Source organism: Heterodontus francisci, chromosome 36, assembly GCF_036365525.1.
Source record: "Heterodontus francisci isolate sHetFra1 chromosome 36, sHetFra1.hap1, whole genome shotgun sequence".
Taxonomy (NCBI): Eukaryota; Metazoa; Chordata; class Chondrichthyes; order Heterodontiformes; family Heterodontidae; genus Heterodontus; species Heterodontus francisci.
Window position 1 is genome coordinate 7,227,423 of NC_090406.1, and position 144,179 is coordinate 7,371,601.

The 144,179-nt window shown below is 45.0% G+C and overlaps 5 protein-coding genes across 6 annotated transcripts; 2 read left to right on the forward strand and 3 right to left on the reverse strand.

Moving 5' to 3' along the window:
- Positions 1-3,959: 3,959 nt before the first annotated feature.
- Positions 3,960-7,609, reverse strand: mrpl34 (mitochondrial ribosomal protein L34). The gene is made up of 2 exons (XM_068015792.1): positions 7,510-7,609; positions 3,960-4,388 (listed from the first exon to the last, which is right to left on the reverse strand). Exons 1-2 carry the CDS (start codon positions 7,542-7,544, stop codon positions 4,067-4,069), a joined length of 357 nt encoding a protein of 118 aa, XP_067871893.1. The 5' UTR covers positions 7,545-7,609; the 3' UTR covers positions 3,960-4,066.
- A 12,580-nt stretch (positions 7,610-20,189) lies between these two features.
- abhd8a (abhydrolase domain containing 8a) lies at positions 20,190-41,379 on the forward strand. The gene is made up of 5 exons (XM_068015793.1): positions 20,190-20,402; positions 33,910-34,707; positions 36,699-36,869; positions 38,973-39,189; positions 41,215-41,379. The coding sequence occupies exons 1-5, from the start codon at positions 20,398-20,400 to the stop codon at positions 41,377-41,379; spliced, it is 1,356 nt and encodes a 451-aa protein (XP_067871894.1). The 5' UTR covers positions 20,190-20,397.
- A 9,583-nt stretch (positions 41,380-50,962) lies between these two features.
- Positions 50,963-81,411, reverse strand: ankle1 (ankyrin repeat and LEM domain containing 1). Its single transcript, XM_068016074.1, has 9 exons — positions 81,307-81,411; positions 79,143-79,295; positions 77,127-77,232; positions 76,098-76,224; positions 71,096-74,536; positions 69,998-70,160; positions 62,973-63,132; positions 57,734-57,863; positions 50,963-53,433 (listed from the first exon to the last, which is right to left on the reverse strand). The coding sequence occupies exons 1-9, from the start codon at positions 81,402-81,404 to the stop codon at positions 53,261-53,263; spliced, it is 4,551 nt and encodes a 1,516-aa protein (XP_067872175.1). The 5' UTR covers positions 81,405-81,411; the 3' UTR covers positions 50,963-53,260.
- An 854-nt stretch (positions 81,412-82,265) lies between these two features.
- rfxank (regulatory factor X-associated ankyrin-containing protein) lies at positions 82,266-103,791 on the forward strand. 2 transcript variants are annotated; one of them, XM_068016075.1, is made up of 9 exons: positions 82,266-82,379; positions 88,998-89,351; positions 91,823-91,936; positions 92,624-92,689; positions 94,129-94,229; positions 95,674-95,799; positions 96,586-96,652; positions 98,767-98,847; positions 103,302-103,791. In XM_068016075.1, exons 2-9 carry the CDS (start codon positions 89,024-89,026, stop codon positions 103,355-103,357), a joined length of 939 nt encoding a protein of 312 aa, XP_067872176.1. In that variant the 5' UTR covers positions 82,266-82,379; positions 88,998-89,023; the 3' UTR covers positions 103,358-103,791. The 2 variants fall into 2 exon arrangements, with proteins under 2 accessions (XP_067872176.1, XP_067872177.1); XM_068016076.1 differs by having other exon boundaries at positions 82,290-82,337.
- Positions 103,792-106,161: 2,370 nt separating this feature from the next.
- On the reverse strand, positions 106,162-120,377 carry nr2c2ap (nuclear receptor 2C2-associated protein). Its single transcript, XM_068016077.1, has 5 exons — positions 120,322-120,377; positions 114,989-115,079; positions 108,311-108,416; positions 106,900-106,968; positions 106,162-106,335 (listed from the first exon to the last, which is right to left on the reverse strand). The coding sequence occupies exons 1-5, from the start codon at positions 120,357-120,359 to the stop codon at positions 106,214-106,216; spliced, it is 426 nt and encodes a 141-aa protein (XP_067872178.1). The 5' UTR covers positions 120,360-120,377; the 3' UTR covers positions 106,162-106,213.
- Positions 120,378-144,179: the final 23,802 nt, after the last annotated feature.

Sequence of the window (144,179 nt, forward strand, 5' to 3'; positions counted from 1 at the left end):
ATAAGGGTTTTGGATGAGCTCAAGTTTACAGAACATGGGAGGCCGGCCAGGAGTGCGCTGGAACGGTCAAGTCTGTAGGCAACAAAAGCATGAATGAGAGTCTCAGCAGCAGATGAGCTGAGCAGGGGTGGAGACGGGTGATGTTACAGAGTTGGAAGTAGGCTATTTTGGTGATGGGGGTCAGGAAACGATTTGTGAAATTAGTTTATTTTTTTCTCACACACCTTTGTGTCTGACGCGGGTACAGTATTATTCAAACCTCAGAACCTGAGTCCCTGCTCTTCCCTCTGTCCACCTTTGCACCAGGCACAAGCCTTACAGAATATTAAAAGCAACAGAATTAAATATCACATACCTGAATGACACAAATCGCTAGAGATGGGCATGTAGTGAGCTGGAAAGAAATTCTCAGCTGATGCAGAGGGTTGAGGTACAGCCACTGTCTCTGTCTCTTTGGGAGCTAGGAACGTTGTTTAAAAAGTGTTCTCTGGATGTAAGCATCGCTGTCAAGGCCAGCATTTATTGCCCATCCTTGGTTACCCTTGAGAAGGTGGTGTTGAGTCTTGAACCACTGTACTCTGTGGGGTGAAAGTGCTACCACAGTGATATTAGATAAAGGGTTCCAAGATTTTAAACCAGTGATCATGAAGGAACGAAAATGTATTCCAAGTCAGGATAGGATGTGACTTGGAGGTGGTGGCTTCCTATGTACCTGATGCCCTTGTCCTACCAAGTGGTGGAGGTCTCAAGTTTGGGAGGTGCTACTGAAGAAGCTGTGGTGAGTTGCTGCAGTACATCCTGTAGAGAGCATACACTACAGCCATGTTGCACTGGTGGTGGAAGACGTGGGTGTTTTAATGTGGTGGATTTTGCCCATCTGAAAGAGGCCCTTAATTCTGTGCTTTATGGGGAAAGCGTGAGGGAAAAGAAAGTCTTGCATTTCTATATTGCCTTTCACAATCTCAGGATGCCCAAAGTGCTTTATAGCCAATTAAGTACTTTTTGAAGTGTAGTCACTTTTGCAATGTAGGAAACATAGCAGCTAATTTATGCACAGCAAGGTCCCACAAGTAGCAATGAGATAATAATCAGATAATCTGTTTTTAGCAAGGTTCATTTGAGGGATAAATATTGGTCAGGACAAGAGAAAGAACCCCCCTATTCTTCTTCCAAATAGTGCCATAAGGTTTTTACATCCACCCAAGAGGGCAGATGGGCCCTCAACTTAACATATTCGAAAGACGAACTTGGCAGTTTAGCATTCCCTCTGTACTTCACTGTGCACATCATCCTAGCTTTTGTGCTCAAGTCTCCAGAGTGGGGCATAAACCCACCCCCTTCTGACTCAGGGGCAAGAGAGAGCTACTCACTGAGCTACAGCTGAGAAGAGAAAGATGCCATTGCTCAGAACAGGAAAGCAATCAGATAAAGCGACATCTAGGGCTGGAGGCAGGGCAGAGGAGAGCAACATGGCTGAATCCCAGCTGTGTTACCTGGAAAACAACTGAGAGATTTAGGAATACAGATGGTGGGATAGAAAAGGTAAACCTGGAGCAGTATCTTCAGAGGCTACTAAGGCTGCAGGATAGGAGGGCACAGGCTTTGGGATGTGAAGGGCAAGGTTAAGACAAACATCAGTAAATGGGTGACTGATAGCCGATACTGGGGTCCTCAGTGATTGTGGCCAGGAAAAGTGTGCAGGGTTATGGGAAAAGAGCAGGGGAGTGGGACTAATTGAATAGCTCTTCCAAAGAGCTGGCACAGGCACAATGGGCCAAATGGCCTCCTCCTGTGCTGTAAGACTTATTGACACTGGTTGCATTTAAGAAACAGCCAGTGCTGTAATGGGGAGACAGTTGGGTTGTTATTCTGGCAGGGTGAGAAAAAATGGGCTGAAGGGCACCCTTGGCACCCATACCAACCTTGTGAAAGAAAGCACCAAAGTATATTTCATTCACAGTGACCTTTATCATGAGCGAAGGACATATTCATTCTATCCAAAGCAAGCTAACTCCGATGCCAAACCACTGTCGCCAGGTTTATCTTACTGTCTGACAGAGAATCACTGAAGAGCTGGCCTCTGTCCAACTCCCATTTATATTTCAGGACCACTTCACAGGCTTTAAGCCACAGTCTAGATCTTCCACGACTCAGACCATCTCCCCGCCACCCCCACCACAACCCCCACCCCCACCCCACTCACTGTCCATACCCCCTTTCCCCTCTCTCTCCAGACCCCATCCCCCACTCTCTGCCCTGTTGGATGCTGCTTGCCCATTACCATGATGTACTCTGTCGGAGATGCTCCTTATTGGATGGGCGTCCTGTACTGTCCTAGCCTGGAGTGGTTATTCTGATTGGTCGAGCTGAACACAATGGCAAAGCCCTCTCCATACAACATTGTTGGTCTTTCCATGTTACTGAAGTCTGATGTTTTCACCTATGTTGCACCCCATTTCAGCAGATTTTCCTCAAATTTATAAAAAGTACAGAACTAGGTTAAGGTTCACACGCACACTGTGCATATACAAGTATTGAGATCACAAGCCCAACAATGGTGGCTACTGATTTCTTTTATGAATCAAAAATGTAATAAGCCACATCTGCAACCCCAATTAGCCACATGTATGAAATGAGTTATGATAGTCTCAACCCCATGCCTGTGGCACCAAATAATTAGTGCCTAAAAACTTCACATTGATGGCTGGTGTGGGAAATTAACCTGCCACATTAATGCAGTTGAGGGGCATTTTCCCGAGGTTGGGAGGAGAGCTCCTTATTGGGTACATGGTAAATCTTACAAGGCCCACTGCTAACCTAGCACGTCAAATAATCAATGGTTGGGGAAAAAAAACACTCAACAGCTGCTGGTCAGGACACTGCGATGGTGCAGGGCCCTGAAAAATTTACCTGGACACATATTCAGATCTGGGAACATGCGCTGCTGAGATTGGGTCTCATAAAATGCAAAAAATGTTTCATTCAGCAGCATTGAAATTACTTGCCCTGATTCATTCAAATTTTTGGTTAAAAGATTTAAAAATCACTCAACATAATCTATGCTCGACAATAATTGCTCAGGTGTAGGCAGCACTTATAAGCGACCATTCTCCATGCATGAACAATGAATGTCGACAGGCTACTCAACTGTGGGGGCATCACAGCAAAGCTCAAACCTCTAACTACATGATATTCACGAGTGTTTCCAGTGGGAATCACAGGATAGAGATCAGGAGCAGGAGCCACGGCTGATTTTTTTTCCCCTTCCCTTCATCCAGGTGGGTTGAAGCAAATTGTGGTGGCCCAAATCTTGCTTAGTGAATAACTAACTGCGACTTTACGATGCATGGTGTTATTAATACACCAAAGCAGCCAGCAAGTTCAGGCAAAGAATAAATAGGTCAGGAGTTGCGAATCTCCAGAACTTGAAAGTTGATTTATGCTGCTCCTCCATTTGCTTTGCACAAATGGCATTTCACCCTTAACCTCTCCAATATTTTTGAGGTTGCTGCATTTGCAAATTAATTATCCATTAAATTTGCTGCAGAAATTTAGGGCTGAAACTTAGTGCAATGTGATCATTGTTAGTACAATAATAATCAACCTCTCCAGCCCAGAAAAGGAACAATTTAAAGCTGAGTCTCATTGAAGATGGTAAATTCTTACTTGTCCTTTCTGTCTCATTTTTCCTCTTGCTCTTAATCCAATCTTTCTGTACCTCATTTAACTCTGATTTACCCTATTTCCTTCTCCATCCTTCAATCGCATGGGTTAAAGAGACAGACTGTTGGTCCCGTTGTTTACCGAGATCCCAGATACCCCACTACCCTCACGACATCCAGGGCAAAAATTCTTCCAGCTGAATTGTGCAGGAAAAAGTGTAACTAATGGCAGTGTCTGGGTCATTGTTCCCCCTTTTTCTGACGAATGTGCCCCACTCAAAAACAACAGACATCCTATAAAGTCCAAAGAATTTAATACAATATATACAAAGATATTCAGAGTGCAGTAGTCTCAGAGCTCGCCTGTTCCCAGTCAGCTCACATCTACAAGAATCACATCATGCTCAGTGAGTCAACGATTTCCGGCCCTTGAGCATCCTCCGCAGAATCACCTCGATGCCGCCCCGGGTGCTGATGCGCTTCTGCCAGCCATGAGTTCGAATCCTCTTGATAGTCTTTGGTTGGTACTCGGTGCCGCGCTTCTTCGTCCGGACCTGCTGCTGGCTCCACGGAAAGAAGTGGGAGCCCAGGCCACTGGTCTCCACCCGCCCCGCCAGGGAGCCCGAGGTCAGGAGGCCGGTGGGCCGCGACAGGAAGGAGCTGCAGTACTCGCGTGGGCTGGAGCTTGACGGCACAACAGGGGCCAAGTACTGTGCGGGCTGCCACCTGTGGGAAGCAACAAGGATAACAAAGGATGTACTAGCAAGCTTTGGTTTTAACTCCAGGAACTAGCTGGAATAGGAGATGGCCGCTCGGGTCTATCGTGATAAGTCGTGTTTTGACTAATTTGCTAGAGTTCTTCGAAGTTGTAACAAGCAAAGTGGATAATGGGGATCTGGTAGATGTAGTACATCTGGACTTCCAGAAGACATTTGATAAGGTGCCGCACAAAAGGTTAATACACAAGGTTAGATCGCACGGGTTAGGGGCAATTTATTAGCTTGGATAGAGGATTGGCTAACCAACAGAAAACAGAGAGTCGGGATATATGGGCCTTTTTCTGGTTGGCAAGATGTAACTAATGGGGTGCTACAGGGATTGGTCCTTGGGCCCCAACTATTTACAATATATATTAATGACTTGGATGCAGGGATAGAAGGTACTATAGCCAAATTTGCAGATGACACTAAAATAGATGGGATAGTAAGTTGCAATAAAGAAATAAGAAATTTATAAATGGATATGGATAGGTTAGGTGAATGGGACAAATTTGGCAGATGGAGTTTAACGTGGATAAGTGTGATGTTATCCACTTTGGTCGGAAGAATAGAAAGGTAAATTATTATCTAAATGGAGAGAAACTTCAGAATGCTTCGGTGCAGAGGGATCTGGGTGTCTTTGTGAATGAATCACAGAAAGCAAGTATGCAGTTACAGCAGGTAATAAAGAAGGCAAATGGAATTTTGGCAGTTATTGCTAAAGGAATAGAGTATAAAAGTAGGGAAGTGTTGCTGCAACTGTACAATGCATTAGTGAGACCGCATCTGGAGTATTGTGTACAGTTTTGGTCCCCTTACTTGAGGAGGGATATAGTTGCATTGGAGGCAGTTCAGAGGAGGTTCTCTAGATTGATTCCAGGGATGAGGGGTTTGTCTTATGAAGAGAGATTGAGCAGTTTAGGCCTTTACTCTCTAGAGTTTAGAAGAATGAGAGGAGATCTAATTGAGGTATATAAGATGATTAAGGGGATTGACAAAGTTGACGTAGAGAGGATGTTTCCTTTTGTGGGGCAATCTAGAACGAGAGGTCATAGTTTTAGGATAAGGGGTAGCAGATTTAAAACAGAGATGAGGAGAAATTACTTCTCTCAAAGAGTCGTGAGTCTGTGGAATTCACTACCCCAGAGTGCGGTGGATGCCAGGACATTGAGTAAATTTGAGGAGATAGACAGATTTTTAATTAGTAAAGGGTTGAAGGGTTATGGAGAACGGGCAGGAAAGTGGAGTTGAGGCCAAGATGAGATCAGCCATCATCGTATTGAATGGCGGAGCAGGCTCGAGGGGCTGAATTGCCCACTCCTGCTTCTATTTCTTATGACCTTTGTAAATCCAAGCACACAGACTATTTCTAACTCTTTCCTGCACTGGGTCACACACTGACCACTGAAATGCCAGCAGTGCAGCATTTTGTATACCAGTCTTGCTATTCCATCGTGGTAGTACTCCAGTATCACTCATTCATTTCATTATCTGGGAGAGCGTGAGGTGTAACAGTAAATGAGAATAAGCTCCTTCCACAGGCAGAGATGCGCAGATGAGGGTAACTGGAGGGCACAGATTTAAGATAATTGGCAAAAGAATCAGAGTAGATGAGGAAGCAAGGAACAGAAGGTTATGTTGATGGGGTTAGATGTAGAAGGGTGGAAGGAAGCTTGTGTGGAGCATAAACACTGGCATGGAACAGCTGGGCCGAATGGCCAGCTTCTGTGCTGTAAATACCATGTAATTCTATCTAATAATTATTTTTAAAGATAGTACTTGCAATCCCCTGCACTCTTCTGCCACTTAGATAATGGCACTTTCTCTGCCTCAAGACTTTTTAACCGAAATGTGCAGCACTCAGGCCATTAATCCATGGTTAACATAGAAACTAGCTTGGCTATTTCCCAAGTTCAACTCTAAAATAATGGAACAAGACTCTCTCTCTCCTCAAGGGCTCTACCACAACTCCATTTGGATACAGTTTCCAGTCTGATTTTTATTTGAGTGTATGCCCAAATAGCAATCTCATTCGGAGAGAGACCAAGAGGGCAGCAAAACAGGCACAGTCTGTTCTACCACTGTCTCCAGCCAACCCATTTCATTTCCAGCGGCATTTGTGGAGAGTTAAAGTTTCAGGTCGATGACCTTTCATGAACAGTCTCTGCTTCTCGCTCTACGGACGCTGTCAAACCTAGTACTTCCAGCATTTTCTATTTTTATTTCAGATTTCCAGCACCTACAATAATTTGCTTTTGTTCCATTTCCTTTCTGGATTTTTCTGCAAAGTTTCAACCTACCTATGCTCCCAGAGGTAAATCAACATTATATATAATGTTTCACTAACTTTATATCTTAAAAATCTTACTTCTGCACACATTTGGTGCCAACTTTTACCACTATAAATGCCTTTGGCTATGCTTATAAAGAAAACTGTCTATATAAATTACACAGCACCCCCACTGGGGGGAGGGTAAAATTACAGTGTGACAAGTTTACATAGGAAGCTCCCAATATAAGCCTGGAACCTTTTAAAAAATCTTTCATGGGATATGTGTGGCACTGGCAAAGCCAACATTTGTTACCCATCCTTAATTGCTCTTGACAATCACAGAAAAATCCTAATTACCTCCTATTGGGACAACAGGTGGCCGACTGCCTTAAAACATGTGCCCCCATCCCCATTTCCTACCACCTGACACCACCTCCACCCGACTACTGTCAGTTCAGGCATTTCAACTATGGGTGGCATCACAGCCAGCCCTCATTGTCCATCCGCATATGCGCATTCTGTCCAGCAGGAGGCGGTAAAAGCTGGCCGCAGCGGCCCCTGTTGGACAATGCGGGGAATGTGAGGACCGGGCTGTGATGCCCTCACAGTCGAAGAGCAGGCGGAAACTTGCTTCCCACAGGTCTCCCACTGGACGAAAGCCCCAATGCTGAGTAAAAAGGGGAAGGGGGGGAGGTCCGTCGGGTTTGTGGTACCGAGAGCCCCGATGACAGACCTCGCCCAGGGAGCGGGGAGATCCCCCAGCTGGCGGATCCCCGTCGCCTCGCCCGTTTCGCGGCCTCCTCCCGCCCTCGGGTACCTGCAGCCCCGCACCGCCGCTCTCAGGAAGCTCATCGCCTCACTCGACTCTCCCCAGGCTCCAACCGACGCGTGCGGGCCCACACTCCCACCCACTGACAGGCCGACGCCTCATTGGCCGCACCATCCCAGCGCCTCACCCAATAGAAAGCCGCTTTGCAGGATCAGCAGGAACGCATGCGTGCGACCCACTGAGCATTCTGGGGGTTGTAGTTCTAAAACTCAAGCTCAGCTCTCAGCAACAACTTGCATTTATGTAGCACCTTTCACGACCTCAGGATGTCCCAAAGCTAATTACTGTTGTAATGTAGGAAGTGTGGCAGCCAATTTGCGCACAGCAAGCTCCCACAAACAGCAATGTGGTGATGACCTGATAATTCCTTTTTATGATGTTGATTGACGGAGTGATAACTCTTGGCCCAGGACACTGGGAGAACTCCCTGGCCCTTTTTCAAAATAGTGCTATGGGAGATTTAAGGAGGGTATTCTGAAGCTTGGAGCCTAGGCAACTGAAGGCATAGCCACCAATGGTAGAGCGATTAAATTCAGGGATGTGGAAAAGACCAGAATACGAGTGCAGAGATAGGACTTCTTATTGACCAATCAAGATATCACTGGGTTGCCCCAGGTATCATCCATCGAATTAATCTAATAAAAGCACCCCTTTTAAAAGTGGCGGAAGCAATAAACAGCAAATTATAAATGAAACCAAAGAAAACTGATCAAATTAAAGCATGATTTTTTTTGTGTCAACAATGGGCTCCAGTCCCTCCAGTGGTAGAATTAACTCAGGAGAGGAGGGGAAAAGTGCTTCAAAACAAAAACAAACCACATGAGCTTTACTTTTCATGAATGACAATGCCATCTGCATCTTATGAGATCAGTGCGTTGCCACCTGTTACTTTTTCCACACACAAGTGCTTACATTGGACAGATGAGGCATTTTAGTTTTTAATAAATAAAAGACCACAAGAGAATGACGGTGAATGTACATGTTTTATAAGTTGCTGTTCTAGTGGGTAACATTAAACTCCAACGGGGGCAGAAACCTGTCATTATTGGATGGGTGTCCTGTTACTCACCTTGCCTGATTTAGTTTTCTATTCACGTCAATGATATATTTTGGATGGTCGGTCCAATACCGTCAGTTGTCCACTCCCAATGAAGCGAAAATGTTACTCCCACACATTTTGAGGGCTTACTCCTATAATCTTTTCCCAATTTTGCCTCTCTTTCTTCATCCTCTGCTAAAGACGCTGCCTTACAAACAGTAAGAGTAAAGAGGAGATGGTAAAATTGCAGAAGCCAATGGTTAGGTCACAGTTAGAGTATGGTGCCTAGTTTCAGGCACCCATTACAGAAAGTTAAAGACATACAGAGTGTACAATGTAGATTCGGCAGAATGATGCTAGGGATGGGAGACTATAGTGTGAAGAGACGAGTTTATTTTTATTTATTAGGTCTCAGGATGTTGACATTGCTGACAAGGCCAGCATTTATTGCCCATCCCTAATTGCCCTTGAGAAGGTGGTGGTGAGCTGCCTTCTTGAACCACTGCAGTCCATGCAGGGTAGGCACACCAACAGTGCTGTTAGGAAGGGAGTTCCAGGATTTTGACCCAGTGACAATGACAGAACACCAATATATATTTCCAAGTCAGGATGGCATGTGACTTGAACGGGAACTTGTAGGTGGTGGTGTTCCCATGCGTTTGCTGCCCTTGTCCTTCTAGATGGTAGAGGTCACAGGTTTGGAAGATGCTGCTGAAGGCGCCTTGGTGCGTTGCTGCAGTGCATCTTGTAGGTGGTACACACTGCTGCCACTGTGCGTCAGTGATGGATGGAGTGAATGTTGAAGGTGGTGGATGGGGTGCCAATCAAGCGGGCTTCTTTGTACTGGATGGTGTCGAGCTTCTTGAGTGTTGTTGGAGTTGCACCCATCCAGGCAAGTGGAGAGTATTCCATCATATTTGTGCCTTGTAGATGGTGGACAGGCTTTGTGGAGTTAGGAGATGAGTTACTCGCCGCAGAATTCCCAGCCTTCCTCCTGGTTTTGTAGTCACAGTATTTATATGGCTGGTCCAGTTAAGTTTCTGATCAATGGTAATCCCCAGGATGTTGATAGTGGGTGATTCAGCAATGGTAATGCCATTGAATATCAAGGGAAGGTGGTTAGACTCTCTTATGTTTTTTATTGCCTGGCACCACTTGCCACTTATCAGCCCAAGCCTGGATGTTGTCCATGTCTTGCTGCATGCTGGCATGGACTGCTTCATTATCTGAGACATTGTGAATGGAACTGAACACTGAGTTACTAAGAGTCTTTCCTCTGATGCAGAGAGAAAGCTAAGAGGTGAATTAATTGAGATGCCTTTTAAGTATGAAGTGTGAATAAGGAGAAATTATTTCCTCTGGTTGTAGTCAGTGTCAATAGGTAATTGATTTTAAATTGTCACTAGGAGAGTGAAGAGAAAGGTTAGGAGAGATTTCTCTACCAGAGGGTTATTAGAACATAGAAAGTTTTTCCACCGAGACCATTATATAGAGTCAGAGTTTTACAGCACAGAAATAGGCCCTTCGGCCCAACACGCCTGTGCCGACCATCAAGCACCTGTCCTAACTAACCCCATTTCCCCACACTTGGCCTGCAGTCCTGTATGTTATGGCATTTCAAGTGTTCATCTAAATACTTCTTGAATGTCATGAGTGTTCCTGCCTCTACCACCTCTTCAGGCAGTGTGTTCCAGATTCCAACCACCCTCTGGGTGAAAACATTTCTCAACTCCCCTCTAAACCTTCTGCCCCTTATCTTAAATCTATGCCCCCTAGTTATTGACCTCTCCGCTAAGGGAAAATGTTTCTTCCTATCTATCCTATCAATGCTCCTCATAATTTTGTGTACCTCAACCAGGTCCCCCCTCAGCTTTCTCTGCTCCAAGGAAAACAACCCCAGCCTATCCAGTCTCTCTTCATAGCTGAAATGCTCCAGCCCAGGCAACATCCTGGTGAATCTTCTGTGCACCCGCTCCATTGCAATCACATCCTGCTTACAGTGTGGTGACCAGAACTGTACACAGTACTCCAGCTGTGGCCTAACCAGCATTTTATACAGCTCCACCATAACCTTCCTGCTCTTATATTCTATGCCTCGGCTAATAAAGGCAAATATCCCATAAGCCTTCCTAACCACCTTATCTACCTGTCCTGCTGCCTTCAGTGATCTATGGACAAGCACCCCAAGGTCCCTCTGACCCTCTGTACTCTCAAGGGTCCTACCATCCATTGTATATTCCCTTGCCTTGTTAGACCTCCCAAAGTGCATCACCTCACATTTCTCAGGATTAAAGTCCATTTGCCACTGCTCCGCCCATCTATATCATCCTGTAGTCTAAGGCTTTCCTCCTCACTATTTACCACACCACCAATTTTCGTGTCGTCTGCGAACTTACTGATCATACCTCCTATATTCACGTCTAAATCATTAATGTACACTACAAACAGTAAGGGTCCCAGCACCGATCCCTGCGGTACCACTGGTCACAGGCTTCCAATCGCAAAAACAACCCTCAACCATCACCCTCTGTCTCCTGCCACTAAGCCAATTTTGAATCCAATTTGCCAAATTACCCTGGATCCCATGGGCTTTTACTTTCTTAACCAATCTTCCATGCGGGACCTTATCGAAAGCCTTACTGAAGTCCATGTAGACAACATCAACTGCTTTACCCTCATCTTCACATCTAGTTACCCCCTTGAAAAATTCAATCAAATTTGTTAGACACGATCTCCTCCTAACAAAGCCATGCTGACTATCCCTGATTAATCCCTGCCTCTCCAAGTGGAGATTAATCCTGTCTCTCAGAATTTTTTCCAATAATTTCCCCACCACTGATGTTAGACTCACCGGCCTGTAATTACCTGGTTTATCCCTGCTACCCTTCTTGAATAATGGTACCACATTTGCTGTCCTCCAATCCTCTGGTACCTCTCCTGTGGCAAGAGTGGATCTGAAAATGTGTGTCAGAGCTCCTGCAATCTCCTCCCTTGCCTCAGATACATCTCATCTGGGCGTGGGGATTTATCCTTTAAGCCACTAATACTGCCAATACTTCCTCCTTTACAATGCTAATTTGTTCAAGTATATCACAATCCCCCTCCCTGATCACTACACCTACACCGTCTCTCTCCATAGTGAACACCGATGAAACGTAATCGTTCAAAACCTCCCCTATGTCCTCCGGCTACACGCACAGACTGATATCTGTTCCTATTCACTATTGATCCTATTCGCTCAGCCATGCTGGAAAGTGAAGGTAAACTTCAAGGTAGGACAGCATCAAGACTCCATGGGCAAATAGCATGCTGATGCTCACTGTTGATGTTTAGATATGAAGAGCAGCCACTTGACTGACATCCAGGCAGGCTGTCTCACATGAAAGCGCAACCCAGCATAAGATGCTATCTTCCAAGAGAGGAAAGGGGCGGGGTGGGAGGGGGTGGGGGGGTGGAACAAACTGGGGCTGGGTATGTGGGGGGGGTGTGGGGGTGGTTGTAAAGAGATGATGGGACCTTTTTTGTTAACAGCTTAAAGTAGCAAACTTTCCATACAAACAAGGAGCAAAGGTAGGCCATTCAGCCCCTCTCTTCTGCTCCGCCATTCAATAAGATCATGGATGATCTGTTTGTATCTCAAATTCCACACATTCATCTACCCAATAACCCTCAATTCCCTCGCCTAACAAGAATCTATCTACCCCCGCCTTAAAACTATTCAATGACCCCGCCTCCACCACCTTCTGAGGCAGAGAGTTCCAAAGTCACATAACGCTCAGAAAAAATTTCTCATCTGTCCTAAAAGGACAACCCTTAATTTTAAAACAGTGCCTCCTAGTTCTGGACTCCCCCACAAGAGGAAACAACCTTTCCACATCCACCTTGTCAAGACCATTCAGGATCTTATATACTTCAATCAAATCTCCCCTCACTCTTCTAAACCCCTGTGAAAACAAGTCCAGTCTGTCCAACCTTTCCTCATACGATAACCCGCTCATTCCAGGTATCAATCTAGTAAACATCCTCTGAACCGCCTCCAACGCATTCACATCCTTCCTTAAATGAGGCCAAAACTGCACAAAGTATTCAAGATGTGATCTCACCAATATCTTTTAAGTGAAAAGTGGATAAATACTTTCAGCAGAGGAAGATACAAGGCAATGAGGAGAAAGGAGTGAGATTTGTTTTTGAGATTTCGAGTGAGGAGCTGGCACAAACAAAATGGACCAGATGGCCTCCTTCTGTGCTGTATGATTGTATGGTTCATGCTGAGATAGAAACACATAGAATATACAACACGCAGAAACAGGCCATTCAGCCTGCAGGTGTTTATCCTTCACACAAGCCTCCTCCAACTCCATTTGCTTCATCTCATCCATCAGCAAATCCTATTCCTTTCTCCCCCATGTGTTTAATTAGCTTCCCTTAAAGGCAGCTATGCTATTCGCCTCAATTACTCAATGCAGCAGTGCATTCCACATTCTCACCACTCTCTGGGTAAAGGCACTGTCCTCAGGTGTCATCAGCCTGCTAGGGAGAGGAGGAGATAAAAGTGGGTAGCAATGATGACCTTTCCCCCTCATGTGGCCAGGTAGACTGTGCTCTGCTCAGACCAGATAATCCAGCACTGACCAGCCAGTGCTTGAACCCTGAAACTTTCTGGTCTACACACCTCATTGGGTGATTCATTTACCATCTGAGCTGCTAATGGGAAGAGCTCCAGCCACGTATTTGTTTTTAATGTGAATTTCTTATTGAAATCTTAAATCTGAAGAAAATTGAATGTCCATTCTTATTAATTCCATCACTCACACAATTATATTCCAGACTAAAGTATTTTCTTTAATGCTAGTGGACACAAATCATGCAAGAAATGGGTTTCACAGCAGGACTGTCCCTCGGTTGGAGAGCTAGAGATTGGCAAGTAGGATTTTGTTTTACTCTCCTAATTTAACTTTTTGTTTGCCAAAAACAATTAGTCAAACAGAAAGCTTACTGCAATAATATGTCATGTGCTTGTGATCTGGAATGCACTTTGAAAAGGGAATTGCATAAATACTCAAAGGGGAAAAAAATTGCAGGGCCATGAAAGAAGGAAAGAAAGACTTGCATTTCTATAGCGCATTTCACAATGTCCTAAAACACTTTGCAGCAAGTGAACTACTTTTGAAGTGTAATGTCAGAAACACAGCAGCCAATTTGTGCACAGCAAGCTCCCACATACAGCATTGTGATAATGACTATATAATCTGTTTTTGCGATATTGATTAAGGGATACATATTGGTCAGGACACCAGGGATAGCTCCCCTGCTCTTCTTTTAAATAGTGCCATAGGGCTTTTTACATCCACCTGGGAGGGAAGACAGCATCTTGGTTTCATCCAAAAGTCGGCATCTCTGACAGTGCAGCACTGCCTCAGTACTGCACTGGAGTGTCAGCCGATATTTTTTGTGCTCCGGTCCCTGGAGTGGACTCTAAACCCAGGGAGAGTCAGACAAAATGGATAGCACTTTCAAAGAGCTGGCACAGGCACGATGGGCCAAATGTCCTCCTCTGCTGTAAGATTGTATGAACATCACCACAGAGAGGTGCAGGCTGGCTGATGCAACATGCTGCAAAGAAAGAGCGAGATTAAAGCAATTCAAGAGTTCAAGAAGGTTGGAGAATCACGCTGGGGTTATTAGCAAGCTGCTGAGTTTGTTTTTCAGCTCAGTAAAGCTGAAAGTAACTCAGCACACTGCGCCCCCCACCCCCGGGGACTGGAATTTTCCATTGAATGAATATCCCCCACTTGCTGAGAGGAAAGAGATGAATAAATAGATACACGGGTAGGGAGCCAGGAAGCCAGCTAAATCTAAGATACTTAAAAAGATAATTAACTAGTTCACCCATCACCCTTGTGCAGGCTGACCTACATTGGCTCCCGCTCTAGCAACCCATCAGTTTTAAAATTCTTATCCTTGATTTGAAATCTCTCCATGGCCTCACCCCTCCCTGTCTCTGTAGCCTCCTCCAGACCTACAATCCTCTGAAATCGCTGGGCTCTTCCAAATCTTGCCTTTTGCGCAACTCCGATTTTAATCGCTCCACCATTGCTTTCAGCTGGCTAGTCCCTAAAAACTGGAATTTCCTCCCAAAAGCTCTCTGTGCCTCTACCTCTCTCTCCTCCTTTAAGACTCTCCCTAAAATCTACCTCTTTGACCAAGCTTGTGATCATCTATCCTAATATCACCTCATGTAACTTGGTGTCAAATTTTGTTTGATAATCGTTCCTGTGAAGTGCCTTGGGATGCTTTACTATGTTAAAGGTGCTATATAAATGCAAGTTCTTCTTGTTGTACTGAGTTGAATTCATAGATAGATTTTTAGATAGAAGGACAAAGGATCACATATATACATTTATAGATAGAATTCTAGATAGATACAAAGAAAGGACAGATTCATAGATAGAAAAAGGAAAAATTAACATATAAAAGGTGAAAATATCTGAAATTTGTGCTAGTTATTCACAGCAAGACATTCAGTACCTGTAAAGAGGAAAGCCAGTTTAATGTTGCAGCAATAAACAGTAGTCTGATGAAAAATGTTACCAAAAACGCAAACCTTAATCTTTTAGATGCTGCCTGATTTGCAACATATTTCCATTGTTTTCTGCTTTGATTTCATTGATGGAAATGATGTAGAATATTGCTAGATAGATAGGTAAATATAAATGATGAATGCAAGAGAAATTGGCACACAGAGAGATGAATGTGTATATTGGAGGACTTCAGACTTCAGGAATGTAGACAGGGATGTTTATTTTTTATGCTTTCATGGGATGTAAGCGTCACTGGCAAGACCAGCATTTGTTGCCCGATCAGTAATAGCCCTTGAATTGAGTGGCCTACTAGGCCCTTTCAGAGGACAATTAAGAGTCAACCACATTGCAGTGGTTCTGGAGTCACATGTAGGCCAGACCGGGTAAGGACAGCAGATTTCCTTCCCTAAATGATATTAGTGAACTAGATGGGTTTTTATGACAATAAATGCTAGTTTCATACCACCATTACTGAAACTAGCTTTCAATTCCAAATTTTTTTAAAATTGATTTAATTTCTTAGTGAATTGGATTTAAATTCCACCAGCTGCCATGGTGGGATTTGAACCTGTGCCCCCCAGGGCATTAGCCCAGGCTTCTGGATTACTAGTTCAGGTCAAACATGGGCACGGAAACCTCCTATTGATTACCACCTGCCGTGCCCCCGCCTCCTCAGCTAATGAATCAGTACTCCTCCATGTTGATCACCACTTGGAAGAAGCACTGAGGGTGGGGGACTTCAATGTCCATCACCAAGAGTGGCTCAGTAGCACCACTACTGACTGAGCTGGCCGAGTCCTAAAGGACATAGCTACTAGACTGGGTTTGTGGTAGGTGGTGAGGGAGCCAACAAGAGGAAAAACCTACTTGACCTCGTCGTCAGCAATATAGCTGTTGCAGATGCATCTGTCCATGACAGTATTGGTAGGAATGACCACCGTACAGTCCTTGTGGAGACAAAGTCCCATCTTCACACTGAGGATACCCTCCATTGTGTCGTGTGGCACGACCACCATGCTAAATGGGATAGATTACGAACAGATCTAGCAATTCAAAACTGGGCATCCATGAGACACAGTAGGCCATCAGCAACAGATCCCCCGGCATATCCCACACCCTACTATTACCATCAAGCCGGGGGACCAACCTTGGTTCGATGAAGATTGCAGGAGGGCAAGCCAGGAGCAACACCAGGCATACCTAAAAATGAGATGAGAACCTGGTGAAGCTACAACCCAGGACTACTTGCATACCAAACAGCAGAGGCAGCATGCGATAGACAGAGCTAAGCGATCACATAAGCAATAGATCAGATCTAAGCACTGTAATCCTGCCACATCCAGTCGTGAATGGTGGTGGACAATTAAACAACTAACAAGAGGAGGAGGCTCCACAAATATCCCCATCCTCAATGATAGGGCAGCCCAGCACATCAGTGCAAAAGACAAGGCTGAAGCATTTGCAACCATCTTCAGTCAGAAGTGCCGAGTTGATGATCTATCTCGGCCTCCACCTGAGGTCCCCAGCATCACTGATGCCAGTCTTCAGCCAATTCAATTCACTCCACATGATATCAAGAAACGACTGAAGGCACTGGATACTGCAAAGGCTATGGGCCCTGACAACATCCCGGCAATAGTACTGAAGACTTGTGCTCCAGAACTGGCCGCATGCCTAGCCAAGCTGTTCCAGTACAGCTACAACACTGGCATCTGCCCAACAATGTGGAAAATTGACCAGGTATGTCCTGTATACAAAAAGTAGGACAGATCCAACCCGGCCAATTACCGCCCCATCAGTCTACTCTCGATCATCAGTAAAGTGATAAAAGGTGTCACCGACAGTGCTATCATCGGCACTTGCTCAGCAATAATATGCTCGCTAATGCTCAGTTTGGGTTCCGCCAGGGCAACTCAGCTCCTGACCTCATTACAACCTTGGTCCAAACATGGACAAAAGAGATGAACTCAAGAGGTGAGGTGAGAGTGACTGCCCTTAACATCAAGGCAGCATTTGACAAAATGTAGGAACAAGGAGCCCTAGCAAAACTGGAGTCAACAGGAATCGGGGAAAAAATTTCCACTGGTTGGAGTCATACCCAGCACAAAGGAAGATGGTTGTGGTTGTTGAAGGTCAATCGTCTCAGTCACAGGACATCACTGCAGGCGTTCCTCAGGGTAGTGTCCTAGGCCCAACCATCTTCAGCTGCTTCATCATAAGGTCAGAAGTGGGGATGATTGCACAATGTTCAGCACCATTCGTGACTCCTCAGATACTAAAGCAGCCCATACCCATATGCAGCAAGACCTGGACAACATTCAAGCTTGGGCTGATAAGTGGCATGTAACATTCGTGCCACACAAGTGCCAGGCAATGACCATTTCCAACAAGAGAGAATCTAACCATCTCCCCTTGACGTTACCATCACTGAGTTACCATTAACCAGAAACTGAACTAGACCAGCCATATAAATACTGTGGCTACAAGAGCAGGTCAGAGGCTGGGAATTCTGTGGTGAGTAACTCACCTCCTGACTCCCCAATGCCTGTCCACCATTTACAAGGCACAAGTCAGGAGTGTGATGGAATACTCACCACTTGCCTAGATGGGTGCAGCTCCAACAACACTCAAGACACCATCCAGGACAAAGCAGCCCGCTTTATAGGCACCCCATGCTCCACCTTAAACATTAATTCCCTCCACCACCAACACACAATGTGTACCACCTACAAGTTGCACTGCAGCAACTCACCAAACTCCTTCCATAGCACCTTCCAAACTCGCGACCTCTTCCACCTAGAAGGACAAGGGCAGCAGACTCTTGGAACACCACCACATGCAAGTTCCCCTCCAAGCCACACAACATCCTGACTTGGAACTGTATTGTCGTTCCTTCACTGTCACTGGGTCAAAATCCTGGAATTCTCTTCTTAACAGCACTGTGGGTGTACCTACACCCCGAGGACTGCCGCGGTTCAAGAAGGCAGCTCACCACCACCTTCTCAAGGGCTATCAGGGTCTACCCAGTGACACACACATCCCATGAAAGAATTAAAAAAAGATTCAAAACACTCTGAGTGCAGGGATTTCTCCTTCCATCAGTCCTAAATGGTCGACTTCTTATCCTGAGACTGTGACCCCATGTTCTAGGTTCTCCAGTCAGGGAAAACATTTTCTCAGCATCTACCCTGTCAAGCCCCTTAAGAATTTTATATGTTTTCGATTAGATAAACTCTCATTCCTCTAAACCCCAGGAAATATAGGCCTAATCTACTCAATCTCTTCTCATAGAACAATCTCCTCATCCCAGGAATCAGTCTAGTGAACTTTCGCAGAACTCACTCTAGGGCAAGTATATCCTTCCTTAGGTAAGGAGACCAAGACTACACACAGTACTCCAGGTGTGGCCTCACCAATGCCCTGCTGACATTGACTGTCTGGGCCTATAGGTGAAGTGAAAAGTGGCAAATGGAATTCAATCCGGAGAAGTGTGAGGTAATGCACTTGGGGAGGGCAAATAAAGTGGGGTAATACACAATAAACGGGAGGATATTGAGAGGGTTAGAAGAAGTGAGAGACCTTAAAGTGCATGTCCACAGGTCCCTGAAGGTGGCAGGACAGGTAGATAAAGTGGTGAAGAAGGCATATGGAATGCTTTCCTTTATTGGCCGAGGTATAGAATACAAAGGCTGGGATGTAATACTGGAACTGTACAAAACGCTGTTTCGGCCACAGTTGGAGTATTGTGTACAGTTCTGGTCACCACATTACAGGAAAGACATAATTGCTCTGGAGAGAGTGCAGAGGAGATTTACAAGAATGTTGCCAGGGCTTGAAAGTTGCAGCTGCGAGGAAAGATTGGATAGGCTTGGGCTGTTTTCCTTAGAAGAGGAGGCTGAAGGGTGACTTAATTGAGGTGTACAAAATTATGAGGAGCCTAGATAGAGTAAAAAGGGCCTGTTTCCCCTAGCGGAGAGGTCAATTACCAGGGGACACAGATTTAAGATGATTGGTAGAAGGATTAGAGGGGACATGAGGAAAAACTTTTTCACCCAGAGGATGGTGGGTGTCTGGAATTCACTGCCAGGATCGGTGGTGGAGGCAGAAACCCTCAATTCTTTTAAAAGGTACCTGGGCATGCACCTGAAGTGCTTTAACCTGCAAGGCTACAGACCAGGTGCTGGAAGGTGGGATTAGATTGGGCAGCTAGTTTTTCGGCTGGCACAGACACGACGGGCTGAATTTTTCTCTGGTTCTAAGGACAGCCACAGATATGGTTCTGGAGGTTGACCAGCATGAAAGGAAACATGGAATCATAGAAAGATACAATGCAGAGGGAGGCCATTCAGCCCATCATGCCTGTGCTAGCTCTTTGAAAGAACTATCCGATTAATCCCACTCCCATGTTGTTTTGCCACAGGCCACAAATTTTTCCTTTTCAAGTATAATTGAGTCCTTTTTGAATTCCCTTTTGAAAGTTATGATTGAACCCTTTCAGACAGTGCATTCCAAATCATAATGGCTCGCTGCATAATTTTTTTTCTCCATGTCGCCTCTGGTCGTTTTGCCAATTATCTTAAATCTGTTTCCCTCTGGTTCCCGACCTTCTGCCACTGGAAAGAGTTTTCCCTCATCTATACCAGCAAAACCCCTTCATGATTTTGAACATCTCCATGCTCCAACAAGATGTCAGTGTCTTCCAGAGCTGAGAGGAAAAGGTCAGGTCGGGGAGACATATGTCAAAGCACAGCTCCCAGAAGATGGCTGGACAGGCAGGTAGCTGGAAGCAAGTCTGCGCAATTGACGCATTTTCAGCAGGCACTCAGACAAACTCGCCTTGTGAAGGCGGAGCTAGCTGGCTGAATTATTGTGATTGACACGCGGGTCGCCCAGGTTTGGGTGAATTTATTGGCTGGTAGAGGTGCCAATCAGGTTAAGAGGCAATGAGAAATGCTGATTGGACTCTTACTCTATGGCGATCAAGGACAGACGAAGACATCCTGCAAAAAACCTGAAGATCAAATATTCACCGAAGCAACAGAGAGAGGGAGAGATACAGTATCCCCAACAATTCATCCCTATAGCCAAGCATTGTAATCCCGAGTGTCACAATGTAATTTAGCAATCTGGGGACAAATACTCAAAAACTGCAGATACTTTGTAATTTATTGGTGCAATATTTCAATGAATTAATTTATTTAGTGAAAATACGTACAGTTGCAATCTGTGAAGAACATCTGAAGTTTGCTTTTATGAATGAGGTAAGGAGGAAATTTCATATTTTGCATTTTTTTTTAAGCACAGTTTTATGTATTGGGATGTGTTCTCTGATATGCAATCGGTTCAACGCGTGCTCCACCTGGAGCCTTTATATCCATGGGCATTTATTAATAGGTTTTACTGCATTCATCTTTATAATTGATCCGGTAACGCAAAATTTCAATGCAATCTTTAATTTGTATACTTTAAAATAAAATGCATCTTGGAATTCGAGACCTGAAGATATCATAAACATTTCACCTAAATGCAATCCATAGTCAATCTACATTTTCATGCATCGTGCGATGTTGCAATTTTCATGCATATAATAAACATGATTTGTGTATTTGTTGTAGTTTTAGATTAATTTTTGCATGGGCTTTTATAAAATAACCTCGGTTTTTTTGGTGACAGGATTAAAACGCCATCGAGTAAATCTCCCGGGATTAGGAAGATACCTGCAATATAAAAAAAAGCAGGAACAGAAATATTTGCCGTTGAAACGAACAAGGTTTATATTTTAAGAAGGGCCCTTTGAATCGGCAGATTAGACATATCAGACTAGAAGAATGATTTGATTTTTTTTTCCAGGGGTAACCTGACTTGGGGGGGTGGGGGGGGGCGGAAATGTACATTCCGAGTTCCATCGCTGAAATCGACAGCGCGATAGGTGAATCCCAGTCTCCACATTCAGCCATGTTCAATACTGAATCTCTGCACTCACTGGGCCAATTCTGTGCTATTCTCCACTGCAGTTCGAAAATAAAGTTTGCAATGAAAAAAAAATTCCCAACATTTGATTATTAATGTGACCGTCTTATATGAAACCATTTTTTTGGGAGTAAATTGGGCACAGTCAAATCTCAAACAAGTTCTGAATAACATGGAACCACAGTATAAAACTGTTCTGACGCTAAATTGTCAGTCTCCATCAGTGGGGCTACCAGAAGGGACCATGTGGTGTCTAGAAAAAGATCACACTGCTACAATAGGGGCCGCTCTTCTGGGACTGAGGCACATAATGGGAAGGTGTAGAGGGAGCTTTACTCTGTATCTAACCCCGTGCTATACCTGCCTGGGGAGTGTTTGATGGGGACAGTGTAGAGGGAGCTTTACTCTGTATCTAACCCTTTTTTTCCCTGGGAGTGTTTGATGGGGACAGTGTAGAGGGAGCTTTACTCTGTATCTAACCCCGTGCTATACCTGCCCGGGGAGTGTTTGATGGGGACAGTGTAGAGGGAGCTTTACTCTGTATCTAACCCCGTGCTATACCTGCCTGGGGAGTGTTTGATGGGGACAGTGTAGAGGGAGCTTTACTCTGTATCTAACCCTTTTTTTCCCTGGGAGTGTTTGATGGGGACAGTGTAGAGGGAGCTTTACTCTGTATCTAACCCTTTTTTTCCCTGGGAGTGTTTGATGGGGACAGTGTAGAGGGAGCTTTACTCTGTATCTAACCCCATGCTATACCTGCCCGGGGAGTATTTGATGGGGACAGTGTAGAGGGAGCTTTACTCTGTATCTAACCCTTTTTTTCCCTGGGAGTGTTTGATGGGGACAGTGTAGAGGGAGCTTTACTCTGTATCTAACCCCATGCTATTCCTGCCCGGGGAGTGTTTGATGGGGACAGTGTAGAGGGAGCTTTACTCTGTATCTAACCCCGTTTTTTTCTTTTAGCAAATCTGGTTATTCTACCTGTCCTGGGAGTGTTTGATGGAGATAGTGTAGAGGGAGCTTTACTCTGTATCTAACCCCGTTTTTTTCTTTTAGCAAATCTGGTTATTCTACCTGTCCTGGGAGTGTTTGATGGGGACAGTGTAGAGGGAGCTTTACTCTGTATCTAACCCCGTTTTTTCTTTTAGCAAATCTGGTTATTCTACCTGTCCTGGGAGTGTTTGATGGAGACAGTGTAGAGGGAGCTTTACTCTCTATCTAACCCTGTGCTGTACCTGCCTGGGGAGTGTTTGATGGGGACAGTGTAGAGGGAGCTTTACTCTGTATTTAACCCTTTTTTTCCCTGGGAGTGTTTGATGGGGACAGTGTAGAGGGAGCTTTACTCTGTATCTAACCCCATGCTATACCTGCCCGGGGAGTGTTTGATGGGGACAGTGTAGAGGGAGCTTTACTCTGTATCTAACCCCGTGCTATACCTGCCTGGGGAGTGTTTGATGGGGACAGTGTAGAGGGAGCTTTACTCTGTATCTAACCCTTTTTTTCCCTGGGAGTGTTTGATGGGGACAGTGTAGAGGGAGCTTTACTCTGTATCTAACCCCATGCTATACCTGCCCGGGGAGTATTTGATGGGGACAGTGTAGAGGGAGCTTTACTCTGTATCTAACCCTTTTTTTCCCTGGGATTGTTTGATGGGGACAGTGTAGAGGGAGCTTTACTCTGTATCTAACCCCATGCTATTCCTGCCCGGGGAGTGTTTGATGGGGACAGTGTAGAGGGAGCTTTACTCTGTATCTAACCCCGTTTTTTTCTTTTAGCAAATCTGGTTATTCTACCTGTCCTGGGAGTGTTTGATGGGGACAGTGTAGAGGGAGCTTTACTCTGTATTTAACCCTTTTTTTCCCTGGGAGTGTTTGATGGGGACAGTGTAGAGGGAGCTTTACTCTGTATCTAACCCCATGCTATACCTGCCCGGGGAGTGTTTGATGGGGACAGTGTAGAGGGAGCTTTACTCTGTATCTAACACCATTCTTTTTTTTTCTCTTAGGTGGCCTTTATACCCCAGGCCCCATTATATTTTTCACGTCGGGGAGGCCTGAGGAATAAAGGCCCCCTTTATATACATATTTACAGTTTTAAAATAACTTTATTAAAACCAGATAAATAAACAAAAAACTCAAATTAAAATGCCATTCTCGGCGTCAACGATGCACTCCAGTCTCTGCAGTGCCCACCGGTCGCGGAAGGCCTCAAGCGTACCGGCGGACATCGCATACTCCTTCTCCAGGGACACCCGGGCGCGAATGTAACCGCAGAAGAGGGGCAGGCAATCGGGGAGGACGGACCCCCCGACGGCCCGCAACCTGGACCTGTGAATTGCCACCTTGGCCAGGCCCAGGAGCAGACCGACGAGGAGATCCTCCTCCCGGCCCACGCCCCTCCGCACCGGATGCCCAAAGATCAGGAGCGTGGGACTGAAGTGCAGCCAGAATTTGAGGAGCAGCCCCTTCAGATACTCAAATAGGGGCTGCAATCTCGCACACTCCGTATATACGTGGAACACGGACTCGTCCAGGTCGCAGAAAGTACAGGCGGCATGGGAGTCCGTGAACCTACTTAAAAGCCTATTGCACGGGACTGCTCTGTGCAGCACCCTCCACCCCAGGTCCCCGATGTGAAGGGGGAAGACTCCCGCGTAGAGAGACCGCCATCGGGGTTATCTAACCCCGTGCTGTACCTGCCCGGGAGTGTTTGATGGGACAGGGTAGAGGGAGGTTTACTCTGTATCTAATCTATGCTGTATCTGGTTTGGGAGTGTTTGATGGGGCGGTGTAGAGGGAGCTTTAGAACAAAAGAAAGATCTTGCATTTATTTAGCAGCTTTGAGCACCCCAGGACATCATAAAGTTACAGCCAATGAAGTACTTTTGAAGTGTAGTCACTGTCGTAAAAGATATTTCAGAAGGATCTTTTTAGTTGACAGTTTGAAGACAGTGCATAGTATTTGTGTCACAGTTCTTTGACTAAATGGTTAGCCAATTTTGATTTGCTTCCCTGTGAGGGAGGGAAGGAGGGAGAGAAATCTTTTTTAATCAGTATATTTTGTTTTAATTGAAAAAAATGTGGAACCATGTTTCATAGAACAGGACACAAACAACTGTTGGAAAGAATGGGAGAGACGGCAAGATTAGTTAAATTATATTGATCAGACAATGCCAAAGTTGGGTTTTAAAAGCCTGTTGATTGTATTTATATAGCACCTTTCACGACCTCAGGATGTCCCAAAGCACTTTGACAGCCAATGAAGTACGTTTGGAAGTGTAGTTACTGCTGTAATGTAGGGAACGCAATAGCTATTTTGCACAAAGCAAGCTCCCACAAACAGCAATATGATATTGATCAGATAATCTGTTTCAGTGACGTTGAGGGATAAATCTTGTCAAGCACACCAGGGAGAACTCCTCTGCTCTACTTCGACATAGTACCATGGGATCTTTTACATCCAACTTAGAAGGCAGACAGGGCCTCTGTTTAACTTCGCATCTGACAAACAGAAAGCAAGGGAGGGTAAGGGAGCCTATAGTTTTTAGGATTCATAAAACTTGGCTAGAACACAGTGAGGATACAGGGGGAAAAAATGTGTGTAGAATAGCATATTTAGTGATTAAGGGAAACAAGGACTGAATATAATAGTGGTGTAAGTTGTATAATCCAGATACAAGGTATCTGTCATCAACTATCCTGCCCTGGGAGTGTTTGACGGGACAGTGTAGAGGGAGCTTTACTCTGTATCTAACCCCGTGCTGTACCTGCCCTGGGAGTATTTGATGGGGGCAGTGTAGAGGGAGCTTTAGAATGAAAGAAAGACAGAACTTGCATTTGTATGGGCAGTATCAGTGCAATAATTTTACAACATATTATCATCTGCCTCCGCATGCATAAAAAATTGCAGGTGTAATTAATGAATTGCCTGCTGTATGTCCTTTCCAAAGATTATACATGAAATTTCATATGTTAGGTTGATTAATGACTGATTTGTTTTGAATATTCTGTAATAATGGGGAAGACCAGCATGTATTCTTTCTACGTTTAAACTTGCATGTGGGTGGGAATGTAGGTTTTGTCTATATTCTGCAGAAATATTGGCCTGCTTATCAGTTTTGAGTTTGTGTTTGAATAGCTCTTTGACACAATAGATAGGTGACAAGCAACTTTGTGGTCACCAATGTCCCATCGTTGATTCAGTGGGGTGTACTTGCTTTAGCATTCAGCATCCTTGGACTACAGAGGGAAGGCTCGGTCAAAGTTTCTAAGTCATTAGCTTGTGACCCACCCACTCCAACCCTACTCCCCACACGAAGGTGCATATGCTTTGATGTTGGATAAAGACAGGATGTGATGCCTCCACAGTCAAATTGCCTACCAGTCCTCCACTGCCAGACTCACAGGAAGAATTGTTGTTTGAGAGAGATTCTGGAGAGCTAGAATATTACCAAGAAAGAGAGCTCATGGGTGGGTTGGAGGGGTGGAGGGAGCAGTGCAGAAATTGGCAACAGGTCAACTATGCTATTGCCTGGATACCTGAGGACAAATTGCTCCAGGAATATAATATCTGGCTTTGAGCCTAAGGCATCTTTGGCTCGAGCTGATCTTAGCTCCAAGTGCTCCTTATGTGACAACCAAAACCAGGATTGCAGAGCTATGGGCCAGACAGCAAGAGAGAAGATGGGATAGACTGAGATGTAATGGTTAGGAGACACTGAGCTTGAACATTTGCCAGTATGAGAGTGCACCACAATACATTTAAAACCTCCAGACTGAATGGAAGATAGGGGAACTGTTAAGCTAGTGTTGAGAGTTCTCTGTCAATCCCAACTCTATGTCTCAGTGTGTATCAGTTATACAGTGCACATTCAATACATGAATGTTTATATTTCAGATTAATTTTCTGCTCACCAGTACAAGGCTTGCTGACCATAGTTGTAGTGTGTACCATCTACAGGATGTACTGAAGCAACTCACCATGGCTTCTTTGGCAGCGCTTCTCAAACCGGCAACCTCTACCATCGAGAAGGACAAGGGCAGCAGGAGCAGAGGAGCACTCACCACCTGCAAGTTTCCCCCAAATCACACACCTTCCTGACTTGGAAATATCTCTCCGTTCATTCACTGTCACTAGGTCAAAATCCTAGCACCCCCCTGCCCCCCTATCTACAGCACGGTGGGTGTACCTACACCACACAGACTGCAGCAGCTCAAGAAGAAGGGCCACTATTACCTTCTCAAGGGCAACTAGGGATGTCCAATAAATGCTGGCCTTGCCAGTGATGCCCACATCCAAAGCATGAATACTGGTGCTGGGGACTAAAACACTTTCCATATGAGGTGCCCAAATTTAGCATCAAACATTCCCAGATCAGATGCAGAACATTTAGTTGCAAACTAAAACTTTTTTCTGCAATGTCCCATCAAGCACTCCCAAGTCAGGTACAAGTTTAATCAGCACTGACCCTTTATACACTCCCAGGTGAGGTTAGATGCAGAATAAATCTCCCTCGACTCCGCTACAGCAACTTGCCTCTATCTCAGAAGAGCACCTCATATTGTACCAGTCTCGCAGTTTTCCTTTCTTACCCAGTGGCCTTTCTGAGTGAGGTTGAATTTGGGGCAGTACTACATTTTGATTAAAAATGGCCAAGCTAATTCCATTTAGCTCTTTACAGCTACCGGGCAGAGAAACCTTAACCCTGTCAGTCTTGGCCGGATTTGCATCCAGGACCCAGTGATGAAAGTGTAGTGTTTCGAGTATCAAGTCATAGAATGTTATGACAGATAAGGAGGCCATTTGGTCCATCGTGCCTGTGCCGGCTCTTTGAAAGAACTATCCGGTTAGTCCCACTGTGCTGCTTGTTCCCCATTGTCTTGCAATTGTTACACCAGAGCTGTTTTATAGTGACTGCTACACTCAGTGTCGAGTTCTGGCACAATGCCATTTCCCATATTGGGAGCCGGGGTGTTATCGCAGGATGTTACTGCTATCCTGTGGGTTAAACTTACTCAGATGGATCCTGAATTAAGCCTTTGGCCTTTGTGCATGTCTCCAGGCAATGGGAGACACCAGTACGATGACTGGAGTTGTTTCCAGGAGTGGGAACCCTGGCTGATATTTTTCCCCTCTCCCTAGCCCAGGGTACTCTGGGCAATTGTGGTCCCCCTACCCAATCCAGACTAAGATTAGCTAAGAGGTACAGCAGCAAAACAGGCCATTCAGCCCAGCTGCTCCGTGCTGGTGTTTATGCTCCCCATGAGCCTCCTCCCACCCCTCTTCATGTCACCCTATCAGCATATCTTTCTATTCCTTTCTCCCTCATGTGTTTATCTAGTTTCCCCTTAAATGCATCTATACTATTCACCTTAACTACTCCCTGTGGTTCTAACCATATGCTTACCTCTCTCTGGGTAAAGAAGTTTCTCCTAAATTCCCTATTGGACTTATTAGTGACTCTTACATTGATGGCCCCTAGATCTGGATGCCCCAACAAGTGGAAACATCTTCTCTACATCTACCCTATCAAACCCTTTCATAAACTTAAAGACCTCTATCAGATCACTCCTCAGTATTCTCTTTTCTAGAGTAAAAAGTCCCAGGCTTTTCAATCTTTTCATACAAGTATTGCATTAAAGCGTGCATTTATATAGCACCTTTCATGACTGCAGGACATCCTAAAATTCTTTATAGCCAAACCCTATTGGATTTATTAGTGACTATCTTATATTTATGACTTGCAGTTCTGGTCTCCCCTCATCTGGAAGCATCTTCTCCATGTCTACCCTATCAAACCTCTCCATAATTTTAAAGACAGGTTGTAAAATCAGGTCACCCCCTCAGAGAAAAGAGCCCCAATCTGTTCAGTCTTTTGGCTAAAGCAGCACAATGACCTCTGAGATCTGCGATCATCTGGACTAGTTTCAATCGTGAGATGGGTCTGGATTTTTATCTGGTTTCTTGCCTCTCTCCAGGACACCTCATGGTTTTGGGTGGTTTGGGGAGTTTATATATTGTGATACACAAGGTATCGCAATTTTGTGGGACAGGCCGCATGATCTTTATCTGTCCATCATATTTCATAAGTTCATATAAGAGCAGTTCAGAAGACATTGAGTCAACTGGTCAATGTGAGATTGGCAGCACATGGACTGTTCCACAAGTTCCTGGCCAGTCCAGGTTGTGGTGTTAGGTTCTCTTCCCTGAAGGACATTAGTGAAACTGTTGGGTTTTTAATGATGATCTAACAGCTTTCATGCTCATTTTATTTCTGGTGCTAGGCCACAAATTAAAGAACTAGCATTTCGATAATATCTTTCATGACCTCAGGATAATTAATTACTTTTGAAGTGTAGACACTGTTGTAAGGTAAGCGTCAGCTGCCTCTGATTGTGGGTTCAAACCCCACTCCAGCGACTTGGGCACAAAATTTAGGATGACACTTCAGAGGGAGTGCTGCACTGTCAGAGGTGCTGTCTTTCAAATGAGATGCTGAACTGAAGTCTTGTCTGCCCTCTCAGGTGGACCTTAAAGATGCCATGGCATAAAAAAAAGGGAGTTCTCTGTGGTGTCCTGGCCAACATTTATCCCTGACTAAAACAGATTATATTGTCATTATCACATTGCTGTTTGTGGGAGCTTGCTGTGTGCAATTGGCTACCACACTTCCTACATTACAACAATGCTTCAAAAAGCACTTCATTGGCTGCAAAATGTTTTGGGATTTCCTAAGGTTGTGAAAGGCACTATATAATTGCAGTTTCTTTCTCCCTGATCAGTTTGGCTCAGCTACTCACTGGAAAAGCTTGGTGAGCTGCTGGGGAACATCCCAGATGTTGTATGTTAAAATAATTTCCCCACTGAGCTTCAGATCTAATATTGCAAGGAGGGGCTCACAGATTGAATTAATCAGAGTCTGAGGGTAGGTCTCCCCTTTCTCCAGTCTTCCCTCTTGTGGGGCCAGAAAGGGAGGGTGGGGAAATGATTATATTTGTTGCTCAGGAACTCTGTTCCAATGACTCACTGGGTATTTCCCCAGCCTGTGTGATAGGAGCCTCACAAAGAGGCCAAGGGTTCAATTCCTGGCCAGTGCCCAATTTGCCAGTTTTAGTTGGGAATGGTGAAGGTAGCATGGCCTGTAACGAACACAGTGGAACTAACAGATCAGTGTTCCTACTCTTGTGCAATGCTGTGACCCCACTTCACCCCCACCCCACCCCGGAAATGTTCCTGGCATGACCAAAGCCAGAATTGGGCTTGATTTGTAATACCCACAATGGTCAAATAGGCTTCCCCCAAACACGGTTCAGACTCGGGCTTGAACAATGGCCTTGGACTTCATATCAAAACAGAAAATGCCGGAAATACTCAGCAGGTCTGGCAACATTAGTGAGGGGAGAACCAGAGTTAACGTTTCAGGCCGATGACCTTTCATGGGAACTGGAAAAGGTTGGAGATGTGATAGGGTGGAAGCCAGGAGTGATTAAATGACAAAAGGGACAAAGTGATGGTAATGGGACAAGCAAAGAAACAAAGTTTGGTCTGGAGGAGGTGTAAATGGTAACAGCAGAATGAGTACCAATACCTGCTGTCTGAAAACATGGAAGCAATGGTTATCATCTGACGTTGTTTAACTTGAAGAACTCAACATTAAATTCCACAGTTTCAAATTGTAACCAGTGCTCCAACTTTTTTAGACAGCAGCTGTTGTTGATGATTCTGTTGTTACCATTTACACCTCCTCTAGAGCCAGCTTTTGTTTCTTTACTTCTCCATTGCCATCTCCTTTTGCTTTGCACCATCATCCCTTTTATCATTTAATCTCCCCTGGCTTCCACCCTAAACAGACCTTCCATTTTGTTCTTTCCCCAGTCCCCTCCCCACTTTCTCTGCACTTACTTAAAACCTGTTAAATCTAACTTTTCCTACTTCTGATGAAAGGTCATTGACCTGAACTGTTAACTCTGTTTCCAGATGCTGCCAGACCTGCTGATATTTTCCAGCACTTTCTGTTTACATTTCAGGTTTCCAGCATCTGCAGTATTTTGCCTTTGTTTTGGCCTTGGAATTGGGATGGGGGTTGCCAACCCTCCAGGATTGCCCCGGAGTCTCCAGGAATTAAAGATTAATCTCCAGGGCACATTGCAAGCAAACTTGGGAGAAAAACTTAGGGGCATTGAAAAAAATGGTGTGTGTTTTTGTCAATTTCTTTGAACATTTTTGTATATAAGCTACAAAAATATCAGAGATGGAGAACAAATGCTGTTTGATTGAGAGTCAAGAATCATCCAGTTGGGTTCTGTTTGCTTTCTGATTGGTCATGGGAAGGCAGGGCACCATGAGGATTGACATGCGAGGTGACCAATGGCAGGAACATGGGGGCGGGGCAGTTATAGATGGCTCAGATGTGTGATGAAACCTCCAGGAATGCATCCAACCAAAGTTGGCAACCGTGAACCTGAAGTGAATGGCTGCTGGTGTTGATAACGCAGTGAGAGTCAGTTCCTTCAGGGGAGGAGAAGTGGGAGCTGGAGCAGCTAAGAGGGGGAAAATATCTAGCATCTCTTTTATTGCTGAATCTCAGAGTTTGTGAGGGAACTGGCGTAAATAATTGATAAGTAGCTTTCAGTAGAGTGGGTGAAGCGAGAAATTAATTATGAATCAAAGACTAGAGTTCACTGAGAGCAGCAGCTGGGATGCAGTATTGTGTGAATCAGGAAGGAACATTGGAATGTTCAAGTGTACAGACCTTTAAAGATGAACGTCCAGCTGCCTTTGCTGAATTTCCCATATTAAGGTTTAACTGGCAGCCATTTGATATGTTCAGGAGTCTGAACAGCCATCAGTTTATAAAGCCTCAACAACAAGAACAACTTGCATTTATATAGCATCTTTAATGGAAGAAAACATCCTAAGGTGCTTCTGGGGAGTGTTATCAGACTTAAAATTTGATACCGAGCCACATAAGGAGATATTAGGACAGATGACCAAAAGCTTGGTGAAAGAGATACATTTTAAGGAGATTCTTAAAGGAGAAGAGAGATGTGGAGCGGTTAAGGGAGGGAATTCCAGAGGGTAGGGTCCAGGCAGCTGAAGGCACGCCCGCGAATGACGGAGTGATTAAAATTGGGGATGTTCAAGAGGCCAGAATTGGAAGAGCGCAGACATCTTGGAGGGTTGTAGGACATTATGAGATTGGGAGGGATGAAGCCATGGAAGAATTTGAAAAATTGGGTGAGAATTTTTAATTTGAGGCGTTGTTGGACCAGGAGCCAATGTAGGTCAATGAGCACGGTGGGTGATGGGTGAATGGGACTTGGTGCAAGTTGCAATACAGGCAGCAGAGTTTTGCATGAGCTCATATTTCTGGAGGGTGCAATGTGGGAGGCTGGCCAGGAGACCATGGAATAGTCAAGTCTGGAGGTAACATGGATGAGGGTTTCAGCAGCAGATGGATTGAGGCAGGAGCAGGGACAGGTGTTGTTATGGAGGTGGCAGTAGATCTTTGTGATGGAGGGAATATGGGGTCAAACATGGAGTTCCGAGATAGATGGGCATGGATTGGGGAATGACAACACATTCAAGGACTTTGGAGAGGAAATGGAGGTTGTAGATGGGGTGGCAGGATAGAGGGGTCAGGAGTTTTTTGAGGAGTGGGTGATGACGGCAGAATTGCAGGGGTGGAGGACCTGAGGAAAGAGATCATTAACAATATCAGCTAGGAAGGGAAGCTGGATGGTCAGCAGTTTAGTGGGAACAGGGTCTAGAGACCAGGAGTTGGCTCCCGTGGACAAAATGAGCTCAGAGAGACCTTGAGGGGAGATAGGAGAGAAGGTAGGGAAGGATGTGAGTCCAGGGGTAAGGCAGCAGAAAACTTTGGTCAGCTGGGGGGGAGAGGAATGTGACTGAGGCAGGTGAAAGGATGATCTCAGTCTTAGTGACAAGTAAGTCCAAGAGCTGCTTGTTGGAGGTGGAAGGGAGAGTGGTTCAAGAAGATAAAAACAGAAAGTGCTGGAAATACTCAGCAGGTCTGGCAGCATCTGTGGAGAGAGAAGCAGAGTTAACGTTTCAGGTCTGTAACCTTAGTTCAGATGAAAGGTCACAGACCTGAAATGTTAACTCTGCTTCTCTGTCCACTGATGCTGCCAGACCTGCTGAGTATTTCCAGCATTTCTTGTTTTTATTTCAGATTTCCAGCATCCGCAGTATTTTGCATTTATTTTGTTTAAAACGATGTTTGGTAATGAAAAGAGAAGCCAGGGATTATCTTTGCATTCCAGGATGATTCTGGAGTAGTGAGCACTTTTGATAAAGAAAGCAGGACCCAGTAATGCTTTCTGTGCTTCAGCCAGATCTGGCAATGAATGCTTAAACCAGGTTTCCACCATAAACATTCGAGTGTGAGTCGTTTGGACTTAAAGGAGTGAAACCACAGCCCAACTTTCCTCAAGCCATCCTTACTCTGTGGCTCACTCAGTAGCCTTTTTGCCTTGTGAACAGAAGGTTGTAGATTCAAGTCCCATAGAAACTTGAGCACATAATCTGTGCTAATGATTCAGTGCAATGCCGAGGGAGTGCTGCACTGTTAGAGCAGCTGTCTTGCAGATGAGATGCGAGACCGAGGTCCTTGTGCAACATATTTGAAGAAGAGTTGGGGAGTTCTTTCCTGTGTCCTGTCCAATGTATATCCCTCAACCAACATCTAAAACAGATAATCTGGTCATTTATGGCATTGCTCTTTATGGGATCTTCTGTGTGCAAATTGGCTGCCACATTTCCTGACAATAAAACAGTGAATACACTTCAAAAAGTACTTCATTGGCTGTAAAGTACTTTGGGATAATGAGAAAAGGCATGATACCTGGATTCCATGGGTTAAATTATGAGGAGACGATTATACAAACTATGGTTCTATTACCTGCAATGTAGAAATTTAAGGGGTGATTTGATTGAAGTTTTCAAGGTTATTTTTAATTTTTATTTGGAGATGCAGCACTGAAACAGACCCTTTGGCCCACTGAGTCTGTGCTGACCAACAACAACCCATTTATACTAAACATACATTAATCCCATATTCCCTACCACATCCCCACCATTTTCCTACCACCTACCTATGCTAAGGGCAATTTACAATGGCCAATTTACCTATCAACCTGCAAGTCTTTGGCTGTGGGAGGAAACCAGAGCACGCGGTGGAAACCCACACAGTCACAGAGAGAACTTGCAAACTCCACACAGGTAGTATCCAGAACTGAACCCAGGTCACTGGAGCTGTGAGGCTGTGGTGCCAACCACTGCGCCACTGTGCCACCCCAGAGAGCTTAAGGGGAACAGATAGTATTGATAGAGCGAAACTATTTACGCTGGTTGGGGAGTTTAGTACTAGGGGGCACAGTCTGAAAATTAGAGCCAGACCTTTCAGGAGTGAAATTAGGAAACACTACTACACAAAGGGTGGTAGAAGTTTGGAACTCTCTTCTGCAAGTGGCAACTGATGCCAGATCAATTGTTAATTTTAAATCGGAGATTGATTTTTGTTAGTCAAAGGTATTAAGGGATATAGGGGAAAGGCGGGGATATGGAGTTTGATCACAGATCAGCCGTGATCTTATTGAATGGCGGAACAGGCTCGAGGGGCTGAATGGCCTCCTCCTGTACCTGTGCTATAGAAATGCAAGTCTTTCTTTTGATGCAAGTAAGTTTTTAAAGATTTGTTTAATTGGATAGTCTCAGGATTGGTGGCAGAAAGTCTGAAATGCTTTTCTAACATTATCTCTGATCTTCTGCCTTTCCAAGGACCAACATGTTGACCAGCATAACCGATGGGATCATGTGCTGCATTACTGGCAGGACTCTGAATGTGGTGGGAGCCATCGACAGCGTGGAGTCCAGCGATGGTTACGATTACATTGAGGTGAAGCCCGGGCGGGTCCTGCGAGTCAAGCACATTGTGCCGAGCCGGACTCCGGCAGAGGAGGAGAAGAAGGGGAAGCTGGTGGTGGAGAAGGAGAAGGTGGAGGGGGAGGAGGAGGAGCGATCCGGTAAAGGCGTGGTGCACTGCAAGCGCAAGATCTCCGTCTATCGTAATGGGCAGGTGGTAATCGAGAACCTTGGCGATGTTGTCTGCTCCGAGATCCTGCACTGTCAGAATGGCAACACTGATCCCAGCAGCACGGTGGAGATTGAGCTCTCCGACACCAACGTCACATTGCCCCAGGCCAACAACACCAGCGCCTGTACCAACAGTGGCGCCGCCCTGGAGCACGGAACCGCCAAGCGCCGCAAACGCAAACCGAAAAAGACGGTCGTGATCGACTGCAAGAAGCGGATCACCAGCTGCAAGGGCACCCATTCCGACGTGGCGCTCTTTTTCATCCATGGTGTGGGGGGCTCACTGGACATTTGGAAAGAGCAGCTGGACTTCTTTGGCAAATTGGGCTACGAGGTGGTGGCCCCCGACCTCGCTGGTCACGGCTCCAGCATCGCACCAAAGATCGGTGCCGCCTACACTTTCTACGCCCTCGCCGAGGATATGAGAGCTATCTTCAAACGCTATGGGAAGAAACGCAATATCCTGATTGGACACTCTTATGGGTACGTTTAGAAAGACCCACTTGACTTCAAACTCCTTCCAGTGGATAAATTCGCCAACTAGTGTTGGCACCAAACCAAACTGAGTCTTTACAGGATTAGCGATGGGGCGGTGGGGGGGGTGGGGGGGGGGGTGCGGTGTTGGGAGTAAGAGGGCTGTGTTTGTCCTCAGTGCTGTGAGGATGTCGGGGGATGGGATGCAATATAGTCAGCTGGTGTTCCATTCCTGATCACTCCCCTGCGAACAGACACACCAGCCCACCAACCATGTCATGTGTGAGGACAGGGTCACACTCCACTGTGATGCCTCCCATAGTCGAGCATCAGTGTCCAGGCTCACACACTTCTCAAGCTGTTAGAGGGCTGCCAATTTCACATGGAGATCTGCATGTGCGGGAGAGAAGGGGAAAAGTGAACGAAGAGGGTTTCTAGCAATCAGGACCCCCCTTCTAAAAGAGATTTTGAAATCTGTTACGAGGACCCTCCATTTCTGTTGACATTGTAAAATTCTTTTCTATTTGACAGAAATAAACCTTTGACAAATTGTTTCTCGAGTGCTGATGACCTTCAGTGCATCTACTCGGCAATGTCATTTTTTATTGATATTGAAGGGCTGAAACCAATAATTCAAGACTGGACAGGAAAGAGGACAAGGTTAAAGAATGAATAGTGAGATAACTAAGACTCTAAAGGCATACTGGACAGAGGGAGGGAAGGCTGAGTGATGTGAGGAGTTCTATCTTTTTGAGGTCCTGGGATAGAATGAGCTCGACTCGGAAACAGTACCACAGGTAATGAATGTGAACATCCATCAATGTGAGAAAAAGAATGACTTGTATTTCTAATTACACCTTTCATCATCGCAGAATGTCCTGAAGAACTTTACAGTCAGTGAAGTCACTGTTGTAATGTAAGAAACACAGCAGTCAGTTTTCCGCACAGCAAGCTCCCACACACAGCAGTGTGACGATCTACCAGATAATCTGTTTTTAAGTGATGTTGGTTGAGGGATAAATATTGGCCAGGGCACTGACGAGAACTCCCCTGCCCTTCTTCAGAATAGTGCCATGGGATCGTTTGCATCCACCTGAGAGGTCTCAGTTTAATATTGCATCTGAAAGACAGCACCTCCAACAGTGCAGCACTCCTTCAGTGCTGCATTGATGTATAAGCCTGGATTTTTGGGCTGAAATCACTGGAGCACGACTTGAAGCCACAACCTTCTGAGTTAGATGTGCAAGTGCTGACCACTGAGCCACAGCTGACACATTTTGCAAATAAAAAGGGATGAGAGTATAGTTCACGAGGAATGATAACTACAGTCATAGAGTTATACATTACAGAAACAGGCCCTTCGGCCCATCGTGTCTGCACCAGCCATCAAGCCTATCTATTCTAATCCCATTTTCCAGCACTTGGCCCGGGGCCTTGTATGCTATGGTGTTTCAAGTGCTCATCTAAATATTTCTTAAATGTTGTGAGGGTTCCTGCCTCTACCACTTCTTCAGGCAGTGTGTTCCAGATTCCAACCACCTTCTGGGTGAAACCTTTTTTCTCAAATCCCCTCTAAACCTTACCTTAACTCTATGCCCCCTGGTTATTGACACCTCCGCTAAGGGAAAAAGTTTCTTCCTATCTACCCTATCAATGCCCCTCATAATTTTATATACCTCAATCAGGTCCCCCCTCAGCCTTCTCTGCTCTAAGGAAAACAACCCTCACCTATTCAGTCTCTCTTCATAGCTGAAATGCTCCAGGCCAGGCAAAATCCTGGTGAATCTCCTCTGCACCCTCTCCAGTGCAATCACATCCTTCCTATAGTGTGGTGCCCAGAACTGTACACAGTACTCCAGCTAGAATATTGCTAGAATACTTAGGGAATGTTGTGGTTGGGCGAGATAGGTTGAAGGATGGAAGGGTCTACACCAGGTGCGGTTTCTCATGTATCCCGGCGCTGTGTATCCAGTGTTTTACCGGAAATATTTCTTCCGCAGTGTTTCATTCTGCACATTTCTGGCTCACGAGTACCCGGATCAAGTCCACAAGGTGGTGATGATAAACGGGGGAGGTCCGACTGCACTGGAACCAAGCTTGTGCTCCATTTTCAACCTGCCGGCCTGTGTCCTACACTGCCTCTCGCCCTGTCTCGTCTGGAGTTTCCTCAAGTAAGGACAAGCTGTTTAGAAGTTGTGATGGCTTCAAGGCAGTGCTGTAGGAACTGGGCAGTGCAGTGGGTTAGACTTTGACCTTTTATCTCTGGGAACCAGGTACGATCTAATAAGATGAAAGTCTCTGTCAGTAGGGTTGCCAACTCTGGTTTCATCACATGTCCTCCCAGCCCCAAACAACCTCTCTTCCAATGACCAAAATTGCTATAACCAATGAACATTAAGTGTTGAAAGCAACTTTTTAAAAAAACCTTTGATTTTTCTTCCATTTGTGGCCAGAGCAGCAACCCTGAGATAAATCTATAATTCCTGGGCACTCAAGGACAATCCTGTCTGCCTGGTAGCGGTAAGGGATTTGTGTGAAATTCGTTAGCGCAGCACTTGGTCCAGTTTCTAGAGGGTTTTAGTGAGCAGCACAAAACATAACCTGTTTTGGCACAAAACCTACCTTGGTTGGCACAAAATGTAACCTGGTTTGGCACAAAACCTACCTTTGTTGGCATAAAATGTAACCTGGTTTGGCACAAAACCTACCTTTGTTGGCATAAAATGTAACCTGGTTTGGCACAAAACCTACCTTTGTTGGCACAAAATGTAACCTGGTTTGGCACAAAACCTACCTTTGTTGGCACAAAATGTAACCTGGTTTGGCACAAATTGGCCAATTAACTTGGAGAGGCTATGGAAAATGGAAATAAAATCCTGTCATCGCACAGGCACCAATAAAGAGCATTGATCCATCTGGAGGTTGAGCTGGGATTAATTGCCCAGCACAAAAATGTCTCACAAAAAATTAACACAGTGGTTTCCAGGATTAGGAACGGCCTAGGTTCAATCCCAGCCCTGTTTGCTGCTCCCAGCAGGATTATCATTGGGTGCTTTAGTGTTTTTGGACTAAGAGGTGAATGATCAGGCAGCATAACTGATTACTATCCCAGTGACCTCTGCTCTGTAAGGTGGATGTTGGGTGCAGATATGATCATGCTTAGTTGGGATGCCTTACCTCCTGCCTCTGGCCACTAGGTGGCGCGCTAGAGTGTGTCTCTCCAAACTCTATTGCCATAAAGAGCTTGCATTTATATAGTGCCTTGCACAACCTCAGGACACTCAAAGTGCTTTACAGCCAATGAAGTACTTTACAGCCAATGAAGTACTTTTGCAGTGTAGTCACTTTTGCAATGTAGGAAATACAGCCAATTAGTGCACAGCAAGCTCCCACAATTGGCAATATAGAACGACTGGATAATCTGTTCTTTCAATGATGTTGGTTGAGGGATAAATATTGACCGGGTCACGGGGAGAACTCACCTGTTCTTTTTCAAATTAGCACCTTAGAATCTTTTATAGCCACCTGACAGCAGTCTGTTTAACACTTCATCCGAAAGGTGGCACCTTCAACGGTGCAGCACTCCCTCAGTTCCGCACTGGGAGTAACAACCTGGATATTGTGCTGAAGTCTCTGGAATAGGGTTTGAACCCACAACCTTCTAACTCAGAGGCATGAGTGCTACCAACACACCCTATGTTCATTAACTCATTACATAGAATGTACAGCACAGGAATAGGCCATTCGGCCCAACAAGTCCATGCTACTGTTTATGCTTCACATGAGCCTCCTCCCACCACTCTTCATCTAACCTTAGCAACATATCCTTCTATTCCTTTCTCCCTCATGTGTTTATCTAGCTTCCCTTAAATGTATCTATACTATTCACCTCAACCACTCCCTGTGGGAGCAAGTGCCACATTCTCATCACTCTCTGGGTAAAGAAGTTTCTCCTGAATTCCCCATTGGGTTTATCAGTGACTGTCTTATCTTTATGGCCCATAGTTTTGATTTCCCCTACAAGTGTAAACATCTTCTCTGTGCCTGCCTGATCAAACCCTGTCATAATCTTGAAGCTGTCTATCAGGTCACTTCTCAGCCTTCTCTTTTCTGGAGAAAAGAGCCCCAGTCTGTTCAGCCTTTTCTGATAGTTAGAACCTGGCAGTTCTGGTATTGTCTCTTTTCTTGAGAACTGACGGGCAAGGCAGTGCAAAATTTGCTCGTATTGTTTATTAATTGATCCGCATCTTTGCTTTTATCTGGTGTCTCATTAGAGCGGCATTTGCACGACAGGGAGCAAAAGAGAAACAATTGTTAAAGGAAGGGAATGCGTTCAGGGTGACCTCCTTCGTGCTGCGGGCAATGATGAGTGGGCAGTACTGGCCCGAGGGCGATGAGGTGTACCATGCGGAGCTGACGGTGCCTGTCCTGCTGGTGCATGGAATGCACGACAAGTTTGTCCCTGTGGATGAAGACCAGCGCATGGCTGAGGTAATGGACTCTTTTTCATTTCAATCAAACTATTGTCCCCGGTTTTATACTCCAAATCAGCCATGATCTGCTTTCACTTCTGTGACCTCCCTCGGATGCACCCCTGCCTCAACCTAGCTGCTGCTAAAACCCTCATCCATGCTTTTACCTCCAGGCCCGACTGTTCTCCTGTTCTCTGTCTCTGCCGTCCATGACCTTGAGGTCATCCAAAACTCTGGTGTCCCCTACCCTCACGTGCACCAAGTCCTGTTCAGCCATCACATAAGAAAATAAGAACATAAGAAATAGGAGTAGAAGTTGACCATATGGCCCCTCGAGCCTGCTCCACCATTCAATACGATCATGGCTGATCATGGGCTTCAATTCCACTTTCCCGTTTGCTCCCCATATCCCTCGATTCCCTAAGAGACCAAAAATATGTCTATCCCAGCCTTAAATATACTCAATGATGGAGCATCCACAACCCTCTGGGGTAGAGAATTCCAAAGATTCACAACACTCTGAGTGAAGAAATTTCTCTTAATCTCAGTCCTAAATAATCAACCCCCTTATCCTGAAACTGATCCCCCTTGTTCTCGATTCCCCAGCCAGGGGAAACAACCTCTCAGTGTCTGCCCTGTCAAACCCCTTCATAATCTTGTATATTTCAATGAGATCACCTCTGATTCTTCTAAAAAATATTGACCCAATTCACGCAGCCTCTCATCATAGGACAACCCTCTCATCCCAGGGACCAATCTAGTGAACCTTCGCCGTGCTGTCTCCATGGCAATTATATTCCTTCCTTAAATATGGAGAACAAAATATTCCAGATGTGGTCTCACCAAAGCCCCTTACAATTGTAGCAACACTTGTTTATTCTTCTGCTCCAGTCCTTTTGCAATAAAGGCCGACAAGTCATTTGCCTTCCTAATTGCTTGCTGTATCTGCATGCTGACTTTTTGTGTTCCTTGTACGAGAACACCCAAGTCTCTCTGAACATCAACATTTATAAGTTTCACGCCTTTTAAAAAATATTCTGCTTTTCTATTCTTACGACCAAAGTGAATAACCTCCCCACATTATACTCCATCTGCCACCTTGTTACCCACCCATGTGCTCATTGACCTATATTGCCTCCCTGTTTGGCAATGCCACACATTTTAAATTTCCATGCACATGTTACTTCCCTCCATGGCCTCATCCTCTCTCTATCTCTGTAACATCCTCCAGCCCTACAACCCTCTGAGATCTCTGCATTCCCCAATTCTGGCCTCTTTTCCAACCTCTAGATCCTTCGCTCTGCATTAAGCCCTGAAATTCCCTTCCTAGACCTTGCCACCTCTCTCTCCTCCTTTAAAATGCTCTTTAAATGCTACTTCATTGACCAAGCTTTTGATCACCTGTCCAAACGACTCCTTCTTTGGTTCACTGTCAACTTTTTATCTGATTTATGCTTCCTTGGGATGTTTTTGACTTTGTTAAAGGTGCTATATAATTGCAAGTTGTTGTTGCATGACCTATTTGACTGGCAGGATAGGCTTGAGGGGCTAAATTAAGTATTCCTGCTCCTTTGTTTCCCCAGTGGTTAAATCCGTGCGTGCTATGCTCAATGGACTCTGAGCCTTACAGGAGGATCCCAGGCTGAATCCCGGGTCCCATTGAGTTACTTGGTGTCGGCTGGAACAAGGGAGATGCTAAAATTCGATTCAGCGCCCCTGGGTCTGAGAGCGGGGAAATCAGTCAGGGATCCTACTCCTGAGGGCTCCCCTGAAACTCCTGCTGATGTGGGGCTGGGGGAGAGTGGGGGGAGAGTAATGGGAGGACTGGGCTTAGTTGTGATGCAGCACATGGCTCATAAGCCTCCCTTGATTCATTGACTAGACTCAGACATGAAACACACCCACTTGGGAAGGGGGAGGGGTGTGATGGGGGGGGGGGGGGCATCTGCCTGTCCGCTAAGGAGAGGAGGACTATTGGTTTTAAAAGGCAGCAAGTCCGTTTAAACTCAGTGCTTGATTAATCCCCAATACTTTTACCAATCAGATCTTGCTGATTGCATTCCTGAAAGTCATTGATGAGGGGAGTCACATGGTGATGATGGAGTGTCCGGAGACGGTGAACACGCTGCTCCACGAGTTCCTCTTGTGGGAACCAGAGGTCACTGCGAGCGAGAAAGCGCAGGCTGAAAGGACGACAGAAAACAAGTAAAAGAAGGCTGCGGTTCAACAATTTATCTGTAAACTTCGGGAAAAATGGCTTTGTTCATGTGCCAATCGAGGGAAGCTGTCAGAGATTCTAACAGTTTGAGACTGTTGTGATAAACAGCTCTGTTGCTGAGGTCATTTGAAGTGGTCGAGAGGATTTAGCCTGTGTCCGGGCCTTAACCTAGGCTTCATGTGTTGGCGCAAAGAGTGAAAACCTGTACAATGTATATTTCGATAAGTGGCAGCTAAATGTGGTGGTTTTATCATCAGTTGTGTATTTTCTTTAACGAAACAAATCACCTGATAATCTGAAACAGCATTAACAGAAGGAGCAAGGCATCAGACGGTGTTTTGGGAGAACCAAGATTGACTGGAGTCTCCAGGAATTGATGATTAACTCCAGCACACTGCTGTGAGCAATCCTGGAGAAAAATCAGAATGTCCATTAAATACATTTTCTTCTTTATATTTTTGAACACTTTTTTTTAATTAGAGATAAAAATATTATAGATGGGAGGAAGGGGAAGAGCTGTTTGATTGACAGCAAAGGATCATCCAATGGCATAACAAAGAGTCAGTTCGCTTTCCAGTTGGCCGGAGAGGGAAGAAAGGGCTTCACAAGGATGGACATGTCAGGCGGCCAATGGTGGGAGTGGGGCACGGCAGTTGTAGGTCATGTGATGACATATCCTGGAATACGTCCAACCAGAGGTCCCAACCCTAGAGCACCAGAGCAAGAGAATGGGTCAAACACGCCAATTCTGCCCTTCCTGGGACAACTCAATGACCACACGACTACTACATAAGATTTGTAGTCTCAAGTCATTGAGTGAGGAAGTCCAGACAAATTTGTAATTGGTTGTTCCAATATTTGCATGTTGTATGTGGGTGGGAGAGGGGGAATGAAAGCATGAGGAATTGGGACATTATGTTCCAGGAGATTGGAAGCCCCTTGCATTTGGGGATTACATTTTAACATACAATTTAATGAGATTGCAATTTTTTTTTTTTGTTTAAAGCTTTTTGAATTCTTTGACCAGCTGTGCTCTGGGTTTCTGCCAGTCTGGTCACCTGACCCGTAGCAGAATCATGTGACATCTCAATCAGCCATCTCCATCATAACTGACCATGAACTCATCCCTCCCAAAAACAAAGACCGATTGCAACCTGAACAGTAAATAGGCTGATGCAACATGACAATCCTTGCATCATGTTATTGTGCATTTTACACTGACAGATGAAATGTGCGGTTATATAATATAGAGAATGTTAGTTATTTACAGTATAAATTCAGTGAGTACTATTGTGTAATATGGACTGTTATTTATATTATACACAATTATACAAAATATAATAATATATTGGTCCCCATTTAATGCTGCAGTATACATTATTTTATAAAAATTATGGATCCGTGGGTGGAATTCCAAGAATGATTCTAAATATATAAATGTTATTCTAAATATAAACCTCTCGATTAGATTGCAGCCTGTAACTCACTCCCGGGTATCCGTTATTCTAAATATAAACCCCAAACCCTCATTTAGATTCCAGTCTGTAACTCAATCCCAAGTTTCAGTTCGTCTATATATAAATTCCCCTGAACCCCTCGATTAGACTCTAGCCTGTAACTCACTCTTAAGTATCCATTATTCTATATATAAACCACCCAGACCCTTTGATTAGATTCCAGCCTGTAACTCACTTCTGGGTGTCTGTTATTCTCTATGTTTGATGTTTTGATGTTATATTCATCTCCAGACTTGAGAAACGGGGACGAAAAACAGATTTGTAAAGTGGCAAGGGGGACACAAAAAAAACCCTTTAATTTAGATGAAGCTTAAATATTTTTAACATAAATCCCAAGTGGTAATAGCAACACTGCTGTGCGCCAAATATCCACTGCTTAAGAAATAAATGTGCGTAAAATGGAAGTATAAGGGTACATTCACTGAACTCGAGGTGAGACATGTGGTCAGTAGACTGGTGTGTGTGATAATTAGAAATCCACCCTGGAATGAGGTTATGATCAGAATTAAGTGTTGGGTCTCTGTACAGAACTGCTAGTCTCTGGAATTCACAACATTGCTATTGTAACAATGCATTTTGATCTGTTTTACAAAAACATGGAGTATGACTTGGGTAAAAGAAGATCTTAAAAGTGATTCACCTTTATTTTGAAATAGGAGGATGCAGCCATCATTTGTTTGGTCGTTGAATCACCTAGGTAACAACAGGAGGTGAGGGATGGATTTGGAAGACATCTGAATTGATTTCTTACGGGACTGCAGTTCTTGATGGGATGGCTTTTCTCTGTGGCCTGTAAAATCAATTGGTCGGTGTTCAGTTCTCACTAGTAATCCAGAGGCCTGGACTAATGCTCCAGTAATATGAGTTTAAATTCCACCATGGCAGCTGGTAGAATTTAAATTCACTTAATTAAATAAATCTGGCCTAGAAAGCTTGTCTCAGTAATGGTGATCGTGAAATTACCAAATTGTCATAAAAACCCCATCTGGTTCACTAATGCCCTTTGTGGGAGGGAATTGACCATCCTTACCTGGCCCGGCCTACTTGTGACTCCAGACCCACAACAATGTGGTTGACTCTTAACTGCCCTCTGAAATGGCCAAGCAAGCCTTGCCAGTGATCATCACATCTCATGAACACATATATAAAAAAACTTAACAGCTTTACTCTCGGGAAGTAGCTGGCTCATGCTGGTGTGGCAATCGGCAGCTTCTTCCTAAGGGGGCTGTGGGCAAAATACTAATCCGGAAGAAAATTCCATGTTCGATCCCTGTTCTCTGCTGAGTTTGGTAATCTCTGACAGGGTAGTACTTAAGTGTTCTAGAGCCAGTGTCTGTGCCTTGGGTGAGGGAGGTGTCAATGATCCTGATTACTATCCAATGATGGAAAATGCAGACATCAGGTGAAGACAGGGTTGGGGTTGGAATTTGGTGTGATGCTACATGTAGTGGAATTGCCAGCCAGCACATGAATTCTCTGGGCTAACCTATGAAGGATGGCCCTGAGAAGGTCAAATACTGGAGAGGCTGCTTGTGTCCAATGGGACAAGTCAGCATGGCCGTCAAGGAGACACAATTGGGAGGTGAAAATGAACTGATTTTCGATTGATGACTGATTGACTTCCTGTGATCTCGGATCAAAGGCTGCAATATGTTATTGCAAAACTGTACAAGATTCCTTGCAAAGTATGCATTTTGTTTCATCAATATTGTCCAAGTTTTTGCCCCAGAGTAATTTAGTTTGCATCCACTTGTTACATATAAGTAGTTCAGGAGCTTAGTAAATGTACGGCCTTTAAACTACCTGCCTCCCCTAGGTGTAACAATTTTCTTTGCTGCAAACATCCCGTCCTATATGTTCCTAAACCCTCCACTGTCTTCACTGTGTTGAAACCAAGACGCCTCACATCAGCCTGTACTCGGTAACTCTTCCTTCCCCAAGACCCACAGCTCTGGAAGCTTTTACGTCTCTCGGTCTCCCCCTTCCTCCTCCGTGTGTTTTAAAACCCAGGCTTTGTGTCACCCTTCCCCCCCACCCCAAGTCATTACTCTCTGATTTATCTCCATCCCTTCCACTCTTTTCAAACCTCATGGTGACCCAGTTCTGACAAGTCTCTCAATAGATTATTATGCCAGCTTGACACTGTGCAACATATATGTAGATTACGTTTTAATACAGATCATATATTTTGTTATTTTTCTACATTTTTTAAAGTTAATGTGCCCTTCAATCTACCCCGTGCATCATTCCTGTGGGTTGGAGATTAAGATAAGTAAAGAATTCCCAGGATTCGGTAGGTCTGAATCTCTGACCATTTTCCTGCAAAGGTTTTGTTCTGCTAAATGTTTTTGTTGAGACCTCAAACTCACCTCTGCTGGGATGCACATTCAAATCCAGCCCCAACTGATGGGACATGACTGCCCAGCTCCCAGATCCTACTCGGTAGGGAGCGAACAGCACAGAACTGTCCTGACACAACACAACATTGGATTCTCATTTAGAGAGTGGAAATATAACACCACAGGTGTAGTAGTTGAGCTGTCCTGAGGTTGGGCTGAGGAGTTGGATCAGAATAGAGGGAACTTTATTCTTGATCATCTGTGCTGGGAGTGCTTTATGGTGAGACTGGGTGGGATAAATTTTTCATCTTCACTTGGGTTGTAATCTATTGAATAATATTGTAATCCATTGTAAAACCCATCAATATTCATTCCATTGGAATGTTTGGGCAGGTTCTACAATTTAGATGCCCAGACAGTGAATGCAAAGATTTGCCCACCCTCCAACCCCAGCACAAACATTGCTCAGCTTGATGAACACAATATTGAGGAGAAAAAACCCTCAAACTTGGGATGGACTGGTGAGCAATCACGGTTTTCCACTCAGTGTTGACAGATGGGAACATTAAACACTCACAGCCATCATGATGGATGTATCTGGGGAAACACTCTTCTTTCTATAACTCGAGTGTTGAGATTGATCACAGGTGGGGCCACAAAGCAGGTGGTTTTGCATCAGTTGCCCTGTTATCCACTCATTCAAGTTACTTCCGTTAACTTCAATAGAACTATCAGGCTAATCTCATAAATTGGTGCCAATGGCAATTCCGCCTGCTCTGTCCAGCTTCACCCCCCAAGGGATTTTCATCAGTATATTCACACACAAGGGCAGATAGAGAGGAGGCAGGCCATTTGGCCCCTCTTGGCTTATCCAATAAGAAAGGTCATATTGCAGTTGTTACGAGTGCTTCCTTTTTTGGGGTAAATTTTGAAGATTTGTGTTTCAAAACTGAAAAGATTCCATAGATGTTGGAACTTTGTATTTTTTTTGAGGGAGGTCACCAGAAGGTTTTTGGACTGAGTTTGAAAACAAACAATTATTGGAAGGTACCTGTCTGTAGGTAATTACCCAGGAGGGGTTGTTTTTGACTTGGGGAAAGATGAAGAGAAGCGACAGGTCAAGATTTATAGGGGTCAGGAGGTCTCTTGTGACATTGTTTATGGTTTTGCTTTGAATGTGAGTTGGGGATGAACAGTGGTTTGAAAATGAGTTAAATAATCACCTTGCCAAGAAGAACAAACCACCCCAACTCAGTCTCGAGAAGCAAGTGTAAGAAGCAGACTAAACTGTTGCTGCATTTCTCCTGCAAGGCCTGTGCCTGAAACCTCCATTGCTGCATTTTCTGGAAGTCTACCCAACGTCGCCTGAAAAGAACTGTTCTGGGGAGATCCCAGTGACAGCTGTCTATATGCATTTGGGACACCAAACCAAAACAAAGGACATCTTTCCATATCTTCTCTTCTTCAAGAATTAGCAAGTATTTAACCCGTGTTTAATTGTCTGTTTTATTTGGTAATAGAACTCTAAAACACAAATCCCTTTATTTTTCCAATTAACTAGTGTATGTGTGTGTGTGAGAGAGTGTGAGGGGCTAAGGTAAAAAGGGAACTTTAATATTTCAATGGGTGCGTTTATGCTTTATTTCTTTACTGGTTAAGATTTGTTTTATAATAAATTGATGTTTGCTGTTTATTAAAGAAACCTGGTTGGTGTGTTTTATTCTGGGATGAAAATAGAGTCTACAATTGACAGTATCAGTAAGTGGGGAAAAAATTAAATATATGTTGTGACCGGTGAAGAAGTGGAACTAGAATAAACAGTGCACTCCTCCCGCCTCGGTCGTAACACAGTACACGACGTTTTCTTGAACCATTGCAGTTTTTGCCTATCATAACCAGAAGTCTTCTCTTGTGCGTTGGTTGCATTATTTCAAGAATTCCCTGTCATCAGTCCTAAATTTGCCTTCCATCAGTTTGACCCTGCGTGCCCCCATGTTGTACTTTCATGGTTTAGTTTGAAGTAACATTTCACATTTGCCTTTTCCATACCGTTTACCATCTTGGATACACTTCTGCTCCCTGGGACATGTTCTTGGTGCTGTACAGGGTCAGGTGAGCTGTAGCAGATGAGACAAGGCAACATTACCAGATCTCAGTCCGTGCAATATGAGATTTATTGTGACTGGAATCATTTCTCCCTGTCCACACACCATTATAAATCAGTCAAAGTCTGACCATATATCCATGTGTTGCCCCTTGCCATGGCAGTGGGACCATTTCTTTCTTTTTCCACAGTAGTTTGGAAAAACCCTGAAAAGTGGAGGGCCTTGTTTGGCGCACTTGGCATTAATACAGAATCATTCAGTACAGAAGGAGGCCATTCGGCCCATTGTCGCTGTGGCATTTTGAAAGAGCTATCCAATTAGTCCTACTCCCCTGCTCTTTCCCCATTTTCCTGCAAATATCTTCCTTTTTGAGTATTTATCCAACTCCCTTTTAAACGTTACTATTGTTATTGCTTCCAACAGCATTTCAGGCAGCACATTCCAGACCATAACTTGCAGTGTTAAAACATTCCTCCTGATTGCCCCGTTAATTCTTTTCGATCTGTGTCCTCGGTTTAGTGGAAACAGTTTCTCCCAATCTACTCTATCAATTAGGGGGTTTAAATTTATGCAGTGTTTTAAGTCTCCTATTATCCTTGACATCCTGAGGTTGTGAAAGGCGCTATAGAAATGCAAGTATTTCTTTTTGTCTCTCTACCCCAAGGAGGACCCCACCTGTTTCTGCAGTCTCTTTAGTGGGGTTTAATTCTTTCCAGTATTTAATTTTGCTGTAGTCATGAGAGGGAACAAAAAACCCAGAGAATTGTTCAACCTTCCCTGGTCTCAAAGCAAGTTTGATGTCCCACTATTCATGTCTCTATTTCTATATATATATATGTACATACATATATAAGCATATATTTTTGTGATTCAGTGAAGGAGCAACATACTACCTGCTATAATGCTCACTAACGTATCTTATATGTCACACAGTGAGGGAACAAAAATAATCTTTGGAACAGTTTATTAAATGATTCTGTATTATTGTGGTGACTCACTGTGGTATAATTCTGGTAACTGTTTAATAAAAAAAGCTGCTTCTAATGTGTTTGAATAATGCACCATGAATTGAGATATACAGTACTTGTGTAAATACACTCCCATGTATGATATAGAGGTACTAGACAAGGTGCAAAAAAGATTTACAAGAATGGTACCAGGCTTGAGAAGTTATAACGAATAGCAAAGACTGCGCCGGCTGGGACTCTATTCACTAGAAAAGAGGTTGAGGGATGACCTAATATAGGTCTTGAAAATTATGAAGGAGTTTAATGGGGTAGGTATAGAGATGTTTCCACTTGTAGGGGAGACCAGAACTAGGGTTTATAAATAAGACAAATTAATAAATCTAATAGGGAATTCAGTAGAAACTTCTTTACCCAGAGAGTGGCGAGAATGTAGAGCTCACAACCACGGGGTAGATGAAGCCAATAACATATATTTAAGGGGAAGCTGGATAAAACAGGAGGGATATGTTGATGAGGTTAGGTGAAGTGGGGCAGGATTGGGGAAAGCTCACGTGGAGCATAAACACAAGACACACAGGCCGAATAGTCTGAAAATCTATGTAATTGAAACACACAAATGCTGCTGCCTAATTCTGCTACTGCTTCTTTCGAATGGGTGCAAACGTAAACAATGAGGTGAGGTTGCAAGTGGAATAGCAATAGGATTTTACAAAGATCAACAGGAAAAGGGTGTTGAGACTCAAAATGCTCGATTCTTTCTGATAAATGTCAATCCTCGATCTAACTCCCAACAGGTGAATTCACAAACCCTGTGCTCCCAGCTCCAAATGGGGTTGGGAAGAGTGCAAGATGGAGACAAGGCTATAATATTCCAGTGCTTATTTTCCAGCCCACATTCCCTTTGAGACTCACCACCAAAACTGAGATTGGTACATTTACTGTCTGATCTGTCCTCTCTCCAACAACCTTTTTTTTAAAAAAAAATAGGGCTCTAAACAGTAAAACAACAAAGGAGTGTGAGCCACATAACAGATTATTAGGGCAGGTGGCCAAAAGCTTGGTCAATGAGGTAGGTTTAAGGAGCATCTTAAAAGATTAGAAAGGGATAGGTAGGATTAATAGGGAATTCCTGAGTTTAAGACAGGCAGCCAAAAGCACAGCCACCAGTATTGGAGCTATGAGAATTGGGGTTAGGAAGGGATGACCAATGAACAGAATTGAAAACAAGGATGAGAATTTAAAAAGTTGAGATCTTGCCGGATGGGGAGCCAGTGTAGGTCAGTGAGTGCAGAGATGCTGGATGACCAGGACTTGGTACAAGTTAGGTCATGTGCAGCAGAGTTTTGGATGAGCTCAGGTTTCTGGAGGGTGGAAGATGGGAGGTCAGCCAGAAGTGCATTGGAATAGTCAAGTCTAGAGGGAACAGAGACATGAGGAGGGTTTCAGCAGTGATGAGCAAAGGCAGGCAATGTAACAGAGATGGAAACAGGCAGTCTTGGTGATGGACTGAATATTGGGTGGGAAGCTCCTCTCAGGGTCAAATAGGACACCAAGGTTGCAAGAAGTCTGATTTAGCGTCAAGACAATTGCTAGGGAGTGGGATGGAGTTGCTGACAAGGGTAGAGAGTGTGTGGCGGAGCTCAAAGACAATGGCTTTGGTCTCAATATTTAGTTGGAGGAAACTTCTGCAAAATCTAGTATTACTTAAGGACAAGCAGCATAACAAATTAAAGGCAGTTGGGGAGTCGTGAGAGGAGGCAGTGAGATAGGGCTGGGAGTCATTAGTGTACATATAGAAGCTCATGCAGTGTTTTGGGATGATGTTGCCGAGGGGCAGCATGTAATACACTTCCAGCTGTGCCTTACATCCAGTACTGCCTGCCTCACATAACTCATTTCACAATTCCATTGCCTTCTGCCTGGAAAAGATCTGCCCAAATTTAATGCCTAGACTGTACATGAAAATTGGTTTCTCCTGGAATTCAGACCCTTCGATACCAATGAACAAGAGAGGAGACAGAGGAAAAAAGGTAAGCAAGGCAGATGGGAGAAACAGGAACGAGGGAGCAATAGCAGGAAGAGGGGAGACACGGAAGAGGGAAAGGGAGAGAGGGTAAGGTAAAGTGGGAGAGTTAGACACAAAGGGAAAGAGGAAGGAGACGGACAAAGGAGGAGAACCACTTGCAGGGAAGTCCTGTTTTGTACAAAATATTTAGCACCACTGCTTTACAGTAATTGTCAAACTCCATTTAAATTCCATGGCATAGAGGCAACTAAAAAATGCAAGTCCGTTTCCTTGATGGGGGAGGGGGGTGGAATGTCATCCACAAACATTAGCTTCTAATGTACGAAATGTTGATATGTCCGCTGAAGATTTATGTACCTGTTTTGAAGAACCTTTTAACTTCCCTCAAAATTCAGCTAATGTTAATTGGTGTGGACACAGTGAGAGGCTGCAGAGTGATTAATTAACAAAAAAAATAGTCACCCGGGTTAAAATCCACCTTAAAAGATGAATGCAAACCCAGGTCTGGAATATAAACACACAAACCTATATCGATGCTCACATTTTTAATTGCCTTCTCAAAAGGTACAATTATTTTTTTTTTAAAAAGAGAAACATTTCACAGTTTCTAAAGGAACTATTTAAAAATCAACATTAAGAGCAGCAGGTCAACATTCAGTCTACAGTCTCTACCAGCGACTGGTTTAAATCCTTTCAAATAATCACCACAGCTTTGTTGTAGTAGAAAGAGGGGGAACCAAAAAGACAATTGGTTTTGGGCCATCCCCTTAGTCAACTGGCAAAATCAATCGTCGCTCGGTGTCCGATCGAGTCATGCAAACTAGGAAAATCCAATGATTGGCTAACTCCACATAGCAGCCAATCAGGACAAGGTTAGGGGCACAGCAGTTGGCTTCAACTACTGAACTGTTGGTGGCAGCAGGAAAAAAGCCCCACAAAGCCAAGGCTCCTGCTTTGGACTGCGATTTAGCAACTCCTTACAAAGGAGTCAGGCTGGGTTTCAGTTATTATTCCTCTCACTGCCGAATAGCCTGCTCACACTCACCGTCCAGGCTCACTGATGAAGAAATGGAACTGAATAGCCAATCAACGTGCTCGCCAAGTCACATGCGGCATGAATAGGTCAACAGTTAATTTTAGAAAAATATTTTTCACCCTTCCTTCATCTGTAACGTACTAAAAGAATTATTTAAAAATATATGTATTTGTTCTTGGGATGTAGGCATCATTGGCAAGGCCACATTTATTGCCCACCCCTAGTTGCTCTCGGGATATCAAGAGTCAACCATGTTGGCGTGGGACTGGAGTCACGTGTAGGTCCAGATTGAGGCAAGGAAGACCGGTTCCTTCCCTGATGGACATTAGAATCATAAAATGATACAACACAGAGGAAGGCCATTTAAAAGGGCGATCCAGTAATAGCTCTTTCTGCATAGCCTGGCAAATCTTTCCCCTTCAACTATTTATCCAATTCTCTTTTTAAAGTTACTATTGACTCTGTTTCCACTGCCCTTTCAGTCAGTGCATTCAAGATTCGACAACTCACTTTTTTTTTTAAAAAAGAACAGTCTCCCTTTTTTGTTTCATTTTATCTGTTGTCAGGCCACAAATAACCAGATTTCACTCAATTCAATATTCCAACTTAGCACAGTGCGGTTGGAACTCCTAAAATCTGGATTGCCAGTCTAGCATCATAACTGCCAGGCCACCATATTGTACATTTATTGATCTTAAAATAAAGTCTTAAATATACTTATGTTCAATCAGTTTAGACCTGGTCAAACCATTGGGAGAAAACATTCAGAGTTGGGAGAAAACATTCAGAGTTGGGAGAAAACATTCAGAGTTGGGAGAAAACATTCAGAGTTGGGAGAAAACATTCAGAGTTAGAGACTGCAGCAATGCAAGGGAGCTGAGACGTCATGGACACTGGTACCTGAAGTACTTTGATGAATCTTAATGCCAGATGCCAACATAGCAGCAGGATCAAGAACTCCTCTGCCAGCGTCCTCGGGCAGTCAACAGAAGGGGACATTTTAAAAACAATGTTAAATACTTAGGTTAATAAGAGAGATGCATAGCGACAGCTGTATTTTTTAACCCACTCCACCGTGACAGCAAGACAGAAATGTTATCAGCCCACTACTCTCCAGGAAAAATAGTCCTCAATTGCAGATCATCCACTGAGGGAAAGGCAGATGCCCACCCCCTCCCCTATCCCCGCGGAGGGGAAAGTCACCCAACCTGCAGGAGACCACTATATACAGATGGGCATCGTGAGCGAACCACGGACAGAGGCGTGACTGCTACAAACTACTCAAGGGACTGTAGGAGTGAGAAATTTCTGCACAGAAATAAAATACTCCTTTATAAAAGGATAACTGTTCAGAAACTGCTGTTGATGGAGATAGTGTCTTTACGGTTTAGATCCTTTGACCCCAGGTTTTGAAGGGTTGCACTATTTATATAAGTGCCCAGCCAACCAAGCTCTACGCCTCTTCGCAATGCAACACTCGAATGCACTAGGAGGTGCACATGAGGACATAGGTGGTGACCTCTATGGCATTAGCCCCCATCCCCCTCCTGTGTGTGTGTGTGTGTGGAGGGAAAGAGGGTGGGGGTCGGAATACCATCTCTTCTCCCAATGGTCACCCGGGTCAGTGAATGGAAACACACCACGCATGTTGAGAACACTCAGTAGCATATTGGCACACCGACAAAAGAACAGCATTTTTGGGAAGCTAATCCACTGAAATCCGGGGACAGGCAAAGCCCCATTAAGCACTGCTCATTCAGGCAAATAGGACAGAACCAGTCTGCCTCGGAAGTTCATTTGAAACAAGCTGTTTGTGTGACAGGCTTTGCCACTCGTTGCCGGGCAGGGGTTTGGGTTGGTGGTCTGAAGCGCGCCCGCCTTTCACTGTCTTGTCCTGATGTCAGCCGGACGCAGCTGCCGCTCTCCTTCCGCCAGAAAGATCTGCAACGCTCGGCGGAGCATGTGAATCCCCAGCCGCCGACGCCGCTTCAACGACCAGGTCGCAGCTACGCCGTAATAATCCCCACGCTTCTTGTTGGTCAACATTTGCAGGCCTGCAGCAAAAGAGACAAAGAAAGAACTCGCATTTATTATTTATTTATTTATTATTTAGAGATACAGCACTGAAACAGGCCCTTCGGCCCACCGAGTCTGTGCCGATCAGCAACCACCCATTTATACTAATCCTACACTAATTTCAAGTTTCTACCACATCCCCACCTGTCCCTATATTTCCCTACCACCTACCTATACTAGGGGCAATTTATAATGGCCAATTTACCCATCAACTTGTGTATAACAAGCTGAGGCTCTTTTCTTTAGAAACAAGGAGGGTGACAGGTGATCCAATAGAGGTCTTTAAGATAAAAAAAAATAGGTTTGATACGGGAGATGTAAAGATGATGTTTGTGCACGTGGGTAGGATCAGGACTCGGGGCCAAAAATATAAGATAGCCATTAATAAATACAATAGAGAAATCAACAACAACTTGCATTTATATAGCACTTTCAACATACATACAAAGACACACATTAGGAGAAGTAGGCCATTCGGCCCCTCTACACTGCTCTGCCATTCAGTAAGATCATGGCTGATCTGTTTGTGTTTCGAATTCCACACTCCCATCTACCCTCAATAACTTTTGATTCCCTTGCCTGACAAGAATCTATCTACCTCTGCCGTAAAAATTATTCAATGACCCCTCCTTCACCACCTGAGGCAGAGAGTTCCAAAGTCACACAACCCTCAGAAAAATTTCCCCTAGTCTCTGTCCTAAAAGGGCAACCCCTAATATACAAAGTGATTACTGACAATGCAGCCAGCATCTTACGTCATCCAACTGCGCCAATCTACACACATGCGCAGATTGGTTCCTACCCTCTGTGCATGCGCTGCGTTCCGCAGTGCCAGGACTGGTTGGCGCATGCGCAGATGCCATCATCGTGTAACGTGGGCAGATGGTGGGGGGATCTGGGCTGGAGAGAGCAGAGGTGGGGGAAGAGGGGTTCTGGGGAGCGAGTAGAGAGCAGGTGCAGGGAGAGCGCGGCCGAAGACCTTGCTGGTGGCGGGTGCGCTCTCCTCCTTCCCCCCGCCGCCCGCTCCCGACCCCGCCTGCTCGCTCACAGTCGCCGGCTGCCCGCTCCCTCCCCTCCCTGGCCTGCCCGCCCTCTCCTTCCCTGCTCGCTCGCTGCCCGGCCCACCCGCCCACTCGCTCCCTCCACTCTGGCCATTGTGTGCTATCATGTGTTTAGGTTGCCGTTGTGTGATTATTTGAGCAGCACCATCTTTAATCCTGGCAACTGCCTGACGTCGCAGACGGTGACGTTTTTGTGGCACAGGCTGCATTTGTGCATGTGCCATTGCAGCACCACCTAGTGGTGGTGGTGTCAGCAAACTCAGCCAATTTTAAAACCGTGCACCCTAGCTCCGGACTCAGCCACATGAGGAAACATCCTTTCCACATCCACCTTGTCAAGACCGTTCAGGATTTTATAAACTTCAATCAAGTCTCCCCTCACTCTGCCAAGCTCCAGTGAAAACAAGCCCAGTCTGTCCAATCTTTCCTCATAAGACAACCTGCTCATTCCAGACATCAATCTAGTAAACCCAATAGAAACAGCCAAGGCACTTCACAGGAGCGTTATAAAACTAAATTTGATACCGAGCTACAAACGGAGTAGTAGGACAGGCGATTGAAAACTTGGTTGAAGAGGTTGGTTTTAAAGGAGCATCTCACTAGAGGAGAAAGGTAGAGAGTTGGAGAGGTTTAGGGAGAGAATTCCAGAGTTCAGGGCCGAGACAGCTGAAGGTGCGGCTGTCAATGCTGGAGAGCTTAAAATCAGGGATGCTCAAGGGGCCAGAATTAGAGGAGTGCAGAGATCTCGGCGGGTTGTAGGGCTGGAGGAGAAACCTCTTTACCCAGAGGGTGCTGAGAATGTGGAACTCGCTACCACATGGAATGGTTGAGGCAAATAGCATAGATGCATTGAAAAAGGAAGCTAGATAAAACACGAGGGAGAAAGGAATAGAAGGATATGTTGATGTAAAGCATGGCTACCCAACCTGAACAGACCAGACGACATGTGTTGGGTTCGGGTCCGGTATTCGGGATCGGCTCGGGTTGGGCTGGACGTGGACACAGTGCTGCCTTGCTCAGGGAGGGAAAATTTGAACGTTCAGCTGGGATTTCAAGGCAGAAAATGTGTTGCTGGAATGGAGGATCGCAACATTTGGACAAGGTAGAGCACAATAACCTGTTTGATATAATTAACTTTATTACAGTAGACGGGTTGGGCGCGGGAAAAAAAAAAATCAAAGGACTCAAGTCTGGGTCGGGTTGGATGTGGTCGGATCAGGGTTAAATTTCATACCCGAGCAGGCCTTTATGTTGATGGGGTTAGACGGAGAGGGAGGAGACTTGTTTGGAGCAGAAACACTGGCATGGACCAAATGGCCTGTTTCTACATTGTACATTCTATGTAACTGCCAATGAAACTCTTCTTCGAAATTGCAGTCACTGTTGTAATGTAGGAAATGTGGCAGCGAGTTTCAGCATGGCAAGATCCCACAAACAGCGATGTGATAAATGACTGGAAATCTGTTTCTTTCTTTTAAGTGATGTTGGTCGAGAATTAAATATTGTTCCCAGGACAGCAGCTGGGGAAGATCTGCCCTTGCTTTACCTCAGCGTTCCCTCAATACTGGCACTGCGAGTGTCAGCCTGGGTTTTGTGCTCAAGTCTCTGGAGTGACTCCGAGGAGAGAGCGCTACCCGGAGCCGAGACTAACAAGAGGAAGAGAAAGCACAGCATTTTTACCCCGCTCCGAGCAAGTGTTTGGGAAACAGGGAAGAGGGAGGAATAAGGGAATAATTCATCTATAAATTCTGCAGTGTTTCAGCAGGTTTGAATGAATTAGGTGACAGATTATGGACAATTTTGGAAGCAAAAAATCCAACCCCTTCATTGTCTCAATTTTGCAGAAAATGGAGACTTGAATGTGTGTTTATGGTTAGAAATCTTTGACAAAGGCACAAGAGTACAGCAGCACCAAGGCTGATCGAATGGGTCTATGTTCTCCAGAATTTAGAAGAATGAGAGTTGATCGAATTGAATGTATAAATTTTTTTTTATTTTTTTTATAGAGGGTTTGACTAAGTGGCTGTTTCCTGGATCAAGTCTGGAACTAGAAACATAATCTCAAGGTAAGAGGTTGGCCATTTAGGGTTGAGACAAGGAGAAGCTTCTTCAGAGGGTGATAAACAATGTTCATTCCAATTTTTTTTCGACTTGTGAGAGCAATAATATTTTTTTTGTTTAAAAGTGCAGTCACTTTAAACTTTGCACACGCAGTAATTTAACTGGGTTGCCTGGTGTGTGACCTGTGCAGGGACTTTCGGGTTACTGCTCAGCTGCATAGTTTAGAGGGAACGTTGGTTGTGAACCTTTGGAACACTCTACCCCAGAGATGCTCAGTTGTTGAGTAAATTCAATAGATTTTTGGGTACTAAGGGAACCAAGGGATATGGGGATGGGTTGGGACAGTGGAGTCCAGGTAGAAGATCTTCCACGATTTTATTGAAGGGTGGAACAGGTTCGAGGGGCTGAATGGCCTACTCCTGTTCCTATTTCTTATGCTAAGTAACAGAGACAAATCCTTGTTGAATTACACACCAAAGATTGGATTTTAAAAGCTTCTCAGAGTCAGGGATGAGAGAGAGATGAGGAAAAATGATTAATTGTCTTCATTGTGTACATAGAGAAGCAGCAGCAACAACTTGCATTTGTATAGCACCTTTAATGTAGTAAAATGCACCAAGATACTTCACAGGAGCAATTTTCAAACAAAATTAGACACTGAGCTATTATGTAACGAAATATTAGAACAGGTAACCAATAGCCTGATCAAAGAGGTAGGTTGTAAGGAATGTCTTAAAGAAGAAGAGAGGTAAAGAGACGGAGAGGTTTAGGGAGGGAATTCCAGAGGTTAGGACCGAGGCACAGTCGCCAATGGTGGAGCAATGAAAATAATGGATGCACAAGAGGCTAGAATTAGCAGAGATCTTGGAGGGTTAGAGATCTACAGGAGATTACAGAGATAGGGAGGGGGGTGAGTCAATGGAGGGATTTGAAAAACAAGGATGAGAATTTTAAGATCGAGTCATTGCCAAACCCAGAGCCAATGTAGGTCAGAGAGCACAGGGGTGATAGGTGAACGGGGCTTGGTGCGAGTTAGGCTACGCTCAAGTTTATGAAGGTAGGTGGCTGACCAGCAGGATAGTCAAGTCTGGAGATTAGGTGAAATGGCATGCTGTAAGATTACCTAGCATCATATGATCCATATAGTGTGACTCACCCAGTGCATCCACCATGCATGCCTCCCGAGTGTATGCCTCCACAGGAATAACATTCTGGAAACAATGCAGAGAAATCACCCCTTGGCCACTCTCCCAGATATCCAGAATATGCTTCAGTTTTGCACCCACCTGAACGTGGAGGCAGAAGGAGAGAAAGTTAAGCACAGAAAGGTGATTGTATTAAAGACAGGTTAACCCACAATTTACTGGACAGTGATTCAGAGGCCTGGGCAAATAATCTACAGATCACGAGTCCGAATCGCTTCCCGTGACAAACTGAGAATTTGGATTCAGTTTTAAAAAAAAATAAATCTGGAAATTAAAAAGTTGGTTATGCGTAAAAGTAACTATGAAGCTATTAGGAACAGAAGGTCATCAGCCCCTCAAGCCCATTCAACGAGATCATGGCTGAGCTGGGAAAAAAAATGACCTGCTGGATTGTTTTAAAAACCCAACTGGTTTCACTAAAGTCCTGCAGGGGAAGGAAAGCCATCATCCTTGCCCTGTCTGGGCCTCTGTGACCCCAGTCCCACACCAAATGTGATTGACTCAACAGTTCTCTGAAGTGCTCCAGAAAGATACTCAAAGAAGCACGGGCAATAAATGTCTGCTTTGCCAGTGATACCCACATCCCAACAAAGACTGAATAATAAAAATCCAGTCTTTCCAGTCTTTGTTGGGATGTGGGTATCACTGGCAAAGCAGACATTTATTGCCCGTGCTTCTTTGAGTATCTTTCTGGAGCACTTCAGAGAACTGTTGAATCAATCACATTGGTGTGGGACTGGGGTCACAGAGGCCCAGACAGGGCAAGGATGATGGCTTTCCTTCCCCTGCAGGACTTTAGTGAAACCAGTTGGGTTTTTACAACAAACCAACAGGTCATTTTTCCTCCGCTCAGTCCGAAAGCATGACCCCGAGCTTCCGGTTGCTTGCCATTTCAACACTTTTCCCCCTGCTCTCACGCCAACATTTCTATCTTTGGCCTGCTCCAGTGAACATCAACACAAGCTTGAGGAGCAGCACCTGATCTTTCGATTAGGCACTCTACAGCCTTGTGGACTGAACATGGAGTTCAATAACTTCAGAGCATGACTGGCCCTTTTTCCCTTTTTTTTTAAATATTTTATTTTATCTTTTAACCATGTGCTTGTTTTTCATGCAGACAGAGCTGCTCATTATTCCACTATTAACACTCTCTCTTTGCCTTTGTCCCAGGACAGCTGTGTTATTTCATCTCTCCTGCCCTTTGCCCCATCACACACCTTCTCTTTCCCACCAACCACCACCTCCCCCAGCCCGGACTTGCTTAAAACCTAATTCTTTTCTAACCTTTGCCAGTTCTGATGAAAGGTCACTGCCCTGAAAGGTTAACTCTTCTCTCTCCACAGATGCTGCCTGACCTGAATATTTCCAGCACTTTGTTTTTATTTCAGATTTCCAGCATCTGCAGCATTTTGCTTTAATTTATAATAAAAACCCAACTCCGTGTCTGTTGTCAGTAGATCAGCTGTCTAAAGTTGGTAGGCTGACAAGTTAGTTCCAGATTTCAAAACCACAGGCTTAGAAGAAAGTCCCATTCAGTCTTTCCACTAATCTTTAAACTTCATTTTTAACCCCTTATGTATGGTGACAGAATTAAATCTAAATTCATTTTTTGTCACAGGCTGTCCAAAGAAGTCTACAAAGTATTTACAGCACAGAAACAGGCAATTTGGCCCAAATGATTTGGTCTTTATGCTCCACATGAGCCTCCTCCCATCCTATCAGTATATCCTTCTATTCCTTTCTCCCTCAAACAACAAAGAACAGTACAGCACAGGAACAGGCCATTCGGCCCGCCAAGCCTGCGCCGATCTTGATGCCTGCCTAAACTAAAACCTTCTGCACTTCCGGGGACCGTATCCCTCTATTCCCATCCTATTCATGTATTTGTCAAGATGCCTCTTAAACGTCTCTATGGTATCTGCTTCCACCACCTCCCTTGGCAGCAAGTTCCAGACACTCACCGCCCTCTGTGTAAAAAAAACTTGCCTCGCACATCCCCTCTAAACTTTGCCCCTCGCACCTTAAACCTATGTCCCCTAGTAACTGACTCTTCCACCCTGGGAAAGAGCTTCTGACTATCCACTCTGTCCATGCCGCTCATAACTTTGTAAACCTCTATCATGTCGCCCCTCCACCTCCGTCGTTCTAGTGAAAACAATCCGAGTTTATCCAACCTCTCCTCATAGCTAATGCCCTCCAGACCAGGCAACATCCTGGTAAACCTCTTCTGTACCCTCTCCAAAGCCTCCACGTCCTTCTGGTAGTGTGGCGACCAGAATTGCATGCAATATTCTAAGTGTGGCCTAACTAAAGTTCTGTACAGCTGCAGCATGACTTGCCAATTTTTATACTCTATGCCCCGACCGATGAAGGCAAGCATGCCGTATGTCTTCTTGACTACCTTATCCACCTGCATTGCCACTTTGTGACCTGTGGACCTGTACGCCCAGATCTCTCTGCCTGTCAATACTCCTGAGGGTTCTGCCATTTACTGTATACTTATGTGTTTATCTAACTTCCCCTTAAATACATCTATACTATTCGCCTCAACTACTGCCTGTGGTAGCGAGTTTCATATTTTCACCACTCTCTGGGTAAAGAACTTTCTCCTGAATTCCTTTTTAGAGTTATTAGTGACAACCTTATATTTATGGCTGCGGCTTTTGGTCTCCCCCACAAGTGGAAACATCTTCCCAATGCCTAACTTTTCAAACCCTTCCATGACTCATCAGGTTTCCCCCTCAGTGTATAAGCCTTGGTGAGACCACACCTTGGAGTATTGCATACAGGTTTGGTCTCCTTACTTAAGGAAGGATATACTTGCCAGAGAGAGTACAACAAATGTTCACCAGACTGAGTCCTGGGATGGTGGATTGTCTTGAGGACAGATTGTGGAGACTGGGCCTGTACTCTCTAGAGTTTAGAAGAATGAGGGGTGATCTCATTGAAGCATACAAAATTCTTACAGGGCTCAACAGGGTTGATGCAGGAAGGATGTTTCCCCTGGTTGGGGAGGTAGAAGCAGGGGACAGTCTCAGAATAAGGGGCAGGCCAGTTAGGACTGAGATGAGGAGGAATTTCTTCACTCAGAGGGTGGTGAATCTGTGGAATTCTCTACCGCAGAGGGCTGTGGAGGCTCAGTCATTGCGAATGTTCAAGACAGAGATCGATAGATTTCTAGATATTAAATGCATCAAGGGATATGAGGATAGTGCGTGAAAATGGTGTTGAGGTAGAAAATCAGCCATGATCAGTTTGAATGGTGGAGCAGGCTTGAGGGGCCGAATGGCCTACTCCTGCTCCCATTTCCTCTGTTCTTCTCTCTTGTAGAGAAAAGAGCCCCAGCCTGTTTAATCTTTCCAGGTAGGTATAAGATGTAGAAAGAGCTTTCAGAATCAAATAGAAAGGAGCCCCTTCTACCCTTTGAGACTATCCTAGCTCTATATTGGAGCAGTAGACTCCAATACCATTTTCCTTCCCCCATTATATTGATCTAATTTATTTCTTAAATGAGATTAACTTGGTTTCAACAGCCTCTAGCAGAATCATATCGTAATTGAAAAAAAAACAATTGTCTAACCTCTCCGATTACACTTCTAGTTGTTTATTTAGGCTCCCCCACCTTTCGTAACCCAGTCACTGATCAGTGGAAATAATCCTTTACCATTGACCCCTTCACCCTTTTGTAAGTTGAACACTTTGATTAGGTCTCTCCTCAACCATCGCTACTCCAGTAAATACAGCCCTAGTGTTTTGGTTATTGTCTCTTATCACAAATTTATTTTTTAATTCATTGAGTCACAGGATGAGTGTTGCTGACAAGGCCAGCATTTATTGCCCATCCCTAATTGCCCTCGAGAAGGTGGTGGTGAGCTGCCTTCTTGAACCACTGGAGTACGTGTGGTGCAGGTACACCCACAGTGCTGTTAGGAAGGGAGTTCCAGGATTTTGACCCAGCGACAGTGAAGCAATGACGGTATAGTTCCAAGTCAGGATGGTGTGGGGCTGAAGAGAACTTGCAGGTGTTCCCATATGTCTGCTGCCCTTGTTCTTTTAGGTGGTAGAGGGTTTGGGTTTGGAAGGTGCTGCCAAAGGACCATTGGTGAGTTGCTGCAGTGCATCTTGCATACGGTACACACTGCTGCCACTGTGCGTCAGTGGTGGAGGGAGTGAATGTTTAAGGTGGTGGATGGGGTAGTGATCAAGGATGGTGTCAAGCTTCTTGAGTGTTGTTGGAACTGCACCCAACCAGGTAAGTGGGAAGCATTTCATCACACTCCTGGCTTGTATATTCTCTGAACCCTGGTAGTATCCTAGTGAATCTATATTGTACCTTTTCTATTGCTCCAAAGACTTTTTTTATAATTAAAACCATTGAACAAGATGATGCCTGTAGTCAATAGTTGGTGAATTGGTGATAGTTACCTGGCTGGACCTTGTATTTATAAAGCAGCTTTAACAAGACGTCCCAGATTGCTTCACACTGGAGGGCTGGACCACAGCTGAGGGGCAGGGTGTTTTAAATGAATATCAAAAAGATTAGGCTTTAAATGTATGTTGAAGGTGGGGAAGGGTGAAGGAAGGCGAAGGAGTTTCAGGAGTGTGTTTGGGGACCAAGCAGAGAAACGAGAACGTTGCAAGGAAATACAAGGGAACAGTCCCCTGTTCAACAGGGGGAAGTTCTCCCCAGTGTCCTGAGCCAATATTTGTCGCTCAACCAACAGATTATCTGGTCATTATCACATTGCTGTTTGTGGGATCTTGCTGTGCGCCAATTGGCTGCCGCATTGCCTACATTGCAGCAGTGACTACACTTCAAAAGGTACTGAATTGGTTGCAAAGCACTTTGGATGTCCCAAGGTTGTGCAAGACGCTATATAAACGCAAGTTCTTCCTTTTTATATTTGAACCTGCTCTGTTAGATGGTCTGTGTCAGGTCAACAGTGCAATTGGCTCAGTGCCTGGGGTCAGGAAAGTAACAATAATTCGACAAACATCAGCTGCAGGGCTCCTGCACCCAATCACAATCCTGTGACTACTACACACCCTTGGTGAGTGCAGCCAATAGTGAAGTTCACATGTTTCCCCCCACCCCACAAATAACAGATTCAGACATGCATTGATTTTTTAAAAAGCAGAAGCTTACAAATCTTAAGCAAAACACTTGAAAATCCAGCCTGTCCTGCTTACCTGATTATTGTTATTTTTAAAATGTGTCAGTGCCTCATAGAGGTGACAGTACGGTCTGGAACGCTTCCCTTTCCCCACATAGAAGATGGAGCTGACAAATGTGCGGAAACACTCGGCAGAGCTCAGCGCGTGACACCGAGCTGGCAGGTTCTTGCTGACCCTGGGAGGGGTGGTGGAGGGTGAGTGTGAGGAGAAAGGTAATAAATTAGGGGCAACTCATAAGGAAAATACACAAGCGTTTATCGTCCCTTCATTCTACAACAGATTAAACTTGTACAAAAAGTTTTATTTATTTTCCCCAAACCAAAACTACCAGTGTGTGTCTGATCCATAAAAACCCACAATAGGAATATAGGAATCGTGAGGTATAAAACGGGACTACAACCCATGCAGTTTGACTTTGAAAACAGAGTCCTGGACTAATCACAACAATCAATTACAACTTGCATTTATATAGCACCTTTAACATCGTAAAATGTCCCAAGACGCTTCACAGGAGCGTGAGCAAACATAATTTGACACAATCCACATTAGAAGATAACAAGACAGCTGACCAAAAGCTTGATCGAAGAGGCAAGGTTAAGGAGTGCCTTAAAGGAGAGAGAGGTGGAGAGGCAGAGATGTTTAGGGAGGAAATTCCAGAGGTTAGGGCCTTGGCAGCTGAAGGCACAGCCAATAATGGTGGAGTGATTAAAATCAGGGATATGGCAGAGGCCAGAATTGTGCTTCAGTTATGTGGAGAGATTAATGGTCTCCTTACTTAAGGATGTAAATGCGTTGGAAGTAGTTCAGAGAAAGTTTATTAGACAAATACCTGGAATGGGCGGGTTGTTTTATGAGGAAAGATTGGACAGGCTCGGCTTGTAATCCGCTAGAGTTTAGAAGAGTAAGAGGTGACTTGATGGAAACATACAAGATCCTGAGGGGTCTTGACAGGGTGGATGTGGAAAGGATGTTTCCCCTTGTGGAAGAATCTAGAACTAGGGGTCATTGTTTACAAATAAGGGGTTGCCCATTTAAGACAGAGATGAGGGGAAATTTTTTCTCTGAGGGTAGTCAGTCTTTGGAATTCTCTTCCTCAAAAGGCGGTGGAAGCAGAATCTTTGAATATTTTTAAGGCAGAGGTAGATAGATTCTTGATAAGCAAGGGGGTGAAAGGTTATTGAGGGTAGGCAGGAATGTGGAATCGAGGTTACAATCACATCAGCCATGATCTTATCGAATGGCAGAGTAGGCTCGAGGGGCTGAGTGGCCTACTCCTAATTTGTATGTTCGTATGTATGAAGATTGGCGAAGCTGGGATAGTTCTCCTTAGAGCAGAGAAGGCCAAGGAGCAACCTAATAGAAGTAATTAAGTTGGGGGGTTTTGAGAGAGAAAGGAGGGAAAAACTGTTTTCTCTGGAAAGTGGATCAGTAATGAGAGTCAGAGATATAAAATAATTGGCAAGAGAACTGGAGGGGAAATAAGTAGCAATCTTTTTCTACAGAGGGTTGTCAAGATCTGGAACACACTACCTGATAGGCTGTGGAAATAGATTCCATGGGAACTTTAAGGCAACTAGACATGTACACGAATCTGCAGGGCTATCGGGAGAAAGCTGAGGCGTGAGATTAAATTGGGCTGCTCTTTCAAAGTCAGCATAGGCACGACAGGCCGAATGGCCCTCTTCTGTGCTGCACGATTCTAGAAATTATTTGCCCTCCTAGCCCAACGGACACAAAGACCAACAGTAGGATGTGAAGGCTTGAGAGAGAGTGCAGAAAGATCTACGAGAACGGTTCCAGGGATGAGGGGCTTCAGTTATGAGGATGGATTGGAGAAGCTGTGGCTGTTCTCCTTGGAGAAGAGAAGATTAAGAGCAGATTTGTTAAAAGGGCTAAAATCATGGAGGGTCTGGGCTGAGCAGAGAAAAATGTCTCATTGGTGGAACAGTTGAAAACCGGAAATGGACACGGATTTCATGTGATTGGCAAAGAACCAAAAGCGATGTTAGGAATATTTTTTTTTTAAGGAGTGAGTGGCAAAATGGAATGCACTGCCTGAGAGTGTGGTGGAGGCAGATTTAATTATAGCTTTCCAAAGGGAATTAGGCAAGCACTTGAAGAGAAAAAAATCTGACAAACTACCGGGAAAGAGTGGGGGTGTGGGATTAACTGGGTTGTGCTTGCAGAAAGCTGACACAGACATGATGGGCCGAATAACCTCCTTCTGTGCTGTAACCATTCTATGATTCTACGTCGCGAGCTGACCATAATCCTGCTCGGGATCAGCAAAGCTGTTACAGATCAGACACAGGATGTGGGATTTTGCGGGTCCAGGGCCTCAGCTCCTCGCCAGGATTTATCCACTAAACCAGAATGGGGACTGTCAACACTTCAAATCAAATGCATCAAATCTAAACCTGGGGCTAGGCAGTGCAGTGGGATTTCACATCAACTCCACCTTGCAGATGAAACTCTAGCTGTAAGGGTTCTACCCCTGAATGTGTTTACAGGGTCTCAATGCAGGTACGAGTGAGTTTTGAGGTTGGAGCTCAGTTACTGGGACAGTGTAGAGGGAGCTTTACTCTGTATCTAACCCTGTGCTGTACCTGTCCTGGGAGTGTTTGATGGGAATCACAGGTTCCTGATGCAGATCAAAAAATTTATAAGCAGGAGGTATTAAATAGGCTGTCTATACTTAAAGTTGATAAAGCACCAGGACCGGATGAGATGCATCCAAGGATACTGAGGGAAGTGAGAGTGAAAATTGTGGAGGCACTGGCCATAATTTTTCAGTTTTCCTTAGACTCAGGGGTGGTGCCAGAGGACTGGAGAATTGCAGATGTTACACCCCTGTTCAAAAAAGAATGTAAAGATAAGCCCAACAACTGCAGGCCAGTCAGTTTAACTCAGTGGTGGGGACACTTCTAGAGACAATAATTCGTGACCAAATTAATAGACACAATAATCACATGTAAAGAGAGGGCATGAAAGAATATTGGCAAGCAAAATCAAAGGTGAACCCAAAGATGTTTTACCAATACATTAAGAATAAGAGGATAACGAAGGAGAGACTAGGACCCATAAAAGACCAAAAAGGTAACCTATGTGTAGGGGTGGAAGATGTTGCTATGGTTCTTAATGAATACTTGGTGTCTGCCTTCACAAAAGAGGGGGACGATGCAGATACTGTGGTTAAGGAGAAGGAGTGTGAAGTATTGGATGTGATAAACATCGGGAGAGGGGAAGTATTAATGGGATTAGCATCCTTGAAAGTTGATAAATCACCAGGGCCAGAAGAAATATACCCTAGGCTGTTAAAAGCAGCAAGAGAGGAAATAGCAGAAGGTCTAACCATTATTTTCCAGTCCTCACTGGATACAGATGTGGTGCCGGGAGATTGGAGAACTGCTAATGTTGTACCTCTGTTTAAAAAGTTAGCGAAGGATAGACCAGGCCAGTCAGTCTAACCTCAGTAGTGGGCAAATTATTGGAATCTATTCCGAGAGACAGGATAAACTGTCACTTAGAAAGGCACAGGTTAATCAAGTAAAATAAAAGCAAAATACTGCGGATGCTGGAAATCTGAAATAAAAACAAGAAATGCTGGAACCACTCAGCAGGTCTGGCAGCATCTGTGGAAAGAGAAGCAGAGTTAACGTTTCGGGTCACTGACCCTTCATCGGAACTGACAAATATTAGAAAAGTCACAGGTTATAAGCAAGTGAGGTGGGGGTGGGGCAAGAGGTAACAAAGGAAGTCTAGATTGGACCAGGCCGCATAGCTGACCAAAAGGTCACGGAGCAAAGGCAAACAATATGTTAATGGTGTGTTGAAAGACAAAGCATTAGTACAAATTAGGTGTTAATACACTGAATATTGAACAGCAGCAAGTGCAAACCTGAAAAAACCAGTGAGTAAGCAAACTGAACAAACTAAGATGAAATGAAATAAATGCAAAAAAAAGATTGTAAAAAATGTAAAAAAGAATGTAAAAAGAAAGAAAAAAAATCACTAAAAATGAAAGTAAAATGGGGGGCTGTCATGCTCTGAAATTATTGAACTCAATGTTCAGTCCAGCAGGCTGTAGTGTGCCTAATCGGTAAATGAGATGCTGTTCCTCGAGCTTGCGTTGATGTTCACTGGAACACTGCAGCAATCCCAGGACAGAGATGTGAGCATGAGAGCAGGGGGGAGTGTTGAAATGGCAAGCAACCGGAAGCTCAGGGTCCTGCTTGCGAACTGAGCGGAGATGTTCCGCAGAGCGGTCACCCAGTCTGCGCTTGGTCTCCCCAATGTAGAGGAGACCACACTGTGAGCAGCGAATACAGTATACTACATTGAAAGAAGTACAAGTAAATCGCTGCTTCACCTGAAAGGAGTGTTTGGGGCCAGGTTAATCAAGGATAGTCAGCATGGATTTGTTAAGGGAAGATCTTGTTTGATCAAATTGAGTGAATTTTGTGAAGTAACAAGGAAGATAGATGAGGGTAATGTAGTTGATGTGGCCTACATGGATTTTAGCAAGGCTTTTGACAAGGTTCCACATGGCAGACTGGTTAAAAAAATAAAAGCCCATGGGATCTTGGGAAATGCAGCAAGGTGGATACAAAATTGGCTCAGTGGCAGGAAACAAAGGGTAATTGTTGACGGGTGTTTTAGCGACTGGAGGGCTGTTTCCAGTGACGTTTCGCAGGGCTCAGTACTGGGTCCCCTGCTTTTTGTGGTATATATTAATAATTTGGACATAAATGTAGGGGGCATGATCAAGAAGTTTGCAGACGACACAAAGATTGACCGTGTGGTAGATGGCGAGGAGGATAGCTGTAGGCTGCAGGAAGATATTGATGGTCTGGTCAGATGGGCAGAAAAGTGGCAAATGGAATTCAATCTGGAGAAGTGTGAGGTGATGCATTTGGGGAGGTCAAACAAGGCAAAGGAATACATGATAAATGGGAAAATATTGAGAAGTGTAAAGGAAGTGAGGGACCTTGGAGTGAATGTCCACAGGTCCCTGAAGGTAGCAGGATAGGTCGATAAGGTGGTTAAGAAGGCATATGGAATCCTTTTCTTTATTAGCCGAGGGATAGAATACAAGAGCAGGGAGGTTATACTGGAACTGTATAGCTCATTGGTTAGGCCACAACTTGAATACTGTGTGCAGTTCTGGTTACCTCATTACAGAAAGGATGTAATTGCACTAGAGAGGGTACAGAGGAGATTTACTAGGATGTTGCCAGGACTGGAAAAATGCAGCTAAGAGGAAAGATTGGATAGGCTGGGGTTGTTCTCCTTGGAACAGAGAAGGCTGAGGGGAGATCTGATTGAAATGTACAAAATTGAGATGGGCCTGGATAGAGTGGAGGTGAAGGGTCAATTCACCTTAGCAGAGAGATCAGTGACGAGGGGGCATAGATTTAAAGTGATTGGTAGGAAAATTAGAGGGGAGATGAGGGAAAATGTTTTTACCCAGAGGGTGGTGGGGGTCTGGAACTCACTGCCTGAAAGGGTAGTTGAGGCAGAAACCCTCAACTCATTCAAAAGGAGTTTGGACATGCACCTCAAGTGCTGTAATCTGCAGGACTACAGACCAACGTTGGAAGGTGGGATTAGAATAGGTGGATCGTTTTTCAGCCGGCACAGACACGATGGGCCAAGTAACCTCTTTCTGTGCCTTAAACGTTCTATGATTCTATGGACAAATGCAGGTTAATTAAGGAAAACCAACACGTATTCATCAAGGGAAAATCATGTTTAACTTGCTGGAGTTTTTTTTCGAAGAGGTAACAGAGAGGGTTGATGAGGACAATGCAATTGATGCGATGTACATATACTTCCAAAAGTCATTTGATACAGTGTCACGCAACAGACTTGTGAGCAAAATTCAAGCTCATGGAATAAAAGGGACAGTAGCAAACTGGATACAAAATTGGCTGAGTGACAGGATACAGAGAGTAGTGGTTAATGGATGTTCTTCAGACTGGAGGAAGGTTTGTAGTGGAGTTCCCCAGGGATCTGTGTTGGGACACTTGCTCTTCCCGATATATATTAGTGACCTAGACCTTGGTGTGCAGGGCACAGTTTCAAAATTTGCCAATGATACAAAATTTGGAATGATTGGGAATGTGATGAGGATAATGTAGAACTTCAAAAGGACATAGATAAGTTGGTGGAATGGGCAGACAAGTGTCAGATGAAGCTCAATGCAGAGAAATATGAAGTGATTCATTTTGGTAGGAAGAACATGGAGTGACAACATAAAAGGTACAATTCTAAAGGGAGTTCAGGAGCAGAGGGACCTGGGTGTATATGTGCATAAGTCATTGAAGGTGGCAGGACAGGTTGAGAGAGTGGTTAATAAAGCATACAGTATCCTGGGCTTTATTAACAGGAGCATAGAGTACAAGAGTAAGGAAATTATGTTGAACTTGTATAAGACATTAGTTTGGCCTCAGCTGGAGTATTACGTCCAATTCTGGGAGCCACACTTTAGAAAAGATGTGAAGGCATTGGAAAGAGTGCAGAAAAAATTCACGAGAATGTTTCCAGGGATGAGGAACTTCAGGTATGAAGACAGATTGGAGAAGTTGGGACTGTTTTCCTTGGAGAAGAGAAGGCCGAGAGGTGATTCGATAGAGGAATTCAAAATCGTGAGGGATCTGGACAGAGTAGATAGAGAGAAACTGTCCGCACGCGTGAAAAGCGAGAGAACGAGAGGCTGCAGATTTAAGGTAATTGGCAAAAGAAGCAAAAGCGACAGCAGGAAAAAGTTCTTTACGCAGTAAGTGGTTAGGATCTGGAATGCACTGCCTGAGAGTGTGGTGGAGGCAGATTCAATCGGGGCCTTCAAAAGGGAATTAGACTGTTATCTGAAAAGGAAGGTGGTGCAGGGTTCTGGGGAGAAGGTGGGGAATGGCATTCAGTGAACTGGTCATTTGGAGAGCCGGTGCAGACACGATGGGCTGAATGGCCTCCTTCTGTGCTGTAACAATTCTGTGATTCTGTTCCTTCCCCAAGCATGAACATTTCTCAGTTTAATTTACCTGGGATCGAGGAGCAAATAATTGAAACTGGATTTGAGGAGCCCTTCTCTCCACTTGCGGTTCTGGTCCGCCTGATCAAATTGTTGCACTAAAGCGATTTCATCCTGACTGCAGTCTGGGAAGACAAACGTATCCAGAGTCTGACAGAGCTCAGGACTGTAGCCTGTGTAACAGAAAACAGGTGAGCAGATAGAACCAGAGTCACATTTCCATCAAGTGAGGTTTCCATTGCAGTTATAGAAACAGATTTAAAGTAATTGGTGGAAGGAGTACAAGGAAGTTGGGAAATTCTCTCACCCATATAAAGGTCAGGGTCTGGAACTCACTGGCTGATAGGGTAAAAGACAGAAACCCACATCACATTTGAAAAAAAACACTTGGATATGCACTTGAAGTGCCATAAACCTACGAGGCTATGGACCAAGAGCTGGAAGGTGGGATTAGACAAGATCACTTTTTTGGCCGGCATGGACAGGATGGGCTGAATGGCCTCTTTCCGTGCTATTAATCTATGAAAGCAAACAGAGGAGAAATAATTCTCATCTACAGAAGCCTCGCTCCCTCTTATCCAGCCAGTTGAATTAGTTACATACAAGAAAGAAATAACTTTACAGCCAATGATGTACCTTTGGAAGTGTAGTCACTGTTGTAACGTAGGAAATGTGGCAGCCAATTTGTGCACAGCAAGCTCCCACAAACAGCAATGAGATTGTGACCAGATTTTTTTTTGTTTTTTTTTTATATAAAAGAAGTGATGTCAGCTGACGGATAAATGGCCACGACACCCTGCTCTTCAAATAGCATCACGGGATCTTTTACACCCTTCTGAGAAGGCAGACAGGGCCTCAGTTTAAAGCCTCTTCCGAAAGAAGGCAGCTCCGACACTCAGCCTGGATCGTGTGCTCAAGTCTCAGAAGTGAGCCACTAAGCCACAATACATGAAAGGGTATGACTGCAGTCTGTATATAACTTGCTAGTTTCTGTGGGGAAATTTAGACTAGATATTATATACAGGCACAGAGGTCTATTTCAGGCCCATGATAACTATAAAGGACCAGCATTTCCAACCTACAAGCAAGATTAAAGTCTTCAACTTACTTGTAGACTGTTGTGGCTTCCTGGGGAGGGGCTCCTTCCTTATCCTGTCCAGACAGTGCAGATAAACCTTCCTGGTAAGGTCTGTTACTGGCCCAGGGTCTTCTCCGTGGTCTTTGAGCTGCCTTCGTATCTGATCGTTGGATAGAAGGAGGCTAGGAGACAATCTTGGCTGTTCGACACTTGCCAGCAGGTTTTCCTTCTCCTCGGCAAAGGTCTTCCCGCTCTTGTAAGCCCTCCAATCATAGATGACAGTCTCCTCAGAGACTGAAGTGCTCAGGCTCTCGAAGCTAGTGTCCTTGCAAGGGTAACGACGCTCAATCAAAGCATGGCCGTCCTCAGTGTCAGTGTAAAGGTACTCCACCGTCTCACTCACACTGCTGTTGGCCGGACGGCCACCAGGGGACAGTTGGAGGTCAATGTTGCCCAAGAGGCTTTGCCATTCAGCATTGCAGTTTGGTATTTTTGAAAGACGCTCTTCAACAGACCGTTTGGAATAGCTACACCTTTGGTTTCCCAGCTGCGAATTGGTATCCTCCAGCCTGGTACTTTCACACACGTTGCTGTTTCGGGGACAGTCCCTGCTTTCAGCCTCAGGTTCTCCACCTAATGGCACCAGACTAAGACACGGAGAAGAAGGTCGTGAGTGAGCACTAGGCGACATTGGAGCACCATACAGCTCACTTCGCAAGTCATTATCTTTAGAAGGCCATGGAGTATCACCTTCTTCTGAAGGGCTACAATATTTCCTTTGATCAACACCATTGGCTTTTACATCAGGTTGAGCCACCTCTGTGCCCGACTGCCTGATGGGCGGGCAAATACAACCATCTTGGTTGGCATTGCCAAATTTCTCAAGGCTTATTGGATGTGGGAATGGTACCATTTGGCTTCCCTTACTGGCGTTGGTTATACTTTTCAACCGGGCACTCTGATTTTTGCTGTTTGCATCATGTGTTTGCGGTGAAGATTGGGCTGTTCTTTTTTCATGATTAGCATTTAGGAATGGTTCGGTGTCAAGGTCAACATCTTCCAGGTTTGGGCACGATGCTGCCAATGGCTGGGCAGTCCATTTCTCATGATGATTACATCTAACAAAGGGAACGGTGTCCATGTCTGCATCTTCATTGTCTGAACAGTGAGCAAAGGAGTGAGTTTGATCTTCATTCTCCGCTTCCTGGGAAATAGCGGATCCATTGCTGTGGGAGTCAAACCAACCAGATGGACTTCTAACATCATCCATCTGCTGTTTGCGGCTTCGTCTAATTCTAGTTGGCATGGCAATAGTTTGCTCAAAAAGGGAAGGGTCATAGCTTCGTGAAGAGGAGTTGGCCAGTCGACTCTTAGTGCGCGGAGTAACAAAAGGTGACAAACTATTCTCGTTGGGTTGCTGCGACAGTTCTGTCTTGGCTGCTATCTTGATGTCCTTCAATAGCTTTTCCAACCCCGAACCACCTTCATCGTCTTTCTCATCCTCAATTGATGAATATTCCTCATCTAAACTTGCTTGGGTTTTGTTTCCTGCAACATTGTTGATGGAAGCAGAGCCCCTACATGATATCCCAAGGTTTGGTTCATTGGCATGGACAATGGAAGGTGAAGATTGCTTGGTGGACACCATCAACAAGCCTGGAAAGTCCCCATCTTCTCCATGGCCCATGACAGAAACAGGTTCTCCAATAGGCTGATCCTCTCGCTTAGACTTGTGATTTTGATTGTTTGTATCCCTGGTTGGGGACATCACCGGGCTGGATTCATTTTCACCATTGAGCATCACCTGATGATCCTTGGTTAATGGCATCACATTGCAGGGGTCTGCTGTTAACCACCCCTCGTACATACAGCTGTTAGTACAGGTAGGTCCTGCACGCGAGCTCTGTTGGACATCACTGTCGCTTGGGTTGGCCAAGGTGCTGTAGAAAAGACCTGCATCGCGGTAGCTTTGCTGCCTTTGAGGACTTGGAGAATTATACTCGGTTTGCTCGCCATTCCTTTGCAAAGGAGTATGGCTGGATATTTTCTCGATGAACTGGGAGTCTTTGAAAGAAAGAGTCTGCAAATCTCTAGTGTATAGCAACTGGATGCCGATTGTTGCAATTTCACTTTTACACCCCAAAACAGATTTGTCCTGTTTCCTGCCTGAAGGAGTTGGCTGCACTAAACAGGGGTCTTTGTCTGTCTGCTGCATGGGACCTTCCTGTACCTGCTCTGCGTGGTTCGTATGCTTGAAGCTTTCAACAGCACTGGAGAAAACATCAGATTCACTTTCACAGCTACAGTAGGGGCTGCTGCTTGAACCAGAAGTCGAGAGCAAAGCTTTGGAATCACCATCTTTACGCTGGGCGGTGTCAGCATACACAGGAGATTCATCATCGTCTGTCCCCACGGTATGGTCTAAAGTGTCCTCAGAGAGAACTGCAGTGGTTTTATCCAGGTCATGCAGAGCGAGAACTGCAGTGGTTTTATCCAGGTCATGCAGAGCAGTCGAATTAGTGCGTTCAAATAAGTAGACATGATCTGGTGAAGTTATGTCAATGCCTTTGTTGCTAGATGATCTGATTAAAAGTTCAGAATCACAAAATCCTTTGTGCTTGGCAAGGTCAAGCATAGTGTTTGAAAGAGATCTGCTGAACTGAGACCTTCCCTTTAAACTGCAGGTACAATCCAATTCAGAGAGCCACTCTGTGCCAACAGAAGCATCACCATCTCGAAAGACTTCCTTCGCTTCATGCAAACCACTGTTTGCTCTTTGGGCATGGACAAGTTCAACTGGGAAGTGCTGGGCTTCAGGCAGATGATTAGTTGAGGTATTCAATCCATTGTTCCCTACCGGACATAGTCGAGCTGCAGAGGGAGGCAAAAAGCTCTCGTCATCAATGGAGATGTTCACTCCGTGGTTTAGAGCTGGAGGGAGCAGGGTAGCAGACACAGGAAGAAAGCTCTCATCATCCTTAAGAGTTAACTCTTGGTCTGCTGGTGTACAGACCTCAAAAGTGTCAACTGCAGAATTCAATCCATTTGAAGTCTGCTCTTCAAACTTCCCAAAGGTAGGCACATGGGTACTCGATAACACACAACTGTCAAGGGTTAGTTCTGTAGTTTCACCAACAACTGGGTCTTCACTCCAGTCTTCAGCAATGCCCACATGATGGTTTGGTCCCTGAGGCTTCATTGCTCCTGATTGGGACTGGAGCCTTAGTGATTGAGACCAGACTGATGTATCTTCTCCCAAAGGGCCACCCCTCAGGTTTCTTGTCGAGTAGCTGCTTGGTCGTTGACTGATTTCGCTGCTATTAGTGACACCAAGCTCTGGCTGTCTGAGGGTTGAGGAATGAAATTCTTCACTTCTTCCGGGAAACTTGCAAGGCTTGTGGCTCTCCGTGGCACCCAGCTCAACTGGATCAGCGAAGAAATGAAAAGCACTGCTTACTCTTCGATAGCGGACTGCAAAAACCCAAAAGATGTACCAGACGTTAGTAACATTCAAAATAAACGGTCTTCATCTGATCCACCTCCAAGGTGGAAAGGAGATCACTGATAGCAAAGATCTTTAACTGGAGGAATAAAATGAACGGGGTATGTTTGAATCTTTTTAATTAAAATTTAAAGCTCAAATGCGCTAAAATTAAATCAGTTCAGATGGAAACAGGGAAAATGTGTTTCTGTGGGATTACTACGAATGTATCAAGAATTCAGACACCTGGCAAACGCAGGCCTTCCAAAAAAAAAAAAATCTTTTTTCATCCATCTGCAATTTTAGATTGATGGAATCCAAGTCTTTCTGCTGGCTGTCTGCCCAAAGCAAAATGAGTTTGGACCAGTTTCAGCCAGATTGCGAGTGACTAGGAGATAATGGCACAAAGACTGCGTTACAGCGGCAGAAGGGTCAGTAACCAGGCGACACAGATTTAAGCTGATTGGCAAAAGAACCAGAGGCAACAAGAGGAAACCTTTTTTTAAAAAAATAATTTAAAAAATACACTGAGTTATGATCTGGAATGCGTTGCCTGAAACATTGGTGGAAGATGTAATTGCAATTTTCAAAGGGGAATTGGATAAAAAATTGCAGGGCTATTGGGAAAGAGCAAGGGAGTGGGATTAATTGGAAAGCTCTACCAAAGAGTTGGCAAAGGCACGATGGGCTCCTTCTATGCTATATCATTCTATAATCCACCTCCAAGTTGGCAATGTCACCCAAGAAGGCTACAGAATAGCTGGGGTGCCTTGGAAATAGTGTCTTGCCAGTATGGGACAAAGTTACATTGTTGGGATGGTATAACGGGTATGACAGTATAACTATTAATTCTCTTCTGCCCTCAAACCACCCTTTGCCCACAAAACTGAGATGTATATTATTTAGAAAAAATTGAACTGGGGCTGGGGGCTCTTTTCTTAGGATTGGAGAAAGCCACGAGGTTACCTGATAGAGGTCTTCAAGATCACGAGAGCGGTTGACAGGGTAAACATCGATGTTTCCACTTGTGGGGGGGAGACCAGAACTAGCAGCCATCAAATAAGATAGTCACTAATAAATGTAATAGGGTATTCAGGAGAAACGTCTTTGCCCAGAGAGTGCTGAGAACGTGGAACTCGCTACCACAGGGAGTGGTTGAGGCAAATAGGATAGATGCATTTAAGGGGAAGCTGGATAAATACATAAGGAGAAAGGAATAGAAAGATATGTGGATGGGGTTTAATGAAGCAGGGTAGGAGGAAGCTCATGTGGAGCATAAGCACCAGCATGGATCTATTGAGCTGAATTGGCTATTTCTGTGCAGTAAATAATTTGTAATGTCACTATGCTCAGACACAAAGGGTACGGAGGCCAACTGAAACACCCCAATTGCAGCTTGAATGGAGATTGGTAACAACAGGGCAGACTGGGGAATGGGCCTATCCCTTCCTAGCCCATGAGGCTCCATGTCAAATTATACATTTAACCATTAATCCATTGGGGGAGATCTGGTAAAGGAGTTAAAAACAATTATGAGAATTGAACTTTGACCATATTGGTAAGTGGGAGGGTCTTCCTCTGCATCCTCCAGCTGACTGCAGTGGTGGTATCCTTGCAGAATCTGACGACATTTCACATTTCCTTGCTCTTCAGCTAATTGCACTGCGCTCAGCCCATCCTAGATTTTAAGTCAAACAAACAGAGATTTACCTCAAGTGTTGTACACGAAGTACAGCTGTACACAAAGAGGTCAAACAACCAACGTGATACAGCTAAACACATTTACAAAGTTTTCTGGCAGAACACACCACAGTTTTTGTATCAGTGTTCCGGATTTCCACTCCCCTTTAAGTGAAAAATTGCTTCCTAACTGGCCTCGCTCTAGTTTTGTTACGTGCCCTCGTTTTGGATTCCATCAGCAGAGGAAATAGTTTCTCTGCATCCATCCCACCAATTTATCATTTTAAACATCTTAATTTGATTACCTCATCAACCTTCAAACATCTAGTCATTTATGCCATTGCTGTTTGTGGGATCTTGCTGTGTGCATATTGGATGCAGAGCTTCCCACAAAACAACCACGGCACTTCAAGAAAATAATTACCTGGCATTTTGCTACTTCCCAAGGTCATGATAATTATAGATCCGTACAGCACACAAGGAGGCCATTGGGCCCATCATGCTTATGTTGGCTCTTTGAAGGAGCTATCCAATTAGTCCAACTTTCCTATAGCTCTTTCCCCATAGCCTGAAAAATTTTCCCCATGATGTGTTTATCCAATTCCTTTTTGAAAGTTATTTTTGAATCTGCTTCCACTGCCCTTTCAGGCAGTGCATTCCAAATCATCATAACTCACTGTATAAAAGAAACTCTCATCCCTACTCGGGTCCCTTTACCAATTATCTTAAATCTGTGTTCTCTGCTAACCAGCCCTCCTGCCACTGGAAACAGGCATAAACGCCAAGTCCTTTCTTCTTGGATAAACAGCACAGGTTGACACTGCCTGTATTAAATGAGCAATTGGGGAGCTGGAGAAAAAGATCAGTTCATGAAGGAGAACGGTTACTTTAATCAGTTACCTGGTCCAGTAGAGTTGGGTCTGCTCCATTTCTGAGTAACAGTTTCAAACTCTTGACACACCCCCAGGAGGCAGCTACGTGCAAGGGAGTGAGATCCTCAGTAGACCTACATAACAAATAAGACTGGGTAAGAATTGCGCCGAATTTCAATAGTATGCAACCTTGTTAGATTGTACAGGTGATCCAGCTAGTCTAACATAATCTGGTGTCACCAGGATTTCACTATACAATACTGATGGGTACAGGGCTGTCACTGTAAAACGCTGGGGTAGAGTACTAGTGGGGACTGGTCTGTCATTGGTGATGATGCAATTTAAAATTACTAAGAGTGTACATTTTTTATGATTCATTCACAGGATAGGGGCGTCACTAGTAACGCCCAGCATTTATTGCCCATTTTAAATTACCCTCGAGAAGATGGTGGTGAGTTATAGAACGTTTACGGCACACAAAGAGGCCAATTGGCCCATTGTGAATGCACCAGCCGAAAAATGAGCCACACAGCCTAATCCCACTTTCCAGCATTTGGCCCGTAGCCCTGCAGGTTACTGCACTTGAGGTGCATATCCAGACACCTTTTAAATAAGTTGGGGTCTCTGCCTCAACTACCCTTTCAGGCAGTGAGTTCCAGACCTCCAACACCCTCTGGGTGAAAAAAATCTTTCTTGATCTCTAATCTTTCGACCAATCTCTTTAAATCTATGCCCCCCCCCTAGTTACTGACCTCTCTGCTAAGGTAAATAGGTGCTTCCCATCCACTCTATCCGGGCCCCTCAGAATCTTTTACATCTTAAATCAAATCTCCCCTCAGCCTCCTCTGTTCCAAGAACAACAACCCCAGCCAATCCAATCTTTCCTCATAGGTGCATTTTTCCAGTCCCGGCAATATCCTCGTAAATCTCCTCAGTACCCTTTCTACTGCAATTACATCCTTTCTGTAATGAGGTGACCAGAGCTGCACACAGTGCTCAAATTGTGGCCTAACCAATGAGTTATCCAGTTCCAGCATAACCTCCCTGCTTTTGTATTCTATACCTCGGCTAATAAAGTAAAGGATTCCGTGTGCCTTCTCAACCACCTTATCGACCTATCCTGCTACCTTCAGGGACTTGTGGACATTCACTCCAAGGTCCCTCACTTCCTCTACACCTCAGTATTCACCCATTAACCGTGTATTCCTTTGCCTTGTTTGATCTCCCCAAATGCATCACCTCACACTTCTCGGAGTTGAATTCCATTTGCAACTTTTCTGCCCATCTGACCAGTCCATTGATATCTTTCTGCTGCCTACAGCTATCCTCCTCGCTATCAACCTCATGGCCAATTTTTGTATCTAAGTACAACTTTCTTCATCATGTCCCCTAGGTTTACGTTCAAATCGTTAATATATACCAAAAAAGCAGGGGACCTAGTACTGAACCCTGTGGAACGCCACTGGAAACAGCCTTCCAGTTGCAAAAACACCAGTCAGTCACCTTCTTGAATACAATTGAATTGCTTGCGAGGCGATTTCAGAGGACAGTTAAGAGTCAACCACATTGCTGTGGGTCTGGAGTCACATGCAGGCCAGACCAGGCAAGGACAGATGGGATTTTTTAAAAAACAAATAAGAATCCAATAGTTTCATGGTCATCATTACTGATACTAGCTTTTTATGCCAGATTTATTTAATGAATTTAAAATTCCCCCACCCACCAGTCCTGTACCCCAGTGTTATACAGGGACAGGCAGACCTATCCCCACCAGTACTCTGCAGCATTAGTCCAGACCTCTGGATTACTAGTCCAGTAACATAACCTCTATGCTACTGTATCCGACACATGTGCAGGTCACACAATATTAAAAGTATAAAGGAGACCCATCCACTGTAGAAGCTGACATACCCCCGAGAACCCCTGCAGATGGAACAGGAAATCCAACTAGCATATTGAAAATGAATTTTTGGGACCTCAGTCTGAAAACCTGCACGCTAAAGCAGCCCAGTGGCACAGGGGACTATAACAAACTGTTGCTAACCTGACATTGGGATTTGCCCCATTTTGAAGGAGTAGTTTTAAACACCGGATTCCACCTTCTGTGTCCTTCCCAGATGCTAAGTGTAGAGCTGCTATTCCCTCAGGTAAAACGAGATTGGGATCAGCAGTTCCCTTCAACCACTTCTCCAAGGAACTAAGAAGGAAAGGAAAGATTACATGGGATAAAATCAGCTCACGGTCATCAGAGAAACACAGGTAGGAACATCTTCAAAAAAGATGATTGTCTTTCGGTGGTTTTCTCCACATCTCCCCTGAAGGTCTTCATGTTGAGCACAGGTAAACTATTTAAATACGCGCAGGCATCACAGCCCAGTCTCATCCCGTCCTCAGCCGACACACGTGAACAACTCGCACTTCTATGGCACCTTTAACATAGTAAAGCATCCCAAAGTGCTTCACAGGAGCATTACTGAACAAAATTTGACACCGAGACACAGAACAAGAGGGCGGCACAGAGGTGCAGTCTTAGCACTGCAGCCTCACAGCTCCAGTGACCCGGGTTCGGTTCTGCGTACTGCCTGTGTGGAGTTTGCAAGTTCTCCCTGTGACCGCGTGGGTTTCCGCCGGGTGCTCCGGTTTCCTCCCACAGCCAAAGACTTGCCAGTTGATAGGTAAATTGGCCATTGTAAATTGCCCCTAGTGTAGGTAGGTGGTAGGAGAATTGAGGGAAGGTGGGGATGTGGTAGGGAATATGGAATTAGTGTAGGATTAGTATAAATGGGTGGTTGATGGTCGGCACAGACTCGGTGGGCCGAAGGGCCTGTTTCAGTGCTGTATCTCTAAACTAAACTAAACATGACCAAAAGCTTGGTCAGTGAAGTAGGCTTTAAGGAGAACCTGAGAGGTAGAGTGGCATAGAGGTTTCGGGAGGGAATTCCAGAGCTTAGGACCTATAAGGACGAGGGTAACAGACACAAGGGAACACAGTCACCTGCAAGTTCCCCTCCAAGTCACACACCATCCTGACTTCCTTCACTGTCACTGGGTTAAAATTCTGGAAGGACCTCCCAAACAGCACTGCGGCTATAGCTACACCACAGGGACTACAGACTGCAGCAGTTCAAGGCTGTGGCTCACCACCACCTTCTCAGGGGCAATCAGGGATGGGCAAAAACAGCAACACTGATGTCCTATGAATGAACAATAGAAAGCAACTTAAGACATGGTAGTCAATGGTGGATCAATGAAAATAGGGGATGCTCAAGAAGCCAGGAATTGAAGGAGCACAGAGATCTCACAGGGTTGTAGGAGGTTAGAGAGATAGGGAAAGGCGAGGACATGGAAGAATTTGAAAACTAGGATGAGAATTTTAAAATTGAGATGATGCCAGACCAGGATGCAATGTAGCGAGCCCAGGGGTAAAACAGGTGAGCAGGACTTAGTGCAAGTTAGGATACAGAGTTTTGGATGAATTCAAGTTTATGTAGAATGGAAGATGGGAAGCCAACCAGCAGAGCATTAGAACGGTCAAGTCTGGAGTTAACAAAGATATAGATGAGGATTTCAGTAGCACACGAGCTGAGGCAGGGACAAAGATGGGTGACATTACAGAGGTGGAACTAGGTGGCCCTCATGATGGAGCGGATATACTGTCAGAAGCTCATTGCAGGGTCAATCAGGACTCCAAATACAGGAAGTGATCCAAAAGCAAAAACACTGCAGATGCTGGAAATCTGAAATAAAAACAGAAAATGCTGGAAACATTCAGCAGGTTAGGTAAAAAAAACGAGTTGATATTTGAGATCGATGACCTTTCATGAGAACTGGAAAAAGATAGCGCAATTGATGGGCAGTCCCTAAACAAGGTGCAAAACATGCAGCAATTGATGGGCAGCCCCTAAACAAGGTGCAAAACATGCAGCAATTGATGGGCAGCCCCTAAACAAGGTGCAAAACATGCAGCAATTGATGGGCAGCCCCTAAACAAGGTGCAAAACATGCAGCAATTGATGGGCAGCCCCTAAACAAGGTGCAAAACATGCAGCAATTGATGGGCAGTCCCTAAACAAGGTGCAAAACAGTCATTGATGGACCACCCCCAACAACCAAAAACAAGTCCCAACTTGCTGGTCCTGCTTACATGCAACAGGGACTAACAGTTACAATCATGTTTAACATTGCTGTTTATATATAAACATCCTTACTCAGCATCTTCCTCCTCTATAGCCAAGTGCAGACGCCTGGCCAACAGCTCCCTACTCATCCTCCCTAAACTCCAGCTACCGCCGCTTCCCAGCTTCATTCAAACATCCCCGCCGCCGCCCGCGTCACCAGCATGGCAAGTCCCGCTCATTCCACCCTCAACATCCAATAGGAACACAGCGATTACCAACCTCGCCTTTCTATTGGTTTCAGTAGCTGCCACTCATAGTGTTCCTTTCCCTCCTCCCCCTCCCTGAGCCTGGATCCAAGCGCAACCAATATATAAAAGGGAGGGAGCACGCCAAATAATCATGAATATAACACAAGTAAAATCAAATAGATTAACATTTATAAGATATGAAAGGATAACAGTACATTAGCTTATTATATAATTATCTCATAGTCAGGTTAATGGCATCTTCTGAATAATAAAACAAAGTGTTTGATTATTATCCCCCCCCAGTGTTGGCATTGGTTGCGTCTGATTGACAGATACAAGGACCCTGGGTGCTTGCTTGCAAAACACAAATACATTTGTTCCGTTAAACTACATTATTTTATAAATGCATTTTACATTATATTTGCATACTCTAAATAACTGCATTTAAAATAGCTTTTGGTAGTTTCAGATCGGACATTTGTTTTTAAAAACCTCATTTACCCCTCAATCTACCTTTATTTAAAGTCCCACCTCTGCTTGATTTTTATTGGTTGCAACATAAAACAGTTATGCTGATTGGCTTCTTTGCTGTAATTCATGACTGTTATCAGGATAGGTGGACCTGGTTTGGGGGGGGGCGAGGTGAAAAAGGGAAGTAAGCTTGGGGCTGTTGAGCAATGCACCAATTTAAAGATGTGTTATGTCTGTGGGGAAGGATCTAAGTTATATGGAATCATATAGATGATTTTGCAATAAAATGTACACATTAAATCTGCTCAATTGCATTGTGGGATATTTCAAGCTACTTTCACTTTTGGTAGGGAAGTCAGTGCAGTATATGAGCAGCCTGTTGAGGATCATTGCCTTTTATCAGTACGTTTTGTAGTTGATTGCAAAGATTCCTTATATGACAAGGTATTGTGCATGCATTTGAAAAATATATTTTAAAAAGTGCTTTAATTGGAACAATATTGGGCAGAAGGCTGAATGAATTTGGAATACTGTATTGAGATACATCATTTTTGGAATTTAGAGATGCATTTTGAGTTTCTGCAGTTATCAGCTAGTTTGCATGTTAAAAATTGTTACAACACAGCAATGTCAGATTTAAAAGCAAAATACTGAGGATGCTGGAAATCTGAAATAAAAACAAGAAATGCTGGAACCACTCAGCAGGTCTGGCAGCATCTGTGGAAAGAGAAGCAGAGTTAACATTTCGGGTCAGTGACCCTTCTTCGGAACAGTTCCGAAGAAGGGTTACTAACCCGAAACGTTAACTCTGCTTCGTTCCGAAGAAGGGTTACTGACCCGAAACGTTAACTCTGCTTCTCTTTCCACAGATGCTGCCAGACCTGCTGAGTGGTTCCAGCATTTCTTGTTTTTAATGTCAGATTTATATCTGAGTCATTCTGTGCTGTTGAGAGTCACAGTCTGCAATTATTTAGTAGAAAGTGTAATATTCTGATGAGTATTAAAGCTTAGTACTGAATGTGAGTCTGATGTTTAAAATAACGTGAGTTTATTGAACACGTCTTGCATCTAAGGTTTCCTGGCGTGGTTAATGGACAGAAAACAGAGAGTAGGATTAAATGGATCATTTTCAGGTTGGCAGGCGGTGACTAGTGGGGTAATGCAAGGATCAGTGCTTGGGCCCCAGCTATTCACAATCTATATCAATGATTTGGATGTGGGGATTAAATATAATATTTCCAAGTTTGCAGATGACACAAAACTAGGTGGAAATGTGAGTTGTGAGAAAGAAGCAATTACGCTTCAAGGGGATTTGGAGAGGTCAAACGAGTGGGCAAAAATTTGGCACATGGAATGGTTGGCTGACCTCCTTTCATCTATGAAAGATGATGGACACGCAGCAAACAATCCATTTAGGTGGGGTGTCTTCTCTTGGTGCACCTTTGCTGATGGCTGTGAAGGCCAATCCTTGAGAGGCAGTATCTGCCACAAATACTGCACATGAAGCTGCCAAGTGACGCTGTGAGTTGTTGTTTTTGATGTTGGTGCCTGTTTCCAAGCTGCTGTAGCAACTGGTCATCTTGGTAGTGCACACCAGTCCACAGGATGTGTTGCCATTACCCTCTTTCGCCAGCTAGTGACTCTGAGGTGCGATCGTCGACATTTAGGGCCTTCATGTCACACTTGCAAGCATCCTTGAAGCGGAGGTTTGGTCGCTGCACTGATCATCTGGCCCCGGCTACCTCACCATACAGAACGTCCTTGGGTATGTGACCGTCTTCCATCCTGCGGACTTGTCCAATCCACGGAAGTCGCCTCTGTTTGATTAGTACCAACACACTTGGGAGCTCAGCCTTTGAGAGGATTGCCGTATTAGTGATTTTGTCCTGCCAGGATATACCCATAATGCACCACAGACAGCGAAGATGGAAATTACTGAGCTGCTTTTCCTGGAAGCTCTAAGTCGCCCATGTTTCACAGCCATACAGCAAGGTGCTGAGAATACAGGCCTTATAAATCATCAGCTTGGTCCTAAGGGTCAGCTTGATGTTATCCCATGCACGTTTTGCAAGTCGGCCAAAGGTGGTAGCTGCATTCCCTCTGCGTGTATCGAGTGCTGCATCAAGGGACAGATTGTCTGTTACCGTGGACCCAAGGAAGCAGAATTTGCTAACCACTTCCACTTGGAATACAATGTGGAGAAATGTGAGGTTATCCACTTTGGTAGGAAAAACAGAAATACAGATTATTTCTTAAATGGTGAAAGGCTGGGAAGTGTTGAACTTCAATGGGACTTGGGTGTCCTTGTTCATGAGTCACTGAAAGATAACATTCAGGTACAGCAAGCAATTAAGAAGGCAAATGGTATGTTGGCCTTTATTGCAAGAGGATTTGAGTATAGGAGTAAAGATGTCTTACTGCAATTATATAGAGCCCTGGTGAGACCATGCCTGGAATATTGTGTACAGTTTTGGTCTCCTTACCTAAACAAAGATATACTTGGCATAGAGGGAGTGCAAGGAAGGTTCACCAAACTAATTCCTGGGATGGAGGGATTGTCCTATGAGGAAAGATTAAATAGACTGGGCCTTTATTTAGTGGAGTTTAGAAGAATGAGAGGTGATCTCATTCAAACATACAAAATTCTTACAGGGCTCGACAGAGGAGATGCAGGAGGATGTTTCCCCTGGCTGGGGAGTCCAGAACCAGGGGACACAGTCTCAGAATAAGGGGCGGGCCATTTAGGACTGAGATGAGGAATTTCTTCACTCGGAGGGTGGCGGATCTTTGGAATTCCTGCTCCAGAGTGCTGTGGAGGCTCAGTCATTGAGCATGTTCAATACTGAGATCAACAGATTTCTACATATTAAAAACATCAAGGGATATGGGGACAGTGCAGGAAAATGGTGTTGCAGTAGATCAGCCATGATGTCATTGAATGGCGGTGCAGGCTTGAAGGGCTGAATGGCCTACTCCTGCTCCTATTTCTTATGTTCCTCTAGAACTCTCCAGGAGACTCTGTACAGATTACATTACATCACTTCTTGTGATAATGCATACAATCTATTTATGTAATCTGCCCAGTAACAACTCAATGTCTACTCTATTACAATATACTACATCTCCCCACAAGTCTCTGACTTCTCTTTTTCGATTGATAATCGCTGTGGCGTTTTTACAAATCTGCCATAACGACTTCTTCTTTCCTTCGAAGGGGTTTGAGTCTTCTGGTTTGATCCTTATAACCTCTGCTTGTCTGCTCAATTGAAACTCTTCCATTAACATGAGATCATCCTTTGACTGTAGATGATTCGAAAGGGCGTCATCTAACACCCCGATCACAATCCTGTTTCTAATCAGCACTTCCCTTAAACTGCTGTATTTGCAATGCTCAGCGAATCTGTACAAGTCATTGATGAATGAATCAATGCTCTACCCTTTCTGCTGGGTACATTTATTAAATTTGGCACACTCCACGATGACATTTTTCCTAACATTAAAGTAAGTCCCGAGTGTCTTAACAACTTCTTCATATGTAGCCTTCTCTTCATCTATGCCTTGATTAGTGACGATGTCATCTGCACACTCCCCCATAGCATACAATAGCGTACTGACCTGCTCCTTGTCTGGCTTCTGCGTGAGACTCGATGCAGTACGATATCTTGAAAATCTCCGGAACCATCTCGGCCATGCCTCGGCTTGGTTCGGTCTAGTGATTGTTTTGAAGTTCTTTGGTAAAGTCAAAGATTACTCCATCTTTTTTAGTTTACCGCTGCCACAATGTAATATTTTGATAACAGACTTAGTACAGAATGTACAAGAGTCTGATGATTAAAATAAGGCTGCGTTTAATGACAACGCAACCACCAGGTGGCGCTGCACTGGCAAATGCGCAAATGCAGCCTGTTCAACTAAAACGTCACAGTCAGCGAGGTTCAGGCAGCTGCCAGGACTAAAGATGGCGCCGCTCAAATAATCACACAAAGGCAACGTAAACACATGGCAGCACACAATGGCCGGAGAGATCGGGCGGTGGGGGAATGGCCAGAGAGATTGGGTGGGGTGGGGGGGGCGGAATTTCTGGAGAGATCGAGTGGTGGGGGGGGGGGGGGGGAAATTGGCGCAGAGAGTTGGGCGGGGCGGGGTGGGGGCTGGAGGAGAGGGCAGGTGGGGGAGAGCACACCCGCCACCACCAAGGTCAGTTTACATAATCTGCCCAGTAACAACCCAATGTCTAATATATGATATTATACTACAGAAAGCTGCTGAAGAAGTGTTTTGAAAGGCATCTGCAGGCCTGATATTGTTGACGTAATATCACGAGTGAGGGGAATGATCACAAAGCAGAATGTCAAATCTTTTAAACGATGCTGAGACTTTTCAGCCTCAAAAAGAGAAGGCTCATAGTGGTGTAAAAAGTGTCCTCTGGTCCTTGTGTTAAAATCCCTCCATGCCCCCCTCCCCCACCACCATTTTTCTATAACTGCTCCTCCAGCTCTGGCCAATTGTGAATCTCCCTTGTTTTTCACCCCACTGTTGGTGGCTTCAGCTGTCTAGACGCTAAGCTCTGGAATTCCCTCCTTAAACCTCTCCACCTCTCTCTCCTCCTTTAAGACACTCCTTAAAACCTACTTCATTGACCAAGCTTTTGGTCACCTGACCTAAGCTCTCTTCCTTTGGCTTGGCGTCAGTTTTTTTGGTTACGTTCCAATGGAGAGCCTTTGGACATTTTACTATAGAAAGGTGCTGTATAAATGCAGTTTGTTGCTTAATGGATAGGGAAAGTATTCCCATCACAACGCTACCAGATGCACAGTGAGAACTGGACAAGGACATCAGAAAATATGGGGCAGATGCCCGGAAGTCTTTCCTACACAGAGAAGATTGACAGCTGGAACAAATTGCTAGGAAGCGTGAATTCACTTAAGTTACAAATTGTGTAATGGGAACATAGAAACAGAACAGGTTGAGAAAGTGGTTAATAAAGCATACAGGATCCTGGGGTTTTTAAATCGGGACATAGAGTACAAAAGCAAGGAACTTATGATAAATCTGAATAAGACACTGCTTTAGCCTCAACTGGCGTATTGTGTCCAATTCTGGGCACCACATTTTAGGAAGGATGTTAAGACATTAGAGAGGGTGCAGAAAAGATTCACGAAAATGGTTCCTGGGATGAGGAACTTCAGTTACGTGGATAGACTGGAGAAGCTGGGGCTGCTTCCCTTAAAGAAAAGGTTGAGAGGAGATTTGATAGAGGTGTTCAAAATCATGAGGGGTCGGGAAAGAGTAGATAGGAAGAAACTGTTCCCATTGGCGGAAGGATTGTGAACCAGAGGACACCAATTTAAGGTGATTGGCAAAAGAAGCAACAGTGACACGAGGGGAAAACTTTTTTACGCGGCGAGTGGTTCGGATCTAGAATGCACTGCCTGAGAGTGTGGTGGAGGCAGATTCAATCGAGACCTTCAAAAGAGAATTGGATAATTATCTGAAGAGAAAAAAAATTGCAGGGCTACAGGGAAAAGACAGGGGAGTGGGTCTGGTGAGTTGCTCTTGCAGAGAGCCAGCACAAACATGATGGGCCGAATGGTCTCCCTCTGTGCTGTAACCATTCTATCTTTCTAGGAGGAAGCCATTTCGCCCCTCAAGCTTGTTCTGCCATTCAATAAGATCATGGCTGATCTGTGAACTACCTCCATACACCCATCTTTGCCCCATATCCCTTAATACCTTTGGCTAACAAAAATCTATCATCTAGCATCATTTGTCATTTGCAGAAGAAAGTTCCAAACTTCTACCACCCTTTGTGTGAAGAAGTGTTTCCTAATTTCACTCCTGAAAGGTCCGGCTCTAATGTTTTGACTGTGCCCCTAGTTCTAGACTAACTAGCGGAAATAGTTTCTCTCTAGCTACTCTATCTGTTCCTCTTAATATCTTTGAAAACATTAATCAAATCACCCCTTCAACGTTCTAAGTTCCAGGTAATACAATTCTAGTTTGTGTAATCTCTCTTTGTAATTTAACCCTTGGATTCTGGTATCATTCTGGTAAGGGAAAGCGGTGAGAATTTTATGCTGGAAAGATGAGGTGAAATAGGCAGGAAAGCTTTCTTCATTCATACAAAAGCTTGCATTTATTTATTTTAAAGAGTGACATGTAACACTTTAAACCAAATTCAATGAATATGACAAAAGGGAAATACTGTGGAGGCAGGAAATCTGAAATAAAAACAGAAAATGCCGGAAATACTCAGCAGGTCTGGCAGCATCTGTGGAGATGTACAGAGATAACGTTTCAAATCAATGAACAGGATTCTAGTGAAAGGTCATCGATCTGTAATATTATCTTGTTTCTCTCTCCACAGATGATGTATGACCTGCTGAGTATTTCCATCACTTTCTGTTTTTATTTCAGATTTCCGGCATCTGCAGTATTTTGCTTTTGTTATCTGTTTTGGTGATGTTGGGTGAGGGATAGATATTGGCCAGGACACGGGGGATAACTCCTCTGCTCTTCTTCGAAATAGTGTCATGGGATCTTAGAGGCCAGACAATGCCCTTGGTTTGATGTCTCAACTGAGAGATGGCACCTCTGACCACGTAGCACTCCCTCAGTACTGCGCTGGTAGTGTCAGCCTAGACTATGTGCTTAAGTTTATTATGTTCTCAAGTTCCTACATTATAACAGTGACAGCACTTCAAAAGTACTTCATTGGCTGTAAAACGCTTTGGGACATCCTGAGGTCATGACAGTCACTATAGAAGCACAAATCTTTCACTTTTTCTCAAGTCCCTGAATTGGAACTATGAACCCACAACCTCTGACTCAGAGGTAACGGCGCTACCAACTAGTTGACACTTGAAGGAGATGTACGCTATTTAACTTGTGTTATGCCTGACCTGGAAATGCTCAATTATGACAGTGACTCCCAAAGAAATGTTGGGGAAGGGGTGGGGGCATATCTGAAATGCTTGCTGAACACAAAAATCTATCAATACTACTATTACCAGAGGGTATTACAATATGTTACTACAAATTCTTGTTTTCTTGTTTCCATAGTACCATTTCAGAACATACGCAGCAAAATGGATGAAGAGGAAAGAAGTGACTACCAATGTGAGAGTGGAACCATAAACGTTGTGGAAGGTACTGGTAGGAAAGAATTACATGATGAACCACGGCCATGCAATAATGGCAACCACGATAGGAGCCAGAATACTTTTTCAAATAAGACAGCCAAGAAGGAACCAGCAGTAGAGGCTGCACCAAGCAATATAATCCAGATAAACTGTGCAACTCTGCAGGTCAATGATCACTTAGAACAAGTTATAACACTCAATGTTGGGAGCACTGAAGAACAGGAGCAAGATCAAATGACCTCTGACCTTGAAGCAGTTTCTATACTATCCAATGGTAAGTCGCAAAGAAAGCACCTTGGCGAAAGGTAAGAGTGGAGTCACGCAACTGATCATTAATGCCAGAGGATGGAGTTCTAGGAAATGGCAGGAGGAACTAGTGATCTTCAGGTTTGAAATACTTGTACCTATCAGGAAAGACCAAACAGGCTGGGGCTCTTTACTCTGCAAAAGAGAAGGCTTAGGGGGGACCTGATAGAGGTCTTATAATTTATGAACAGGTTTGAGAGGGTAGACATAGAGATGTTTCCACTTGCAGGCAAGACCAGAACTAGGGGACCATAAATATAAGATAGTCACTAATAAATCCAATGGGGGAATTCGGGAGAAACGTCTTACCCAGTGTGCTGTGAATGTGGAACTTGATACCACAAGGAGTAGGGAGAGGGTGGCACAGTGGCGCAGTGGTTAGCACCGCAGCCTCACAGCTTTAGCGACCTGGGTTCAGTTCTGCGTACTGCCTGTGCGGAGTTTGCAAGTTCTCCCTGTGACCGCGTGGGTTTCCGCCGGGTGCTCCGGTTTCCTCCCACAGCCAAAGACTTGCAGATTGATAGGTAAATTGGCCATTGTAAATTGCCCCTAGTGTAGGTAGGTGGTAGGAGAATGGTGGGGATGTGGTAGGGAATATGGGATTAATGTAGGATTAGTATAAATGGGTGGTTGTTGGTTGGCGCAGACTTGGTGGGCCGAAGGGCCTGTTTCAGTGCTGGATCTCTCTATGGCTCTATGACTATGACTCGAAGGAGTAATTGAGGCAAATCGTGTAGATGCATTTAAAGGGAAGCTAGATAGACATTAGGTAGAAAGGAATAGAAGGGTATGCTGATAGGGTGAGATGAAGCTGGGTGGGAGGAGGCTCATGTGGAACATAAACGCCAGCACGGACCTGTTGGGCCGAATGGCCTGTTTTTCTGTGCTGTAAAATTCTATGTAAGGAGTTGAGATAATCTTAAAGTGGTAGGTATGATATTTAATGATATAGAAAAGGTAAATCTTGAACAGTACTTCAGATTAAACTCTTGACAGTAAGAAAGGGAGCGCAGGTTCAAACTAGTGAAGGGCAGATTTACAACTCATGTCTTAGGGTCTTCACACAAAGAGTGGTCAACCCGTGGAATGGAATCCTGGGAAAGGTAGCAGAGATAAAGAGGGGGAATTTAGGCAATAAAATGTGCCATTTTAAATCAACTGCCACTGGCGTGGACTGGATGGGCCGAATGGCCTCCTTCTGTGCCATAAGTGGCTCTCTCTCTTCTGAGATGGGAGTGAAAATCGGGAGAGATGTTTAACGGCTGGCTGATTTGATAACACCCATTTAAACTGTTGTCCAAAGTCAAAACTAACCCCCGAAACCCTGGGATCATTTAAGAAACGGTTGTATGTTGCCATAGGGAGATAACGAGTGTCTTTTTGGTTCAATGAACATTTGTATTTCTCTTGCAATAATCAACAATGAGCATGTTCTGAGTAACTGGAAGCTGTAAGGTTTTGGCAAGTTTGTGTCAGCATGCAGTGACTGAATGATGTCACTAGTATGTGACATATCATCAGGTTGGCTATGACCCTGGTCTCACTCAATGCTAAATGGGGATGGCCAGGGATATGTCAGGAGTTGCATATGTGTTGCAGACTTCCATATCCCTTCACCGTCTGGTTACTGCTTTAATGGGAGCTTTTATCAATGTGGACGACCATCGCTATTAAACAGAATGTTCATCCAGAAGGTAGCTAGAGCTGCTTCCAGTGTTGGATTCCTTGCGATTCTGCCTGGAAGCTGCTTTTGCATGGAGCTGGTTGAGCACAGAACAGGGTCAGCTGTGATGCTGACTGTAGGTGAATAGCCCACTGATGTTCACTAGTCCAAGTTTGCATGTTTAGAGTCACTCCTTTCATGAGGTGAGAGTGGATACTGGCAAGGTGTGAACCCTGCCCCTCCCCCATACAGGAAGAGAAGAGGGGAGAGATTCCTGGGATGAGAGGGTTGTCCCGTAAGTCGGCTAGGCCTATATTCTCTGGAGTTTAGAAGAGAGGGGATCACATTGAAATGTATAAAATTCTTAGAGGGCTTGACAGGGTAGATGCCGAGAGGCTGTTTCCCCCTGGCTGGAGAGTCTGGAACTAGGGGGCACAGTCTCAGGATAAGGGGTTGGCCATTTAAGACTGAGATGACAAGAAATTACTTCACTCAAAAGGCTGTGAATTTTTGGAATTTTCTACCCCCGAGGACTGTAGATGCTCAGATATTGATTATATTTAAGACAGAGATCAGTTGATTTTTGGATACTCAGGAAATTGAGGTATATGCAGATTAGGCGGGCAAGGAGTTGAGATAGAAGATCAGCCAGGAATGGCAGAGCAGGCTCATGAAGCCGAATGGCCTACCCTTGCTCCTATTTCTTATGTTCTTATCTTCTTATGTTACAATATTCTAGTTGTAATAACTGTTATGGATGGTTTCTGTTTCCCCAGAACCGTTACCATTTTCACTTCCAGAGAAATCCAGCGCTGCCTATAAGTACGCCACGACACTCACGAACAGACAGCGAGGGAACGAGATCTCATCGCTCCCAGCAAACCTGGACAGTGAGTACCCTGGCTTGAAGTACTTGTTTTGACATGCAGTCGCTGTTGTAATGTAGGAAACACAGCAGCCAATTTGCACGCAGCAAGCGTCGCAAGCTCCCACAAAACAGCAATGCGATAATGACCCAGATAGTTTTTTTTGTATTGATGTTGGTTGAGGGATAAATGTTGTCCAGGCCACTGGGGATAACTCCCCTGCTCTTCTTCAAAATAGTGCCTTGAGATCTTTTACCTCCACCTGAGAGAACAGACGGGGTCTCGATTTAATGCCTCATCCAAATGATGGCACCTCCGATGGTGCAGCACTGGGAATGTCAGCCTAGATTTTGTGCTCAAGCCTCTGGAGTGGAGCTTAAACCCACAATCTTCTGATTCAGTGCTACTCACTGAGCCATGGCCTACAGCCATCAGAGGGATCAATTACTCATATTACCCTTCTGGGCTGGACTTGTGCCTGAATCTGAGAGGAGAAAGGTCCAGTGGAGAAGAAATAATAACAGAAAGTGCTGGAAATACTCAGCAGGTCAGACAGCATCTGTAGAGAGAGAAGCAGAGTTAATGTTTCAGGTCTGTGATCTTTCATTGGAAAGAATTCAGATCCATTTATACAATTCGGAACCCGCACCTCTTCTTCCACTAGACATTTTGTACTCAACGTGACAAATGCTTTTCTTGCTCCTTTTACAGCACTATCGATACACCAGCTAGCTGCTCAGGGAGACCTGGCCCAACTAATGTCACATCTTCAACAAGGTGAGCAATTCAAATTGAGCTCGTCTATTGCCAACTCTTCTTCATTGGGCTTGTGTGGTCTCCTAGCAAATTTGATTCTATTTGTTATTCATTCTCGGTATGTGGGTGTCTCTTGCATTTATTACCCATCCTGAGAAGGCGGTAGTGGGCTTTCTTCTTGAACCAATAGTTGCGGCTTCAGTGCATCTGTTGAGCGGAGTTAAAAGTCAACCACGTTGGTGTGGGGCTAGGGTCAGGACAGCAAGTTTCCTTCCCTAAAAGACATTAGTGAACCAGTTGTTTTTTTTACAATAATCCAACAACTTCATGATCACCTTTACGAACTCCAACTTTATGCTTAGTTTTTTTTTCAATTGAGTTTAAATTCTTAAACTGCACTGTTGGGATTTGAACTCTCATTCTCTGGATTCTTCGTCCAGGCCTCAGGTTTACTCTTCCAACAACGTGCAGTGGTTAGCACTGCAGCCTCACAGCTCCAGGGACCCGGGTTCAATTCTGGGTACTGCCTGTGTGGAGTTTGCAAGTTCTCCCTGTGTCTGCGTGGGTTTCCTCCGGGTGCTCCGGTTTCCTCCCACATGCCAAAGACTTGCAGGTTGATAGGTGAATTGGCCATTATAAATTGCCCCTAGTATAGGTAGGTGGTAGGGAAATATAGGGACAGGTGGGGATGTGGTAGGAATATGGGATTAGTGTAGGATTAGTATAAATGGGTGGTTGATGGTCGGCACAGACTCGGTGGGCCGAAGGGCCTGTTTCAGTGCTGTATCTCTAAACTAAACTAAACTAAACGTGATCAATACACTACCCTAGCAATTCAAATGTACATTAATCTGACACTGAGCCACTGATTCCTATATTCTCTGGAGTTTAGGTGATCTTATTGAAACATAAACTTTTTAAGAGGGTTTGATAGCGTAGGTACTGAAAGGCCATTTTCCCCCGGCTGGAGAATCTAGAACTGGGAGTCAGTCTCAGGATAAGGGGTTGACCGAGATGAGGAGGAACCTTGTCACTCAGAGGGTTGCAAGTCTTTGGAATTCTCTACCCCAGAGGGCTGTAGATGCTCAGTCGCTGCATATATTTAACACTGAGATTGCTAGATTTTTGACAGGTATAGATATTAAGTGATAGGAGCAAAGGCGGGTCAATGGAGTGAAGTGCAGATCAGCCATGGTCTATTTGAATGGCAGAACAAGTCTGAGGGGCTTAATGGCCTCCTCCTCATAAATCTGTGTTGCACACTCTTTCTCTCTCTTTATATCTGCAATCTCAATGGCCAATAGGAATCATGTGATGCTCCAATCATAAGTGTTGCTCGCTAGCGATGTCACCTGACACGGCGAAGACAATGGTGTGGGCAGGTTTGATGGGCCGAATACTCCAGTCCTGTTTCCTATAAAAAGCAGCAGCTCACTCACGCACTCTCTTCCATTTTACAGGGAGCTCATTGCTGAATGTACCGGATGAGCGAGGTTTCACTCCACTAATGTGGGCAGCAGCATTTGGGGAAATAGCTGTTGTGAAGTTTTTGCTGGAGATGGTGAGACCAAGGGAACATTTATCAGGTTTTTCACTGCACTGCTTTCAAAAGGCAACCTTATCCATTCACAGAGGAGGTGCAGACGATTGTAATGCTGGGACTACTTAAAAAAAAATTGTTTTGTGAAATTTTGCGCCCATTAATTTGAGACACTGAAAACATTTGGCCCTCGGATAAGAAACGCCTCATTTAAAATTCTCATCCTTGCTTTCAAATCCCTCCATGGGCCTCGCACCCCGAACCTACCCCACCATCCCTCTCCATTTCTCTAGTTCTCCTCCAGCCCTACAACCCACTGAGATATCTGCACGTCTCCCATTCTGGCCGCTTGAGCATTTGAATCTCTCCTCCATTTTTGAGGCTAAGCCTTCAGCCGCCACGGCCTTAAGCTCTGGAATTCTCTTCCTAAACCTCTCCACCTCCTTTAAACTCCTTAAAACCTCTGCCCTAACATGACTCAGTATCAAAATTTGTTTGGTAACGCTCCTGCAAAGCAGCCAGGGACTGTTTATTATGTTAAAGGTGCTATATAAATACAAGTTGTTATTGAAGAATAGAACACCTTCCATTTCAGGCAAGTGTCAGTATTAAACAGTCCCAGCTCAGGAACAACAGGGGTTAGATACAGAATAAAGCTCCCTCGACACTGTCCCATCAAACACTCCCAGGACAGGTACAGCACAGGTTAGATACAGAATAAAGGGTCCCCTACACTGATTGAGGTAAACGATCAGTGTGCCAATATTATTTTGACAGACACCTCCCTATAAGGGGCAAGGAGGGAGTGTTGGGAAAATCTCTCAATTTTTGCTCCTTCTCTGCAGAAACATGCCCAGCCTGTGCTCGGTGCTGCCCCCACAGCCCAACAGCTGGGACTGTTGATCTCAGGATCATCTGTGTGCCACTCCTACCTGTCATGCTGCCCATCAGATAGAATTAAACTGCCTGTCGTTGGCTGTGCTAACATTGCATTGCCAAATAGCAATGCCTGGAGTCCTGCTGAAGTAGTCAGACCAAGGAGGCCCCAGGCTTGTTTCCAGTCCAGGAGCCACAGTAGGAGCACTGCAGTTGACCTCAGCATCAATGTTAGTGAGCATTGTAATCCATTATTATTAATAATAGTTAATAATCTAGTGAACCCACTGGACCATCTACCCGAGAAAACTGTGGGACAGGATTGAGTTCTGTTGTGAAGCCCTACACAGTTGAATAGCTAACCGACTACTCAGTGTCTGGGCACACACACGGATAGACAAAGGATAGCAATCGGATGAGGATCCAGGACTCTGTCAGTGCCCAATGGAACTTTACATCACGAAGAGAAAGGAGGTAAAAATTTGAGAAGAATCCCAACACATAACTAATCCAGATGAATAAACAGAATGTTTTGAGTGAAACTGCTTACTTGAAGCCCTGGTGTCAGCCCAACTTGCTCTTGTGACAGGGGGCTAACCCACACACTCTGGCGAAGGAGCGAGAGAGCACGCTGTCGCTGGCCAGCATCCAGGGATACACCGACATCGTCCTGCTCCTCCTTGACCATGGAGTGGACGTCAACATTTATGACTGGGTAAGGTTATATTCGAGCTAAACTGCCAGATCTTTATGCCTTTGGCTTTTGTGTGGGATTTCTGGGGGGGTGCAAGGGAATTATGTTGCTGTGGGACGCCACCTTCAAACAACGAAGACTGTTAAACATTGTCTTTGGGCCATGCATATTAAAATTACAGTAACAGTAAATTTAAAGTCCTTCGGCTTAAAGGCCTGCTACCCGACCCGAAGGGACCCGGCGACATGTGTCAGGTTCGGGTTTGTGGGGGTCGGGTCGCTCTTCCAGGTCCAGCTTGTGGGTCAGGTTGGGTCGGGTCGGGTCGGGCGTGGGAAAAAATGGAGGGTCTCGGGCCGGGTCGGGCTCAGGTCCAATGTGGTTCTTTTAGGGGTTTTTTTTCCTGACTTGAGCAGGCCTTTACTTCGGCTACTCCCCAGGTTAAGATAAAACTGTTTGAATCTGCCAATACTAGTTAATGAATTTAATGCTCTGAGGAGGGCAAGCACCAAAGTATTTGCGTGCCAGATATGGTCAGAGATATTACATAGAATGCACAGCCCAGAAACAGACCGTTTGGCCCAATTGGTTTATGCTGCGTTTATGCTCTACATGGGCCTCCTCTCACCCCTCTTCTGTTAATCCCATGAACATATCCTTCTATTCCTTTCTCCCTCATGTGTTTATCTAGCTTCTCCTTAAATGTACCTACGATAGCCCATTGGGCCATAATTGGGAGACCTTTGTGTTGTATCTCTCTTTAGACCGTTATACTGAGCCTGTAACAAGCTATTTGTGTGCTCTCCCCAGAATGGAGGAACTCCCTTGCTGTACGCAGTCCATGGAAATCATGTAAGGTGTGTGGAAGCTCTACTGGGTAAGTCTAAATCGGTGGCAGTGGGAGTGTTGTACTTGTACTTGTAAAGCACTTCACTGTCACAAACTAAAGTGCTTTCAGAGGGAGTTCTCCCCCTGTCCTGACCAACATTGCTCCCTCAGGAAACATAAATTAAAAGCAGATTAAGTGGCGACTCATTTTGTTGCTCTTTGTGGAACAGGAAAACAGAGATTACACTCCAAAAGTAATAGCGTCAAATGTTGCATGGGAATGCAAATTTGAAGTCTGCAGATGATACAAAACTTGGCAGGGTAGTAAGAAACGAACAGGATAGTCGCAGACTCCAGGAGGACATAGACTGGTGAAACGGGCAGACACATGGCAGATGCGGTTCAATGTGGAAAAGGGTGAAGTGATGTACTTTGGAAGAAACAACAGTATAATCTAAATGGTACTATTTTGAGGGGGGGTGGGGGGGGCGGGGGTGCATATTCAGCAATCCTTCAAGGTGGCAGGGCAAGTTGCTAATCATAGCAACTTGTTAAGAAAGTGTATGGGATACTTGGCTTTGTAAATAGGGCCATTGAATATAAAAAAAAGTCATGTTAAACCTTTCTGAATCTCCATTTAGGCCTCAGCTGGACTACTGTGTACAATTCTAGGCCCCGCACTTTAGGAAGGATGTCAAAGCCCTGGAGAGAGTACAAATGTGGTTTATCAGGGTGATACCAAGGATGATGGAGTTCAGTTATGTGGAGAGATTGGAGAAGCTGAGATTCTTTCCCTTAGAGCAGAGAAGGTTAAAGAGAGCAGAAAGTGCCGGAAATACTCAGAAGGTCTGGCAGCATCCGTGGAGTGAGAAACAGAGTTAACGTTTCAGGTCTGTGACCTGAAAGGTTAAGGAGAGACTGGATGGAAGTATTCAAAATTATGAGGGGTTTTGATAGAGCAAGTAGGGAAAAACTATTTCCTCTGGCAAATGGATCAGTAACCGGAGGTCAAAGGTTTAAAATAATTGGCGAAAGAACTAGAGGGAAATGAGGAGAAATTTCTTTATTTGGAGGGTAGTTATGATCTGGAATACACTACCTGAAAGGGTGGTGGAATCAGATTCCATAGTAACTTTCAAAACGCAACTGGACATGTACTTGAAGAGGACAACTTTGCAGGACCGTGAGCGTGTGAGAGAGAGAGAGTCAGGCCAAGGTGGTTGAAGGTTTGTCCACGAATGGTGAGGGAAAGGGAAAGTGGAGGCCTAGAAGCTTGGAGTCAGAGGAAGAGTGTGTTGGGGTAAGGGCTACCAACCCTCCAGGATTGTCCTGGAATCCCCAGAAATTAAAGATTAATCTGCAGGTTGCAAGCAACACCCAGAAGAAAAATCATAGGGGCATTAAAAAATAATACGCAAGGAAAATGTTTGGATGTTTCTTGACTGTCAGTCAATCGGGTAATGAAGAGCCTGTTCACTTTCCAATTGAGCATTGGAAGGCGGGGCACCGCAAAGATAGACATGTTGGATGACCAATGGCAGAAGTGTGGAGGTGGGGGTGGTTGAAAGCAAGTCATGTGATGATACCTCCAGGAATACATCCAGCCAGAGTTGGCAACCTTAGTTTGGGAGGGAGAGGGTTGCAGATAAAGGGCAAGGGAAGGCCATAAACAAGGCTTTGAACCTGTTGGACAAGAACCAGTATAGAGCAATGGGGGTCTGATGTAGACTGATATGGAATAGGATGCGTGTGACAGAGTTTTGTACCAGTCGGAGCCTATGGAGAGAGTTGCTCCCCATGCCCCTCTATTCATTTCTCCAAAAACATACCTAACTTTCTCCTGATCCTTTTTATCCTGTCCTGCTTCAGTGAAGATCTCTGGTAATTTATTCCCTAACTCTACTACCCTTTGTGAAGGTTTTGTTGAACTTTATTCCTTACATTGTCATTTTAAACACGAGTTCCTTGGGATTTAACCCTTCACCATCGAAATCAATGACAATTCACTTCATAAATTTGAAAACATTGGATTGAATTCTTAATTTTATATGTTCATCCCAAATAGACTAATGAAGAGTGATTCCTAGAGGGTCTTATACCAAACATGCAGATTTATTTAGCTGTTGAGTTTAATGGTCATTCTGTTTCTCTCTCTTTCAACAGCTAAAGGTGCTGATTTAACAATGGAGGCAGACTCAGGTTACAGTCCCATGGACCTGGCTGTAGCCCTGGGTTTTAAAAAAGGCAAGTCGCGGCATTCCTTTCAGCTCATTGTTCATTGTCTTCCCACCACCCCCTCATCCCAAAGACCTCCCAATTTCCTTCCCTTTCTTCTGGAAGAATCCAACTCATGTCACCAGCTGTCCAGCAGCTAAGGGTGCATCTGCGGTGGTTTGAAATGGAGGGGAGGGGGGGGGGGGGGGGGTGCGGGGGGTGGCGTCAGGGTTGCTCACCTTGCCCCCTCAGCTGAGATGCCCCACCAATGGTCCAGGTGAGAACAGACAGGTCTGGGCCGAGATTTTGTTTTCCAAAATATACTTTATTCATAAAAATCTGTAAAAAAAATACATTACAAAACAGTTTCAAACAGCACCAAGTCAAAAAATACAAACAGTGCAAAGGAGATCAGTTTCCTTCAATGCAGGAGTGAGTTGGTTCACCACCCTTCCATTTCATTTTTCATGCCATATACATTTTACAGCAAACAAATATTTTCTGGATACAGTTCGAGGGGTTTCCCATGGATCCAGCCCCTCAGTTCAGCTTGCTGGGGGGGATCTTACACTGTGGTCTTTCCCCATTGAGCCTTTGCTGCGGCTGCCCCAAGCTTTAGTGCGTCCCTCAGCACGTAGTCCTGGACCTTGGAATGTGCCAGTCTGCAACATTCGGTGGTGGACAACTCTTTGCGCTGGAAGACCAGCAAGTTTCGGGCAGACCAAAGGGCGTCTTTCACCGAATTGATAGTCCTCCAGCAGCAGTTGATGTTTATCACGGTGTGCGTCCCTGGGAACAGCCCGTAGAGCATAAACTCCTGTGTTACAGAGCTGCTTGGGATGAACCTCGACAAAAACCATTGCATCTCTTTCCACACCTGGTTTGCAAAGACACATTCCAGAAGGAGGTGGGCAACCATCTCTTCCCCACCACAGCCACCTCGAGGGCATTGTGCAGAGAGGGTGAGACTTTGGGCATGCAGGAAGGATCTGAGGGGAGGGCTCGTCTCACCACCAGCCAAGCTCCATCTTGGTGCTTGTTTGAAAGTTCTGGTGATGAGGCATTCCACCAAATGACTTTGGCAGTCTGCTCGGGGAACCATCCGACAGGATCCACCATCTCCTTTTCCCGTAGGGCCTTGAAGACATTCCGTGCTGACCACTGCCTGATGGATTGGTGGTCAAAGGTGTTTTCCCACAGAAACTTTTCCACGAAGGATAGGTGGTACGGCACAGTCCAACTGGATGGAGCGTTCCACGGCATTGTGACCAGGCCCATCCTTCGCAACACTGGGAACAGATAGAACCTCAGCATGTAGTGACACTTGGAGTTTGCGTACTGGAGGTCTACACACAGCTTGATGCAGCCGCACACGAAGGTAGTCATCAGGATGAGGGCGACGTTGGGTACATTTTTCCCGCCCTTATCCAGAGGTTAGAACATCGTGTCCCTCCGGACCCGGTCGATTTTAGATCTCCAAATAAAGCGGAAAATGGCTCGGGTGACCGCCAAGGCACAGGAGTGGGGTATGGGCCAGACCTGCGCTACATACAGCAACAACGTGAGCGCCTCGCACCTGATGACCAGGTTCTTACCCACAATGGAGAGAGATCGCTGCTCCCACATGTTCATCTTATGGTGTACCCTGGCTACTCGCTCCTTCCAGGTTTTGGTGCACGCCCCGGCCCTTCAGAACCATATCCCCCGCACCTTCAGGTAGTCTGACCAGACGGTGAAGGGGACAAAGGATCGGTCAGCCCAGCTCCCAAAGAACACGGCCTTTCTCTTGCCATGGTTAACTTTGGCTCCCGAGGCCAGTTCGAACTGGTTGCAGATGCTCATCAGTCTGCGAATGGACAGCGGGTCCGAGCAGAAGACGGCGACGTCATCCATGTACAGGGAGGTTTTAACCTGAGTGCCTCCACTGCCTGGGATTGTCACCCCTCTTATGCTCGCATCCTTCCTAATAGACTTAGCAAAGGGTTCAATACAGCAAACAAACAAGACAGGGGAGAGAGGACAGCCCTGTCTGACCCAGATTGGATTGGGAAACTTTCTGATTCCCACCCATTGATTGAGACTGCGCTACTGATGTTTGTGTAGAGCAGTTTGATCCAATTGCAGATTCCCTCCACAACCCCCATTTTGGAGAGCATGTCCACCATGTATATGTGTGATATCCTGTCAAAAGCCTTCTCCTGGTCCAGGCTGATGAGGCAGGTGTCCACCCTTCTGTCCCGTACATAGGCGATCGTATCCCTGAGTAGTGCGAGACTATCAGAGATCTTCCTGCTGGGTACAGTACAGGTCTGATCAGGGTGGATCACCAACTCCAGAGCAGACTGGACGCGACTGGCTATGACTTTTAACAGAATCCTGTAGTCAGCATTAAGCAGCGAGATGGGCCGCCAATTTCTGATTTCTGCCCTCTCCCCCTTCCGCTTGTAAATGAGGGTGGTGATGCCTTTCCTCATGGATTCTGACATGCTACCGGCCAGGAGCATACTCGCTTATACTTCCAGCAGGTCCGGGCCGACCCAGTCCCACAGGGCCGAATACAACTCAACCGGTAAGCCATCGCTTCCGGGAGTTTTACTCGTCTCGAAGGACTTGACGGCCTTTGTCAGCTCGTCCAGAGTTAGCGGCTTGTCCAGTCTCTCCCTCATGCTGTCATCTAAGACCTCTGTGATAGATGACAGGAAGAACTGGGAGGCTCTGCTGTCTGTGGGCTTCGCGTCGTACAGCCCAGCATAAAAGGATTTGCTGATCCTTAGTATGTCGGACTGCGAAGACGTTACCGAGCCATCCTCTTCCTTCAGGCTGCTGATCACTGAGCTCTCTCTGTGTATCTTTTGGATGAAGTAACGCGAGCACGTCTCATCCTGCTCAATGGAGCGGACTATGGACCGGAAGATGATCTTGGAGGCCTCCGTGACAAACAGCGAGGCCTGCTGGCTCTTCACCCATGGAGGTCCTCCTTGACCTCGACCCCCATTGTCTGCAGCCGGAGCCAATTTTGCATACTTCTCTGGAGTTGGGACATTTCTCTCTGTCTCGCCCTCTGAACACCTTTGAAGATATCGAACGTCTTGATGGTCTCCTTGATCGCCTCCCACCAGTGAACTGGAGACTCAAAGAGGGGTTTCACGGTCATCCAACCTTTGTGATTCCTTTTGAGTTCCTCAACGTTCTCTGGGGTTAGCAGTGTAGCATTGAGCTTCCATATCCCCCTGCCAACCCGCTGGTCGTCCTGTAAGTGACAGTCAAGCCAGTAAGGCAATGGTCGGAGAAGAACACCGGCTTGACGTCGGTGGATCTGACCGTGACAGCATGGGACACAAACAGGAAGTCAATCCTGGAACGGGCAGACCCGTCCGATCTTGACCATGTGTATCTACGCTGCGCTCTGTCTGCAGGTTTGCTGACGACATTGTGCAGTTTGGCATCTTTCACTGTTTCTATTAGGAATCTGGATGTAGCGTCCAGTTTGCTGTCGTCACTGTCGGATTGTCCAGCTGCATCGATGATGCAGTTGAAGTCACCACCTAGGATGACCGGCCTGGACGTCGCCAGCAGCAGTGGGAGCTTCTGGAAGACGGTCAGCCGCTCGCTGCATTGAACCGGGACGTACACGTTGATCAACCGGAGTGGAGCATTGTTGTACATTACATCTGCTACGAGGAGGAGACCGCCCACCACCTCCTTAAATTCGGAGATGGTGAGGTTACCTCCCCGCAGCAGAATACCCAGGCCGGAGGAACTGGAATCATTACCCCCTGACTAGATCGATGGCCCGTGGGACCACCATCGCAACCATTGCCTGGGCCAAATGAAGTGGCGAGATAATCAACCAGGGCTTATCCCTTGGCTCCTGTCCAGTTCCGGAAGGGATGTGTGTGGGGCGAGGGCACTTTAAGGTTTGAGGTGGTCGTGATTGAATAACCAACATCAAATGTCAAGGCTCACACATTAAGAATGACTACCAGTGTGACTCTCTTGGGGGGGTGACACTGAGACTGGAGTCTAACATGAGCGTGTGTTGCCAGCCTCGTCAGAACTCTTGTGGTTGGGAGTGTTTGGGAGTGGGGGTGGGGGTGGCTAATTTGAATATGTTAAAACTAAGAGTGATAAGATTTTTGTTAGGCAAGGTTATTAAGGATTATGGAACCAAGGCAGGTAGACAGAGTTAAGAGACAGATCAGCTGAATGGCCTACTTTGTCAGTTCTCCAGGAAAGGGGAGAGGAGGAAAAGGAAAGTATAGGAACATAAGAATTAGGAGCAGGAGTAGGCTATTCAGCCCTTTAATAAGATCATGGTTGACAGTCCACCTCAACTCCACTTTCTCCACCCTATCCCTTGATTCTCAGTATCCAAAAATCTATTGTCTTGAACATACTCAATGACTGAGCACAGTGCTGGATAATTACAGTGTTTTTGTTACTCGTTTTTAAAAATCTTTTTCACATTGTTACTTGTGTTTTAGTCCAACAAGCTATTGAAAGTCACGTACTGAAGCTGCTTCAAAACAACAAAGAGTGATCAAAAGGTGCAAGCAATGGAACCGGCCTCAGGCTTCAGAGGAGCCAGCAAGAAAACACTAGTCAGGCTTTCCTTTCGTCCTCAGCCGACCTGAATTTTGCAGTATGGAGCTAATTGAGAGCAGCAGAAGTTTTTGAGGCCTACTCCAGCCTATCTGTTACATAAAATAGTCAACAGGCTTTAGGCCTACAAGATCATAGGAAACAGCTGGAAATGGTTTCTAATGAATGGCAAACCAAACAGGCGGACTGGTCCCTGATGCAATAGTAACTGTTGCAGTAAATTGCTCTTTAAATTGGTGCTGGCATCGGAGTAAACCGCACCAGTCAGTTTGGGGTTTGTCTGGGAGTGGGCGGTCTGCAGATTTCTAAAATGTAAACAAGACATTTAAAAGTTTATTTTTTTAATATAATAAAAAGTTGATTTTTTTTCCAGTTCTCTGTCTTGTGATTTTGTTAGCGTTTCCAGTCAATTATCAGCAGTGTCAAAAGGTCAGAGGACGATCTATATTTGTTATATTCAGTCACAGGATGTGGGCATTGTTGGCAAGGCCAGCATTTATTGCCCATCTTTGATCACAAGTGAGTGGCTTGCTAGGCCATTTCAGAGAGCAGTTAAGGGCCAACACATTGCTGTGGGTCTGGAGTGACATGTAGGGCAGACCAGGTAAGGACAGCAGATTTCCTTCCCTACAGGATATGAGTGAACCAGATGGGTTTTACGACAATCTGGTACTTTCATGGTCACCATTACTGATGGTATCTTTTTATTCCAGATTTTATTTAATTAATTGAATTTAAATTCCTTAGCTGCTGTAGTGGTATTTGAACTCTATTAGTCCAGGCCTCTGGATTACTATCACTATGCCACTGCACCTATCTAGCATCTTTTACATTGCTTGTTCCGAAGTAATTTGCAGCCAATTATTTACTTTTTGAAGTGCAGCCACTGCTGTTGTGCAGACAAACGTAGCTGCCGATTTGTGCACAGCAAGATCCCACCAACAGCAATCAGATAATGACCACTTTGTTTCTACTGCTGTTGGTCAAGGGCCTATTACTCCCCCTGTTCTTCTTGGTATATTATCATGGGATAGCTGATATCCCCCTGAATAAGACGACAGTTTAACATCTCATCTGAAAGACAGCACCTCTGGCAATGCAGCACTCCTTCGATTCTGTACTGAAGTGGCTGTCCAGATTATGTTGCCTACACCCTGGAATGGGGCTTGAACCCATGACCTTCTCACTCAGCTGAGAACGCTTCCAACTGACCAAGAACTGAAGCCCAGATACTGCTCACTACGTTGGTATGGACCTAATAAAGGTGGCAACCCTATCTATGGTGAGAAATCTTAACTAATGAAAATATATAGATGATCTTCCCTGTGCAAAGTACTTCCAAGAACTCCACGGTGTCTTATGAGTCCTGCAACTGGCCTCAGTAACCCTTGGGTGTGTCTAGTAGCAATTAACCTCTAATTGACCTCTGGGTGTGCCTCGGATACGTCTCTACAAACACAAGTAGTATTAAAAGCGATATGCAAGGTTACACACAGCTCTACTTTATCAACAGAATACATTGTGAGCTAAGTAGTTATAATGAGAAAGGCCATAAGATTAAGTGTCTCCTGACAATGCAAAGCAGGCACAGTGCGATCTATGTCATTGGTGCATCTGACCATTTTCCAGCTGGCCAGCATGAATCCGTGCATGCGCGCAGCGATGTCACCACATAATGACTAAGATTGTTGCCTCACCCCCTCAATGGCTGCGATTGCCATCTCCATTCCCCTGCTCCCCCCCCCACCCAAACTGTACCCCGCTCCCTCCCAAGGTCGCCTCCTCAATCGCCGCTTCTCTTCCCTGCTCTTTCCCCCACCTGTCTGCTTGCATCCCGCCTCGCCGCTCTCACCTCCCCTCTCCACTGCTTTTCCGGGCGGCGAGGCAGGGAGCGAGCGGCAGGAGAGAACAGCAAGCAGACGGGCAGGAGAGAACGGCGGGATGGAGCAGTGAGCAGATGGGTGCGGCGAGCAGTTGGGAGCAGGAGATAGTGGCGAAGGGAAGCGGCCATTGCGGGAGGGAGCGGGAAAGAGAAGTGGTGATCGAGGCGGCAAGTGCAGCCATTGAGGGGGTTTGGGTTCATTTTTTTTTTGCGTCAAATTGAGCAGCGCCATCTTTCTTACTGGCAGCTGCCTGAGGTCACAGACAGTGAAGTTTCTGTTGATGAGGCTGCATTTGCACATGTGCCAGTGCCGTGCCACCTAGTGGTGCATTGTCAGCAAACGCAGGTAAGATTAATCCCTGTCAGCGGACTGAGCTACGAGGAAAGATTATGAACATTTGAACTCTTCAGTCTAACAGGTGGAATTTAAAAAAGGGCTGTAGAGAGATATACAAGATAGCCCACAGCATTCTTCTGTACTGTGAAGAAACAGCAGAGAGTTCTCCAGTCTCTTGGCCAACATTCCTCATCCAACAATAAAACAGAGACTCAGCACTTCCTTAATCTCACTGCTGTTTGTGGGACATTGCTACCCCAGCATGCCTGCCTAGATACTAATCACTGTACTCAAAACATAAATCTATTTGTATACATGTCAGGTGTAATAAACTGTAATTAAAATGTGCGCTATTTTTAAAATAACATTCTTCCTGTATCTTTTTTTCAGGTATAAAGTCCTTTCTCTCCTTCTCATTGATCTGAGGCAAGTTTCAGTTTTGATTAGCAAAAACCAGGCAACATTTCGAGCTAGAGTTTATATATCACAAGGCACTGATAGACTGAGACACCCCAATTCTGGCTGGTTTTTGGCCCATTCTTTAGTCCTCTTGGAGGCGAGTGTAATCAGATACATTACAACAGTTTTTCACCAAGAACATCAAGATGATAAATAACAATTCTTCCAAAGAAGTCCGTGCTTTTCTCAAATATGATTTTTAATTTATCAGCAATGGATTCCTCGTGAATGGAGAATCTGTGAGTCTCAGGTTAAGGAAGAAGAATACGTCTTATTTGATGAAGAGCAGTTTACAGAGAACTGCCTCCCAATATCCACAAAGATAAACATTCATATTGAAGAGCAATCTTGGAGCACAGCTGGTGGTTGAGTGGATAAAAGTGCTGTCCAATGTTAATCTCACCCACATGGCCCATATCCAGACTGAGATGAGGAGAAATTTCTTTGCTCAAAGGCTTGTGAATGTTTGGAATTCTCTACCCCAGAGAATTGTGGATGCTCAGTCATTGAGTGTATTCAAGACAGAGATTGATAGATTTTTGCGTATTAAGGGAATTAAGGGATATGGGGAATATGCAGGAAGGTAGAAGATCAGCCATGATGTTACTGAATGTTTGAGCAGGCTCAAGGGACCATGTGTCCACTCCAGCTCCTATTTCTTCAGTTCTTATGCACACACATAAGGCATCTCACCTCGTGACTAAATTCCTCTCGTGGCAGCCCTGGCCCTCATGCACTCAGATTTAATGGTATTGCTAAACCACAAGGTCACCTATCGCTGCCTCAAACTCTCTGAAGGATATCTGCAGGCGGTTGGTGTCTTCAGGGTACAAGTCAGCTATTTTCAACAAATCGGCTCCCTTTCTGCCACCTAAGAGACAAGATAAATATCTTCAGTCATGGAGCTGGTTGCAATATGAGTAAAACCATAAGGCTGTTGAGTTTCAAGTCATAAATGGAAGACAAAACTAATTCATTTTCAGCCCAAGGTCTTTCCACAAAGAGCAGCCTCTCTTAACCCTGGGCTGCTCACGTCTAATTGTGTCGACATTTCTTACTTGCGGGTGTCCTGTTTGAATTTCCTGGAGCTGGAGGTTTGGAAAGGACTGCTTTTAGCTCTGTTGCCTCATAAATCCAAAGTTATTTTCAACTACTTGCTATATGGATATTAACGGTGCAGAAGTTTAAAACTTTATACACAGTGCCTGAGGCTACATGATACACAATTGAGTGACAATAAGCTGGGATATTCCTGCCCTCGAGGAAGAGCATTTGGATGCCACCTACAGCCCCGCATTCCCATTCACGATATCTGGCTGCTTTTAGTTTGCATCATTAAAGCACAAAACAGAACAGAGCAACAGACACCAATCTAACATTTCCCTTTCTAACATTTAATTCCGATAGCGCAGTTGGAAAATTCAGGGTGGAAATGAACCATAGTATCTTACAGAGTCGTTAAACCAAAAGCTCCATCTGCCCTCTCAGGTGGATGTATAAGCCCATGTGGATTGGGGTGTTTTTCTAGGTCAAGGGCACAATGTAGATGCAAAATGTGACAGTCTAAGCTTCCCTTCAATATTCAGAGGTAGAGCTGTTTTTTTTGAAGCTGTCAGTTCATGATGTACACTGACAAACAGAGCTATGAATTTCTGCGACAAATTGCCTCAGGAATGGAAACAAAATAAAAGGCCAGACCCATTCATAGAATCACAGAATGATACAGCACTAGGAGATCATTCTGACCATCATGACTGTGTTGGCTCTTTGAAAGAGCTATCCAATTAGTCCCACACCCTTGCTCTTTCCCCATAGTCCTGTAAATTTGCCTTTTCAAATGTATATCCAATTCACTTTTTGAAAGTTATTATTGAATCTGCTTCCACTGTCCTTTTAGGAAGTGCATTCCAGATCATAACTCACTGCATTTCTTTTCCCCCTCATATCATTTATGGCTCATTGGAAGAACAGACCCAACAAGATAACTGATCTAAGCCCGGGTGGAGACAGAGGCACTATACTTGGTTTGAGCAACTATGGGCTAGAAAGCCAGGTGGGAAAAGGTAAGCTGGTGTGACTGCTCTATCCAGGGACTCCTGCTGAGATGTATGCTTGCCTGAGTATGCCAGGCGATGGCAGAATTGAACCCAGCTGAGATGCTGAAATTCGTGGGAGATTGGGTTATGGTTGCTCATGATTCAGTCTGAATTTACCTTCAAGCCTGCATGTTCTGCCTGTAAATCCACCTTGGAACTGCAGTTGTAATTCAGTCACCTTTACAGTCTGAGGGAACTCGAGTATCACCCATTGGCAGGATCCCTGAGACATGGGGGGTAGAACACAGTTAGGATTACTGTAAATACAAAGAGATGCAGACAGTGGTGGTAAACACACACACACATATCCTGGTAATAAAAAACAAAAGTGTACAGCAGATCAGTTAGAGTCTGATAGTGCAAGGTAAGCTAATAATTCAGAGCTGGTAGAGAACAAAACAGAAACACATCAGTTAAAGAAAGGCTTAAATTTCTACAGCATCTTTCATGTCCTCAGGATGTCCCAAAGCACTTCACAGCCAATTCAGTACTTTTGAAGTGTTGTAATGTAGGAAATGGCAGCAACCAAGTGCAAGCAGCTGAAGGAGCGTTCGGAAATTTGAGCATCCCATTCACTCGCTTCACCAAACACCACCTGCCCCACCTGTGGCAGAGTGTACGGATCCAGAATTGAACTATTCAGACACCAAAGGGCCCACAACCCTGGAGTGGAAGAAAGTCATCCTCATTCCCGAGGGATTGCCTCAGACAGATAGATAGAGCGAGCGAGAGTCAGAATGTAGGAAATATTGACATCCAATTTGCATACAACAAACAGCAATGTAACAATCACCAGATAATCTGTTTTAATTATATCAGTTGAGATAGATGTTGGACAGAATACTGTTCTTCCAACATTGCCATGGAGTCTTTAGCATCCAACTGAGGGGGCAGACAGGGCCTCAGCTTAACATCTCTTCCAAAAGACGGCACCTTGTGCTCAAGTCTCTGGAGTGGAACTTGAACCTACGACCTCCTGAGATGAGAGAATGCTACCCAGTGAGCCAAGGCTGACACTATATGTAATGAAGCTTCTAAATGTAGTGAAGTAAGTTACCCTAAAACAGTGATGCTTATAATAAATACATGGCCTTCAACAGACTTGATGCTCCATCTGTCCTTGGGTTCAATTCATAGCCCTGGTGAGCTACAGGATATTGGTGCAGCTAGGATTTAGCGGAGGAAGGGAGACAGGAAGGAAGGAAGAGGGAAAGGTAGGAAGAATACATTTCCTAACTTGGACATATAATGCCGCTCCTTCATCGTCGCTGGGACAAAATCCTGGAATTCCCTACCTAACAGCAGTGTGGGAGCACCTTCACTACACAGACTACAGCAGCTCACCACCACCTTCTCAAGGGTGACAAGGATGGGCAATAAATGCCAACTCTGCCAGCAACGCCCACATCCAGTGAATGAAAAAATGTAAAGAAAGTTAGTATGTCTTGTTAAATAAAAGGGTGTGTGTGAGTGGTTCACAGATTTCTTGAGTGTAGTTCAATCTGCCATGCCTTATTGTAGGAGTAACCCAACAACCCCACTGCCTTGTGGGCGTCTCGGGAGAGACCAAGGCTAAGGGAGTAAACCCTAACAGAAAATCCGGAGCAGAACCCCGTAGGCGGTCATGTGTCACCTTTGGCATGTTTCCGGCAGTTCCTGCAGCCATACTGGTGCCAAACGTCGTGTCCTGCACTCCTTTGGACCCCACCAGAAAGGCCGAGAGGGGGGTTTTGACGACTGGGCAACTCTCAACCTCCATAAATTTGCCCAGGCATGCGCCATGGAGAGGTCACTCCATAGTTGCCTCACAGCGACTGAAACAACACGGAAGGCAGCAGTTACGGGTTATAAGTCCAGATAAATTGGCGTAGAAACTGGGCGCCACGGGTTGCCTTTGTCGGTGGGAGAGGTCATTGCACCTCACTGGACAGCTACCGCCCGCCTCAAACCGGGCAGCCCCCGGTCAATAAGGTTCTGTCCCGCCACAGTCTGCCTGCTTCAATGGGTGCTTGGAGCTCAGGGTCATTGCCCGAAAGGTGGACTGATACACCGCACCAAACAACATGAAAAAAGGAAAGAAGGTACCAGCCCTTCGCTTTGCAAGCTGGAACGTCAGAACTATGTGTCCTGGCCTGTCGGAAGACCTTACACAAATCAACGATTCTCGGAAGACCGCCATCATTAACAACGAGCTCAGTAGACTCAATGTGGACATTGCAGCACTTCAGGAGACTCGCCTCCCCGCGAGTGGCTCTCTAGCAGAGCAAGACTACACCTTCTTCTGGCAGGGCAGGGATCCTGAAGAACCAAGACAGCATGGAGTGGGCTTCGCCATCAGAAACTCCTTGCTCAGCATGATAGAGCCTCCCTCAAATGGCTCGGAACGCATACTGTCCATCCGACTGCTCACCACCTCTGGTCCAGTACACCTACTCAGCATCTATGCTCCAACACTCTGTTCCGCACCTGAAGCTAAAGACCAGTTCTATGAACAACTCCATAACATCATTAGCAGCATCCCCAACACCGAACACCTATTCCTGCTGGGGGACTTTAATGCCAGGGTTGGGGCCGACCATGACTCATGGCCCTCCTGCCTTGGGCGCTATGGCGTTGGAAGGATGAATGAGAACGGGCAGAGACTGCTTGAGTTGTGTACCTATCATAACCTCTGCATCACCAACTCGTTCTTTCACACTAAACCCTGTCACCAGGTTTCATGGAGGCACCCAAGATCACGTCGTTGGCACCAGCTAGACCTCATTGTCACAAGGCGAGCCGCCTTAAACAGTGTTCAAATCACACGCAGCTTCCACAGTGCGGACTGCGACACCGACCACTCCCTGGTGTGCAGCAAGGTTAGACTCAGACCAAAGAAGTTGCATCATTCCAAGCAGAAGGGCCACCCGCGCATCAACACGAGCAGAATTTCTCACCCACAGCTGTTACAAAAATTTCTAAATTCACTTGTAACAGCCCTTCAAAACACTCCCACAGGGGATGCTGAGACCAAGTGGGCCCACATCAGAGACGCCATCTATGAGTCAGCTTTGACCACCTACGGCAAAAGTGCGAAGAGAAATGCAGACTGGTTTCAATCTCATAATGAAGAGCTGGAACCTGTCATAGCCGCTAAGCGCATTGCACTTTTGAACTACAAGAAAGCCCCCAGCGATTTAACATCCGCAGCACTTAAAGCAGCCAGAAGTACTGCACAAAGAACAGCTAGGCGTTGCGCAAACGACTACTGGCAACACCTATGCAGTCATATTCAGCTGGCCTCAGACACCGGAAACATCAGAGGAATGTATGATGGCATGAAGAGAGCTCTTGGGCCAACCATCAAGAAGATCACCCCCCTCAAATCTAAATCGGGGGACATAATCACTGACCAACGCAAACAGATGGACCGCTGGGTTGAGCACTACCTAGAACTGTACTCCAGGGAGAATGCTGTCACTGAGACTGCCCTCAATGCAGCCCAGCCTCTACCAGTCATGGATGAGCTGGACATACAGCCAACCAAATCGGAACTCAGTGATGCCATTGATTCCCTAGCCAGCGGAAAAGCCCCTGGGAAGGACAGCATTACCCCTGAAATAATCAAGAGTGCCAAGCCTGCTATACTCTCAGCACTACATGAACTGCTATGCCTGTGCTGGGACGAGGGAGCAGTACCCCAGGACATGCGCGATGCCAACATCATCACCCTCTATAAAAACAAAGGTGACCGCGGTGACTGCAACAACTACCGTGGAATCTCCCTGCTCAGCATAGTGGGGAAAGTCTTTGCTCGAGTCGCTCTGAACAGGCTCCAGAAGCTGGCCGAGCGCGTCTACCCTGAGACACAGTGTGGCTTTCGTGCAGAGAGATCGACTATTGACATGCTGTTCTCCCTTCGTCAGATACAGGAGAAATGCCGTGAACAACAGATGCCCCTCTACATTGCTTTCATTGATCTCACCAAAGCCTTTGACCTCGTCAGCAGACGTGGTCTCTTCAGACTACTAGAAAAGATCGGATGTCCACCAAAGCTACTAAGTATCATCACCTCATTCCATGACAATATGAAAGGCACAATTCAACATGGTGGCTCCTCATCAGAGCCCTTTCCTATCCTGAGTGGTGTGAAACAGGGCTGTGTTCTCGCACCCACACTTTTTGGGATTTTCTTCTCCCTGCTGCTTTCACATGCGTTCAAATCCTCTGAAGAAGGAATTTTCCTCCACACAAGATCAGGGGGCAGGTTGTTCAACCTTGCCCGTCTAAGAGCGAAGTCCAAAGTACGGAAAGTCCTCATCAGAGAACTCCTCTTTGCTGACGATGCTGCTTTAACATCTCACACTGAAGAATGCCTGCAGAGTCTCATCGACAGGTTTGCGTCTGCCTGCAATGAATTTGGCCTAACCATCAGCCTCAAGAAAACGAACATCATGGGGCAGGATGTCAGAAATGCTCCATCCATCAATATTGGCGACCACGCTCTGGAAGTGGTTCAAGAGTTCACCTACCTAGGCTCAACTATCACCAGTAACCTGTCTCTAGATGCAGAAATCAACAAGCGCATGGGTAAGGCTTCCACTGCTATGTTCAGACTGGCCAAGAGAGTGTGGGAAAATGGCGCACTGACACGGAACACAAAAGTCCGAGTGTATCAGGCCTGTGTCCTCAGTACCTTGCTCTACGGCAGCGAGGCCTGGACAACGTATGCCAGCCAAGAGCGACGTCTCAATTCATTCCATCTTCGCTGCCTTCGGAGAATACTTGGCATCAGGTGGCAGGACTATATCTCCAACACAGAAGTCCTTGAAGCGGCCAACATCCCCAGCGTATACACACTACTGAGTCAGCGGCGCTTGAGATGGCTTGGCCATGTGAGCCGCATGGAAGATGGCAGGATCCCCAAAGACACATTGTACAGCGAGCTCACCACTGGTATCAGACCCACCGGCCGTCCATGTCTCCGTTATAAAGACGTCTGCAAACGCGACATGAAATCGTGTGACATTGATCACAAGTCGTGGGAGTCAGTTGCCAGCATTCGCCAGAGCTGGCGGGCAGCCATAAAGACAGGGCTAAATTGTGGCGAGTCGAAGAGACTTAGTAGTTGGCAGGAAAAAAGACAGAGGCGCAAGGGGAGAGCCAACTGTGCAACAGCCCCAACAAACAAATTTCTCTGCAGCACCTGTGGAAGAGCCTGTCACTCCAGAATTGGCCTTTATAGCCACTCCAGGCGCTGCTTCACAAACCACTGACCACCTCCAGGCGCGTATCCATTGTCTCTCGAGATAAGGAGGCCCAAAAGAACCAGACATTTTGTCTTCATAGTTTGCTTAGGTACGAACTATATCTCAGGCTGCATATCAATAATCCCCATTAATCTGCAAACATCTCAAGCTGCTGACACCACCAGATCTTCAGTGTTTTGATCTAGGATTTGACATTTAGTGGGAGAACAGCTCCGAGAACGGCCCTTTCCAAACCTCCAGGCTAATTAAATTCAAAACAAGACAAACCAGACAGCTAGAAATATAAGCTGGAAACAGAACTGATTTATCATGAGCCACAGTTTTCACACCCCAGGCATATGAAATTTTAATAAACCACAACAATTTGATGAGATTTTGAAGAATTTCTGTTCCTTTTCAATTTTCAACTCAGAAGAAGGTTGGCACAGTCCAAAACATTAACCTGCCTTTTCTGTTGAAGAGGCTGCCTGATCTGCTCTGCATTTTCTACTACTTTAGTTACAGTGCCGACATGATTTGCATCCTTTTACTTAAGATCTGAAGTGGGTCGAGCTTGGCCGCTCTCTTGCGCCTCTTGGTGGCTGCCACAGAAGTTGCACTGACGAAGCTTAGGAATAGTCATAGAACAGAGAAGGAGGCCAATCGGCCTATCGTGGCTGTGCCAGCACTTTTTTGAAAGTGTTACTGGCCTTCCCTATCCCCATGGCCCTGCAATCTTTTCTTCCTTTCAAAAGTATTTATCCAATTCACTTCTGAATGTCACCAATGAGTCTGCTTCTGCTGCTCTTTCAGGCAGTGCATTCCAGATCACAACAACTTCCGCTCTGCTTCTTTTGCCAATTATTTTAAATCTGTGTCCTCTGGATACTGGCTCTCCTGATGCTGGAAACAATTCCTCCTTATTTACTCTTTCAAAACCCTTCATAATTTTGAACACCACTATTAAATCTCCCCTCATCCCTCTGTGCTCTAAGGAGATGTATTGCCAGGGTAAACCAGGCACATTAAGCAAAGGTAGGGGGAAATCGGGATTGATATATTTCAATAGAAAATAGTATCAAAGAGATTCATTTTGGTTCTCCCAATAGCAGTGAGCCCACTATACAAAGTAGGGAGTGCTGCACTGTCGGAGATGCCGTCTTTTGGATGAGACATTAAACCAAGGCCCCGTCTGCCCTGTTAGGTGAACATAAAGATCCCATGGCACTACATGAAGAAGAGCAGGGAAGTTCGCCCCAGTATCCTGGGCCAATATTTATTCCTCAAACAACATCGCAAAAACAGGTTATCTGGTCATTATCACATTGTTGTTTGTGGGGGCTTGTTGTGCAGAAATTGGTTGCTGTATTTCGCTATATTGCAACAGCGACTTCACTTCAAAAGTGCTTCATTGGTTGTAAAGCGCTTTGGGATGTCCTGAGGCTGTGAATGGCGCTATAGAAATGCAAGTCATTTTTTTTTTTAATGAAGTTAACTAATGGCAGCAAGGCAATGTAAAACAACTCCCTGGGATTCCAACTCTTCCCAATCTGTCCCCGGTTATTACCTGGTCTGAGTTCCAGCAGGTCTCCTCATTTCGGTCAAACAAGAACTTCTTTCCAAATTGCTTAACATCACGGTTAAGGACAGAACTCACCCTGTGGAGAAACAACAGAACTCAGGATTGACAACATGATCAGAAAATAAAAATATTTATATTTCTATTGGACCTTTCACAACCTCAGGATATTCCAAAGTGCTTTACAGCCAATGAAGTACTTTTGAAGTGTAGCCACTGTTGTATTATAAGAAAGGTGGCAGCCGATTTGCACACAGTAAGATCCCACAAATGTGATAATGACCAGATAATCTGTTTTAGTGATGTTGGTTGAGGGATATATATTGGACCGGAGACCAGGGAGAACTCCCCTGCTCTTCTTCAAAATAGTGCCATGGGAACTTTTATGTCCACTTCAGAGAGCAGACAGAGCTTTGGTTTAACATTTCAACCAAAAGGCAGCACATCCAAAGTGCAGCATTCCCTCAGTGTGTCTCTGAGGCCACACATTACAAGGAAAGCCTCATCCCACCTCTGGCCAGGTTGTTGCAAGTGACAGGCGAGTTTCCCATTTCAGATCAAAATGCTACATTAAATTCACTGGATAAATAAAAGCACATCATTAATCACAGCAGCTCCACACAGAGCTGCCACTGATCCAAACCGAAAGTTTTGACAGATTTGCCTTTAAAAGATCCCATCAACCAATCACACACAGCACCACGACTGCATATCGGAACAAACTTTGTCGTCTCCCGGACAACAGACTCAATCACCAACAGCTATAGAGATTTCGTTACACAGAATTCTTTGCTACATGGAATGGTTGAAGCAGAGAGTGTTTCACCTTTTAAGGGCAAATCTAATAAATACTTGAAGCAGAGGAAGATGCAGGATAGTGGGATTAGTTTTGGATTGCCCAGCAAAGAGCTAGCACATATATGACAGGCCAAATGGTTTCCTTCTGCGTTGTACAATTTTATTTTCTATGTGACATTGACAGAACACCAGAGTTGGCAAAAAAAATTAATTTCTATTTAATAAGAAAAGAACTTTCATGGTCTGGGTTACATCCCTTTCCATGGTCTGGGGTAGATTAGATTAGATTAGAGATACAGCACTGAAACAGGCCCTTCGGCCCACCGAGTCTGTGCCGACCATCAACCACCCATTTATACTAATCCTACACTAATCCCATATTCCTACCAAACATCCCCACCTGTCCCTATATTTCCCTACCACCTACCTACACTAGTGACAATTTATAATGGCCAATTTACCTACCAACCTGCAAGTCTTTTGGCTTGTGGGAGGAAACCGGAGCACCCGGAGAAAACCCACGCAGACACAGGGAGAACTTGCAAACTCCACACAGGCAGTACCCAGAATCGAACCCGGGTCCCTGCAGCTCTGAGGCTGCAGTGCTAACCACTGCGCCACTGTGCCGCCCATTTTTTTTTTTAAAAAGTAGAGTATTTATAAACCGAGCCAGCTAGGGGAAGTTTTTTTTTTAAGAGAAGGATTACCTTTATATTATTTGAAGTAATAGGATGGGGCAGATATTCAATACACACGGTATTACGACCAGGTGAGGAGGAGTCTAGGGGTTCCCTCTCAGCCTTTACCTGGTTTAACCGTAACAGGGTTTAATTTTAGAAACACCGTGTTTTTAGCTCCCCCTCAGTGAATCTTTGTTCACTGCTCCAATTGTAAGGCAAAGAAATCAGACAGGTTTCCTTAGATTTAAACAAGAAAGGTGGAAGTTTATTAATCTTAAACTCTAATCCGGTTAATGACTACGAATATACGACGCGACCACGCTATCATGCACACGCGATAAACACACACGCAGATAGAGACAGAAAATGTAGAAAAGAATAGAGGGGAAAAGTTTGAGGGATCATAATTACAGTCCTTTAAATTCAATGTGGAGTCTTTGGTTGCTGCTAAGTCCTGCAATTCATTGGGGCCCAGTTCTTGCTTCAACTTGTTTCTTTTCTCTCTTGAGGTTTGTGTGTCTTCTGTGGGTCTGGTGGCTTGGGAGAGAGACTTGCTTGTTCCAGCTTCACTTGCATACTGTCTTCTGTTCCTTTCTGTGTGGCACAATTCAAAAACCCCAGGTTGCCCAGCAGGTTAGTCATGTGACTAGCTCCTTATTTGGAACAGTTTCTCCTGTGAGGTTTGTGGATTGTATTATTTTAGCAGTCCCTGGAATGCACTTCCTTACACCTTCAATGTCTGGTGATTAAAATCCATTTGGGTTAATTGGAGCAGGGAATAGTCCTTTGTCTCCACAAGCAGTGTCTTTTAGTATGCAAATGTCCTTCCAGCACAGTGTCTGGTGATCTTCAAACAAGTCATTTCTTCACTCCAGCAACAGTTTAAAATCAATGTTGATATGATAAAATTAATATGCCTCATTCTTGACAGGTGGGGGTCTGAATGACAACGGTGTGTGACCATCAGCGGCAAAGTTGATATCTTAGAGGTAGGGACAGGAGAAACTATTGCTGGGAATAAGGAAATGGCAGAGATACTGAACAAATATTTTATGTCTGTCTTCACAATAGAAGACACACGAACATACGAATTAGGAGCAGAAGGAGGTCATTCGGCCCCTCTAGCCTGCTCCGTCATTCAATAAGATCATGGCTGATCTGCTTGGGTCTCGAATTCCACACTCCTATCTACCCCCGATAACCCTTGATTCCCTGGCCTAACAAGAATCTATCTCCTTCCGCCTTAAAAATAATCAATGACCCCGCCTCCATCACCTTCTGAGGCAGAGAGTTCCAAAGTCGCACAACCCTCAGAGAAAAAAATTCCCCTCATCTCTGTCCTAAAAGGGCGACCCTAATTTTAAAACAGTGCCCCCTAGTTCTGGACTCACGCACAACAGGAAACTTCCTTTCCACATCCACCTTGTCAAGACTGTTCAGGATCTTATAAACTTCAGTCAAGTCTCCCCTCACTCTTCTGAACTCGTGAAAGCAAGCCCAGTCTGTCCAACCTTTCCTCACAAGTCAACCTGCTCATTCCAGGTATCCAACCTCCTCTGAACCACCTCCAACTCCAAGACACAAATTACATACTAGAAGTAGAGGGTAGCCAAGGGATTAATAGAGTGAGGAACTTAAAGTAATTAATAACAGCAGAGAAAAAGTGTTGGAGAAACTTGAGACACTAAAAGCTGATAAATCCCCAGGACCTGATTGTCTATATCCTAGGGTTCTAAAACAAGTAGCCTCAGGGATAGTGGATACGCTGGTTATGATTTTCCAAAATTCCCTAGATTCTGGAATGGTCCCAGCGGACTGGAAGTTAGAAAATATAACAGCTCCATTCGAGAGAGAGAGAGAGAGAGAAAAACCAGGGAACTACAGGCTAGTTAGCCTGACATCAGTCGTTGGGAAAATTCCGGAGTCTATTATTAAGGAAGTCTTAACAATGCACTTGGAAAATCAAAGTCAACATAGTTTTACAAAAGGGAAATCGCTTTTGACAAATTTATTAGGGTTTTTTGAAGATGTATCTAGTAGGGTAGATAAAGGGAACCAGTAGATGTAGTATACTTGAATTTCCTAAAGGCATTTGATAAGGTGCCACATAAAAGGTTAAATGCACAAGATAAGGGCTCATGGAATTGGGGGTTAATATAATGGCACGGATGGAAGATTGGTTAACGTACAGGAAGCAAAGAGTAGGGATAAGCTGGGCATTTTCAAGTTGGCAGGATGTGACTAGTGCTGGGGCCTCAGCCATTTACTATCTATATTAATGACTTAGGCATAGAGACTGAGCATAATGTATTCAATTTTGCTAATGATACAAAGCTAGGTGGGAATGTAAGCTATGAGGAAGACACAAAGAGGCTGCAAAGAGTTATAGACAGGTTAAGTGAGTGGGCAACAAGGTGGGGAAGTGTGAATTTATTCACTTTGATAAGAATAGAAAAACAGAATATTTTTTTTAAAGAGCATGAAACTTTTAAATGTTGATGTTCAGAAAGGCTTGAGTGTACTTGTACAAGGAACACAAAGTCAGCATGCAGATACAGCAAGCAATTAGGAAAGTAAATGGCATATTGGCCTTTATTGCAAGGAGATTGGAGTACAAGAATAATAGATCTTGCTACAATTGTACCGGGCTTTAGTGAGACCACACCTGGAATACTGTGCACTTTTGGTCTCCATATCTAAGGAAGGCTATACGTGCCTTGGAGAGTGTACAGCAAAGGTTCACTAGATTGGTTCCTGGGATGAGAGGATTGTCCAATGATGAGGGGCTAAGTAAATTGGGCCATGTTGTCTGGAGTTCAGAAGAAAAGAGGTGATCTCATTAAAACATACAAAGATTCTGAAGGGGATTGACAGGGTAGACACTGAGAGGTTACTTCCCCTGGCTGGAGAATCTAGAACATGGGGCACAGCCTCAGGATAATGGGGTTGATCATTTAGGACTGAGATGAGGAGAAGTTTCTTCTCTCAGAGGGTTGTGAATCTTTGGAATACTCTACTCCAGCGGATTGTGGATGCTCCATCGTTGAGCATATTTAAGACTGAGATCGAGAGATTTTGGTCTCTTGGGGAATCAAGAGATACGGGAGCAGACAGGAAAATGGAGTTGATGTAGAAGATCAGCCATGATCTTACTGAATGGCGGAGCAGGCTTGAGGGGCCAGATGACATATTCCTACTCCCAATTCTTATGTTCATAAGCTCTTAATCCTGGAGTCATTGTAACCCCAGCATCATCTATGGTGACCGCTCGCGCCCCTCCATATAGCAACCACATTGACCCATAGCAACAACATGGACCCTCTCCAGAGCAATCACATGCACCCCTCCCTATAGCAATTGCATGGACCCACAGCAACCATACATCCCCTTCCCCATAACAACCCAATGAAGCCTTCTCCCCATGGCAACCACAGGTCCCCCTTCCCCATAGCAACCAGATGGGCACCCTTCCCCATAGCAACCAAATGAATCTTACTCCTCATAGCAACCACATAGACCCATAGCAACAATAGGCCCCCTTTCCCGTAGCAACCACATGGAGATTCTTTTCCACAGCAACCACAGGTCCCCTTCCCCATAAAAAGTACATGAATCCCACTCCTCTTAGCAACCACAGGTCCCTTTCTCCATGGCAACCACATGGACCCATAGGAACCCCCCTGCCCATAGCAACCACAAGAATCTCGCACCCCATAGCAACCCCATTGATCCCCTTCCCTCTCCATGACTCGGCTCAAATCCCCTTCAATCAGGGTTATTGCCCCCAAATCGTCCCAGTCCCCGGGGCCTTCAATATCCCTGAATCCCCGGCCTCTCCCTCACCTGCTTCCCGTCTCCTCACACACCAGCGATTCCGCCATTCTGCCGTAAAACGAAGCCCACCCACCAGCTCTTTGCGACAGTATTGGCGGCGCTTTAACGATATTTTGGGCAACGGCCGCAAAGCGGATTGAAGCCTGTCCCAGTGACCCTGTCAATCAGGCATTGTCCACATTCATATTGTACTAATATATTATAGACAAGTGCAGGATCTAAACTAACGAAATATATTTTAATAGAAATGTCTATATATTGAACCTTTATTACCAGTATTAATTTATTACAAATAGAACTTTTTATTAATAGAATGTTTCTTGTCTACATGGAAGGAAAAGTTGAATTATTTTATCCAAGTAACAAGGAATTTATATTTAGAGAGACTTAGTGCCACCTCTAAACATTCTGAAGCACCTCACATTCTGTCACTGTTGTTATGGAGACAAGCACATCAGCTAGTTTGTGCGCAGCAAGGTTCCACAAAGGGCACTGGGCTGTGTCTCAATTTTCTTTCAGTGATATTGGTTGAGGAATAGATGTTGGCCAGCGAAAATGTTTCTGCTCTTGAAATTTTGTCATGGGGTCTTTTACATCCACCTGATGGGCACTTGGTTTAGTATTTCATCCAAAAGACAGCACCTAAACATTCCCGCAGTATCACACTGAAGTGTCAGCCCAGATTATGCCCACAGCTCAGACAGTGTGACTTCTGAATCAAGGTTGTTCAAAAAAAGGCCCCAAAACTTGTACATATTTTTTGTGGAATTGGGAGGAGCAGGAAAGGTCTTGTATTGCAATAGCACCTTTCACAACCTCAGGACGTCACAAAGCGCTTTACAGCCAATGAAGTACTTCCGAACTGTAGTCACTGTTGTAATGTTGGAAAAGGGGCCACCACTTGGCAGACTGTAAGCTCTCATAAATAGCAATGTGATAATGACCAGATAATCTGTTTAGGTGATGTTGATTGAGGGATAAACATTGGCCCACGACACTGGGGAGAACTCCCTTGCTCTACTTCGAAATAGTGCCATGTGACCTTCTATAGCCACCTGAGAGGCAAGACCCCCACATACCAACCCCCCCACCCCCCCCCCACCCCCAACCTGACCATACCCTGGGTCTTGACACAGGGCGAAATTGAGACGTCAGAGACAGGTGTGTTTTGTCCCGAACTTTGATTGGTCTCCTGAGTTTTTATGACACGGCCCAAAGATGAATTTAGGATTGTTCTCGGGCCTTCCTCAAGAGGTGAGAATGGCACCAATCGCACTCTTGACTCTTAGTCAGAAGGTCGTGGGTTCAAGCCCCACTCCAGAGACTTGAGCACAATATCCAGGCTGACATTTCCAGTGCAGTACTGAGGGAGTGCTGCACTGTTGGAGCTGCACTGTTGGAGCTGCCATCTTTCGAATGAGACGTCAAACTGAGGCCCCATCTGCCCTCTCAGGTGGTCGTAAAAGATCCCATGGCCTCTACTTTGAAGAACAGGGGAATTTCCTCCTGTGGCCTGGAGCTAATATTGATCTCTCAATCAACATCACAAAAAACATTATCCAGTCATTCTCACATTGCTGTTTGTGGGACCTTGCTGTGCACAAATTGGCATTTCCTACATTAGAACATTGACTCGACTTCAAAGGTACTTCATTGGCAGTAAAGCACTTAGGGATGCCCTGAGGTTGTGACAGATACTATAGAAATGCAAGTGTTTCTTTCGTCCCAGTCTGTTGTTGCTGTGGGCAACTGGATCACATCCAGTTTCTGGTGCTAAAAAATCTAGAGTCATAGAGTCATTTACGATACAGAAGGAGGCCATTCAGCCCATCGAGTCCAAGCCGGCTTTCCGCAGAGCAATTCAATCAGTCCTGCTCCCCTGATCGAGTCATTCTGGTAAATCTCCTCTGCACCCTCTCAACAACCCTCACATCCTTCCTAAAGTGTGGTGACCAGAAATGGACGCAATACCCCAGTTGGGGCTCAACCAGTGCTTTTAAACAGTCAGCATAACTTCCCTGCTTTTCTACTCTATGCTTCTATTAATGAAGCCCAAGATCCCATAGGTTTTACCAACCACTCTCTCAATATGTCCTGCTACCTGTAAAGATCGATGCACATGCACCCCCAGGCCCCTCTGTTCCTGCACACTCTTTAGAACTGTGCCATTAAGTATACATTGCCTCTCCCTATCCCTTTTGCCAAAATGCATCACCTCGCACATGTCTGTACTAAATTCCATCTGCTACTTGTCTGCCAATTCTGCTAGCTTATCTATGTCCTGTTAAGGGCCAGTCTATCTTTTTTCATGCAATGACATTCAATTTTCCTTAAAAAAATTGCCAATTGAATTTTGAACCATTGAAACCTATGTTGACGATTTGAAAAGGTCAATGCTACTTGCTTACACCTGTCAGGTAGAAAATCTAACTTTTATCCCAATGAGACAGAGAGAGAGAGAGAGAGAGATCCGAAATAGAGAGAAAAGTGCACCGTTTCTTTCCTAGTTCTAATTAGATTTTTTTTAAGTCACAAGTTGAGGTTTGAAAGCAAACAAAGCCTCTATGAGGTAAACAGAGAGGAAGGTAAGAGAGGAGTGGAGAGAAACTGGTTTTGGGTGATTTGGTTTCTACCCTCATGCCATCTGCCCAAGGGTGGGGGGTGGTGAGAGTGTGAAGGAGAGTGGATGGAAAATTAAGGGTGAGCTGGGTTGATAGCTGAGCATGCGAGTGTTGGGAATATGGTGGTTGAATGGATAGTTGAAAGGGGAAGGGATAATGATGATGGTGAGAGGGGTTAAGAAGAACACTCAGTGGGAAGGTGAAGGGGACACGATGAGAGTGTGGTGGTGAGGGATAGGTGACAAGGGCGGCACAACTTCCATCCCAATGCAGCCGGGCTCCTTTCCACACCCACACCTTGGGCTGCATTTTACTGACTCCTGGAGGTGGGCTCGGAGGCAGGGTGGGCCAGGAAAACTGCGGGGAGCCACGTCAGATCAGCTGCTTGACACGGTCCCTCTGTCAGGACATTTTGCCAATGGCAGGACCGGAAGCGGATCAGGCTCCAAGGAGGTAGGCAGACTATTTCTATAATTTAAGGCCCAATGAGGGGCCATTTGACAGTGCCTTTGGCATCTTGCCAATGGTGGGCCAACACCCGCTGCGTAAGGAAGCTGCCAGCTCAGGTTGGGGGGATGGTTTCACTGAAAAAGAGGGGGTCGCGGGCAGGAAAGGCAGCCCCAACGATTTCCCTGGAGAGGTTTCCCCTCCAGCACTCGGCCCTATAATCTTTTGGATTTTTTTATTGCTTACGTGCCATGGGCCCCAGGTCTCCTGGTTGCCTCAATAGCAATCACCTTGGATTGGGCCGACAGCTCTTGGGGTTGGATGCAGCCCGGGTCCCACTGCCCACTAAAGCTGAGTCAGCCCCTTGCTCTCGGTCCTGGTGACAGGATTTCTGCCTCATTTGCAAAATTCTGGCCTTTGTACATCCATATATCTGTGAACAGCCAAAATCCAACTGTGAACCATTCAGACCTCACAGTCACACTGTTTAATGTTGTTTCATTGTTCAGAAGACCACATGGTGGAGCTATTCCCCTTTTCCAAAGCTGTTGCTATGGAAATAGATGTAAGGCACATTGACCATTTAGAAATATGTTCACAGTATCATGGGGCCTCCAAGAGGACAGATGGGACCATAGACTGGCACAGCACTGAAACAGGCCCTTCAGCCCACCAAGTCTGTGCCAACCACCAGCCACCCATTTATACTAATCCTCCCTTAATCCCATATTCCCTACCACATCCCCACCATTCTCCTACCACCTACCTACACTTGGGGCAATTTACAATGGCCAATTTACCTATCAACCTGCAAGTCTTTGGGAGGTAACCCACGCGGTCACAGGAAGAACTTGCAAATTCCACACAGGCAGTACCCAGAACTGAACCCAGGTCACTGGAGTTGTGAGGCTGTGGTGCTAACCACTGCACCACTGGTTTAATGGTTCACAAAACTCACAATAGACAGCACCCTCAATAGTGCAGCATTCCCTAACTGGGCATGTCAGCCTGGATTATGTGCTCAGTTCTCTGCAGCAAGACTTTGCACAACATTCTGACTCAGAGGTAGGAGTTCTATAAACTGAACTATACCGATTTGTTAACTCTGATGAAGGGTCACTGACCTGAAACATTAACTCTGCTTCTCTCTCCACAGATGCTGCCAGACCTGCTGAGTATTTCCAGCATTTCTTGTTTTTATTTCAGATTTGCAGCATCTGCAAAAAGTATTTTGCTTTTATATATCCTGATCGTTAACTGAGATCGGGGGGCTGGGGGGTATTGGGGGGAGGAGGGGGTGGTGCTTGGGTGGGAGGGGTACAGGGTTGCTAGCATTATGGGATGTATTACCAGCAGAGAAGGCAGATGAGAGGATTATGGAGGGCTCATAAAAATTAATTCCTGGTTGAAAAAGGTTAGTTCCAGAATCACAGTTAAAGGAACTTGATGGGAGGTTTTGGAAAGGTAGGTTAGAAGAACAGGTGGCCTCTTCCTATGCCTGAAATATATTATGTAGAAGAGTGAGAGAGGGAGGCTTTTGAGAGTTCTGTATCTGCAATAGGGGTACAACTTTAAGAAGTTATATAAAATGTCAGAATGACTTAGGCAAGGCTTGAAGAGGTCATTAAACTTAATTGCCTTTAATCAAGAACGACTCCCGGCCTGTGTGGGTAAAAAGCCGGGAAATAGTTCAGTTGAGGAGAGGAGTTTTGGAAAAGAAGGAGCTGAGAGTGAGAAGGTACAGGCTGGATACTAATTACCGGCTCATTCATCGCTGCACTTAAAGACACAACTGTCATTGGTGAATAAACCTCAATTGTTGGAAGCTGTAGCCTGCGTGACTAATTGACTGCTGGGTCCTGGGCTTTCTTCAGCTTTTTACCGTTACTCTGTCATATCCACGTTATATCCAGAGCAAGGCAACATAACCTTAATATTAGAGCTAAACCATTCAGAGTGATGTCAGGAAGCACATCTTCACACAATGGGTAGCGGAAATCTGCAGGGTGACAGACAAAGGAAAGGGAGCGGGGATAATTGGCTAACTCTTTCAAAGAACCAGCACAGACATGATGGACCGAATGGCCTCCTTCTGTGGATGTGATTCCATGAAATCTGGAACTCTCTGCCCAAAATGCTGTTGTGGCTGGGGGTCAATTGAAAATTTCTAAATTGTGCTCGATAGATCTTTGTTGGATAAGGGGTATTAAACATTATGTATCAAAAGTGCATAGATGAAGTTAGCCATGATCTGACTGAATGGCGGCATAGGCTCAAGGAGCTGAATGGCCTCCTCCTGTTCCTACATTATGTCCTTCAGTTAGTTCCGGTTGTATTCAAAGGCGACATCACCTCCGTTCCTCGAACAACAACCAATATGTGTTTCAGTGGGGCAAGATAAAGTGGATAAGTGTGAGGTTATCCATTTTGGTCAGAAGAATAGAAAGGCAAATTATTATCTAAATGGAGAGAAACTTCAGAATGCTTCAATGCAGAGGGATCTGGGTGCCCTCGTGCATGAATCAGAGAAAACTAGTATGCAGGTACAGCAGGTAATAAGGAAGGCAAATGGAATTTTGGCATTTATTGCTAAAGGAATAGAGTATAAAGTAGGGAAGTGTTGCTGCAACTGTACAAGGCATTAGTGAGACCGCATCTTGGAGGCAGTTCAGAGGAGGTTCACTAGATTGATTCCAGAGATGAGGGGTTTGTCTTATGAAGAGAGATTGAGCAGTTTAGGCCTTTACTCTCTGGAGTTTAGAAGAATGAGAGGAGATCTAATTGAGGTATACAAGATGATTAAGGGGATTGACAAAGTAAACGTAGAGAGGATGTTTCCTCTGGTGGGGCAGTCTAGAACGAGAGGTCATAGTTTTAGGATAAGGGGGAGCAGATTTAAAACAGAGACGAGGAGAAATTACTTCTCTCAAAGGGTTGTGAGTCTGTGGAATTCGCTACCCCAGAGTGAGGTGGATGCCAGGACATTGAGTAAATTTAAGGAGGAGATGGACTGACGTTTGCTTAGTAATGGATTGGAGGGTTATGGAGAACGGGCAGGAAAGTGGAGTTGAGGCCGAGATGAGATCAGCCATGATCATATTGAATGGCGGAGCAGGTTCGAGGGGCTGAATTGCCCACTCCTGCTCCTAGTTCTTATGTTCTTATTACCCTTCACCCTAAACCCCCCCAAAATTCTTACCTTCATTTTCTCCACCCCCATCCCGATGTAATGTTTTGACAACTACATTGTACATATTGTTCACTTGAGGCTACCATGCACACACGAGCCAGCAGAGAGAGCTGAAAGTGAAAGTAAAACAGAATGATGTATGACTACAGCAGATCCCCAATTGTGGAATTAGTTATGTCAACCTCAAAAAAAGCAGTCATCCAAAGCTCGACCAGATCTTTGCCTTGTTTGGAATCCTTCAAATGGCAAGAAATGACAATGGACCCTCATTCAACAGCGATGAGTTCAGCAAATTCGCAAAGTACCTAGAGTTCACTCATAGGAAAATCACATCCTGTTGGCCAAAAGCTAATGGAAAAGTCGAATGATTTATGTGAACCTTGAAGAAAGTGATACATACAGCTACAGCTGAGAACAGGTCATGGAAGCAAGAACTATATCACTTTCTTCGTAATTACAGAACGACTCCTCGCTCGACTATTGGAAAACCTCCAGCTTTGCATCTTTGCACATCCTATGTGCACACATCTTTCTGAGCTACTCTGCAGAGCTAATGATCAAGATGTACATGAACGCGATCGAGAGCAGAAGGATCGGATTAAGGTAAATGTAGAGTGAAACATAAAATTTAGAGCTACACTGCTAAAGCCAGGAGATTAAGTACCATTTGTTGTGACCAACACAAAAGGATCAATGATCACTGCTAAGCATGATCACAAATCATCACAAGAAACATGTCATTCTTCAAAGCACTGAAAGCACCACTGGTAAGCACTGAATTCGATTCCGACATCGATATCTCTGATGACGAACGTGTGTCAATTGAGACTACACCTGACGTCAGATGATATCCCATGCGTGAGAGAAAACACCCACTGTACTTAGTTGGCTATGTTATGAAGTGAACTATTTATGTTCAAATTTATTGTTTATACCTTTAGCAACAAACCATTGAAACATGCTATGTCTCTCATTTACTAAGAAGGGGAGGGATGTAGTGAGTTGAGATTTGCATTGTATCTATTGTTCACTTGAGGCTACCATGCACACATGAGCCAGCAGAGGGAGCTGAAAGGGAAAGTGAAAGTAAAACAGAATAAAGAAGCCTCCATTATGTTTAACAGCATGCTGCTTCTGTCTCAGTCTTTGCCTCATATTTCTTACTAAACTTGGCTAAACCTAACTCCAGTCCTGACAGCATCACACCCAAAGGCACAGATACTTTCTTTTGGGTGTGGTTCCACGGAAACTGGCAATCCTTCCATTTCTCGCTCAATTGCCCATTCTTCATGCAGGTGCACTAGAAGTCACGGCAGGCTGTTTGGTCACGAGCGTTGCAACACAATCAAGGCCGATGTACAGAATTCACTTAGCAGCAGGAAACCCGGACAATTCTGTACCTTCCCCCCCTCAACTGCAGCACACCCCCCCCCCTCCGCTTAACCCAGAGGATGTTGAGGTCAAGGGCCATGCCCCAGCTCCGACCAAATGCCCCTCTGTCAGGACTGACCTCAGGACCTGTATGTATCAGTGCCAACTTGGTAGTCCATTCACAAAGTGAGCTGGGATGTCAGCCATGATTCAGTGGGCAGCACTCTTGCCTAGGACTCAGAAGATTTGTGGGTTCAAGCCCCACTCCAGAGACCTGAGCACAAATTCTAGACTGACACTTCAGTGCAGTACTGAGAGAGAGCTGCACTATCATTGGTGCCACCTTTCAAATGAAATATTAAATGGAGGCTCTGTCTGCTCTCAAGGGGAGATAAAACTCTCATAACGCTACTCAAAGAACAGCAGGTTTGTTCTCCTTGGTTTCCTGTCCAATATATACTCCTCAACCAACTCTAAACTGGTTGTTTAATTGATATTTGTGGGAGCTTGCTGTGCACAAATTGGCTGCCATGCTTCCTATATTATAACAGCGTACCAAAGTGCTTCATTGGCTGTGAAGCACTTTGGGATGCCCTGGGGCCTTGAAAGGTGCTACATTAATGCAAATTCTCCACTTTCGTGGAAAGAATAGAAAAGCAGGGTTTAAATGGAGGAGAGACACAGAATGCTACGATGCAGAGGGATCTGGGTGCCCTCACACATGAATCACAAGACGTTAGCATGCAAGTACAGCAAGTAATTAGGAAGCCAAATGGAATGTTGGCCCTTATTGCAAGGGGGATGGAGTATAAAAGTCGTGACGTCTTGCTACAACTGTACAGGGCATTAAAGTACTGTGCACGGTTTTGGTCTCCTTATTTAAGGAGGGATATACTTGCATTGGAGGCAGTTCAGAGAAAGTTCACTCGGTCAATTCCTGGGATGAAGGGATTGTCTTATGAGGAAAGGTTGAGCAGGTTGGGCCTATACTCATTGGAACTTAGAAGAATGAGAGATGATCTTATTGAAACATATAAAGATTCTGAGGGTAGTTGCTGAGAGGATGTTTCCCCTCCTGTGGGAATCTAGAACTAGGGGCACAGTTTTAAAATAAGGGATCTCCCATTTAAGACAGAGATAAGGAGGAATTTCTTCTCTCAGAGGGTTGTTTAATCTTTGGAGTTCCCTTCTCCAGAGAGCAGTGGAGGCTAGGTCATTGAATGTATTCAATGCTGAGTTAGACAGATTTTTGATCTATAAGGGGGGCTGATGGGGACAGGCAGGAAAGTGGAATTAAGGCCACAGTCAGATCAGCTATGATCTTATTGAATGGTGGAAGGCCCAAGGGACTGAATGGCCTACTCCTGCTCCTATTTTGTATGTTCTTATGTAAATTCTTTCCTTGAGCTATAAGGTGTCCTCTATGTGCAGTCTTATTTGACACATAATTATTTTTAAAAGTATATGATTTTATTTTGACCTTTTTTTTTATATAAACCAAAGCTGAATCAAATATAAATGCAGCAAAAACAGAAAGTCAATTCTAAACATCACAAGGCAATGTTTTCTACTGCGATAATCCTGAGATGTAAAGTGCAATGGTCAGTGTAATTAGCAGCTTTCATTTGGGATTTGCGGAAGAATTTCCATTCAAGAATGTCAGAAAGTCAAAGTTGCATTTCAATGGCACCTTTAACACAAAAACAACCACACAAGGTACTTCACCAAGAGGGGTGAACAGTGAAATTGGTAAAAAGGTACTGAATAATCAATGCCCAGCCACAGTGTCAGAGTTCAGAGCATCCAAAAGCTTGGTTAAAAAAATGGAACATGGGAACATTAGAAATAGGTACAAGGCAGTCATCGCTTCGAGCCTGTTCTGCCATTCAATTAGATCATGGCTGATCCGCATCTCAATTTCTTTGACCTGCCTTAGCTCCACATCCCTGGACTCCCAAACAAAAATCTACCGACCTCAGTCTTGAAAATTTCAACTGACCCCCAGCATCTGCAGCCAGATTTTCTCTACCCAGTGCGTGGAAAAGGCGCTTCCTGATCTCAATCCAGAATGGACCAGCTCTAATTTTCAGATTTTGCCCCTTTGTTCTGGACTCCCCCCCCCCCACCAGAGGATATCATGTCTCTCTATCTACCCGATCAAATCCTTTTAACGTTTTAAATACCTTGATTAGATCACCCTGCAATCTTCTAAACTCAAGGGAGTACAAGCTAAGTTTATGCAATCTGTCCTCACAATTTAACCCTGGCATCATCCTAGCGAATCTGTGCTGCACGCCCTGCAAAGGCCAATCTACCCTTCCTGATGTACGGAGCCCAGATTTGCTGCAACAACTTGTCCCATTTGCAGATTTAGCACAGGTCAGTTTGCAGCACAAGCCTTGGATCAATAAGGGGTTTCTAACAAAACACAAGGACACATCGAAAGCACAGGAAAATATATTTACAACAATGTCACAAAATGTTGCCCTCTTGTTTACTTGATCACCATCCTTCTTCCAATCAATACTTCCTTTTCAGAACCTGTCACATATTAGCTCTTCCTCTCCTTGTCCTAATTAGCATGGTTTCAGCACAGCTCAAACTACCAGCAGATCAGGTTTTTAAGGATGGTATTAATTTTTTAAAAGCCTGGTGTGAAAGAAACCTTGGTGTGTAGAATCGAGCTGTTATATCATCTCAAATTCTTTGATTATATCATCTTGTCAGAATTACTATTCCAGACTACAACTCACTCCTGATACCAACTGCTCTGTGCATTAAACTTCTAAGCCCCTCGATTAGATTCCAGTCTGTAACTCACTCCCGAGTGTCTGTTATTCCATATATAAACCCCACACCCCCAAAACCCCTCATTAGATTCCAGCCTGTAACTCACTCCCAGATAGCTATTTTTCTATAAATAAACCACCCAAACCCCTCGAATCGATTCCAGCCTGTAGCTCACATGCAGGTATTTGAAATTCTTTTCTCCCCTAGTTGTCTCTCCCCCTCTCCTGAGGATAATGGCTGTCGCTGGGGTACACTTCCACGGCCCTGATCTGTCCTGCAGTATCTCACCAAATTTCCATTCTCCATGTGGAGTATGGGTTAAGTGGCTATTTGACAATGGGGGCATCACAATGAAGACCAATACTAACCAGATTCAACAGGTCCCAGTGCATGGGATTATTGGATAATGACCAGAAGCTGGAATCATGGCGAGCCCAGTAACAACAACAACAACTTGTATTTATATGGCACCTTTAATATAGTAGAAACGTCCCAAAGAGACACACAGGAGCGTTTCCAAACAAAATTTGACACCGAGCCACATAAGGATCTATTAAGGGAGATGAACAAAAGTTTAGTCAAAGATGTAGGCTTTAAGGAACGTTTTAAAAGGGAACAGAGGTAGAGCGGTTTAGGGAGGGAATACCGGAGCTTAGGGCCCAGGCAGCTGAAGGCACGGCCGCCAGTGGTGAAGTGATGAAAATTGGGGATGTGTAAGAGGCCAGAATTGGTGGAGCACAGAGATCTTGGAGTGTTGTAGGTCTGTAGCTTTACAGAGATACAGAGGGGTGATGATGGATGCAAATGTATATTTGGCTAGCTTGTCTTTATTTATACACCCAGCTGGGGATGAATGCTTAACAGTGATAGTTATTGACAGTGACTCAGTGGGTAGCACTTTCACCTCTGAGTCAGGAGGTTGAATGTTCACGCCCCACACTGGAGACTTGAGCATAAAATCTATGCTGACACTCCTAGTGCAGTACTGAGGGAGTGCTGCACTATTGGAGATACTGGCTGGAATTTTATGTCAGGCCGGAAGCCCCGCTCACCGGTAAAATCAATTGGTGGTGAGCCCCCGTCAGCTGGGCTTGCAAGCCACACAGTAATTTTACATAGCCCAGGCCCTTAATTGGCCTCAGGCGTAACTTCCGCCCCTCTGAGGCAGGAAGTCCCGCCTCCAAGAGCTGCTGGCCAATCAGCGGACCAGCAGTCCCAGCAGTACCACTGGGAGCTGTGGCCACTGCTGGGACTGCACCCAGCCAGGACCGGCAACATGGACGAGGCCCCGGAATACAGGTAAGTATGCGGGTTTTGCCGGGACAATCGGCTGGGCTCCAGCGTGGCGGGCAGGGGTGTGTGGCTTGAGATGGGGGAGAAGGTGTTCCAGTGGGGATGGCTTGTGCTCCGGGGCATGGTGGTGGGGGGGACCCTCCGTCAGGCACAATGTGCCCGATCAGGAGGGCCCCCCCACAGCCCACAGGAAGGCTGCCAGCTTTTACTGGGTGGCCTTCTGATCTACTGAACAGCCTGCCCGCTGCTGGTAATATTCCAGCGGTGGCAGGAGGTGGCCCTTAAGTGGTAATTAATTGGCCACTTAAAAGCCTTAATTGGCCTGGGGCAGGCAGGCCATTTGTCACCTGCCCCGGCGTTAGTAAAATTGCAGCTGGGATGGGTAGGCGATGGGAACACCACCCCCAACCTCCCTCTCAGGCAGACGCTATTTTAAAGAAGAGCAGGGGATTTTTCCCCAGTGTCCTGGCCAATATTTATCCCTCAACCTACACCACTAAAAAAAAACAAATATCAAGTCATCATTTCATTGCTGTTTGTGGGATCTTGCTGTGTGAAAATTGGCTATTGCCCTTCCTACATTACAACAGTGACTACACTTCAAAAGTATTTCATCGGCTGCAAAGCGCTTTGGGACATCCTGAGGTGGCGAAAGGCGTTATAGAAATACAAGTCTTTCTTTTAAACTTTACAAATTCATATTACGTGCAGCTTATCCTGCCGGGAATGCACATTGGGAATTTGGGTTAGTGATCAGCTGGCCCAGCAGGATTTTCCCTTTCCCTACTCGGATACCTGATATATACTCCCACAGAAGCTCCAAGCTGGGAGCTCAAATTCCCTGAGCTGTCTCTGAACGTTTACAGACATCAGATGGAAAGATGCAATTGATCAGCAGGTGGCAGCACTATAATATCTGTACAGTCATTATATTCTTCCAATAGGTGCTTAAATTTAGTTTTAGTTTATTTTAGAGATACAGCACTGAAACAGGCCATTCGGCCCACCGAGTCTGTGCCAACCATCTACCACCCATTTATACTAATCCTACACTAATTCCATATTCCTACCACATCCCCACCTGTCCCTATATTTCCCTACCACCTACCTATACTAGGGGCAATTTATAATGGCCAATTAACCTATCAACCAGCAAGTCTTTGGCATGTGGGAGGAAACCGGAGCACCCGGAGGAAACCCACGCAGACACAGGGAGAACGTGCAAACTCCGCACAGGCAGTACCCAGAATTGAACCCGGGTCGCTGGAGCTGTGAGGCTGCGGTGCTAACCACTGCGCCACTGTGCCGCCCCATATACTATCTCCACCAAGGATTTTCAGATGGAAAGGGTGCTTACACTAATAAGATTTCCCTCATAAGAAAGTATGAGATGGTATCTTTAGGATTTTGTCAGGAAGTGCTTGGGTAGACAGAGGGAGACATCCTCTGTTGGTGGGGGGAGTGCAGAACAAGGGGACATACCTTAAAATCAGAGTCTGGCCATTCAGGAGAAAACACTTCTTCACACAATGGGTGGTAGGACTGTGGAACTCTCTCCAACAAACTACAGTAGATGTTAGCTTAATTAATAATTTAAAATCGGAGATCGATAGACTTTTGCTAGACAAGGGTCTAAAAGGATACGGAGCAAAGGCAGCTGGACAGAGTTAGGATGCAGCCTAGTCATGATCACATTGAATGGCAGGACAGGTTCAAGGGGCTGAATGGCCTCCCGCTGTTTCCAAGAGAAAATAACGCTCCTTCCACATGCTGTGATGGAATTACAACACGGGGAGTTATTGATATGTTGCCATGGGGACGGGCAGAATTAGGGCCGAGCGTGTCGGAAAAGCAGGGCAAATTAGAGCAAGGGTTGCCCCAGGATAGGATACGAGAAAGAGTTTGGTCTGATCGACAATCCTTCTCTCACCCCCAACTCCAAACTTAATCAATCATCCTTCTCTTACCTCCTTGCCCTGTTTCATCTTTTTCACCCTCTCAGAGTCATAGAGTCTATACATGCAGCACAGGAGGGGACCATTCAGCCCATCGAGTCCATGCCAGCTCGCTGTAGAACAATCCAGTCGGTCCCATTTTTCCACTCTATCCCCATAACCCTGCAAGTTTATTTTCTTCAAGTGCCCATCCAATTTTCTTTTGAAATCATTGATCGTCTCTGCTTCCACTATCCTTTTGTTCTTTAGAAAATAGGCGACAGGTTTAGATAGAGGATCTGGATCGGCGCAGGCTTGGAGGGCCGAAGGGCCTGTTCCTGTGCTGTAATTTTCTTTGTTCTTTGTTCTTTTAGGCAGCAAGTTCCAGGTCATTACCACTCACTGCATAAAAATGTTCTTCTTCATATTCCCCCCATATCTCTTGCCCAAAACCTTAAATCCATGTTCCCTAGTCCTTGTACCATCAGCTAATGGGAACAGCTTTTCTTTGTCTACCTTATCTCAACCTGTCATAATCTTGTATACCTCTATCAAATCTCCCCTCAATCTCCTCTGTTCCCGGGAGAACAACCCCAGCTTCTCCACCCTAACCTTGTAACTAAAATCCCCCCCATCCCTGGAACCATTCTGGTAAATCTCTCTGCACCTTCTCAAGGACCCTCACATCCTTCCTGAAGTGTGGTGACCAGAGCTCTATAAAGGTTCAGCATCACTTCCCTGCTTTAGTACTCTATGAAGCCCAAGATCCCATATGCTTTGCTAACCACTCTCTCAATATGTTCTGCCACCTTCAAAGATCTATGCACATGAACCCCCAAGTCCTTTCGTCCCTGCACAGTCTTTAGAACTGTGTTATTAAGTCTATATTGTCTCTCCCGATTCCTTTGCTAAAATACATCCTTTCGCATCTCTGTGTATTAAATTGTCTGCCCATTCTGCTAGCCTATCTGTGTCCTGTAGCAGGCCATTGGTATCATCCTCACTGTCTGCCACACCTCCAAATTTGGTATTATTGGCTAATTTTGAAAAATTTTTTTGTATTCCAATATCCAAGTAATTTATATGTATCGATAGAAGCAGCAGTCCTGAGCACTGACCCTTGGGAACATCACAGTTTACCATCCTCCAGTCTGAAAAACAACCATTTACTATGACTCACTGTTTTCTGTCGTTATGCCAATTTTTTAAAAAATCCGATTGGACACTGCCACTCCTATTCCATGAGTCTCAATTTTGTTAATCAGCCTTTTATGCAGTACTTAGGCAAATGCTTTCTTAAAATCCATACGGACAACACTCACCACATTCCCTTCATCAACCTTCTCTGTTACTTCATCAAAAACTTCAATTAGATTAGTCAAACATGATCTGCCTTTTACAAATCTGTTCTGGCTCTCCTTAATTAACTCCAACCTCTCTGTTTTACTTGCACATGTTTTCCTCTTGTTCCTCCTGATCTCCGGTAAACCTCATTCCACATGTCTCTTTCTTCCCTTTTGTACTGTGTTGAAATCAAGACTTGAGTCACCGTCTCCTTCACTTGTTTGGGCTGAGTAGCGGAAGGTGCTGAGGTTGGGGGTTAACTGAACATTTCACAACGGACTATGAAAGTTTTAAAAATAAAAACAGAAAATGCTGGAAATACTCAGCAGGTCAGACAGCATCTGTGGAGAGAGAGAAACAGTGTTAATGTTTCAAGTTGATGACCTTTCACCAGAACTGGAAGAAGTTAGGGTTTTAGGTTTTAAGGAAGTACAAAGGCAGGGAAAGAGAGGATGAGGGAAAGAACTAAAGGAAAAGTCTGTGGAACACATGAGAGATTAAATGACAAAAGGGATGATGGTACAAGGCAAAAGGAAAGGGTTATGAGACAAGCAGAGAAACAAAAGATGTGTCTAGAGGAGATTTAAATGGCAACAGCTGAATCATTACCATCAGCTGATGTCTGAAAACAAGGGGGCAGAGGTTACAATCTGAATTGTTTTGAACACAATGATGAGTCTGAAAGGTATAAAGTGCCTAAATGAAAGATGAGGTGCTGTTCTTCGAGCGTCCATTGAGCTTCATTGGAACAACGTAGGAGACCGAGGACAGAGAGGTCAGAGTGGGAGTGCAGCGAATTAAAATGACAGGTGATCAGAAGCTCGGGGTCGTGCCTGTCTACTGAATGAAGGTGTTGCGCAAAGTGTAGGGGAGAATGCATTGTAAGCAGCGAATACAGTGCGAGATTTTTGTTTAGGATAGGGTTTTAAGGGATATGGAACCAAGGTAGTTAGATTGAGTTAAGTTACAGATCGCATTGATATATCCGGATGATAGAACATGCTCAAGGGGCTGAATGGTCTCCTTTTGTTCCAATATTGCTCATATATCTAATGGTGTTCCTACTGGATAAAAGGCCTTTGCACTGCCTAGCCTTGTATTCCCTTTAGTATAAAAGATTAAGAAGTGATCTAATTAAAGTGCTTAAGATGATACAAGCAGTTGATAGGGTAGATACAGAGAAACAATTTCCTCTGCTGGGGAGAGTGCTGAACAAGGGGCAGAACCTTAAAGTTAGAGCCAGGCTGTTTAGGGGTGATGTCAGGAAACACTTCTTCACACAAAGCTCAGTGGAAATCTGGAACTCTCTCCCCCCAAAAGCTGTTGAGGCTGGGGGTCAATTGAAAATTTCAAACTGACTATGATAGATTTTTGTTAAGCAAGGGTATTAAGGGTGACAGGGCCAAAGCAGGTAGATGGAGTTAAGATGCCGATCAGTCATATTCTAACTGAATGATGGAACATGCTCGAGAGGCTGAATGACTGCCTCCTGTTCTTATTGTCCTCCTTCAGTTCATTCTTTAGCCCAACCTCAGAACTATGGAGCTCCTCCCCCTCCTCAGTCCCCCATTCCCACCTACAATCTACAGGCTGTTAAAGCCCGAACTTGGTGTCACCTAACCACACGGATTTTGATTTATCCAACTCTTTTTAATCTTCAACGGGTTCTGCTCCTTCAGTTCATGCTCTTCGTAAAGATGTCAGCCGAGGATCAGTGGGTAGTTCTCTTGCTTCTGAGTCATGGTTCATTGTGTTCGGAGTCCTGCTCCAGAAACTTGAGCGTAAAATTCTGCCTGACGCTCCCAGTGCCAGTATTGAGAGAACACGGCAGAGTCAGAGGTGCCATCTTTCAGGTCAGATGTTGGGGTAAAAGTTTGTCTTGGTAGGCGGTGGCACAAAATGTGTGATATTGAATCTGTTAATGGCAGATCCTGATATTTATTTCCCTTGACTTGGTTAAAACAGAGGTCTGTCTGTCCTCCCAGGTGGACATAAAAGATCTCATGCCACCTGGTCAATCCCTCAACCAACATCACTTAAAAACAGATTATCAGGTCATTATCACATTGCTGTTTGTGGGAGCTTGCTGTGTGCAAGTTAGCTGCCACGTTTCCTACATTACAACAGTGACTACACTTCAAAAAGTACTTAATTGGTTGTAAAGCATTTTGGGATGTCCTGAGGTTTGAAAGGCACTATATAAATGCATGTTTCTTCTTTAAAAGAGAGAGGCCTTTTGTTTAAGTAGTTGTTATCCGTCTTAGATACAAGTGAGCAGAGCATCGACACTGGGCAAGGTGACCAGGTCTTGAGCAAAGCACCTTGAAAAATGATACTTTAGGGTGAAGGGACAGTGAGTGACAGGGCCACTGGATGAAGAAATTATATTGGAGACACGGAACGCTGGAGCCGAGTGGCTTTCAATTTGATGTCAAACCTTGGGAGCAGCAGCTGGAAGAAATCAAATCTAGGAAATCAAGGAGGCCAGTGGAATTGAAATTGATCTGAAAATATCAAGGGTCCTCAAAACTCAGAGACTAGGAGAGGAAGTTGAGAAGCATGGCAGGGAACAATATTAGTTTTAGATTCCCATAAGTACTGGGCAGAAAATAATTTTAAAAGAATAAATCAGAACTTCAATTTTAGACCTGATCCTATTCACACAGAAAAACAAGTCTGGTATTACATAACATGTACAGCACAGGAACAGGCCATTTGGCCCAACAGGTCTATGGTAGTGTTTATGGTCCACACATTTCCTCCCAAACGACCTCATCTCACCCGATCAACATATCATTCTATTCCTTTCTCCCTCATGTATTTCTCTAGCTTAAATGCATCTATACTATTTGCCTCAGCCCACTCCCTGTGGTAACGAGTTCCACATTCTTACTACTCTCTGGGTCAAGCAGTTTCTCCTGAATTCTCTATTAGATTTATTGTGATTATCTTATATTTCTGACACCTTAGTTTTGTCTCCCCTGCAAGTAAAAACAATGTCTCTACGTCTACCCTATCAAACCATTTCAAAGTTTTAAAGACATTTATCAGGTCACCCCTCAGCCTTCTCTTTCCCAGAGAAAAGAGCCCCAGAAGGTATTTATATCCAACAATCTGTCTTTCGGATGAGATGGTAACCAAGATCCCTCTATCCTCTCAGGTGGATGTATAAACCTGTATGGATTGGGACATTTCTCTAGGTTAAAGGCACTACGTAAATGTAAAGTGTGACAGTCTAAGCTTCCCTTCAATATTCAGAGGCAGAGCTGTTCTTTTTGCAGCTGCCAGTTCATGATGTACACTGACAAACAGAGATACGGGTTTCTGCAACGAATTGCCTTGGGGAACTGAAACAAAATAAAAGGCCAGACCCATTCATAGAATGATACAACACTAGGAAGCCATTCAGCCCATCGTACCTGTGCTGGCTCTTTGAAAGAGCTATCCAATTAGCCCCACTCCCCCTGCTCTCTCCCATTCAAGTATGTATCCAATTTGATAGTTACTATTGAATCTGCTTCCACTGCCCTTTCAGGCAGTGCATTCCAGATCACAACAATTCACCGCTTAAAAAAAAAATTCTCCTCATCTCCCTCTCTGGTTCTGTTGCCAATTGTCTTAAATCTGTGTCATTTAGTTACAGGCCCTCTTGCAAGTGAACAGTTCCTCTCTTATGTTAACCCTTCCTCCTCAGAGGCCAGGGTTTGAAGGCAGTGTCCTGTGGTTTATGTGGTAGTGTTAATAGACAAAAAATCCAGAAGACGAGACTCAACTCGCACCAGGGCAGTTTGAAACATAGAAACATAGAAAATAGGAGCGGGAGTAGGCCATTTGGCCCTTCGAGCCTGCTCCGCCATTCATTATGATCATGGCTGATCATCCAACTCAGTAACCTGTTCCCGCTTTCCCCCCCTATCCTTTGATCCCTTAAACCCAAGAGCTATATCTAACTCCTTCTTGAAAACATACAATGTTTTGGCCTCAACTGCTTTCTGTGGTAACGAATTCCACAGGTTCACCACTCTCTGGGTGAAGAAATTTCTCCTCATCTCAGTCCTGAATGGTTTACCCCGTATCCTTAGACTATGACCCCTGGTTCTGGACTCCCCCACCATCGGGAACATCCTTCCTGCATCTACCCTGTCAAGTCCTGTTAGAATTTTACAGGTTTTTGAATTTGAAATTGTGCTGTGGGAGCGTTTATGCCCACCTGAGAGAGCAGACCGGACCTCCACTTAACGTCTCATCTGAATGGTGGCACCTCCAACAATGCTGCACTCCCTCAGTATTGCACTGATGTGTCAGCTTATATTTTGTGCTCAAGTCTTTGTAGTGGGCCTTGAACCCAGAATCTTCTGATTCAAAGTTGAGAGCAGGTATCCAATAAACTAGGCATCCCTCACCGCCAGGCTCCAAACCACTCCCAGTTTTATCTTTTTGCCCTGTCTGTTTTACTGACACCAGTTTTCCTCTCTTGTCCCTCCTAATCTCCAGGAAACCTCATCCCTCATGGTTCTTTTACTTCCTCCTTCCACTGTGCATTGAAGTCAAGACACGTCTCACTTTCTGCTCCTTCTTCACATAAAGCGGGGAGTGGAAATTGGGAACTCGCTCCAAAAAAAAGCCGCTGAGGCTGAGTGAGTCAATTGAAAGTTTCAAAACAGAGATTGATAGATTTCTCACCACTGAAGCCAGAGCTCACACTTTGAGCGAACAAAATAATACAGCGTTGGATGCTCTTTTCATTCTGGATCAACCATCAGCCTCTCTCCCTTGGGTTCTGTGCCAAATCTCTGGCAGTGTGCCCCAGGTGGTGGGTTTGCATATTTCTGCTATTCAAAGCATGGAGCAGGGTAAACTCAGACTGATTTCAATTTAGCACAGAAATGGCTTCAGGACCCTGGGGGTTCAACAGGGGCTGCAGTGAAAATTAAATCATTACAGTCGATTTAGTAAATCATTAGCCAGCTCTTTGCACTCCCCGTCTCTCTCTACACCTCTCTCTCTCTCGGAATTGAAAATCTGCGCCAGTTACTGGTGACTCAGAATGGATTCAGTGCCTGCAATAACCCTGTGGGTCTCTCTCTCTCTCTCTATGTCTCTGTTTGCCTCTCAGAATGGAAAATATGCTCCAGCTACTGGTGATTCAGAATGGATTCAGGAGCTGCAATATTCATCTCTCTCTCTTGCACTTGGCCTCTGTCTGTCTATCAGTATCTATCTCTACCTTTCTCTCTGACTCTGTCTCTCTCTGCATAGAAAATCTGCTCCAATTACTGGTGCTGGAGAATGCTTGCAGCATTCCAGTCCCTGAGTATGTGGTGGGCTGAGGGCAGTGGGGGGGCAGGTAGTGAATTTATATATTCTGATGTACAATTTTAACTCTAGATTATTTAAAAGAATATTGGTAAATAATAGCAATCCCAGCACAACGCACCAGCAAACCCACCCTAATATACCAGTGGAATCTCAAAAACACAGCAACAAAATGCACAAGTAACCCCAGCACAATACACCAGTCTTCTTCTCTTCTTCTTCTTTGGCCGCCTTGTCTCGAGAGACAATGGGTAAGCACCTGGAGGTGGTCAGTGGTTTGTGAAGCAGCACCTGGAGTGGCTATAAAGGCCAATTCTAGAGTGACAGACTCTTCCACAGGTGCTGCAGATAAAATTGTTTGTCGGGGCTGTTACACAGTTGGCTCTCCCCTTGCGCTTCTGTCTTTTTTCCTGCCAACTGCTAAGTCTCTTCGACTCGCCACACTTTAGCCCCGCCTTTACGGCTGCTCGCTAGCTCTGGCGATCAGTGGCAACTGACTCCCACGACTTGTGATCAATGTCACAGAACTTCATGTTGCGTTTACAGACATCTTAAGGCGGAGACATGGACGGCTGGTGGGTCTGATACCAGTGACGAGCTCGCTGTACAATGTGTCCTTGGGGATCCTGCCATCTTCCATGCGGCTCACATGGCCAAGCCATCTCAAGCGCCGCTGGCTCAGTAGGGTGTATATACTGGGGATGTTGGCCGCCTCGAGGACTTCTGTGTTGGAGATACGTTTCTGCCACCTGATGCCAAGGATTCTCCAGAGGCAGCGAAGATGGAATGAATTGAGACGTCACTCTTGGCTGACATACATTGTCCAAGCCTCGCTGCCATAGAGCAAGGTACTGAGGACACAGGCTTGATACACTCGGACTTTTGTGTTCTGTGTCAGTGCGCCATTTTCCCACACTCTCTTGGCCAGTCTGGACATAGCAGTGGAAGCCTTTCCCAGGCGCTTGTTGATTTCTGTATCGAGAGACAGGTTACTGGTGATAGTTGAGCCTAGTTAGGTGAACTCTTGAACCACTTCCAGATCGTGTTCGCCGATATTGATGGATGGAGCATTTCTGACGTCCTGTCCCATGATGCACGTTTTCTTGAGGCTGATGGTTAGGCCAAATTCGTTGCAGGCAGCCGCAATCCTGTTGATGAGTCTCTGCAGACACTCTTCAGTGTGAGATGTTAATGCAGCATCGTCAGCAAAGAGGAGTTCCCTGATGAGGACTTTCCGTACTTTGGTCTTCGCTCTTAGACGGGCAAGGTTGAACAACCTACCACCTGATCTTGTGTGGAGGAAAATTCCTTGTTCTGAAGACTTGAACACATGTGAGAGCAGTAGGGAGAAGAAGATCCCACAGTGTAGGTGCGACAACACAGCCCTGTTTCATCGCCACTCAGGATCTGATGAGGCGCCGCTATGCTGAATTGTGCTTTTCATATTGTCATGGAATGAGGTGATGATACTTAGTAGCTTTGGTGGACATCCGATCTTTTCTAGTAGTCTGAAGAGACCACGTCTGCTGACGAGGTCAAAGGCTTTGGTGAGATCAATGAAAGCAACGTAGAGGGGCATCTGTTGTTCACGACATTTCTCCTGTAGCTGGCGAAGGGAGAACAGCATGTCGATGGGGATCTCTCTGCTTGAAAGCCACACTGTGCCTCAGGGTAGACACGCTCAGCCAGCTTCTGGAGCCTGTTTAAAGCGACTCGAGCGAAGACTTTCCCCACGATGCTGAGCAGAGAGATTCCACAGTAGTTGTTGCAGTCACCGCGGTCACCCTTGTTCTTATAGAGGGTGATGATATTGGCATCATGCATGTCCTGTGGTACTTCTCCCTCATCCCAGCACAGGCAAAGCAGTTCATGTAGTGCTGAGAGTACAGCAGGCTTGGCACTCTTGATTATTTCAGGGGTAATGCCGTCCTTCCCAGCAGCTTTTCGGCTGGCTAGAGAATCAATGGCATCACTGAGTTCCGATTTTGTTGGCTGTATGTCCAGCTCAGTTAAACCAACAAAATACACCAATAAACCCAGCATAATTTATTAGTAAACCCAGCACAATACACCAATAAACCCAGCACAATTCACAATGCATCAACATTACACCAGTAAACACAATACAATTCACCAGTAAACCCAGCACAATATACCAGTAAAACCCAATACAATTCACCAGTAAATCCAGCACAATATACAATGCATCAGCACATTACACCAGTAAACCCAACACAGTACACCAGTAAACCAGCACAATATACACGTAAATTCAGCAGAATACACCAGTAATCCCAGCAGAATATGCCAGAAAGATACACCAGCTTTTTATTTCCAGATTTTATCTTAAAACTGAATTCAAATTCTCAAACTGCCTTGCTCTCTGGATTACTGGTCCAGTTACATAACCGCCTACACTGAATCATAGAAACATAGAAAAATAGGAGCATGAGTAGGCCATTCGGCCCTTCGGGCCTGCTCCGCCATTCGAAAAAGATCATGGCTGATCGTCTAATTCAGTATCCTGTTCCCGCTTTCTCCCCCTATCCCTTGATCCTTTTGGCATTAAGAAATATATCTATCTCCTTCTTGAATATATTTAATGACTTGGCCTCCACTGCCTTCTGCGGTAGAGAATTCCACAGGTTCACCACCCTCTGAGTGAAGAAACCTCCCCTCATCTTAGGTCTAAATGGCATACCCCGTATCCTGAGATTGCGACCCCCAGTTCTGGACTCCCCAGCCATCAGGGACATCCTCCCTGCATCTAGCCTGTCTAGTCCTGTTAGAATTTTATAGGTTTCTATGAGATCCCCTCTCATTCTCTCTGAAACAAAAGCAAAATACTGCAGATGTTGAAAATCTGAAACAGAAACAGAAAAGGCAAGAAAAAGCACTGAGCCGGTCAGGCAGCCCCGTGGGTGTGAGTTACTGTTTCAGGTCGATGATATTTCATCAGAACCACTAGACCACTGGACCTCCCTGTGCGATACTGCGTTGTACAGTCTAGAAGGTCTCTGTTTTAATTCCCAGTCAATGCCTGATTGCTTAATCTGGGAGCAAAATGGGAATTACCAACCTCCACCCACACAAGGCAGTTGATTCACCCACTGGAAAGGTCTCCAGCAAAGCAAGTGTTTTGTAAACATGTGATGCAGTGATGGGGTTAAAGCACCATCATGGCCAACTCCTGACTCATCGAAAAACTGGTGATTTCCCCTTTGCAATAATCAGGACTCCAGATTAAGCCAATTGCCTTAAATTGTCAGGTGCCCCCACTGCGCTCCCAGGTAACCAGGTGTCTTTTCCTACACCTGCGACAACCTTCAGCCTCAAGATTCACATCAAGGTCAAACATAGCTTGTCTTCAGCCCCTGCAACAAGAGGATTGAGTTTACTGACTCCTGGGGAGATTATTAAAGAGAACTGAATAACTAACTGAACAGAAAAAAAATTGCAGGGCGACAGGGTAAAGAGTGGGACTAAGTGAGTTGCTCTTGCAGAGAGCTGGCACAGACACGATGGGCTGAATGGCCTCTTCTGTGCTGTAACCATTCTATG

Excerpts from the sequence above, each read along its gene's own strand:
- mrpl34 (XM_068015792.1), bottom strand. The coding sequence starts at position 7,544 with ATGAGCTTCCTGAGAGCGGCGGTGCGGGGCTGCAG. Across the intron at positions 4,389-7,509 it reads GCGGCGGTGCGGGGCTGCAG|GTGGCAGCCCGCACAGTACT; the intron begins GTACCCGAGGGC and ends TGCTTCCCACAG.
- nr2c2ap (XM_068016077.1), bottom strand. The coding sequence starts at position 120,359 with ATGGCGGAATCGCTGGTGTGTGAGGAGACGGGAAGCAG. Across the intron at positions 115,080-120,321 it reads TGTGAGGAGACGGGAAGCAG|GGTGAGTTCTGTCCTTAACC; the intron begins GTGAGGGAGAGG and ends GTTTCTCCACAG. Across the intron at positions 106,336-106,899 it reads AGACACCAACCGCCTGCAGA|GATTCTCCATTCACGAGGAA; the intron begins TATCCTTCAGAG and ends CTGAGACTCACA.
- abhd8a (XM_068015793.1), top strand. Across the intron at positions 34,708-36,698 it reads CTGATTGGACACTCTTATGG|TGTTTCATTCTGCACATTTC; the intron begins GTACGTTTAGAA and ends TTTCTTCCGCAG. Across the intron at positions 39,190-41,214 it reads AAGACCAGCGCATGGCTGAG|ATCTTGCTGATTGCATTCCT; the intron begins GTAATGGACTCT and ends TTTACCAATCAG.
- rfxank (XM_068016075.1), top strand. The coding sequence starts at position 89,024 with ATGGATGAAGAGGAAAGAAGTGACTACCAATGTGAGAGTGGAACCATA. Across the intron at positions 94,230-95,673 it reads TGAAGTTTTTGCTGGAGATG|GGGGCTAACCCACACACTCT; the intron begins GTGAGACCAAGG and ends CTCTTGTGACAG. Across the intron at positions 95,800-96,585 it reads ACGTCAACATTTATGACTGG|AATGGAGGAACTCCCTTGCT; the intron begins GTAAGGTTATAT and ends TGCTCTCCCCAG.
- ankle1 (XM_068016074.1), bottom strand. The coding sequence starts at position 81,404 with ATGAAGCTGGGAAGCGGCGGTAGCTGGAGTTTAGGGAGGATGAGTAGG. Across the intron at positions 76,225-77,126 it reads ACCCAACTCTACTGGACCAG|GATGGGCTGAGCGCAGTGCA; the intron begins GTAACTGATTAA and ends CTTAAAATCTAG. Across the intron at positions 53,434-57,733 it reads ATGCATGGTGGATGCACTGG|GCCTGCAAATGTTGACCAAC; the intron begins GTGAGTCACACT and ends CTTTTGCTGCAG.